General features: G+C 34.0%; 10 protein-coding genes, 1 long non-coding RNA gene and 4 pseudogenes across 31 annotated transcripts; 10 read left to right on the top strand and 5 right to left on the bottom strand.

Moving 5' to 3' along the window:
* The first annotated feature begins 7,526 nt into the window (after positions 1 to 7,526).
* LOC111307545 (uncharacterized) lies at positions 7,527 to 9,843 on the top strand (annotated as a pseudogene).
* Positions 9,844 to 22,850: 13,007 nt separating this feature from the next.
* Positions 22,851 to 24,428, top strand: LOC111307184 (uncharacterized; annotated as a pseudogene). Its single transcript, XR_016332004.1, has 2 exons — positions 22,851 to 23,332; positions 23,744 to 24,428. The product of XR_016332004.1 is annotated as an uncharacterized LOC111307184 (transcript).
* Positions 24,429 to 27,127: 2,699 nt separating this feature from the next.
* On the top strand, positions 27,128 to 31,667 carry LOC111306986 (CBL-interacting serine/threonine-protein kinase 1-like). 14 transcript variants are annotated; one of them, XR_016331964.1, is made up of 12 exons: positions 27,128 to 27,605; positions 27,950 to 28,012; positions 29,121 to 29,192; positions 29,272 to 29,379; positions 29,535 to 29,615; positions 29,691 to 29,870; positions 30,005 to 30,166; positions 30,256 to 30,360; positions 30,476 to 30,592; positions 30,883 to 30,945; positions 31,093 to 31,185; positions 31,268 to 31,667. XR_016331964.1 is itself a non-coding variant. In XM_022905050.2 (12 exons), exons 1-12 carry the CDS (start codon positions 27,423 to 27,425, stop codon positions 31,334 to 31,336), a joined length of 1,278 nt encoding a protein of 425 aa, XP_022760785.1. In that variant the 5' UTR covers positions 27,128 to 27,422; the 3' UTR covers positions 31,337 to 31,667. The 14 variants fall into 14 exon arrangements, 6 of the variants coding, with proteins under 6 accessions (XP_022760785.1, XP_022760784.1, XP_089607727.1 ...); XR_016331961.1 differs by having other exon boundaries at positions 31,012 to 31,185; XR_016331962.1 differs by having other exon boundaries at positions 29,954 to 30,166.
* Positions 31,668 to 32,840: 1,173 nt separating this feature from the next.
* On the top strand, positions 32,841 to 34,988 carry LOC111306987 (Fcf2 pre-rRNA processing protein). 2 transcript variants are annotated; one of them, XM_089751603.1, is made up of 5 exons: positions 32,841 to 33,214; positions 33,329 to 33,389; positions 33,752 to 33,830; positions 33,985 to 34,096; positions 34,473 to 34,710. In XM_089751603.1, exons 1-5 carry the CDS (start codon positions 32,979 to 32,981, stop codon positions 34,579 to 34,581), a joined length of 597 nt encoding a protein of 198 aa, XP_089607729.1. In that variant the 5' UTR covers positions 32,841 to 32,978; the 3' UTR covers positions 34,582 to 34,710. The 2 variants fall into 2 exon arrangements, with proteins under 2 accessions (XP_089607729.1, XP_022760790.1); XM_022905055.2 differs by having other exon boundaries at positions 32,843 to 33,214; positions 33,752 to 33,826; positions 33,981 to 34,096; positions 34,473 to 34,988.
* Positions 34,989 to 35,452: 464 nt separating this feature from the next.
* On the bottom strand, positions 35,453 to 40,987 carry PDK (pyruvate dehydrogenase kinase). The gene is made up of 6 exons (XM_022905048.2): positions 39,050 to 40,987; positions 38,032 to 38,290; positions 37,702 to 37,882; positions 37,360 to 37,507; positions 36,985 to 37,198; positions 35,453 to 35,699 (listed from the first exon to the last, which is right to left on the bottom strand). Exons 1-6 carry the CDS (start codon positions 39,296 to 39,298, stop codon positions 35,641 to 35,643), a joined length of 1,110 nt encoding a protein of 369 aa, XP_022760783.1. The 5' UTR covers positions 39,299 to 40,987; the 3' UTR covers positions 35,453 to 35,640.
* Positions 40,988 to 43,832: 2,845 nt separating this feature from the next.
* Positions 43,833 to 47,407, top strand: LOC111306983 (putative plant SNARE 13). The gene is made up of 11 exons (XM_089751432.1): positions 43,833 to 43,967; positions 44,095 to 44,284; positions 44,651 to 44,743; positions 44,850 to 44,943; positions 45,215 to 45,252; positions 45,493 to 45,590; positions 46,061 to 46,140; positions 46,224 to 46,280; positions 46,364 to 46,456; positions 46,545 to 46,619; positions 47,010 to 47,407. The coding sequence occupies exons 2-11, from the start codon at positions 44,205 to 44,207 to the stop codon at positions 47,103 to 47,105; spliced, it is 804 nt and encodes a 267-aa protein (XP_089607558.1). The 5' UTR covers positions 43,833 to 43,967; positions 44,095 to 44,204; the 3' UTR covers positions 47,106 to 47,407.
* A 265-nt stretch (positions 47,408 to 47,672) lies between these two features.
* Positions 47,673 to 51,988, bottom strand: LOC111306982 (putative sugar phosphate/phosphate translocator At1g48230). Of its 2 annotated transcripts, none has more exons than XM_089751431.1 (10): positions 51,689 to 51,988; positions 50,868 to 50,973; positions 50,654 to 50,761; positions 50,214 to 50,245; positions 50,060 to 50,110; positions 49,415 to 49,476; positions 49,064 to 49,325; positions 48,571 to 48,836; positions 48,379 to 48,473; positions 47,673 to 48,104 (listed from the first exon to the last, which is right to left on the bottom strand). In XM_089751431.1, exons 2-10 carry the CDS (start codon positions 50,949 to 50,951, stop codon positions 47,937 to 47,939), a joined length of 1,128 nt encoding a protein of 375 aa, XP_089607557.1. In that variant the 5' UTR covers positions 50,952 to 50,973; positions 51,689 to 51,988; the 3' UTR covers positions 47,673 to 47,936. The 2 variants fall into 2 exon arrangements, with proteins under 2 accessions (XP_089607557.1, XP_022760781.1); XM_022905046.2 differs by lacking the exon at positions 51,689 to 51,988 and adding an exon at positions 51,235 to 51,453.
* A 5,761-nt stretch (positions 51,989 to 57,749) lies between these two features.
* LOC149512724 (uncharacterized) lies at positions 57,750 to 58,283 on the bottom strand. Its single transcript, XR_016331791.1, has 2 exons — positions 58,158 to 58,283; positions 57,750 to 58,041 (listed from the first exon to the last, which is right to left on the bottom strand). It is a non-coding gene; the product is annotated as an uncharacterized LOC149512724 (long non-coding RNA).
* Positions 58,284 to 59,414: 1,131 nt separating this feature from the next.
* On the top strand, positions 59,415 to 63,799 carry LOC111306981 (putative receptor-like protein kinase At5g18500). 4 transcript variants are annotated; one of them, XM_022905041.2, is made up of 8 exons: positions 59,415 to 59,758; positions 60,673 to 61,318; positions 61,422 to 61,526; positions 61,719 to 61,841; positions 61,926 to 62,096; positions 62,279 to 62,408; positions 62,759 to 62,971; positions 63,206 to 63,799. In XM_022905041.2, exons 2-8 carry the CDS (start codon positions 60,693 to 60,695, stop codon positions 63,311 to 63,313), a joined length of 1,476 nt encoding a protein of 491 aa, XP_022760776.2. In that variant the 5' UTR covers positions 59,415 to 59,758; positions 60,673 to 60,692; the 3' UTR covers positions 63,314 to 63,799. The 4 variants fall into 4 exon arrangements, with proteins under 4 accessions (XP_022760776.2, XP_022760777.2, XP_089607300.1 ...); XM_022905042.2 differs by having other exon boundaries at positions 59,541 to 59,753; XM_089751174.1 differs by having other exon boundaries at positions 59,541 to 60,013; positions 60,658 to 61,318.
* A 26-nt stretch (positions 63,800 to 63,825) lies between these two features.
* Positions 63,826 to 66,758, bottom strand: LOC111307183 (pto-interacting protein 1-like; annotated as a pseudogene).
* Positions 66,759 to 76,122: 9,364 nt separating this feature from the next.
* On the top strand, positions 76,123 to 83,817 carry LOC111306980 (squamosa promoter-binding-like protein 1). Its single transcript, XM_089751782.1, has 10 exons — positions 76,123 to 77,289; positions 77,529 to 77,710; positions 79,242 to 79,912; positions 80,458 to 80,532; positions 80,620 to 80,727; positions 80,817 to 80,934; positions 81,110 to 81,251; positions 81,421 to 81,571; positions 82,180 to 82,818; positions 83,180 to 83,817. The coding sequence occupies exons 1-10, from the start codon at positions 76,706 to 76,708 to the stop codon at positions 83,633 to 83,635; spliced, it is 3,126 nt and encodes a 1,041-aa protein (XP_089607908.1). The 5' UTR covers positions 76,123 to 76,705; the 3' UTR covers positions 83,636 to 83,817.
* Positions 83,818 to 84,246: 429 nt separating this feature from the next.
* PPR2 (Tetratricopeptide repeat (TPR)-like superfamily protein) lies at positions 84,247 to 86,646 on the top strand. Its single transcript, XM_022905561.2, has 2 exons — positions 84,247 to 84,710; positions 85,010 to 86,646. The coding sequence occupies exons 1-2, from the start codon at positions 84,393 to 84,395 to the stop codon at positions 86,117 to 86,119; spliced, it is 1,428 nt and encodes a 475-aa protein (XP_022761296.1). The 5' UTR covers positions 84,247 to 84,392; the 3' UTR covers positions 86,120 to 86,646.
* Positions 86,647 to 90,608: 3,962 nt separating this feature from the next.
* On the top strand, positions 90,609 to 102,941 carry LOC111306979 (pleiotropic drug resistance protein 3-like; annotated as a pseudogene). Its single transcript, XR_016331911.1, has 15 exons — positions 90,609 to 91,424; positions 91,550 to 91,666; positions 92,072 to 92,147; positions 92,316 to 92,408; positions 92,986 to 93,145; positions 93,224 to 93,300; positions 93,769 to 93,822; positions 93,941 to 94,030; positions 94,156 to 94,457; positions 94,544 to 94,825; positions 94,930 to 95,243; positions 96,003 to 96,162; positions 96,272 to 96,420; positions 97,396 to 97,650; positions 97,800 to 102,941. The product of XR_016331911.1 is annotated as a pleiotropic drug resistance protein 3-like (transcript).
* A 1,108-nt stretch (positions 102,942 to 104,049) lies between these two features.
* On the bottom strand, positions 104,050 to 105,906 carry LOC111306978 (S-adenosylmethionine synthase 5-like). The gene is made up of 2 exons (XM_022905039.2): positions 105,829 to 105,906; positions 104,050 to 105,548 (listed from the first exon to the last, which is right to left on the bottom strand). Exon 2 carries the CDS (start codon positions 105,536 to 105,538, stop codon positions 104,357 to 104,359), a length of 1,182 nt encoding a protein of 393 aa, XP_022760774.1. The 5' UTR covers positions 105,539 to 105,548; positions 105,829 to 105,906; the 3' UTR covers positions 104,050 to 104,356.
* A 3,320-nt stretch (positions 105,907 to 109,226) lies between these two features.
* Positions 109,227 to 112,242, top strand: LOC111307543 (beta-xylosidase/alpha-L-arabinofuranosidase 1-like). The gene is made up of 7 exons (XM_022905560.2): positions 109,227 to 109,694; positions 109,778 to 110,083; positions 110,225 to 110,394; positions 110,490 to 110,590; positions 110,669 to 111,010; positions 111,100 to 111,513; positions 111,590 to 112,242. The coding sequence occupies exons 1-7, from the start codon at positions 109,227 to 109,229 to the stop codon at positions 112,186 to 112,188; spliced, it is 2,400 nt and encodes a 799-aa protein (XP_022761295.2). The 3' UTR covers positions 112,189 to 112,242.
* Positions 112,243 to 112,759: the final 517 nt, after the last annotated feature.

The raw sequence follows: 112,759 nt of genomic DNA, 5'->3' as shown, positions 1-112,759 counted from the left end.
TACTACACTAGTTTTAATGCTTAATAACCAAGCAAATGGTTTGAAAAGATCTTGAAATAACCAAGAAAGGGCCCATATTGATCCTAACTCCATAACTTACACTAAGTTATTCCCAAAATTAGTTAAAAATAACTTAGTATCTCCAGTTATTTTAGAACTATTAAAGCCACCATATCCTCAATGGTATGATGCTAATGCCACATGTGATTACCATAATGGAAATATGGGTTATTCTATATAAACTTGCCCTATCTTAAAGTAAAATGAGCAAAATTTGATTCGAAAAAACTTAGTGAGTTTCGACAAATTAGGGGAACTGGATGTCAATAAAAAACCTTCTTCTGATCACACAGGGTCATAGTTTTGGGAAGGACAAGGATGTTAATACTGATTGAAAGTTTCTTGGATTTTTTTTATGTAATAAGATTTTATTTTTTATCATTTTAATAAAAAGCAAGTTGATACATTTCATTACATTTTCTCTTTCATCCAAATCATTATTTTTTGTTACTTTTCAATCCATTTTACTTTTGTTCTCAAATTCCAAATTATGAATGTTTAGACAATGATAAATAATAATTTTGAGATTTAATTTTAAAAACTCATTTATATTGATTTGTGGAGACTATTTAAGCAAAAAAATAATCTATGACAGATATCATTCATGAAAAATGGACATAGCTTGAAGGCATTTATCAGTCTGTCTTTGTACAAAATATGGTCATCTATGAAAGCATTCACATTTGAGGTGAAAAATGATCATTTTTTTTATCTTTCATAAAAATAAAATTATCCATTGCTCCCTCTTTTAAGCCTATTATGATTTTTTTTAAAAAAAAAAACCTCAACCATGGATCATTTTCCATGCTGAAGGATAAATTTTGAAAAGAACCATCTTAAAAAAAGAAAAGAGATAAAAGATCGTAAAAGGCTTCAAAGATAAAGAGTTAAAAAAAAAAAGACTCTTACAAAAAAAAATGAATGCCACAAATGATTTAGGGCAAAGTAGTGAAAATTGTTTTGTGAGAAATGAGATGAATGAAAAAAGAAAAAAAATAATGAAATGATGTGGGATGGGGTAAAATGCTAGGTTGCATCACATGATGGGATATGATCATTTAGTTTGAACCGTTTAAACATATGTTTTGAGTTTATTTTATCTATTATTTTCATGACCCCTCATTATAGCCTACATTAAAACCTTTAAAAGTTCATTTTGATCAAATATGAATGCTCAAATTGAATGATCATATATTAAACTAAGGTATGCTTATGCTGAAGCAATGGAATTGTGATATGTTCTTATGTTTTATAGATTGATGCGTGGGGGAATACTAATAATGGATGAAGAGAAGAACGAAAAAAGCAAGAAAGCAAAAAAATAAAAAAAAATGAAAGAATGAGAAATATGAAAAAATGAAAAAGAGAGAAAAGAAAACCCAAATTAAAAACCCAAAAGAGAGATTTAGGCAAAAAAACACCTAAGTTGAAAACTAGAATGACAGTTAAATATATGAAAAATCAATGTCATATGAAGATCCTCCAAAACTAGGGCAAAGTGTGAGAGCTCAAAATGATTTTAGAAGTCAGTGAAATAAGTTTTCAAAAAAAAATCATAGATTAATGTTAAAAATTATTTGAATATTCATTATTTGGATACTATTCTACCATTTAAACACTTATCCTAGTGATATGCTTTGAATTTGTTCATATGCCTATTCGTTTTTGTACCTAGCTTGTTCTTGTATAATTACCTTTTCTCTCAAATCACCTTGTCCTTTTTCATTTTTGTATCCTAGAATAAATCAAGAAAATATATGATTGCACTATATTTTTCATGAATTGAAATGATAATAAATGAATGACAATTTCCATAAAAGATTCATGCATTCATTTAAAAAGAACTTTAGGATCATAGGGGCAAAAAGAAAAAAAATATATGAAAAAGGCCAAAAAGATGATTTGAAAAGGCAAATGTGGTACCCAAGTGATGAATACAATGATGGATCAACCAATATAATACGTGAGTTATGACCAAATGCTAGAAATAACATGGATCAATTGACAAAATTGGTGAATTGATTTTGAAATTGTTAATACAGGGAAGTTAAAAAAGAAATGTGAGATGGTGGAGTCTGGAGAACCTAATTACCACAATCAATTAGAATTTGATGGTATTGATTTTAATGACATCTGCATTACAATATTGCTTGAACAATACATGTACATAATTTGGTGAATATTCGAACCTTTGTTTTGATAATTGCATTTGCATCATGGTTTGGTCATGCATTTGCATCATGTAGTAAACATTTGAATCATGATTTAAAATATGACATCTACATTATTATGAGAATCTAGGTCATTGTATTTGCATAATTGAAAAAGCATTTACGTCATTATCATACAAAACTTTGACCTTGGTAAGAAATTTTTGAACTTTTGAATAAGAAAAATTTTTCATGATGAGATTTTTCTCGAGGAAAACATTCCAAATTTTAAAGTTGTGAAACCTTTTGAAGGAACATTTTCAATGTTAAGGATGATTTGTAAGACCTCCAGGCATAATCTTTAATAAGCTTAAAATGAGAATCTTTGAGTTCTAAGAATCTTAAAAAATTTTTTGTGTGAATTCCTAATGTTTTTGAATGAAAACCTTTGAAATATTGGATGTGAAATGCTAAAGTTTTAAAATGAGAATATTTGAAGTTTTGTTGTGAATCAATAGAAATTTTTCAAAAGTGAATATTTGAATTTTATGAATCTTCAATTCTTGTGAATCGCAAAATCTTAAATTCTTTCGAATCTGAAAATCTAGTGAATCTAAACATCTTACGAACCTTTAATTTTTGCAAATTTCCCTTTTTGCAAATCTAAAAGTCTTGTCAATCTCTAATTTTTGCAAATCCAATTTTTGCAAATCTCTAATTTTTCACAAATCTCCAATTCTTACAAATCTGAAAGTCTTGCGAATCTCGAATTCTTGCGAATCTGAAAATCTTACGACTCTTCAATTCTTGAGAATCCTTATTCTTACAAATTTGAAATTCTTGCAAATCTTTGAATTACGAACTTTTGAATTTCAAAATTATGATTTTTTCTTCGAACTCAAATTGTGAATCTTTACGTTTCAACTTGTATTGTGAATTTTCAATTATGAAATTTTTGAATGCTTCGAATCATAAGCCTTTGTAGTATCAAAAGTTTCGTAATTGTTGTGAAGTCAAACTCAGATATTTTAGGTGTCTACGTTTTTACACAATTTTTGTTTCACAAAAATTATGCAAAAGGGGGTAATTATAGACACCTTATTTTATCTAGAATATTCAAACTGTTCTTGAGTTACTTTGAATTGGGCTTTAGAATTAGCCCATTTAGTTTTGGATTTGAGTTTTAGGTTGACTTTAGACTTTAAACCCAAAATAAACCATCTACTATTTTGTAATTCAGGAGATAAATCATTGAATTTGAATTAAAATTAAAAGATAAACTGGTTGAGTTTAAAATTGAAATTATAAGAGGTAAGGGAAAATCTCATTCAACTGGATAACATTTTGATCATGCATTTTATAAGGATTAAGTCATTATTTAAGCAACAACCATTATACTATAGGGAGGCAGAACAAAAATCCAAAGGAATTCACATAGAAAAATACAGAGGAAGCAACAAGCTAAAAATCATTTTCCTTTGTCTCCATTAACTACAAACCTCCCATTTTACATCCATCACCACAATCACCAATTCAATCCATTATTCTTTTAACCATTACCCGATCCATCAGCACTTAGAAACCTATATTTGTTGCATCCCAGCACTGTCATTCCTAAACCCAGTATTAATTGAGAAGCTGACATACCATACATACAAGCAATAGCTTTTCGAAAACCATCACGTAGAATGCCATACCACCATAAAATTTCTAGAAACCAGTCAGCCATTGCTTACGCCTAAGCCATGAACCTACCTCTCTATCATTAGACCATAGTCACTCAGCCAACATCCACAATACTTGAATCCATTGTAAAAATTCTCACGCCTAAAACCAACACAGACCAAATAAACCCAAAAACATAGAACCAATCTCTAGACAACCAACAGCTTGCTATCACTTAAAATTGCACAACACAAACCAACAGAAAGCATGACACAAACCAACTGAAACACAGAGTGAATAACACATAAGAAAAAAATTAGAAAGAAAAATCATAGAAAAGTATAGAAAAAAAACGAGCAATTACATAACAAAATCGAGCAAGATCTAGCCAACCAAAAAACAAAGCTTTAAACCTGAACCACCACCACAGTGCACCCACGCATTACTGCTATCATCCACCCCATTGCAAAAGTCGGCCAGTACTAGTAAAGTGCGCTAGCAAAAAAAAAAAAAAACAATGTCAAACTAAAAGAAGTCAAAAACAAAAAAGAAAAGAACAAAAATGGAGAATAGATTTTTTTTATCAATTTAAATCATTTTCAAAAAGGCTCGAGTCCTCAAAATTAGTGGAAAAAAGATTTAAGAACAATGACAACACACTTGAAGGTGACGACCACTAGAACAGCAAAAGAGAAAAAGAAAACCGCAACTTTGATTTTGAATCTACACAAATCAAATAGGTATATGAAGAAACCAAGTAGATTGCGTGATAAAAGGGATTAAAACGAGCCTTAAGATAAAATCTGGTCTTGAACGGTCATCGACAGTAATGGTCGACGATGACTAGCGATGGCGGTGACGATGGCATTTTACCAGAATCTAAAAACTTATGGAGTTTCCAACCAACTTTTGTTCTTTCCTAGAAAAAGAGAGAGACAGCGCAGAAATTGTAGTGAGAGAGAAAGAACCTATGAAATGAATATGAGAGCTTAAAAGAAGACTTTTATAGCATTAATAAAACGGTGCCATTTTAGCTAAAGAAACTGGATTTCTTTTGACCCGTTCCATTTCAAGGATCACGTGTTAACCATTGGGCAACCCGACCCGATCGCTAGACTCGATCCTCTATCTTAGTTCAACTTTACGCCCAGTTCAGCTCTACACCATTTGAGCTACAAGCTAAGTATTTCCTATGTGTGAAGTTAAGCCATGGCGAGTTTCCTAAATAGAGTCACAAGTTGTTTTGGTATTCTTTTTCCTTTTTTGTATTATTTTGCTCATTATTTATCAATCATTTTTTTTTGGAATGAATAAAAATAATTAAATAATATTTAAAAAAATGTTTTAAGAAAAATTGAAAGTATCAATTTTCCTAAAAAATAAGAACTAAAAAACATTTTTTTGAGCAAAAGTTAAAAATATCAATTTTCCTTGAAGATAAAATATTTAAAGGATATTTATTTTGAGAAAAAATTGAAAGTATCAATTTTTCTTGCAAACAAAAATTTAAAAAAAAAAAACATTTGAGAAAAAAGTTGAAATTATTAATATTTCCTTAAATAAAAGCATTAATCTTTTTTTCAAAAAATAAAATAAGAAAAGAAATCCTAGGAAATGGTTAAAATATTAATTTTTTTCTTGAAATTTTTTTAAATGTTAAATAATTTGACAACGGAGCCTCTGCAAGAGAGATAGTAGTTTTCTTGCATACTCTTGAAGTGAGAAATTTTTTTTAATTTTTTGTTAAAAGTATTGGAGTCAATTAAGAATAATTTCTAGCAATTAATTATCTGGTAAAATTTTTAAGATCTAATGGATAACAAAAAATCAAGTTGGTACCATCCGTTGATGACATTATGGGGTATTTTAACATTTCTCACACATAACCATACTCTCATATCTAATTTTGATTTTATAGACATTGAATCTATTTTTTAAAGGTACCTAAGTTAAACTTAGGATTTCTCTTTAAGAAATGACAAATTCTGTTAGGTGGTCAATCGCACCTTAAAAAAAAAATTTAGTGGTGACTCCTTAAACGAATGTATAGTCATAGGTGTACGAATCTAAACGTTATGACAATAACTAAAAATTTTTTTTTATTGTTTATATCATTTAATCAAATCTCTTTGCTATATTTATTTATTTATTATTTTTGGATAAATATTCGTTAAATAAGTGTTTATAATAAATCTGTAGATAAAATTATATGGTAATTAAATTTGGAGTTATATATTTTAAATGTCAATATAAAAGTAAATTAGAATTATTCAAGTTTGTGAGCTAATGCTGCCTGTTATATTTTTTGTGAAATATACATTGTTTTTGAAAATAATAAAAAAATTCAAGCTTTATTCTTTAAATATAACAAAAATGCATGCAACTATATATAATTGAGTGCAAAGGTTGATACTTGAGTAAGGCCAAGGGCTAACAAGAAGCATGAAAGTAAAACCAAAACCGTCAGAGAAAGTCAAAAATCTATAAATAAATAAATAAAAGGTCAAACAAATCAAAGGATAAACGCTGCATATTGTTTTCCTTTCTCTTTTAGGGTCTTTAGCTTTAGGTCATGGCTTTGTCTAAAGCTGTAAATGAATCAAATATAAACGAATGAAGGTATGTTTATAGTTTGTTCATTTATTTTTAGAGATATTCAGCTCGGTTTGTGTTTGGTAAGAAAATTGTTCTGTTCGTTCGAGCTTAGTTCATTTAAATGATAAAATATTCATGTTTGATTTATATTTGATTCGTATTCGATTTAATTAAGTTAAACGAATTTGTTCATGAACTTTAAAGGAACATGTCCACGAACATATATAAACAAACATGTTCATTAATAATAAATAAACCATAATCAAATAAATTTAAACAAATAAATCTTAAACAAATTTAAATGAATCCAAATGAATATAAATAAATTTTAAAATAAGATTAAGATAAATGATAAAAATATAATTTTGTTAGTATTATTATAAATGATCAGCAAACAAATAATAGGCAAATAATAAACAAATGAGTTTTAAACAAATTTTAAATGAGCTTGTTTACGAATATAAATAAAATGAATAAACATCTGTTCATATTTGGTTTGTTTAATAAACGAATATAAAAATCTTGTTCACGATTATTTGTTAAGCTTAATAAATGAACACAATGAATAGAAACCGAACATAATCATGAATAGTTTATCGAAAATTATGTTCGTTTACATCTTTAACTCTGCCCTCTCCTATTCCTATTCCTATTCCTATTCCAATTCAAGGATTCAATCTTCCAACAACAACCAAAAATAAAAACAAAAATCCTGCCTTTCTAATGTTTCTCCAATAAAGGTGTCAACTTTCTCGTTTTCAAACTCCTTAGATATTAGGGTTTCTGTATCTTATTCCATTACCCAATGGCAACTATGCTTTCCAACCCCTTCTTTCCGGCTTGTTTTGGTGTTTTCATTTCTCGATTGCAGTCACGTAAAGTAATTTCTGAATAGATAAAAGTTATTTAGCTTCCTCAGGTTACTGCTTTAGTATTGGAATTTTATTCTTTTGAATTCTTGTGTGTGGCAAAAAGAAAAAAACTTCCACATTTCATATTTCACTAATGTAGTTTGCTGTGCTTCATTTGGTTTCTCATACATTGGTTATAATTTGGTTTCTCATCGTTAGGCCATGGCTGCGAAGAAAATTATAGCAATATGTCAGTCTGGTGGTGACTTTGTCGCCAATAGAGATGGTTCATTGTCCTATAATGGTGGTGATGCCTATGCTATAGACATTGATCAGCAACCCGGTTAAGCGATTTCAAGTCTGAAATAGCAGAAATGTTTAATTTTAGCTCTGATAACATGTCTATCAAGTACTTCCTCCCTGGAAATAAGAAGACCCTCATCACCATCTCCAAAGACAACGATTTGCAGCGCATGCTTAATTTTCTTGGTGACTCTGCCATCGTTGATATCTTCATCATGTCAGAGGAAGCTGCTGCTCATAACGTTTCTAACATGCCTGCTAGTAGGTAGTTACCCTTCAATCTTGATTATTTCTAGTTTTACCATAAAAGTTCAACCATTGCTGTCATTGTTACAGCTGCTTGATTGCGCAAGTCTAGCAGGACAACTGTCTTAGAAGTTGTGGTTCCAATGGTTTCTCCTGTCAATGCAGCTGTTGGGATGACCAATGCCATTGACGAAGTTGACATGGGCATGCTTAATGAAACTCCTTTAGACTGTATGCCCATTAATATTGTTGATGAGAAGCATCATAAAGCTGCACAGCAATGGAGAATACAATCACTGGCGTTGACCAAAGATTTAGTAGTTTTAGTGAATTCCGAGAAGCTTTGCATAAATACTCAATTGTGTAGGTATAAGAAAAACGACAGTCATCGTGTTACTGTTAAATGCAAACCTCAACACTGTCCCCGGAGGATATATGCATCAAGACTGTCCACGACCCAATTGATTTGCATCAAGAAAATGAACACAAAACATACAAGTGAGGGCACTGCCGTAAAAGCTATGAATCGGGCAACAAGGGGTTGGTGGGAAGTATTATAAAGGAAAATTTTAAAGTTTCCCCAAGCTACAAGCCAAAAGATATTGCTGATGATATCAGGCGAGAATATGAAATCCAACTGAATTATTCTCAGGCATGGCGTGCAAAAGAGATTGCTAGAGAACAGCTTCAAGGTTCCTATAAAGAGGCATATAATCTCTTACCTTTTTTCTGTGAGAAGATAAAGGAGACTAACCCTGGAAGTATTGTCACAAAAGATGAGTCAAGCTTCCATCGTCTATTCGTCTCATTTCGTGCCTCAATATCCGGTTTCCAGCATGGTTGTCAAAAACCTCTCATTTTTCTTGACAGTACTACTTTAAATTCTGAATACCGAGGAATCTTGTTGACTGCAACCGCTGCAGATGCCAAGGATGGTATTTTTGCCGTAGCTTTTTCTATAGTTGATGCTGAGAATGAGAACAATTGGACTTGGTTTTTAAGGGAACTGAAATCTGCAGTCTCTACATCTAGCCAGTTAACATTTGTTGCAGATTTTCAGAATGGTTTAAAGAGGGCATCGGCTGACGTATTTGATAAATGCCACCACAGCAATTGTTTACGTCATCTTGCTGAGAAGCTTAACAGAAATTTGAAGGGGCATTTTTCTCATGAGGCAAGACGGTTTATGATCAATGACTTTTACGCTGCCGCTCGTCCTCCAAGACTTGAGGGTTTCTAGTGTTCTGCTGAAACTATAAAAGGCATTTCACCTGAAGCTTACAACTGGGTCATTCAAAGTGAACCAGAGCACTGGGCAAATTCATTTTTTGGAGGAGCAAGGTATAACCAAATGACCTCAAACTTTGGGCAGCAGTTTTATAGTTGGGTATCAGAAGCACATGAGTTTCCTCTAACGCGGATGACTGATGTATTACGGGGTAAGATGGTGGAGTCAATCTAAAATCGTCGTGTAGGTTCCAGTCAATGATTGACAAAGTTAACTTCATGTAATGAGGAAAAGTTGCAGAAAGAAACTGCGATGGCGAGGTCACTTTAAGTATTACCCGCACGTGGTAACATATTTGAAGTTCATGGGGAATCTGTTGATGTTGTTAATATAGATCATTGGGTTTGCAGCTGCAAGGGCTGGCAACTTACTGGTTTGCCTTGCTGCCATGCTGTTGCTGCCTTTGAGTGCATCGGTAGAAGTCCTTATGACTATTGTTCCAGATACAGTATACTTCACAACTGAGAGTTTCAGCTTAACGTATGCCGCATCCATTCAACCTGTTTCGAATGTAGACAGACCAGTTCAGGATGAATCACCTGAGGCAGCTGTTACTGTAACTCCTCCCCCAACTAAACGTCCATCAGGTTGGCCATAGATGAAGCAGGCTGAATCAATAGACAGTATTAAACGGCAGCTCCAATGTAGCAAATGCAAGGGCCTTGGCCACAACAAGAAAACATGATAAGAATCCTAGTGTAGATGTTAGGACACTGTAAGTAGGCACCTACTCGTCATGGCTTTCCACCTATATAAGATTCAATAGTTTTGGTTGGCTATCTGGACTTGTTCTTTTTTGTGTGTCCTTTTGCTTTGCCACTACTAACACTCTATTTGACAGATTCTACTTTAATGTCTATCACTATCATCCAAGGCGTTTTCGATTGGAGATGTGTTAAAGTTCATAGCATGTGTTAAGATACACCCAAAAAATAGGGTCTTTTATAATGCTTATCTGCAGAAAGTTATATCAGAAAAAGGCTAATATGTGTTGTATCTATTTAACAAATAAATCTATAAATCTATAACTAAATTTAACAAATAAAATCGCCATCAATCTTTTTTAACTAAGTATGATTGGTCACATAATGAATCTATCCTTTTAAAGAGTTCCTAAACTTGACTAAGGGTCCCTAAAAGAATAAGTTTGAGTCCACTAACCAGAATAGGGTTCGAAAATTCAGTTACATATAGGGAAGATTATTACATCCTCACATGCCCATCTACAGGATGATAACATTTTATTTTAAATTTATATTAGGGCCTTGATTATAATGGTTTTAAGTTTTAATGTTTAAATATTGAAAATAATTCTTAAGATTCTCCATCAATCTAGTAAAACTCCTAAAAATATTTCTTCACCTCAAGAGTATTCAAAAATCTCATTTATTTTCTTGAAGAGGCTCCGTCATTGGAAAAAAAAGTTTAGTCATTTTTTTTATTTTGGTTTTTATTATTGAAAATATATCTACTTATTCTCCTATTTGGGCCAAATTAAAAATTTTTTATTTTTTATTTTTTTAAAATTTCTAAATTCTCTACCATTTGAGCCTATATAAAAATTCTTTTTTTTTATTTTTATCTTTGACAAGAAAATATTATGACAATTATTTCTCTTGAAGTTTAATTTAAATTCTTCCATTATTTGGGACAAATTTAAAGAAATTTCTCATCTAGAGATTTTTTATAAATTTACCATTTGAAATTTCTAAGAATCTCATCATTGAATAATTGTCAAATATTTGCAACCAAATTTTTTATATTTGAAAAAAAATACAATTACTTTTATTAAAATTTCATCTAGATTATTCCACCATTTGGGATAAATTTAGAGAAATTTCTCACCTAAAGATTTCTTAGAGAATTTACCATTTAAAATTTCTAAGAATCTCATCATTAAATAATTATCAAATATCTTTAACCAAAATTTTAAGTTATATTTTTATTTTTATTTTGGAAAAGATTTTTAAATAAAAGAACATGTAAATAAAACTATAAAAAATTATGAAATAAAAAAAAAAGAATGAGCAATATGTATAAACTGGATCTCGGGTCAAGCTTGTATGCGGATCTGGGGTCTTAGGAACATTCTTTCTTTTCCTAATTATTCTTCACCAGCCTATAGCTCCTCTCTACCTTCTCTACAAACAAACCAGATTCAAAACCCAGCAACTCAAAGTCTTAAACCTCGACGAACACTTGTCACTATTGCCGTCGACTGTCCCCTGTTGATTTGCAGATGGTGTTTGATTTTTACTTTTGGGTTGTTAATTGGTTGTATGGGCTATGTTTCTATTTTGGCAACTTTCAAGCTATGTTCAATGGCTATGTATGTTTGTGGCTAGAGATTCAGAATCTTGGTGCCAGCAGCTTCACATTCCTTCGCCTGTTGTCAATTTGTTTATATTTTTGGTATTTTTTTTTTTTTTATTTCGTTGCTGCTACCTTATTATTTCTATTTTATTTTCTACTATTATTTTCACACTTTTGATCACGTTGTTTTTGCTAGTTTTCACTTCTTATCTCATTTCTTGTTGGATGCTTTTTTTCTGCCTTTTCTACACGTTTTTTTTTTCTCACTGATTGCCTTTTCTTCCCTTTTGATACCTGTGTTTCTAATCTCTATGATCTCTCTCTGATTCCTGTATTCTGTAGGTGATCTCTATTTTTATCTTTGCTCTTTCCATGTTTTTTTATCTGTGATCTGTGTTTCTATGGGCGTATCTATTTATAGCATTATGATCAAAAGAACCATATACTTGAATAGAATTCAATTCCCTTTTAGTTTCAACTTCAGTCTTTAAATCCAATTTAAACTCTTCACACATATAGTTTCACACAAATTCACTCTGCTAGATTTTTTTTCTTTTTATTTTTTTAATTAACAGAAACCAGATTGAGTAGAACCATGGATAGATTAAGGTGACTGTAGCTGTCCCGCTTTGCACATTTCTTATGCAACAAGAATTGTGCAAACACGTAAACACCTCTCTTATCTAGATAGTTATCCCAGCACTTTTTTTTTGTTTTTTTTGTTTTTTTTGTTTTTTAATAATCAGACACCCAAACTTGCTAAATGACACAAAATTCCCCTAAGCAAAGGCTCACAACTTAGAAAAATAAATAAAACTCCTCTAAGTAGAGGCTCAATAACTTTGAAAAATAAATGCTCCTCTAAACAAAAGCTCAACAACTTTGAAAAATTAAATAAAGCTCCTCTAAATAAAGGCTCAATAACTTTGAAAAAATAATGGCTCCTCTAAACAAATGTTCAACAACTTTAGAAAATAAATCCTCATCTATATAGAGGCTCAACAACTTTGAAAAAATAAACACTCCTCTAAACAGAGGCTCAATGACTTTGAAAAAATAAATAAAGCTCCTCTGAACAGAAGCTTAACGATTTTTAAAAAATATATAAAGCTTCTCTAAACAGAGGCTCAACGAGTTTGAGAAAATAAATAAAGCTCATCTAATCAGAGGCTCAACAACTTTCAAAAAAATGAATAAAACCCATCGACAATCTTATCCAGAGAAGTTATAGATCATGTTGGAAACTCAAAGATTCACAATTTGATTTTGAAATTTAAAGGTTCGCAATTCAAAGATTCACAAGAATTTTCAAATTAACTAAAATTTTCATATTCACAAGAACCTCTGAGCTTCACAAGAATTCACCAAATTTTAATTCTCAAAATTTCAGTTTCACAAGAATTTAATTAGCAAAATTTCAGATTCACAAGATTTTTCAACTTCACAAGAATTCATATTCGCAAGATTTTAAGTTTCGCATTTGTGAAATTCTCATCTAAAATTTTAATTCAGGACGTATACAAATTGCAAGGCTCACATCCAACATTTAAAGATTTAAATTCTGGAGATTCACATTCGACAAATCTTAGAGTTTTATTTCTTAAAGATTCTTATTTAAGACTAAAAGATTCTCATTTGAAGATTTCTGAAAATTTTTCATTTAAGACTAAAAAATTCTCATTTGAGAATTCATAAATTTATCTTAAAAGACTTAATCCCAAGATTCAAAATTTTTTTTAGATGACTTTCAAACTTTTACCAAAGTCAAAATTTTGTATATAATGAATGTCATGATCAATGATGTAAATACTTTCTTAATGATGCAAATGCAACAATCTATATTCTCACAATGCCATATTCTCAACCATGATTCAAATGTTGACTGCATAATGCAAATGCTTAGCCAAATCAAAGTTTCAAATATTCTCCAAACAACAATGCAAATGTAATGCATGTAATACGAATGTCCATGTCATGAAATTCTAATTAATTGTGATAATATGATTCTCAAGACTCCATCATCTCTTATCTTTCTTTTTCAACTTCTTAGCACTAACCATTTAGAACAAATTCTTTCAATTGATACTTGATTGCAATTCACAGGCTTTTCAGCACTAGCAATTTCAAAATAAATTTCGTCTATTGATCCATAGTATTTTCACCATAATTTATAGGCTTTTTAGCACTAGCAACTTTAGAATAAATTTTATCCTTTGATCCATATTATTTTCATAAATTTTATCCTCTGATCCATATTATTTTCATCATTCAATCACAACTCACATATTATGTTGATCAATTCATTACCATATTCATCATTGTATATCATTCTAAAACATCTTTTTAAGTTTCTACCATCTCTTTATTTTTTGCCCCCTATCATCCTAGATTTTTTTTTTAAAAGAATACAAAAATCTTTATGAACATTATCATTTATTCATTATCATTTCAAATCATGACAAATATAATACAATCATACATTTTTTTATTCATTATAGGGAAGCAAGAATAAAAGAGCACAAGGTGAATTGAGAGAAAGGTAATCAATAAGGAGTGAGTCTAGTACAAAAACAAATGGGCAAAAGAACAAATTCAAAGCATATCACTAAAGATGGTATTGAATGGTGTAACAATGTCTAAACAATGAACACTTAGACAATTCTTAACATTAATCCAAAATTCTTTCTCAAAAACTCATTTAATTGACTTTCGAAATTATTTTGAGCTTATTGAACTTTATCCTAGCTTTGAGGGATCTTCATAGATCTTTAAACTTTCAACTATTTAAACTGTCTATTTAACTCTCAGCTTCAGATTTTTTCTACTCAAATCGTCTTTTCGAATTTTCAATTTAAGTATTCCATTTCTCTTTTTTTCATTTTTTCTTTTTTTCCTTTTTTTCATTTTTTATTTTTTTTATTTTTTTTTTATTTTTTTTTTCATTTTTTTTTATTTTTTTCATCTATTAGTAATATCTCTCACACTTCAATCTTTAGAGCAATATAACATGATTATGTTGTTCCATCATAAGTATGTCATAGCTTAACACATGATTATTCAATTCGAGCATTTACATTTGATTCAAATGGACTTTTGAAGATTATAATATAAGCCATGGTGAGGGGTTATAAAAGAAATAGATAAAATAGGCTCAAAACATATGTTTAAAGGGTTCAAAACCAAATGATCATTTCTCATCATTTGATACAACTTGGCATTTTACCCCATTTCACATCATTTCATTAATTATTACTTTTTCATTTATCTTATTCCTCACAAAAAGATTCTCATTACCTTACCTCGAATCATGTATGGCATTCATTTTTCTTTTTTCTTTTTTTTTCTTTTGTTTTACTTTTTTTCTTTTTTTTCTTCTATCTTTGAGACCTTTTGTGATCTTTTGGCTATTTTTTTTTAAAAAAATTATCTTTTAATGTAAAGGGTGATCTTTGGTCGAGGTTCTTTAAAAAAAATTATAATAGGCTCAAAATGGTAGCGATGAATAGTTTTTCAAATAGTAAAAGAAAAATGATCTTTTTTCATCTCAAATGTGACTACTTTTCTTGAAAATCATCTATTAAATAAAAATAAGCTCATGGATCTACATATCTTTAAAACATAAATATTTTATATCTATTAGTAGCTAGCTTCTTTTGCTCAAATAGTCTTTTCAGATCAATGTGAATGAGTTTTTAAAATTAAATCTCAAAATTATTGTTATCATTATCTAAACATTCATCATTGAGAATGAGAATAAAAAGACATATGACAAATAACAAAGCATGGAATAATGGCTGGATAAAAGCGAAAATATAATGAAATGCATTAACTTATCTTTTATTAAAATGATAACAAATGAAATCTTATTGCATGAATGAATTCCTAACATTACTTTGAAAGAAATCTTAAAAGGATAAGCAACTTTCAACTAGCCTTAACATCCTTCTCAAAATTATAATCCTATGCAATCAAGTTAAAGATTTTTATTGACATCTTATCCCCCTGATTCGTTGAAGCTCACTAAGCTTTTTCAGAATAAATTTTGCATTTTATGTTTGAAAGTAGGGCAGGCTTCAATAGAATGACCCATATTTTCATTATAATAATTGCACATCGTATTAGCATCATACCACTTTGGATAGGGTGGCTTCAATAGATCTAGAATAACTGAAGATACTAAGTTGTTCTTGATCAATTCTGGGAATAACTCAATGTAAGTCATGGAGATAGGATCAACATATGCTTTTTTTTAATTATCTTGAGATCTTCTTAAACCATTTGCTTGGTTGTTAGGCTTTGAAGCTAATATAGGTATTTGAAAAGTTGATTGGTAGGTTAGTGGGTAAACTAGTTATAGATATAATTGGTAAGACGCTTGCATAATACCATTAATTGTGGGATAGTAAATAAGATGAATTAAAGGTGGATAAAAAACATAGCTTTTGTATTGTTGCCAATCAAAGTTCACAGCTTGGGCTTTAGCTTATTTCTTTTTAGGCAACCCTCCTTTCTTGGTGGTTCACCTTCTTAGAGCTTTCCACTCTTAATGGTATTTTCAATAATTTTTCCTAAAATTACTATATCAGTAAAGTTTTTTGTTGCATTCTCTATCATCTTTTCATAATAAAAAGATTTCAAAATACTTACAAATAGCATTGTAGTCTTTTTCTTAGTCAAAAGTGGCTAAACTTGAGTAGTTACAACCCTCAACCTCTAGACATATTCATTGAATGACTCATTTATTTTTTTTTTCATATTCTGTAAAAACAGACGATCAGAAGCTAAGTTTATGATATATTGATACTAACTAATGAAGTCGCGGGCCATATCACTTTATGACTGAATGCGAGTCCTATCCAATTGGACATATTACCTAGCAACAGAGCCAATAAGACTGTCTTAAAATACATGTATCAATAGCTTCTCATATAAGTATGGGTAACTATCTTTCTACAATACATGATAATGTGGATATTTGGACATTTTATACTATCATATTTTTCCAACTTCAGAACCTTAAACTTTAGAGGAATAATCACATCTGGGACTAAACAGAGCCAGCAGCATCCACTGAACCATAAAAACCAATTCATTTCGCTGCTCACAGCCTTTCCTCTAACAAGTTTATCTTTTGTTCAGCTTTTGAGCATTTTAAAGCTTTCTTTTCCTTAAATATTAACTTTTTTTCTTTTTTAAATCATTCAAATTAAGGATTAGTATTGGTTCTACTACCTTCTCGGTAAAGACAGAATTTATATAATTTTGGTACTGCCTCAGATTTGAAGGTGATGGCATTCAAGGATATATGTACCTTATAAGATAGGTGAACCACCGTAGTGCTGGGTATTGTATGGATTGGCTTGATGTGGCTCAAAACTATAAGGATACAGAGGATCAATCACCTCTTGTGATGGATGTACTGGCTAGTACTTTTTTTTATTCTCTTCCCTTTATTTAACTTATTTAAGGCATCCAAAATCTTATTCAACTCTCTTTCTAGCTTTTTTTGTGCTTTCTTTATCTTTTCGAGATGATTGAAATTTTTTTGCTCCATTTGTCTAGTTCTAGCTCTTATATTGTATTGATAAATTGGGTTATTGCTTGGTGAAGTTATCCTTAAACCTTGAGTACCATAATTATATATTATTAAAAATGCTATGCTTTATGTTTGATGTTGATGCACGAATGGAATGTACATCTTCATGGATGAAATCTAATATGAAAATGATGCACATGTACAATGTTACATATGACAATGAAAATGATGCATGACATGGTAATGCAAATGCACAAAGTCAATCAAACAAAATAGTTAGATCATAAATTATTCTTTCTTAGGGCTACGAGTTACATCTATCAATAGGTAGGAATGGCTCTATCTGTGAGTTACATCTATCAATAGGTAGGAATGGCTCTATCTTAGGGCTGACCTCTTAAGGGTGAATTATATGTAGGGTTAGGTGATTTTGACCACTAATATTTCTTAAATTGTTCCTTACATCATCGTCCATCACAGACTAGTAAGGTAGTTTAATTCTCACCCATCATAGGCTACCAACGAAAAGGATTCAATTTGAGTGAGAGTATTTCACTAGCAATTGTAAAGACTATCATTTCACGAAAGCGTATGTACTTTACTCTTTTCTAAGAGGGACAGAGCCTGGATATAGAGCTCATATAATGTAAATGCATATGATAGTTGTATAAAGGAACATATAGGTTTCATGCTCCAAAAATAAAAAGATAAAAAAAGATAAAAACGTTAGTAAATAGATAACATAATCATTACAATTTAAAACCATTAGATTAAAGGATGTGATAAATTTGAAATGATATGGCTTGACTTTCTATAACGACTCCAGCGAAGTCGTCAAATTGTTTAACATATAGATCCATAAATCTATAACTAGACTTAACAAATTGAGTCACTACCAATCTTTTTTAACTAGGTGTGATTGGTCACCTAATGAATCTATCCTTTTAAGGAGCTCCTAAGTTTGACTAAGAGTCCCTAAAAGAATAGGTTCGGGTCTACTAACCAAAACAGAATTTGGTAGTTCAGTTATATACAGAAAAAGTTATAATACCCTCGCATACCCATCTATAAGATGGTATCATTTTATTTTAAATTTATCCTAAGATCTTGATTCTAATGATTTTAAGTTTTAATGTTTAAATATTAGAAATAATTCTTAAGATTCTTCATCAATCTGGTAGAACTCTTAAAAATATTTTCTCACATCAAAAGTATTCAAGAATCCCATTTGTTTTCTTGAAGAGGCTCCATCATTGAAAAAAAGTTTAGTTATTTTTTTTATTTTGGTTTTTATTATTGAAAACATATCTAATTATTTCACTATTTTGGTCAAATTAGAAATATTTCTTTTTTCTAATTTTTTTTAAAATTTTAAATTCTTCACCATTTGGGCCTATTTACAATTTTTTTTTTATTTTTTACCTTTGGCAAGAAAATATTATGACAATTATTTTTCTTGAAGTTTCATTTAAATTCTTCTACCATGTGAGATAAATTTAAAGAAATTTCTCACCTAGAGATTTCTTAGAATTTATCATTTGAAATTTCTAAGAATATTATCATTGGATAATTGTTAAATATTTGCAACCAAATTTTTTATATATGGAAAAGAATACAATTACTTTTATTAAAATTTCATCTAGAATATTTCATCATTTGGGACAAATTTAAAGAAATTTCTCACCTAGAGATTTCTTAGAGAATTTACCATTTGAAATTTCTAAGAATCTCATTCTTGAATAATTATCAAATATCTTCAACCAAAATTTTAAGTTATATTTTTATTTTTATTTTGAAAAAGATTTTTAAATAAAAGACCATGTAAATAAAACTATAAAAAATTATGAAATAAAAAAAGAATGAGCAACACGCACAAACTAGATCTCGGGTCAAGCTTGTATGCAGATCTGAGGTATCAAGAACATTCTTTCTTTTTCCAATTACTCTTCACCAGCCTATAGCCTCTATTTACCTTCTCTACAAACAAACTAGATTTAAAACCCAATAACTTAAAATCTTAGACCTCGACAAACACTTGTAATTGCTGCCGTCGGCTATCCCTTGTTGATTTACAGATGGTGTTTACTTTTTATGTTTGGGTTGTTAATTGGCTATGTGGGCTATGTTTTTGTTTTGGCAACTTTCGAGCTATGATCAGCAGCTATGTATGTTTGTGACCAAAGATTTAGAATCTTGGTGCCAGCAGCTTCACCTTCCTTCACTTGTTGTCAATTTATTTATATTTTTGGTTTTTTTTATTTCTTTTTATTTCGTTATTGTTGCCTTCTTATTTCTCTTCTATTTTTTACTATTATTTTCATGCTTCTGATCACGTTGTTTCTACCAATTTTCACTCGTCTCGTTTCCTATTGGATGCTTCTTTTTTACCTTTTTGCACATTCTTTTTTCATTTTTTTCTCGCTAATTGCCTTCTCTTCCCCCTTGATACCTTTGTTTCTAATCTTTGTGATCTCTTTCTGATTCTTGTATTCTGTGGGTGATCTCTGTTTCTGTCTTTGCTCTCTCCATATGTTTTGATTTTTTATCTGTGTTTCTATGGGAGCATCTATTTATAAGGTTCTGATAAAAAAAACCCTATACCCGATCAGAATTTAATTTTCTTTTAATTTTAACTTCAGTCTTTAAATCTAATTTAAACTCTTTACACACACAAATTCAATCTACCATATTTTTTTTTTTATTTTTTTAATTAATAGAAACTAGATTAAGTAGAAACCCAAACAGATAAAGGTGTCTACAGTACCATACAAGTGGTAACTATATTCTAGGTGCTAGTAATGATCATCAGAGGATGTTTCAATTGAGAATAGTTCCTATTAATTCCTAGTCAATACTGCATCTATTCTATAAACATATAGTTCCTGGTCCTAGTCAAAACCTGTTTCAATAAAATCTTTGCTACCCTATGCTCCCCATGATCATTTGCTTAGCAGTAGATGAATGAATGAATACTTCAGTGGAAACCAAAATATAGATAAACAAATAAAGCATGTACTTTTTTTTCTTTGCTAAAAAAAATTATACGACTTACAACTATTTTGTTGTTTTAACCTGCTGTCACTCATTAAATGTTCATTGAAAAGTTGATACTGGGCTACAAAGTGAACAGCTTGCCGTAGTTGCTTCCTCACCATTTAACATGAGATTGTGCGAAAGTTGAGGTCTTGATTTTAAACTTTACGCTATGTTTGGATAAATATTAATAAAGGAAAGAAAAGGAAAAGAAAAGAAAGTTTTTTTAAAAAAAATGAAAGGATACATATAACCCTTATTTGGATAATTAAAATTAATAAAAGAAAGAAAATGAAAAGAATTCTAACAACCATTATTTGGATAAAGAGTGAAAAAGAAAGTAAATAATTTATTATAATAATTTTTTTCTAATTATAACCTTTCATTGCCTTTTAGAGCGCTCTTAAACCATGATATATTTGCTATTTTGTCTAACCTCACAATTGTTGCTATATCAATTATTTTTAATAAAGTGAAATAGAAAGATATTTTACAAATATGCATTGATGAATTTTGAGCTAATTTGATATCTCCTAAATTTAAAAAATATATCTATTTATATTCAATCATTCATCAAAATTAAATCATAAAAAAATTATAAAAAATTTTTATATTGAAAGATATATATGAAACTTACTTGAAAAAAAAAAGATCGCTTTAAAAAAATTACAAGATGATTATGATCTATTTAGATTTTTTTGATTAAATTTTTGGTATTAATAAAAAAATGGACATAATAATTTTTTTTATAAAATTTTTTTTTTCAACTTTCCTTTCCCTAACTTTTCCTTCAAATTAGAGTATTAAAAAAATTAGATTTAAAAGTAAAATTAAAAGTTATTTAGTTTTCATTTTTTTTAATTAAATATTTATCCAAACAAGATAAATAAATTTTATTTTCTTTACTTTTTTTTATTTTACTTTCTTTTCTTTCATCTCCCTATTTAGTGTTAATCTCTTTGTTGTTTGTTCCAGTTTGAACGCGATTTGTTCTTCTGGTTTCCTTTTGTAACCGTGTAGCTGGTTTTCTTTATCCCTGCTTGATTGGATGATGATATAAAATTTCAATTTATCCAAAAAAGAAAGGATATTGGGCCAAAAAGAAGCACCGAAAGGCATGTTCCCTTCTGTTGTCATTCGTTTATTCTGACTATCATGATGTGATATGTTGAAGTTGCAGTAAAATGTGTATTGCTCTTATTGCTTACCGAGAAAAGGTGATTTTTGCTTGCATCTTAATTTACAGCTGCTATTTTAGATTAATTAATGAGTTGTCCTTTAAAAAACAGTATTAGCATCAGAGGGATGCATTTATTCCGGATGATTAGCAAGTCTGGCAACTGCCTCTTGTACTTAGCTCAAGTGGTAAGGTTGGGTTGGATTAGAGTAGAGATCCTAGGTTTGACTCACAGTACTCCCTCTTGTACCAAAAGAAAAATCGGACAACCGAAAAAAGTTGGAAAAGACCTACATTTCTCCTAGTTAAAATTTAGTATTTGGTTTTGTGTTTCTTATTTTCCATGCATTTTACCTGGGAACCAGGTGTACCTTTTGCGGAATTTGTTTCTTGTTGCTATGTATGGCACTATAATTCTTCTCATATATATGAATATGTGATTTCCATGATCTACAAGACTCATGCTAAGACAATTAATTCTCTGATTCATTGACCTGTGCAGGCATCCTCTCCAATTATTAACGAACTTAAGAATTTTATGCTATGATTTGGTGGTAATCTTCCTTGCTGAAATCAGTAGCGCATTCGGATTTCTTGGGGTGCTTTCACTACTTGTGTCATGACCTTTCATCACCATTCTAACCTGACAATCCAATGAGTGAGCACATGCGCTAATGAGTAACGACACATCATTCTCATGGAGCTTCATTGACTGCCTTCTATTTGCTTTTATTTGTAAAAATATGGGAGCAATAGTTATCTTTTCTTTTAATTTTGGTGTTGAGGTGAGCAGTGTTTAACTTGTTGATGTAACTTTCTTTGGTTGAATCGGGTTGTTATGTGCTTTAACTGAGATGTATTTGCCCCTATTGATTAATTTATAACACTTTCAATAATCTCCCGGATTGAAGCAACTTTTTTCATTAATGCTTGCTGTCTTGTTTCTTGTAGAGTCCCAGTAGAAACGAAAGGAAAGCGTATATTCTTACGTCATTACATTTATGTGTGCCAGACAGGTTTTGTTAGGGGACCAAAGTTTCCTGTCGCTGCCCTGCAGTTCCTTATATTTGTAACTTAAAATAAATTATATAATAATCAACATAATGGTTAAGGCAGGTTGTTTGCTTGTAACCCACTGCTCAGTTAAGTAAAGCAAAACTAGTGTTGTCTGGCTTTTCTGTGCTTTCTCTTCAGCTTAATCAACTGAACAAGTTTGGACAACAGACGGAAGAAGTCCAAGGTGAAATTTCCAATTTTTTACCCGACTACCCCTTCACTAGCGTTATGACTCGCGATGTAGGGTGGGTGATACTATAGTGCCTCCTAGATTTTGCAGTTTTCTTTAATCTCTCCGGCATCGGTGATACGACACGCACGAGTTTGGTTTACAGTTATTAGAGCTAGGAGCTGACACTTGGGATGTTGAAGGCGGCACCTGGCAACCTCAAAAGTGTCCGAGTTTGCCACGTTGCTGGACAGCTATCATTTTTCATCCCCGTCACCTCCTTCTCGTCCCTTAAAATTATACCCCGATATCTAGGGGCCAACATCGACTTGTTCCTACTACACTTCCTATCTTGAAAAGAAATTTTCCTTGATCCTTCGCTACCTAAAAGGAAAAGAAAAACAAAAAGCGAGGCTTCCTTCTTTCAGATAAATTGTTGAGATATAAGAAAAACACTTTGTGGATTTAATTTGTCGCTTTTCTTTTACCCATATTCATGGCTTCCAGGCGAGGTCCTCGATGGTTTTTCTTTCTGTTGGGGGTGTCAGCTGCACAAGTGTTGACCACATGCCATCCACAGAGAAGGAAGTGACAGACTTTTCCAAGTTAAAAGAGCAAGACCCAAGAAGCCACTTGTGAGCTGAAGAGCAACAGCCAACAAGCCGATGATGAGCTGAAAAGTAAGTCCCAACAAGCCAAGGTTATGGCATCAGAGGTGGGGAATGAGGCCAAGGAGTCCACAGAGTCTTGGACTGAGTGGGCTAAAGAGAAGATCTCTGAAGGGCTTGGATTCAAGCAAGAAGATGCCAAGGATTCTGTTAAGAAAACTTCTAATTCAGTGGCTGACACTGCTACAAAGACTAGGGACAAGGTCCAAGACATGGCCTCAGGTTAATTACTTATAATATTACAACCGATTTTTAAGACTATGTCTGTGTCTGTTGTAATGCACTGTTATTTGACATGTCTGCTTGATAGTTTCAGCACAACTAAGTCCTTAAAGCCTTAAACTTTACGAGGGCTGGAATTTTAGGTGTGGCATAATGCTCTCATTGGGTAGTATAAATGATTTGCTGTATGAAAAGTAACACTACTTGCCGCTTACTTTTTTTTTTTTTTCCTAATTTTGACTGCTGTAGCGTCTTTGATTATATAAAATCAAGCTATCAAACAAAGCAGTAAGTGCGAGTCCAACAGAAGTTTAACAAATTAATGCAACCGAAGTGGCAAGATGAATATTTTCAAAGCAGAGACTGCTTTCGATACATGTTATTTATGTTGGTTTAATTAACATTGGACAGGAACTGTTGAATACAGTGCAGCGAAGGCAAGGGACGTGAAAAATACAGCTAGCGAGAAGGCCACTGAGATGAAAAACGAAACGGTAGAGAAGGCCAGTGAATTAACAAATGCGGCAAAAGAAAAAGCTAACACCGCATCCAATGCAGCTAGAGAGGCTACAAACTCAGCCGAGGACAAAGTCAGTGACATGGTCGATACCTCAAACGAATTGAAAATGACGCCAAGGAAAGAGTGGCTCGGAAGGCGGAAGAAGCAAAGGAGGCAGCTGCAGAGAAAACGAAGATGCCATGGATGAAATCAAGAAGAAGAAAGCGCAGATAGAGGAGAACCTGAGCTGGGCTAACGAGAAAGCTAAAGAAGGGCATGATGCGGCCAAAAGCAAAGCCGAGAAAGCTAAAGGAGGCTATGATGCCGCCAAAACCAAAGCTGAAGAGACCTTAGAGTCTGCAAAGGACACCATTGCTTCAAGTTATGAGTCGGTAAAGCAGAAATCACAAGAAATCAAATATAATACATCAGGTCGAGGGCGTGATGCAGAGCTCTGAGTTGCCAATGGCTAAGGGGTTGCTTGTTTCGACGAGTTAGTGATTAAAGAGCTTGGCTGACTCGAGTGCTTTTCTTTCCCCTAGTTTGTTGTATAATTTCTTGATCACAGTACTTAAATGAATGATAATAATAGATGGTTCTCATAGATCCATATGCTATAACGCCATAACGTTTTTTTTTTTTTTCTCTCTCTATATTACAACACTGTATATTATTGGAAACAATTCGTAAACGGGTCAGAAAGTGACATATGTTAAACTATCATTAGGCCACGCCATACCAGTATAAGCATCCACCAACGCTAAACATAACCCATTTAATACTTGTTTTAGATTTCGCTCCAAATTAAACTAACATTAGGCCCATTTCTCTCTGGCGGGATGAGGGATTTTTAGCTTAGATCGGCATGAGTGAAGCCCAAAATCTTGCACGCCCAAGACAAACAAATTAACAGCTTCAGGCGGCTAATAGGAGTACTAAGGGTTATCAAGCGACAGCCAACACATAGGTGCCAAGTCGGTGTGGTCTTCAATTAAATTAAACTGACAATTTAAAATATATAACATGAAGGACATGATTGAATAAAATTTAAAATTTTAATAATTATTATATATAAATTTAATAAAATTAAAAAAATATAATTTATATTTTTTTATAATATATAATTTTTATATAAAATATAATATAATATATAAATTTTAATAATTTATATAATATGAATGCATGAATCATCAAATTTCATATAAAATATAATATAAATATATAAATTTTAATATTTTATAACATGAATATATATAAATCATCAAATTTATCTTGATGTGGGCTGTTAAAATCAGATGAATGTTTTGAAAGTAGGTATATATTGGCACTTGATTTTTTTTTTTTTTTACTCTACGTTTCTTCGGATGGATGAATATAGAAAAGAATTGTATATATCTTACGTGGAAAGGAATATGTGGTAAATTAATTACAGCTTGGCGATTGAGAATAAAGAAGTGACATGTCAAACCAATCTAAGGATAATTAGTGCGCGGCCTGCTTCATGGTGTATTTTGAGCCAAAAAGTTTGTTAGATGTGATCTCCAATGAAATCAACATGTATATATCTAGATGCTAGCTATCAACATGTATCTATTTTGAGCCAAGCTTAGTCCTTATTAATCATGCAGTAACATATACGTCAGGAATCCAAGTGAGCATGTGCTTTGCATGGCCCAAATGCTTGTTTTGGATGATCTGTTCTGTTGAGAACGTTTTTCTTTTTTTTTTATATATATTTAGTTTAATATTAACTTTGGTAATAGTATTAACAATATTATAATTGTTTGAGAGAGACTCGTAGTTAATAGTTTTGTCGGCATATATACCAATGTTGAATGATTGAGAGGAAAGTCTTCCACGTAACTAAGTTGCTTAATTAATTGTACAATCTCAATGAAATATTGATCAACATAATAATAATAATAATAACAATAATAATAAACAACTACACTTCACGCATTAAGACCTGCACTCTACCTTTTTGTTTTCTTTTCAAGTTTCTTCTTCACCAAAAAATCAATACCTTAAATATTAAGATTCGGAATCTAATTTCACTTCCTATTTCCACATCTTTAATTTCTTGTTAACTGAATGTATATGATGCGTGAGTTTTCTAGAGTATTTCATTCACTAAAAAACAAACCTTCCTTCTATCAAATCTCATATATCTGTTTAAAGATTTTGACCTTTAATTAAAAAAAAAAAAAAAACTAAACTAAACTACTATTACCAATATATAAAACATAAAACAAAAATAATATTGGATATATATAAATATATATACATATATGTTAACAAAGAAGTAATTGATTTAGGAGCATGCATGCATCCTAAGTTTGGATTTAGATATATAATCAAATTAACATATCCAATCAACTTAGACATGATAATTATTTAAATATGATATTGTTAAATATCAGTGCAATTGGTATGTATGGATATTGTTGATTATATTTTGTTTAGGTGATTCGTGTTTGCTATTTGTTGTATTTTTTTAATAATTGTTTTAACATTCCTAGTAATTATTATTTATTATGTGTTTATATTTAATATATTACTTATACAAATTTTATATATTATTAATTAATTAAATGATATTATTTTTTTAATAAATAAATTTTTTAAAAATATTAATTTTTTATATATTTATTTTAAAAATTAATATTTATTTATTTATTAATAAATAATATCATACATAAAATTTATATATTAACAATATATCAAATATAAAAAATTTATTTATTATATTACATGCCGGCGTCGAAGGGGAATGGAAAGTGGCTTGTTCTAACCCTTTTGTATTTGTACTTACACATAAAATAAAATTGTAACTATATTTTAATACATTAATTAATATAGATAATACTTAAAATATTATGGGTTTTGCTAACTTGTGTTTTAGGACATATTTGAAGTTAGCAAAATCCAAGCACTATTTAAGAAAAAAAATTCTGTATTTAATATTTTATTCTTATTAAATTTAATAATAAACAATATATCAATTACATATTTTTTTCTTATAAATATATCTTAATCAGTGTAACTCTATAGTACTGTTAAAGGGTATTGGGTAATATATTTCACAAAAAATAATGCTTTGTAGCCAAAGTTAATAAGAGGAGTATAATAACTAATTAATGAAAAGCCTAGTTATTAGGATTTCCTTTATTAGGGTTAGCAAGTAATACAAACTTGTACGTCAAAAGTTAATTAGAGGAAAATGGGATAAGGATGAGAGGTGGCGCGGGCTTGGCATGCTCGTGTATATATCCATTCAGGTTCAAACATCCAGAAGCAGGACAGTTTCAACGTTTGCTTCAGTCACAAAATATTTTTCCAGACGAACTCCTGTCCTGTTTGTTGTCTTGTCTTTCTATGCCAACCCCAACTAGTCCTAGTATTTATTTATGATCTGACAGGCTTTCGTATGAGAAATTAGGTATAGGGAGGGGTTAGAGATTGCGGAAAAGTCTTTTTGTGTATTGATATATCTCTTCTCTGAGAGAGGTGGTGGTTTTGGTTTAAGTTTTGCATCGCGTCTGAATCGGGACGAACGGAATTACTTTACATTCATAGAGATAGAATTAGTGAATGGGCAGAGAGGAGGAGAAGAAGAAAGGAATTTTGCAATTGGGGAATTACGAGTTAGGAAGGACTCTTGGAGAGGGAAATTTTGCCAAAGTTAAGTTGGCTAAGAACCTCCATTCCGGCCTCCTTTTCGCTGTTAAGATACTTGACAAGTCCAAACTCATTCAACTCAACATCACAGATCAGGTAATTAAGATTCCTCTTTTTCTTTTAAAAACTAATCTCTTAATTTCCTTTTTCTTCTTAATAACATCTAAAATTAAAACACAAGTCATCGTCAAGATATCCTTTTTATGTTCTGGGTTTTCTTCTCCTTTGCTGTTTTCATTCGTTTTCTGCTTCCTTTTCACTTTTTGGTTTTTCGTCAATGCTTGTAGCATGTGCACATGGAGATTATTACTGAGTCTGAATATTGTTGGCTTATCATGCCTTGTTTGCTTTCTCTTTTCTGATTTCTTTTTGGGATTCCCTCGTCTCTCCCGCTAAGCGTCATGATTAATTGACCATGGTCTTCTAAATCCAAATTGCAGATAAAGAGAGAAATCGCCACGTCGAAGCTGCTCAAACATCCTAACGTCGTTCGGTTACATGAGGTATGCCTGCCTTTCTTTACTATCATTCTCTCAACCATTGATGCTAATTAATTATCTCTGTTATAAGGAATTAAGGTTTGTTGTTCTTTTCATCCCAAATTCTGTACCTCTGTTTTTGTGTTCTAATTGAATTTTCAAATTTCCGCAATTTGTATCCTAAACAAATTCCACAAGTAACCGGAAATCTATCAACTCCGAATTTGTCGGCTTCAATGACGTGTCTTAACCACCATCAGCATGAATTCGTGCTCATAAAAAGTCTGATTATAAACTCCTCCAATGCCATGGCCTCAGCTGGCAACCAAATTTAACCAGTCATCACCACTCACCACTGGGATTTTTTTTTCTTTTAATTCTTTTCTTATCGAATTTTGCTGGTAAAATGAGGATCCAATCAAACTAAGCATCGTGTAAAGAAGTATTGCATCATGGTTTAATTTTGCACGTGGGATATAAATCTTTTTTTGTTTTTGGTCTGAAAGGGACTATAAATCTGGTATTATTATTATTATGAGAGGGAGACAACCTTTCTACTTCTGGCTAATATTGGTTCATCACGTTCAACAGTTGGACGATATTATTTAATCAGGTGGTTCCGAATAAGTTAAGGCTGACATTGAAATATTGTGCCTCTCATTTATCCCTCTAAATGCTATTTGTTTTTTTGATAATCACATTGCTACATGCAGACGGATCCAATGCTAGCTAGGTAGTGCAAATGGATGCTTCATGGCAGTTGTTTGGGCAAATAAATGGATTTATTGTGCTTGAAATTGCAGTGTATCTACTGATAACCAATTCAAACTACTTTTAACTACCTACTATTAGTTTCACTAAATTAAATCTTTCTCAAACTCCCAATGACTCTAGGACAGCTTTTTAGCTACAACTTCTGGGTTTATTCTTCACCGTCCTCTGTATCCTTGGGGAGTGAGACTTGAGATTAGCAAATTAATGATAATTCAAGTATGAAGAAGCTGTCAATGGTGATAATGATTTGAGTTGTGGCTTTTCGATGTGCATGTGTTTGCAACTTTGCACGTCTCTGGCTAAGTCAATATCATCTACTGAATTGCTCTAATGATGCCTTTGCTTAATAAACATGCAGATCTTGGCAAGCAAAACCAAGATTTACATGGTCCTAGAATACGCAACTGGAGGGGAATTGTTTGGCAGAATTGTAAGGGACTTGAATTTCTTGGGTTCCTTCTGCAATAATATTAAATTAGTTACATTGCTTAGCTGCTTTTGTATCACAGGCATCCAAAGGGAAGCTTTCAGAAGCTGAAGGAAGAAAATTCTTCCAGCAGTTAATTGATGGTGTTAGTTACTGTCATGACAAAGGTGTTTTCCACAGGGATCTTAAGGTCATTTCATCACCTCTAAACATCTTTTGATATGTTAAAGCCAAAAAAAAAATTGTCATAAATCATAACAATACATTACATGTTATATGAATTTGTCTTCCTTTTCTCTTCTTTCCATAATGTTAAGTTACTAAAATCTGTTCTCTACATTTCAGCTTGAAAATGTTCTTGTTGATGCAAAAGGGAACATAAAGATATCTGACTTTGGCCTCAGTGCATTGCCTGAACATTTTGGGGTAAGCTTCTCTTCTAAACTAGAAATTTATGAGAAAAGATTTTGTTCTATTTTTAAATTCATTTTGAAATACCAGGAGGATGGCTTACTGCATACAATATGTGGAAGTCCTAACTATGTTGCACCAGAGATTCTCGCTAATAGAGGGTATGATGGTGCCACCTCAGACATATGGTCTTGTGGTGTCATCTTATACGTAATTCTCACCGGATATCTCCCTTTTGATGATAGAAATCTTGCAGTTCTCTATCAGAAGGTATTTGAGGGCTACTTTCTGAAAAATTTTTAATCATTTTGTTCTTATCAACTCCAATGTCTAATTCTCTTGTGAGACTTAAGATTTTCAAAGGGGATACTCGGATTCCTAAGTGGTTATCATCTGGTGCTCAGAACATTATAAGAAGGATTCTTGATCCAAATCCTGATACCAGGATAACAATGGCAGGTATCAAAGATGATGAATGGTTCAAGCATGACTATATTCCTGCAGTACCTGATGATGAGGAAGAAGATATATACATTGATGATGAAGCCTTCTCAATGTATGAAGTGGTATGAGCACCCAAATATTTCTTTTTTTATCTTTGATGAGCTCTTTGAAAATTTTGAACATAACTGATAGAAGCATTATTTTGCTGTAGGCATATGATGGAACTAGAAGTTCAGAATCACCCACTCTCATTAATGCTTTTCAGTTGATAGGAATGTCCTCATGCCTAGATCTTTCTGGTTTCTTTGAGGAGGAGGTAAGTGCAAAACTAAGGTCTTCTTGTTAGTTTAAATTTTAATGTAGCATATAGTCCTATTTATCACCCCAATTCACAACATTTCCAGAATAGCTGATTGCAAAGTTATGCACAGGATGTCTCTGAAAGGAAGATCAGATTTACATCCAATCATTCGGCTAAAGATTTACTTGCAAGGATCCAAGATATCGTGACGGAGATGGGATTTCGAGTCCAAATGAGAAATGGGAGGGTTAGTACTTTATATAGTTGCTTAATGCAATACGCTTAAGTTTTTTCCAATACAAATTGAAAATGTTAGTATACCTTCATCTGTTGTGTATGCCAAAACACTCAAAGATGCCCGCCTTTGCTAGAAACATGCTTTCAGGAGATAAGATATGCTTGTATGCCTTCATCTTTTGTATGCGCCAATACACCAGCAGATACCTGCATTTGGTAGTAACATGCTTTTAGGAGATATGGTATGCTTCATAAGAATGGCAACATATAGTGCTAAACTTGTATGCTCCTTTGTTTTAGTTGAAAGCAACACAAGAACAGAGAGGCCAGAAATGTCTTGGCAGACTTTCAGTTGCAGCTGAGGTAATTCTTTTGTTAAATTTCAAAAAAATTTGTTGTCAATTTTGACTCAATGTTTGTTTTATGCAGTTTATCACTATACAACCAAACTCCAACCCCGTGTTGGTCCTTGTGAACCTGGACAGCAATTACTCCATTAACTAATTGAAGTCTTTGTAACCTTGTCAGGTGTTTGAGATAAGTCCGTCCTTGTACGTGGTTGAATTAAGAAAATCATATGGTGATTCTGAAGTATATAGACAGGTGCACTATTTCCCTCTTTCCTTCACTGAATCCAATTCTCTCATCTTATTCTCAGTTTTTAATTCAAATATGATACTTGCAGTTATGTACGAAGCTATCAAATGACTTAGGTGTTGCTCAGGGCCAAGAGCTGGTGTCCACAGAAGCTTGACAGACGAGTTCTTTGTTGTCTTAAGGAACATTAAAGGATCTCAAATCTCAGCCTGAGAGAGAACTTTAAATAGGTTATTTATGGTACAGATATAGTATTAGTTATGTAGACGATTTTTAAAAAAAATAAAAAATAAAAACTTTTGGGAGAAAGGGGGACTCAAATTAAAAGTATACACATAAGCACATATGTCTAAAGTGCAGATATGTTGAGGAAGCAGCAATTTAGCCGTTTATGTACTACAGCCAGTGCCTTCCGCATGTTCATATGTAGGGGAAATTTGTTTTATTAATTTATTGAATATAAAATCAAATTCTTTTTTTTTTTCTTATTTGGAAAAAGGAGTTTGAATTTACTCTTTTTTAAGTTTGGATATTACATTAATCACTGAGCCAAATGCTTAATCATTAAGCCAAGTGATGTTGTGCTAAACAACATTTACATTATACTTGGTAGAAATGAAGGAACATGGAAAGATAAAAAAAAAAAAAAAGAAGAGAGAGAAAAAGAAAGGAGAGGAAATGAAAGACAGTATATTTCTTTCATCGTGTTTGATATAAAGGATAAAATATAGATAAAAAGATAAAAAAATCAAGGGAAAGAGAGAGATTAGGTTTAAAATTGCAAATAAAATGACTAATTTAAATGACATAAGTGATATCTTTCTCCATTTAAAAAAAAATTAAATTTAAAAAAAATGTTCTAATTTACTCATTTTTCTTTATTTCGCTTATTTCCGTTCAATAACATAAAGTACACATAAAATTTTAGTTTAAAAGGGACAAGTCGAGTCAAGAGTTAATACATTGACCCATGACCAAGCCTTCCCCACTGGTGACTCACCGTTCTCCAACCGGTTCTCCCTTCCTCTCCTACATCCTTAGGAGTGAGTAGTTCGCCGGCCCAACCGATTTTATTAAAAAAAAAATCAATAACTAAATTAATTAACTTATATTCAATAAATAATTGAATCTATTAAAAATTTTAAATAATCAATTATAATTGAATCTATTAAAATTAATTCGATTAAAACGATTTAATTAAATAATTAAATTTTTTATTTTTATTATAAATAATTATTTAATTATAAATTTAATTTAATAAAACTCAAATTTAAATTTTATTTAAATTAAATCATTAATAATTTTAATAATATTTTTTAAAAAAAATTAAAATGAATATTTTTATTTTTTATCTTAATTTATTAAAAAATTAATTAATTTTACCTTTTCAATTATTAATTTTATAAATAAAAATTAATTAATTTAATTAATTTAATCGATTCAAAAAATCAATTATAATCACCATCTAATAAATCGCATCAAATTAATCAATTTTTTTTTATCAATTTTAATGAATTAAATCAATTTAAACAGATATTTACTCACACTTACTGCGACCCATCCAATTTCAATGTTCAGCGTTTCCATCTTCACTCATGTAATAATATTTTCTGTCAAAAAAAATATTTTATAACCATAATAATTAACATATACTCCTTTTTCCTTTTATTTCGAACAGAAAAAAAAGCTTAACTTAGGTTTTGTATAAACCAACACCAAGCCGCCATCCACTGCTATCTTTCCTCTCTGCCTCCCTCTGTTTCCTTTGTTTTCTTTTTCACATTCGCTTGCTTTAACAAATGCCGGAAAGCAAGCCGGTGATTGGTCTGACATGGGAGCCTAAGCTCCCTGTTTTACCTTTCCAATCTAAAACCTCGTCTGGGTCTATTTCTAAATCCCTGAATGATCCCCTAAACACTGCCCTTTGGAAACCCCATCAACACCTCATCGATGGCCTCTTTCTACCGCCTAATCATCCTTCGAAGCTTAACAAATTGCTCAGAAAGCAAGTCAAAGATACTGCTGGCGCTGCCTGGTATTCTATTCTTCAACCCTTTTTCTTTGCTATTTTTCCTCTTCTTTTCTTCCTTATCTTTCCTCTTTCTCTTTGCTTCCTCTGACATATATCTCACAATTCTTACTTTGCTAGGTTTGATATGCCTGCCCCAACTCTCACCCCTGAGTTGAAGAAAGATCTTCAATTACTCAAGGTGCTCTGCCCTTCGTTATTCCTCTTTTTTTCTTCTTTAATTTCGTTTGGTGGTGCTATGTTTATCTATTTGCATTTATTTGTTTATTTATGTTTGTCAATTGTGTCTCTTTGGGAACGTGCCTTTTTAAATGATGTTTTGTCATAGAGGATGGTGGATTGCCATAACATAAATTTACGTTTGGAATTAATGACCCTATCAAGATAATGAATTGATGTTTAGTTTCCATTTGACTTCACTAAAATGTTTTCCCTGGGAAATTATTACTTTAGAATCTTGTTTCTTAGGATTTTAAATGTTTCATGTCTTTCCTTGGATCCCAATTCTTGACTTTTGGCTACTTTTGTTTGTATATGGTACAGTTGAGGGGAGCCATTGATCCCAAGAGACACTATAAGAAGGAATCAAAATCCAAGGCACTGCCCAAGTATTTCCAGGCAAGTTTACTATTATAGGGTACTAAACTGATAGCATAGTGCATGATACTTGACACATTATGAATTTTTCTAATATTTTTATTTTCCTTTATGTTGTATGCATCCTAATTGGTTGATCTGCCACGCGTTCTAATTCTTTTTGACAATCAAGCAGGTAGGCACTGTGGTAGAATCTGTGACGGACTACTACTCAGGTAGAATGACAAAGAAGGAGAGGAAGCCAACCCTTGCAGATGAGCTACTTTCTGATCCAGCAGTTAAGCAGTACAGGTGAGATATCCGACCAACATCTTCCGTCTGAAGTCATTTGTTTCCAGTTAGATGCTGGATAGCATTATAGAATACCTGATTACTTGTTTGAACAAGAGTTTGGTCTTGAAAACACTATTTGATTTGTTTGGAGAAAAAAAAAGTTGTTCTCAAAATAGATGTCAGAGAACTCAGAATGGGAGATGTATTAGGGTGGGGAGGCCTTATATTAATGTCCAGGGTAATCTACAATTTGAAGGAAGGAGAAATACCATGTGTCTACTTTTTCATATTCAAAATGAAGTAGTTCTTATTTTGTTGTTGTTGTTATTATGGCCAGAATGCCTCTGCATAATAGTGCTGCACTTTTTCATTAACATGTGTCATCATTTTATAGGAAGCGCAAGGTTCAGGAGATTGAAGAACAGAATCGACCAGCTGGAAATGAGAAGTGGAAGATAAAAGGTCGTCAAACGTTCAAGCGGGCAAAGCAACGAAGGCACTGATGTTTTCATACTCTACCTTATCTTGGAATTTTGACTTTTCTGGATTACTGGAGTGGAAAGAAAGTTTATCTGTGAAATGTCCCAAGCAATAATTTGAACTATGGAGTCGTTTGAAGTGTCATACATACACATCGATGGGCTTTCAGGTTAAAATTGTGGGCTCCCACTAATGATTCTTCAGTCTGGATATTTTAGCATTTTGTTAGCGGAACAACTCTTTACACTAAACTGCAAGGCGCCTGAATGTATCAACCTTTATCTAGCAAATACTGTTTTGAATACTTGTTTACAACCTTCACTATTTGATGCTTAGTGAGATTTGTTTGGGGCTATGGAACACAAAACGATTTTATATCGAGCAAGGTCCACCCAAATTCAGATAAATACAAAAGTATTCCAATTTTCTAGCGACGGTGGACATTGGACTTAGACTGATGAATTTTCTTTGGTCATGGACTAACAATTTTGAGGCCACTTACAATTCCAAACGATGTCATATATATATATATATATATATATATATATATGTATGTATATGTATGTATGTATGTGTGCGCTCATGCGCATGCGTGTGTGTTAATAGAGAACCATAAAGTTATAATGATAAACGAAGTGCAGTGTGATCTGTTAAGAGTTAATAGAAATCTGTTGATAAAGTTAATAGTGTTTTAGTTATTAGAACTCAATTATTAGAAAGTAATAATGAATAATATAGCAAGGCATCTTAAACCATTCTTTTCTACTGCCGTTGCCAAAACACAGACTAGAGTAGCCTATCGTTTAGAATCCAATCAGATTATAGAAGGTTTATTTGGTGCCGAAGAAAATGTTAAAAAGTAGTAAGTTAATGATGGAGAAGGGAGCATCCAACTTATAAAAGCAGTAAAGAAGGGTACTTGCATTGCACCAACAGATGTAGAACGTGAATTTTCTACGAATATACAAGACCAACTGCCAATTTTATTGGAATAAAATTTGATAGCAATGCATTACAATTTCCCTAGATTAAATGTTTCCATGTATTAATTATGAATTTGCTTCTGCTTCTGACTGGAATAATCATGGCAAGGGTTCTTGTGAATCTCCCAAACGAGACAAATGAAGATACGCATCAGTCCCTGGACAAACAATTGAGAGAATTTTTTTGATGTGTTAATTAACTGGAAGAAAACAAAAACAAGTGAATCAATCCAGACCACCTAGGAAGTAGAAATAAACAAGCCAACTTAATGCAACTAGATCCTAACACCCAGCAAAGTCACAAACATTTTCTTCATCCCGAGGGAAAAGATAAAAGTAGTTATAATAAAACAAAGAGTATTCCAACTATTTATAAAATCAACAATAAAAAAATGGGTACAACTTGATAATTTGCTGTACAATGTCATCTATTGCTATCAATAATGAGAAACAGATAATTTTGAAAACTGTACCACATTAATTGCAGCCACAATTGCAACTAACCCAGCAGAGACAAACCAATAGGTAATGTCTAACAGTCAAAGTATAATGAAATGCAAGAAAAGTGGCTCTTCTGCATCTGCAAGACTGCAACAAACTGCTTGTTTTGCTATGCCTAATTGCCTATCAGTTGCTCTGCTACGAACTTTGAGTGCAAAGTTTTTTTCTTTCTATAAATTTTTTCCTTTTGGTACAAATGATAAAGTCTAATGGAAGATAGGAGTTTTCTTTTTTTTTTTGGACGGATGGGTAGAGATGAGATTAAAACCTTGGACTTCAACCCTCTTAAAGAGGGGCCATAAAAACACTAGGTAAAGCCTCGATTGTTGCTTTCTATTAACTTTGAGGATTTTGAGATTTAGAAAACGTGCCATCTTTAACAATGCAAACTCTTACCATTTATTGAGACTGCAAACCTATAAGAAAGTAATATTCTATAAAAATATAATACATGGAAATCTCAAATTTCTAAAGTTAAGATGGGACGAAATGCTTCACGAAACTCTCTTTGCATTAACTATTAGTTATGAGGTAATTCCCTGTTTGCAACATGAATAAAACTAGGACCTTCTAGTAATTCCTATTTTATAATTGCATTTTTTGTACTTGAAGATTATCAAGGTTTCTATACTGTCTTTCACACAGAAACACTGATATTGAAGCTCCTTGTTATTTCAATGTTACAGAAAATGAAAGTTTTGTTGCATAACGCAATACAGTTTCCCCTTGATGACAAGGGAAAACTTTCTAGAGCGAGCTCATGTCATATGATGGCACACAAAAATATATCAGCAAGAATACGTGCAAACATATGCAAACATAAGTGTGATGTCAATCAAATGCTTACAAGCAAAACAGTTCCATTGTCAAGACAGAGATTGACCTTAATGTCACAAGCAATTTAAGTGTTTATGCGGTCAAAATTTAGGAAACTGCACTCACCATATCCTTCCATAGAGATAACTTGAAGATCCCCTCCAAAATACCTAGCATACAAGCGGCTTATTGGTAACCCATAACCATATCCAGCCATTGTTACTGTATCAGCCGTTCCCAGATCTAAGTACTCATCCAATGGGTTTTTGGCAGTACTATAAAGGTATGTGAAAATTTTGGGAAGACCACTTCTTGGTATGCCGCCCCCCTCATCTGAGACCTATATTGCCAATGATACCAAGTCATATTCTTAGACAAAGACTGGAATCACATATCTATATGTTAGATGGTACATTTCAAAAACTTTAAATCCTCATGCCCTCAACCAAGATAAGAAATTTGCAAGAAATTCTATGGATAATGTTGAGCATGACAAACTACCTTTATAGTTACATCCTCAATTCCCTCAGCAACTATTATCCGTACAGGTGGTGCAATTTTATCTGAATCCATAAAACGCTCTTGGACAGCACGCAAGGAGTTTTTGACCAACTCAAATACCATAAGATGCAAGTGTGTTGGTACGTACCTGTTATGCAAGAAACAGATGATTCAGAGAACAGAAAGCAAAGGATCATTGATACCATAATTATGATTGAACTAAAGACCCAGAACAGCTCGAAGAATCCATATCTAAAAGTGTAGTGAAAATAAAAGAGATGAAAAATCTAGATGAAACTGAAATGAAGCAAACTCAACCAAAGTGAGATAAAATCAACTTACGGGAATGTAAAATTGGGATCACCATAGATATTAATATCAGGTGCACTTCCATACTCTCGCAAACAAATAGCACGAGCATCCTCACTAGCATTTTGTGCCACCTCCACTGGAGACATTTTTGTATGTATATAGCCCACACAATGTGGAGGAGGATTAGGGTTGTGCAACTCCACATGCTGCCCTGGTTTCACCAAATTTTAAACATGTGACAGTGTTTAAACCAGGCTCCAAGAAACAGTAACAAATGCAAAAATGAAAAATAGTTGCCAGTAGGTGTTGCTTCAAGAAAAGAACAGGTTATCATACTTAAGCAAATGAATTGAAACTAACCAATAAGCATGCGAATTCCAATTCTTGACATGTAAAATCGATCTAGAAACTGATGAATCTCATCAAGATCCTCATGAACAATCTTTGGATCCATGCCTTTCTTCAACTGTTGAACCCCCAAAGCCATCATAGGGACCACATTGTTGTGTCTCACCTTGATAGCCTTGATCATTTGTGTAAATTCCTTCTCATCATTTGTATCCTTAATCTCAGGAAAAGATCTTAAGTCACGAAAGGAATCCAAATACCAGTCTCGCACCTAAGAATGACGAGTAAATGAGTTATCACTTCAGATCTTCAAAATTTAAGACTTGATCTATCATCTTGTAAACCATCTCTTAATTCAAAACAAAATCCTCCCCCACATAGCAAGTAATCCGAGGGTCAAATTGAACGGAGAAGAGTTAGATGAAAAAACAAACCAGATTTAAGTGAAATTACGCTGATTTTAGATTCTATTGCAAGAATATGATTCCAAGATGAGGTCAGATAGTACGATGAGAGCAGGTAGAAAGCAAAGCAGCATGCAGAAATGAAATCAGAATGTTCTCAGATAAGTACCGTTTAAGTAACATATCTGTCTAAAAAAAGATGGCCTGAAGAGATAAATCAGGGTATAAAGAATTTATCAATGATTCCATTAGAGGCCCTAAAAAGTCCGCAGTTAGCAGCAAAGCAGGCATATGCTTGTATGGAAACGTATGTAAAGGGTATGTAAAGGGCATGGAAGACCGCGCAACAAATAAATTGAAAATCAGAAGGCAGAGACAGGAAGAATCTCCGTGTACAGTAAAAATGAATTAGAACTAATTATTTAATTAAAGGCTAAGATCCAGCATGCAGAATCAGATATTCAAAGGAGAAAAAGAAAAAGAAAGGCCAGAGAAGTTGAAGTTGTGATAAATACTCATTTTGGCAAAATGAAAAATCAGAACTTTGACACCAAAAATGGAGCAGTGGGTTGTAGAAAATAGCAGGAACGCATGGAAGACATGAAATTGAAAGAAAAAGAAGGAACCTTCAAAACAGCAGGCTTGTCAGAAAGGCCATAAGGGAGGGTCTCGAGCTCAATAGCTCTCCGGGCAATCCTAATGGGGAGCTCCTTGTGGAGAAACTGACCCGAAATCAACAAGTTTCGTTCAGTGGGTTTGGACCCAAACTCCATCATGTACCTCAAGCTGACCCCTGTCTGCTTCATGCAACCCCATTTCTGAACCTCCTCTATTAAGCTCTTGGAGAAAGACTCGCACGCTTTCTTAGCCGCCATCAGGTACGATTACAATTCAGCTAGACCTTGAGACCTTTCAGCCAGGCGAGGAACGTGCAATTCCAGAAATCTTGTGCAGGGAATGCCAAACCAACATAGATGATTGAAGATTATACAGAACCGGAAACACCCAAAATTTTAATGGGATAACGTAACGTCCGATAAAATATATAAACCAAGAGAGAGGGAGAGAGAGAATGAAAAAAAAAAAAAAAACAAAGAAAAGAGAAAAGGAAAAAGAGTGGACAAGTGGGTTACGTCTGCAGGAGGTCCTTCTTCATCTCCTCTGCCTCTACCTCAATTAATCAAAGTTTAGAATTTTACTACTCGTACTAGCATGGGAGCTAAGGCCTTGCCTGGCCTGCCCAGGTGAAAACTGAAAACCTCTGGTCCTCTGGTAACTGTTAATAGTAAAAATGTGCGATGGTGAGTGGTGGTGACCGAATCAATTAATAGCTGTTATTTCTGTGGGTTTAACACCTGGAGACGTTCAGATTAATACGGAGTAATTTGTTTTTCTCTTTTTTTTTTTATTTAAAACACTTTGGTTTTATTGGCTAATGATTCTGAATATTCGATGTGGACAAAGCCCCATGTTTCAGTTGGTTTGTTTAAAACAATACTACTTAGTACTTTATTAGTGGTTGTAACTCCGAAGCCAATTCTTTCTCCCCAACCCCAACTGTTTTATTTGTTTCTCCGTTCAACTCCGTGTTTTCTTTTCCTCGGCGGCCATTTATCATCTTAATCCCGTGACTACGTTATCATCAACATAACATAAAGAAGCTTTTTCCATTGTTGTGTTGTGTTACTTAATATTCAAGCAGATGCTTTTTAATGTTATTAGTAACAGTGCTCTTCCTATCCTTTGAGAAATTTAGTTTTTATATTACATTACTGAATTTAACATCAGCTACAAATCCTGCCTAATATTTCTTTTTGTATAATTTCTAAATTTTTTGATTGGATTGCTAAGAGTAGAAAGCTTCCTTGTTGGTTGTTATACTCTTGATTCTTTAATATCTCCAAGGAAGATGCTGATTTGATCTTCTTCTTCTTTTAATTTTGTAATAAAAGCATGTATGACATGAATTCGGATTTGAAACTAGTGTTTGATTTTAGTTTTGAAGGATTCATAGTTTAATTATTTCAGAATTTATTAACGAGGAATAGGGATCCATGGGTGGAATCGATATCACCAAAGCAATTTTTGGCTCGAACTAGAAGAGGGGGAAACTTGTAGGAGCAAGTGATGAGAACCATAATTTGCAGCCTTGGTTAGGTTATGTTTATTTGATTTGAATGTGACCGCATGAAGCCGGCGAAGGCAATCATCAACTGCTGTAATAGATAGCATAAAAGAATCCAATAGATATCCAGCCAGCTTGTGGCGTGAGTGAAATCCTAGCTAGTGATTCACGGGATGTCCTTTGCCACAAGCTCTAAATTAGGACAGAGACCGCCTTCACTTTTTCTTCAACTTGTCCTGGTCATTTCAAAAAGGCAAAGTGAAAATACATCCACTCCGCACCACATATCTTTTTCCGTCCCGCAAACGTTGAAAAACAATGACCCAGATTCAATCTTCTTTGCTGTGAATTTCTCCCTAATTTAACTGTTGCCTACCAAGCTCTTTTATTTGACTTTGAAATCATATATCCAATTCATCTGATAAAGGGAGGTGGCGATAAGGCCGATGCTGTAAAGAGCAAAGTCAATATATAGGATAATGCACCACCCAAGTCCAGGAATGCAGCGGTTGGAGCAACGTCTCCGTCTCTTCCTGCAAAAGACTTGTTAATAGAGTTGTTACAAAAGTGTGAAAGTATAAATCAACCCCGTCAAAATATAATCTTTTGGCCATGTGGATATCGCTGGGATTTATTTCCATGAGAAAACCATCAAAATATTATCATTCATCAAACCTCAACTTGAGTCTGACGTCTCACATAACCTTCTAGTTGTACAAGAAATAATTCTCCATTTGCGCTGCTCCATAGCTCATGGCTTTCTATATATATATAATATATATATATATATGACTCTTAGTTCATGTTCGTTTAATAATCAAGGGTTTAATATTTGATACTCTATACAATTGATCCTCACTCAATGATAAGATTGTATATTGGATTATACTAGCTAGTGTAAGCTGCATGTATGTGGATGCAATTTTTCTTATCAAATTATCACTTAACAAACATTATTAGTAACAGGTATCAAATTTCCGGAAAAAAGAGTTATGGATGTTTAACCCAATTATTCAAGAAACACAAATGCACTTGCTAGTAAATCTTCTACAACCATAACAAAGAAGACTGGAAAACACAAAAACATGATGACATATATGTGCATGTGTGTGTGAATGTGTATATATATATATATATATATATATATATTAATGTGTCATCTGTATTTTGTATATATGAAGATTCACATTCAACCTATAAAATATTATTTATTTTAATTTAAAAATTTTACGATTTTATCTTATAAAATATATTTTACAGATTTAAATTTAAGTCATTAATATATATATATCATATTATAATCACATATTCTTTTAATGTAAAATTAAAAACGTCACAATATAATTTATTTTAATTCAACTAATTTTAATCTCATGTGGTGCACAACTTATTTTTGTGTTAAATATAAGAATAGAAGCATAAGAATAAAAACAAAAAATGTACAATAAAAATAATTTAAATTAATAAAATAAATATATATTTATGATTTAGCATATAAATTCTTAAGATAAGATAAAACAGAGAAGAAAAGAAAAATCATGAAATGAAAACGTAAAAGAATTGAAAATTATAGTAAACACTTTTACTTTGATAAGGCACGTAAGTGAACTTTGAATTACACTTGGTATTACAAACTACCGTATAATAGTCGTCAAAATATTTACACGCTAGTGAACTTTGGATATATAACTTTTTTTTTAATTAAGACATGACTTTGGACCTCCATATATATCAAATATAAATATCTCATTCTAAGATAAAACACATATTATTACGCGTGGAGAATTAAAAAGAAAAAAAAAAAAAACTATGATTCATAAAAGGTAAAAGTTTTTTTGTCAGAAAAAGAAACATAGTCATTCTTTCTCTTTAATAAAAAAGTTTTTCAATTCATTTGCTAACACAAAGGCAAAAATTTTCACCTGATTCTTAGTTTCTTTTTTATAAAAAAACAAAGATCGAATAATTATGACTAACTACTTGTTTTCATAATTAATAATAATAAAAAAAAAACACGCAATAATAAAGTGTTTCTTCTGAAAAGAAAAGATTACATGAGAGAAAGAAATGCTCAAGAGGCAATATAAATTGATTAAATGGGAATTGTTTAATCTTGCTAAAAATATTGCAAACGGTCGAAATTTGTCCTAAAGCCAACTAATAAAACATAAACTAAACAACCTAATAAACTTGCCTCCAAACAATAAAAAATGATTGAACAAATCATTTCATTTTGTATATATGCATAACTAGCCTTAAGATGGTAAAACTATTAACATATCTTAAATTGATAAAAACCAAGAAAACTACCTAGGAAATATATAATAATAAATAGTTTGTTTTTAAGCTTTAGAGTATCAAGCAAATTTAATCTCTGTTTTTTTTTTTTTTTTTGTTAAAATAAATTATTTTATATTTAATAGATATTTAATTTTTTATTATTTTATATTTAAATTAATTTTTTTATTTATTATCAATTAATTTTAAATTAAATGTTTACTTCCCTTTGTCCGGTTTGTTGGTCGGCTCATCTCAGCTCCGGCTAGCTAGCGCAATTATTCCAACCCAAAATTTGGTCATCATTTTATATTAATTAATTCTATCTATGTATTTTCCAACCACCCCATACTCAGTCACACCTCAGCTCTTAAATAAACAAATTGAAATCCCCTATATAAATATCTGCTCTATAACGTTATATTCTATTCTCCTCAAATTCAACTCTCATTTTTTTCTGCCTACTTTGTGTTTAAATATAATTTTTAATTACACTTCCAAATACAAAAAAATTAATGTGGAATAACATAAAATAAAACTATTGCAATTTGTATTTGACTTAATATTATTATTAGTATAATTATTTATTATTAAGTGCTACTACACCTTTTTTTTTTCTTTTTTATTCCATGTTAACTTTAATTATTGTTTTTACTAAATACTTAGTTTATACTTTTGACTTAAATTTTAAAGTTTATTGTCAATGTTAATATTCGGTACTTAGTTACCGACTTTTAAAAAGGAATTAAAAAGTTAATCAGTTTTGTCAATAAAATTATTTATTATATTATAGATATATATATATATATATATGCATTAATAAAAAACACGTGTCATAAGTTAGACTATCCTTGTCAAAAAAAAAAAGAGTTATCCACGTAATAGGTAAGAATAAAAATTTTTTCCTTGGAAATTTTTATATTTATATATTTATTAATATAAAATATAAGATTAGGAATATATATATATATATATATTCACTAGTAGTAGGTATTAGTAGTTAATACATACGATGATAAATAATAATACAAGTAAATTCATAAATAAATTAATATAGTTGCCAGAGCAGATAGAGAGAGACAGGACAGCAATTCTCTCTTTCTCTCTCTTCGTTAAACTTGCATTCCTTTTGTGGTTACTTGGTAATTGTAGTTTCATTTTCTATCGTTTATTTGTCTTTCTATTCCTAACAAATTTCTTTCTCTTTCTAATTTTCTCTCCTTTTCTTCTTCTCTTTTCCTTTGACAATTAAAAAAAAAAAAAATACAGCGTGATAGAGTGAGTGGTTAGGGTTTAGAAAGTTGGTAAAGTGGGGGTGGGTTGAAGGAGTAGCCGAGAAGTACGTTTAGGAAATTGAAATTGAAGGATCTGCAAACGACATGGCCACCACGGAGTTGCAGATGAGCCCTCAGTTGGAGCAGATCCATGGTGAAATTCGCGATAATTTCCGTGCCCTTGCGTATGTCTTCCCTTCCTTTTGAATCAGTCTTTCTCCTGCAACTTTAATCAACTAGTTTACTTGTAAAATAATTTAGATAATTAGGGGATTGTTGTTGTTGTTGTTATTATTATTATTATGTAATCCGCAATCAAAACTCTCTTTTGCTATTTACATTTAGGTTTATCAGCTCAACTTAATCTTTCACAGCTTCAATTACAATATTCTTATATCATGTTATCTCCATGCCCCCTCAACTTGAAAGTGTTAAAAAAAGTTTAACTTTTTTATTCACAAGAGAAAAGATTTCAACCTTGTTGTTTAGAGTTGTTCTTCCAACGCCTAAATTCATAAATATTACATAAACCTGTGATGCATTGCCTTCAGAAATGGCTTCCAGAGGCTGGATAAGATTAAAGATTCCAATAGGCAAAGCAAACAGCTGGAAGAGCTTACTGCCAAGATGAGGGAATGTAAAAGGTATGCCCTATCTTTTCTATTATTCGCATAAAGTTATAGTAAATCAGATATCTCATTCTTCTCGCTTATAAATTTTTAAATATTAACTTCAAATGAGTTGCTGCAGATTAATCAAGGAGTTTGATCGTGAAATTAAAGATGAGGAAGGTAGAAATCCTCCTGAACTGAATAAGCAACTCAACGATGAGAAGCAGTCTATGGTAAGTTCTTTTGTGTGCCTTACATTTTCTTACTGTTGGCAACGAAATGCATATGTGTGATAGAATGTTTTAGTGCCGCGGAAGTGTGCAAGTGCTTTTCAGTATCACATTTTAAAATGCATAAATTGGGAGAAGTAAAAAATGCCCTTGTTAAGAGAAGATAAAAGCGGATAGTCATATTGGTTTTTTGGTGGAAAATTTATCTGCTTTTAATATATTTTCTTTTCATGTTATGGCTTTTAATGAGTTCTTTTGTTCTGTACTTTTGCAGATCAAAGAACTGAATTCCTACGTGGCATTGAGGAAAACGTAAGTTGGCTATTGTAAAGGGAATAGTGGTGAATTTTAAGTTTTTCCTTCTGGAGTTCAATTTTTTATCTAGGATAATGCCAGTTGTGTTGTGAAGTTTGGAGAGTAGATCAGTCTGAAAATTGGCCCTCCTAACGTAGGATGAAACCAATTCTTGAGTAATAGAATTCAGCTCATAAAATCCAATGAGATTGGCTTTTATTTATGTAATTTTCATGGCTTTTTTTTCTATAACTGCAGATACATGAATACCCTTGGTAACAAGAAAATTGAACTCTTTGATATGGGAGCTGGAGTCAGTGAACCTACGGCAGATGATAATGTTAAAGTGGCATCATGTAAGATCTTTCTGCTTTTCAGCCTCCATTGATTTTTTATTTATATGGTATGTTTACTTGGTATCAAGACTTCTTAGTTATGAAAATGATGGGTATGCTTTTGTCACCTGCTATTGTGATTTTTTTAATTTGATATATATAAATATATTCTAATTTAAAGCATCTCGTATCAATTATAATTATGTTGATTTAGTTGATTTTGGATTTTATGATGCTATATGCATTTTTAATCAACTCCTGTCTAGAAACTGGGATGTGAAGTCTTCTTAGAATGTTGGATGGTAGACTCGTAAGTGTGGATGGCTGACTTTGGATGCTACACCATAATCAATCTAATCCATGATATTGACTGAAATGATGAATTCATGATGTTGACTGAAACAATGAAATTATAAGAAAATAATCGCAACATGTAGGTTATCTGTACTTTTTGAACAAATTATCTTAGTACTCCATGGCTTGCTCTGCAGCTATGTCAAATCAAGAGCTCGTTGATCATGGGATGAAGACAATGGATGAGACTGATCAGGCCATTGAACGCACAAAAAAGGTAAAGCCGATTTCTGTACAATTTTACATGCTTCAGCTTAATTGTACCATTCTTCTTTTGTTTCTTAACTTTGGGATTGACAGGTTGTTGAACAAACAATTGACGTAGGAACTCAAACTGCTGTTACTCTAAAGGGCCAAGTAAGTCAGATTAAGTAGTCTTTTTTTTTTTTTTTTTCCTTTTCAAGCTATTGTGTTGCATATACTGATAGGAAGTTATACAGACTGAACAAATGGGCCGTATTGTAAATGAGCTCGATACAATTCAGTTCTCAATTAAGAAAGCATCCCAGCTGGTGAAGGAGATTGGTAGGCAGGTTAGTTGATTCTTAGCACTCTAAATGCAACTTTTGTTCCATTTGACTATTTTTCTGCCATATTTAAATATCTTTCTTCTCCCTCCAGGTGGCCACTGATAAATGCATCATGCTATTTCTATTTCTTATCGTATGTGGTGTTATAGCGATCATAGTTGTGAAGGTATTCTTTTTTGCTTATTGATTTCAAATTCTATAGCTTGATAAAATTACTGACTTATTGGGGTGGAGGTTTTGAGGTGTGTTTTGGTGTATATTTTGAACTGAAGTTTTTGAAAAGAAAGTATGTGTGGGGACTTGACCTCCGGGGTTGTTTGCCCCAAACATATTCAAATGCTGTACCTTCTCTTTTGTGGTATGGCAAGAAGGAAGTTTTCAATGTGAGAAATGTTTGTCACAAGTTATGATTAAATACTTGCGGTAAACCTAAGCTATTCAGTGGTTGTGTTCTTTTAAGTACATTTAAGAGATAGATTCACATTCATTCTTAACAATGCATGTCATAGTAGAGTGGAAATTTTTCATTTTCTGATTGCAATGTGGAAAATTTCAGATTGTCAATCCGAACAACAAAGATATAAGAGATATTCCGGGATTGGCACCTCCAGCACCTTCAAGGAGATTGTTATATCTAAGGGACCTGCAATAAAAGATGATCATTTCAAACAAGGGAGTGGATTCCGTTTATGCTTTGAGTGAGTTTTCAAAATTTTTTTTTAATCATCGATTCTTGACTGAGATGTGCATATTCGGTTTGTGATGTCTGTGTAAATCATGTGGGAGCAGTTATTGAATTATTTTGAATGAGATGCCATGTTTCTTTGGATGAAAACTTTGAAGATTGTTGTAGTGTTAGAAATAACAAACTCAAGTCTGAAGTGATTACATATATGTAGATGTCCTTTGAGGAGATGTATTCTATTTTTAAAAGTATACATTTATGAATTTCCATCTCTTGACTTATAAGGCATACAAGGTCGACTCAGTTGGACAATCGAACCATAATCCCTATCAAAAATGGTATATGGGTGAGCCTGTAAGACATGAAGGTAATACATGCCTTGCCTCTCCCTTTCTTTTTTCTTCTTGCATTCGCATGGGAGCTTCGTTAATGCAGGCGAAAGCACGCCCTTTTTTTTTTTTTTTTTTTAAGGAAAAGAAATGAGAGAGAACCATTCAATTACATACCACTAATCAACTTAATGAACATAATAAGTGGAGGTCAAAGCTGCTATATATATATATATATTACGGGAAAGTCGGTACCAGTACCATTTACGCAATCTGTGAGCGATGACCTTGCATGCATTACAAAATCAAAGTATTTACAATAAAATCGCTATTTGCTATATAAGTGTGAAAGATCAATCCATTCCAAAAGAATTATCCCGCCTTCAACTTAGAGGGCAGGGCCCATTGTAAACTCCAAACAGAAGGCTCCCCATCAATCATCATTGATGTGCACTAGAGCACTTATAAATTATGCAGTATGGTTGCCTAGTTGTGATCGCCCTATATGCGATAGTCTTGATGAAAGTAGAGGCGCTTCTTCATCTTTCAATTCAGAGCCGTTGAAGTTCCCTCCACTGCTATCATTGCTGCTATTGGGGGTGAATATGTCTGATGACTTCTTCTCCGACCTCCAATCCTGTATTAACAAGATGAAGAGATCATGAATGGGAGAAGCCACACACATTCTCTCTTTCGAACCTTATAACGTGCAAGCTAATATTTATGTTTATTATAAAGTTGGACATCATTTCGATATTAAATCAGCACTTTATATTACTCTGCAAGTTTGTTTACTAGTATTATCTTTTACTAAAATAGGTAATATATTTTCAGACACAAAGTTCTAGTCCCAAGTAATAAAACATTATGTTGAGAAGATCATGATATCAAGGATTGTTTAGAAGGCTAACCTTTGTGAGTCTCTCTGGAATGCTATCTGAAGGTAGCTGAGAAGCACGACCATCTTTTATCTTTATGTAATTATACAAGACAACACCACAGAGAGCTGGATAGAGAACAAAAAGATTTTCTATTCAATTAATTTCTCAAAAAAAAAAAAAAAGGAAAGAAATGTAATGGCATTATACTGAGTGGAGAAGTACCGATCGCATAACCGATTATATTGAGCCCAGTTATGGTAGACTCTGGAAAAACAACGGTGGAAAGGGCAATCAGTATCCAGTCTTTTAGAACACCAGCAACCCTGATGGTGACAGCACCGGTTCTTCCAATTACTAAGAATGTGGACAAGTTCAGAGCCAGAGCAGAAAGAGCATTGGAGAAGAAGATCCAGAAATTGAACTGTATCTGTGAAATTGCCATCCCAGGCTTCTCCAGCAAACACCAGGGCACAAAAAGAAACACAAAACTGCAAAAAAGAAAAAACAAAAGAAGATCACACTGATCCAATGATCTCTAGCAGTACAATAGAACATCACTTGAGCAATATATTGTACATATATCCAACAATAAAGATATTATACAAGGGATGTGAGTCATGAGGTAACACTGGTCTCATGGAAGAAGTTCAAGTTGCAAACACTAAAAATAAAAATAAAAGGGGGGAGGGGGGTGGCTAACTTGTAATTAGTTTACCTGCATGGTGCAATGTAGTATAAGCTGGTAATCGGGTTTAGAGTCAAGCCCTTCTTTTGCAGGAGGACTTGAGTTAAGACCAGCCTAAGAGCTTCTGCAAAGATGCCCGTAACCTGATAAACTGTGCCAACCATATTAAAATGAATTTCCCCATATGAGGAAATTACAACTCCAATGCTGACCAGCACCATGTTTAAGAACACATTGCACCTTGCTTTGTCAGTGCCACACATAACACCCATAGAAAATGTAGCCACTGGCACTGTAACATTGAAACACAAAATGCCAGTCATTAGAATTAGACAGCGATCCCTTGCAATGTAATAAAAAAAGCGCTTTGTTTCCACATACTTAGAGCTTTGAGCATCTGGATAAAAGCCACAGATATATGCAAATAGGCAGTGTTACCAAACCTGTATTGCAACAGGAAAAAACAATGATGCTTAGAACACGCAAAATACTATCAACAAAGGGAAGAAATTATAAAACAAAGCTGTCAAAATTCTGCACAGCAAGTACACAACAAGCTCTATATCCTAAGCATTTAGCAGTCTCTAGCAGAAACCTTCCAGAAACTCAATAGCATACACGCATGAGCTTAAAACTAATCATCTAGGTTTATTGGATTGAAATTTAACTTCGAATTTTAACAATTTTAAGTGAACTATTCTGGGTGCAGTAACTCCTTAACAAATTGTAAGGAAAGCCAAGCAGACAGATCCATTGTGTAACAATAATGTACTAAAAACAACAAAAACAGTCTGAAACATCCCAAAGGAAAGGAGGATGCACTATGATACAAACTACTTACTGCATGATCAATACCTAGCAACAAGTTAATCAGTAATGCTCAGCACGGTTTTCAAGCAGTACGCTTGAGCTTGTTGCCTACAGAAATGTCTAATTACATAGAAAAAATCATACCATCTTAATGAGGAAAACGCTACATCACAACACCAAACAAGAAGCTCAGTCATAACGCGTTTAAGTGCTTACCAAAGACTTGACGCAAAGAAGGCACTTATAGGTATTACACATGTTGCATATCTGTGACACCAAGAAAATATGTTTAAGAAAGAGAAAACGGATCCCGTGGCAGTGCAATAATTAAGAATAATCATGCTGATTTTGGATAAAGAACTGCACTTACATTTCAAATGTCATTTTGACAGGAGCTACAATCTGCATATTGAGATGGAGGGAGAAGAAAATGTATCACCAAGCTAAGCACAACAATGGAGTATGAAGCTTGCAAAGAAAGATGATAGATAAAAGTGCTCTCAATTTTATATTTAGCTTCTGTAGAAACATACACACTGAAAAACAAGGGCCTCTTTGGTCGAATTTAATACAATGAGAGGCTAATATCTCTCAGAAATGAGGATAATGTCATCAAAACACTAATTAGTTTTTATTATTGTGGCAAACTTGTCAATCCCATAGCTATTAGCATATAATGGTGAGATGCGAGATATGATGGGGTCAGTTGCTTTGGCTTCACCAGTTTAGTATGAAGACATTCCGTAGGATAGTTAGCAACATTAGAAGAAAAGGGAGAATAGAAAAATTGGGTTTAGTTGCATGTCAAACCTTGAAAACACGGATAAGGAAAAAGGCAATGAGTCCAGAGAATGCCATGTGAATCATTGTCAACGTTATAGGAAATGGAAAATTGAAGTATTTGGGAGACAGAACCCACTGCAATAAAATGGAGACAGTGCATTACAAGAAAGCAAGCAATATAGAGAAAGTAAAGTGCGAAGAAAGCAACAAGGACATTGAGATAGAAAAATGGAGGTGTTACCTTGTTGTACAATATAACTCCTGAAGAAAGCAAAACGTAGATGAAGAGGTAAAGATAAGTCAATAGAAGCGGCTTGTTTATCATTGTGGTGGGTTCGCTTAGTTTCCTGTAACCAGAAATCAAATGCAGAATAACAGACAGTCTTTAATAAATCAGAAAGCAGTGGAATTAGCTGAAATTGGAAAGAAATGGATAATGAATAACATGTAAATCTAAGTTGGTAGTGAATTAGACCTAATTTAGCAAACAATGACATGTGAAAAAAGAAAAGGGAAATGCGGAGGCAGAGAGATCCGTTTCTGATCTATTCTGCTATGTATTTGTACAACAGAAACATTAAAGAGATAGAGATAGAGAAGAGAGTTACCGGCGGCGGCAAATCTGGAAATAAAAAAAAAAAAAGAAACTGACAGATGAGAGTGAGAGGAGGGAACGGACACGGAGATTTTTGTACTTGCTCTCCCAAGTTACAAACAATAAAAGAGAGCAGAGACAATGAGAGGGAAGAAGAGGTCGGGTTGCGTTTGGCTTCGGCTTCGGCTTTGGCTTTGGGTTTGTGACTAAATGACATGACACACTTTACTGTAAGCAGATGGATTTGGCAGGCGGAAGCCAACTAAACTCAACTGCAATTATTACAAAAAACAAAAAAAACAAAACCTACAAGTAGTCCCACAACCACAATTTTTACTTTTGACTTTGCTTTAATTTCCGAAACCCTTAAATAATTAGTATTATTTTTAACTATGAAATGAAGCAAAACGAGTATGAATGTTATCACATGTGGAATATGAATCTAGTTTATATTCATTTGGACTCACCTCACTAAAGATCCAAATTAAGTGGGCGATTATAAATTTATGTTGAACGTGCCCATCACCATCCGCCCGCTAGCTGATGCATTGCATGTGGATTTCTTCTTCTTCTTCCAAATTTCCCATCTTTTCTCTCTTTCAGACTCGACACAACTTCTCTCTTTCTTTCTTATTGCCTATCGCTATATCTCCATTGTATTTTCCTCCAAGGAATTCAATCCTCACAATTTCCAGTGTCCCAAGCCAGCCCTTTGAAGATTATTCCTTGTTCATTTCATTTTCTGGGCCAAATTGCTAGCTAAGGACACACAACGTCTTCTAGCATGTATGTGTATATATATATATATATATATATATATAAAACCAAAAACCTACTTAATTTTGAGGAGGAGCTGCACTGCACCTGCTCCTTATCAATCAACATTAATTTTAATATTCAGCTGCGAAAATACCTTCATTGCTTTTGATAGTCTATAAACTAAGAAGGGTTATGTTATGTGATGTTGTCTCAGCTCTCAACCATATAAATTGACAATGTACGACACCCTAAACCATCACGTACAAGAAGAATATGTTGTCTAAACTCTCAAATTCTAAAGATAAGGTTCTATCAGAACAGAACAGAGCAGAAAAGCCGCCAATGGCAATGGCTCAACATGGAGGCATGTGTGCCACGTCGGTGTGTATATATAAACAAGCAGATACTGTATTAATATTCAAGAATATTTTGCCGTGATGAGAAAGTTTGGAGTCATTAACTTCATTTTTATATATAGTACTGTAATCAACTACAACTACAAGAGTATGGTTAATTACTTATTGGTGATGTTTTGATAAATTCTATGAAAGCCTCGTACTGAATCATTTCGACCATTGAAAAGAAGGCGTTTCATACTAAAAAAATCACCTAAAGATTGGCCAAAACCATTACTAGAAAGTGAATTTTTAGCGATCCAAAGTTAACTCGTTGAAACGGTTATAAATCTATTTTTCATAAGAGTTAATTACATTTTTTGTACATCAAACTTCGAAAAAAAAAATATAAATTAATATCTAAATAAAAAAAATATATAATTTATCTTAAATTTTTAAATAATATATAATTTACACCTTCAATTTTCAAATTATATACTATGTTAAGTAAAATCTTAATTTCACTAAGCATATCAATTTACATACGTTATATTTGATAAATATTATTAAATTATATATTATTAAATATATTATCAATATTTTTTAATATAGATTAAAAAATATATTTTTTTATCTGAATCATAAAAATTTTTTAAGATCAATTAATCATTTTTTTTTATCATGACATTATATGAATTGTTTCAAAATATTTAACATTTTTATTTAATAAATAACAAGAATATATCAACAGTTTTAAAACCCTGAATTGATGCATGTTTCTATACTACAAAATTGAAAATACCAAAATTTTTGAATATGCTATGACTAATTTTACCTTAACCCTTCGACTAAAAGACTAAAATTCCAAATTTCAACCTTTTTTTTTCTCCTTTTCTAAGGTTTCTTCATTTTTTCCTGGTTTCTTTGTTATTTGTTAAAACACATTTTTTTTTTACTCCAATATAAATCGATGGATCTTAATCCAAAATTTGACCTTATTAACTTTTGGACCTTTTTGAGTCGATTATTATTAGAGATGAGCAATTGTCGGCTTCAACCAACAAAATCATCAAAACCGGCATTATTGGTTTAATCGGGATGAGTAAATCGGTTTTGACAGATATTTTGGTTCAATCTTTAGTGTAGACGGTTTATATGGTGGGTCTCAATTATAGTTTTAAAGACCCGAATCGATTGAAAAAATCGATCTTTTTAATCTTTTTACTTTCTGTTTTTATTTATTTTATCAAATTGATAAAATTGAAAAGAAACAACCTTACTCAATCTTTGCAAGTTCTCAACATTTCAAGACATTTCTTCAGTCCTCACGCTCCTGGTTGTTGACCCCCTCCCTCAGCCCTTTTTCGGCTCTCCGCCAAACACCAATCTGTCTCTCGTCAGTCGACTCTTGACTTCTCAAGCTCAAGCTTGCCTCACACTCTGCCTCTCGGTCTCTCCAATGCTTCGTCTCACACTTCGCCTGCCCCTAGTTCACCCTCATCTCTGTAAGTCTGGCACAACCATCGACGGCTCCGCTGCTCCACCAGACCTCCAACGCTTAAAAATTTATCAAAGATCTGTTATTTTTACCTTTTTGTATTTTTTGTGAACTATAGAACAAGAAATTGGTTTTTGTTTCCCTCGTTTATTTGATGACGATGGTGATATCTAAGTCAAAAAATTTACGATCCTAACAAGTTTGAATTCAATGTTTAGCTCTTTGTACATGAACGTTGAACAAATCACGAAAGTAAGACCAAGAAATTGGAGAAAAAGTGTGGTATTTTATTTGTTTTATTGGAATTTTTTTTTATTATTATAATTTTTTTATTTTTTAAAATTTTTTTATGGTGGGTGAGTGATTCATGTATAGTGACGTGAGTTAATTACATAATAAACGTTAAGTAACAACTATCATATGATTTTCAAATTGAAAGTATCGATGCAGTGGCCAAGCAAGTTTTAAAAAGATATGAAGGTTAAGTTCGATCTCAACTTTCTTTCCCTCTTCCTTTTTTTTGGTTGGAGGGCTTTATTATTTTGAAATAAAAAAAAAAAAAAAAGAATAAAAGAAAAATTAAAAAAAAAATTAAATTAACTTAATCAATTCGATTAATTTCAATTTTTATCTCATTAAGCGATCGGTTTGATTTTTTATAAATTAAATCGGTTTAATTAGTTTTTGGTTTTTTATAACCGAATAAACTGAAGCTCCTCCGAATTATTACACCAACTTAAGTATTTGCACAATAATTATCCCTAAAAAAGCAAGAAGAGAAAACTCAAATCAATGGCTTTTAAAGTTGAAATATCATCCATAAATGAAAGGTGAAGAGAAAATTAAGGAAAAGATTGGTACCTGGAACAATCTAAACCCAAAGTAATTGGAGGAAAACAAATTTGATATTGATATATCAACACTGCATTTCTCCATTATTAATTAGTGACACTAGATTGGTAGGGGTCATATGCCAATTTTAGGCAGCCGCATATTTCTAGTTCTCCATGACCACTTCCGTAGGTTCCAGCCAGAAATTTAGCATCTCCATACAATTTGAATTCTAGATGATCATAGTTTTGAGGCAGTATCATATCTCTATATGTGTATGACATACAATTGTGGTAGGATCAAAATATGATGAATTATATATATATAAATCCTTGTAGATGAACTTTGCTTTCTTTTATTTCAAGTTAAGCACTTCATTCTGTGAAGGGTTTTGGCTTTGGGTTTCCTTTCTGACAAGATGAGAACAATCTGATAAGCTTGTGTTCTCAGATCTTACATCTTCAGAACCAAATAGAATAGAAAATAACAGTTTGCCCATTTTCCCATCAGAAAATTGTCTTGCAACATCATGGTTCATCAGGTTTTTTCTTTAGCATTCATTTTGAGGTAGATTAAAGCAGACAACAAACTCCTATGCTTCAACAAACATCAGACACGCATACTCATTAGTTCGCTTTAAGTTTAACAACTCTAAATGCCCTTGTGAAACTTCAGTCTTCACCAAAATTGCGTCTCCCTTTCTCTTCCTGTTTGCTTACTGTTCATCATTCAGCTATTGATCATATTATATTATAATCTTTCAAATTTACTATATACTAGCTATACATATATTCCCAAAACTAATCACTGATCTAATACATATCTCTAAAATCTTTAGCAATGCTATATATAGGTTGCTTTTGATTATGCACTGTATCAAAGGACAAGTTTTGTATTGAGATGTGCCATGTCAGTGATATGCTTAATTGGCTGCTTAGGGGAGCATTACTTGGATTTTGCAAAACTAGACATGATTACTGAGTAGCCTTCTCGATAGAGTTGGTGAGATATTTGTATTTTCATGGAAGCATGTTAGATTCAGATAGCAGAAAGGGAAAATTAAATAGTTTTTCAGAGACGTTAATGTGTTGATATTACAATATTTGTAGCAAATAGACTCCTCCGATGGATGCAGTAAAGCTAGAGCATAATGAAAATGTTAGATATCTTGTGCTTTTTTGGCCAACGAAATGTTGTGCTTTAACTTATTCAACTTCGAAATTAGGGAAAGCACATCGGAGGAACTGTCAGGGTTCTTATCAGGCCAGTCATTATTTAGGTTAATGTGGGAATGGAGACCTTAATTGTATATAAACCAGATAAGAAAGTTAAGGCTGGAGAAGGATGCCCCATTAAATAGGATTAGGTCCAAATTAAATGTCTAATAGTAACGTGTTTCTTAACAGCCTTTTCAGAGGGGACCAACGTTTATAAACTAAAAAGAAAAAAAAATAAAATTGAAGCTTCAACCATGATTGCAATTTGTTAGGAATCGAATCATACAAGTGCTGTAGGCATCAGCAGGCAAGATAAAACGTTATTGGCGGCTAAATATAAGGAGGAAACCACCAAAAGAAGATAAGAATCTGTTACAAGATTAGAGCATTTCAACATCCTTTCTTCCCCCAGGTTTCCTTTGGCCTAACTTCTAAACATGAAGAGTCCTGTTGAATTAGTAGAAAAAGAAAAGATTAATAATTGGATTGCATTTGTTAGGTTCTATTAATAATTGGAACCAAATCCATGCTGTTAGCATATAATCCAATACAAAATAAACGTGTTTCTGTACATAACTTTCCCATATTAATTAAAAGACAATTAGTAACAGATTTCTGACCAGGTCTTGTGTATTTGACCTAATACCAAATTTGGGTCCCATTGTCACTCAATCAATCTATACAAATTATCCTCGGGCCGGGATGGTGATCCATTTTGCAAAGGATTGACGGAGGCAGGAGAAGAACACTTTTTTATGTGTAGGGGTAATCAAATTCCCACTGTGATACACACACGCACCAATAAAATGCAAGGAATTGTCAGAAGTGGACTTTGTTTTTGGAATGAAAAGTTAAGAACACATTTGATTTTATTATTTATACAAACACCGACACAAATCATGTGGTGCTTTTTTGTTCTCAATGCTTTCATGCTTTGCTTTGTTGCTTCAGTTAATTCTTTTCCATGTTGTATTGACGATACTCCGTTAATTTGTAAACAAATAGGAAGTTTGCCAGCTGGTTTAGGTATATTTGCACCACGTATCTTATGTTCACATAAACTACCAGTACCAGAGACAACAACATTAATCCATCTGATCTGCTTATATATCTAGAACCATGATTTTTGTTAGTTTTCTGAGGATATGATATAGATTTAATTAGTTTTACATAAACTTTAGATGTGATCCGTTTGTTTGCTTGTGTAATCTGGATGGGAAATAATTATGTTGCATGTGCTTAACTAGCTTCTCATATCAAATGTTTAAGCAAGACTAATTATCTCAGTATATACAGATAGCAGGCCCAGGCTTTCGTCAGGCATAAGGAGGCCCACTGTGGAAAAATTTTTGGTCGTCATTACTGAGCTACCCCAGCAAGCATATATATATATATATTAGAAGGAATTTATCCTGCAGTACAGTTTTAAACATTTTACGGGCATTGATTGAAACTCCAAGGAGCATATAGATTGAACAGATTAGTTGAAAGGGTTACTAATAAACATTTAAGATAAGGCTGCTCCATGTTAATATTTCAGACCCTTATTACAGAAACATTGATAATATCCTTTTTGAACAGTTTGTATCTGTATCTGTCTGGTATTGCAGTCTGAAAGTATGCATAGCTAGCTGTATACTTATAGGTAAAATGTCAAGTTTTTACCTAAAACTCCTTAATGAGGTTCATTGTCATTGGACCATATTAAAGATCATCAATGATCTCCCCATTAAACAGACTTTTGAAAACTAATAAAATATTGTTGTTAAGACTAATTAAGACAGCTCATATCCCTGAGAGCTTTCTTGTCTTGTTTCATTTCTTTCTCGATCGGGCGGGGCCTAGCTTAATGGATGGATATGTTTAGAATGAATGATGTAGTAATAGTGTTTGAACTTTGAAGTTTGAATATAACCCTTCAAATTAAGGACCACAAACCAGATAACAAAAGTCTGATCAACACCAACACAACTCTTGAAGTAAGCAATAATAAGATTCAAAATCTGTAAGTTGAAATCAATGGCCATCCATCACTCCAGAGCCAGAGGTGCCAGCAAAACAAAAAAAAAGAATTTTTTTCTTGGTGTGCTGTGCCGATCATAAAGTCATACCATGTTTCTTCAACTATACGATACGGATGCATCAGGTTGAACATCTACGAACTCATGGGCACCTCGTTCCTGAAAAATTCTATAATTTTATAAGTTGCAAATTAAACACAGGTGAATCCAATATTACTATCCTACGTACTCTTTTTGGTTACATCAAATGTTTGGTGGAAGATGTGAATGCATACCTTTAGTTTATACTTCACATGGCATGAAAAAGTCGCAATGAATAATCATTAATTTTACCACTGGAACTGGGCATGCCATAGTCATAGATAAAATCTTGATGATGATGATGATGATGGTAATTGATAAATAACAACAATACGAACTAACATTTACATCTCATCTACATCTACTGCTTTATAGTTTTTTATGGGTAGATCTCCTCTGATCTGTTTGTATTTGATAAGCAACCTGACACGTAGGCCTTGAGGGTCTGGCTTGGGTGCAGTTGAGTTTACAATAATGGACCCATTCCCAAGTGCTAATTAACATTTGTTTGTCAAAGAATTAGATTGGATTTGGAAGTCTATATACGTATTCTTGTGCTGAAAGAAGACTTGGGACAAATATTACAACAATAATTTTGTCCTTGGAACCAGTTCAACACTGCAACAATTATTCGACGTCTCTCTCTCTCTCTCTCTATAAATATATAGTATTGTATTAAAAACAGCAAGGAAATTCTTAATTAATTCTGCCACGACCCAATCAAAGTAATATCAAATGTTGGTTTTGTGAAATGTCCCAGGATGACACAGCTCTTTTTGGCTGTAAGGGGAGAGATGAGGTTGCTTCTCACATATATAAACCATGATTAATATTCCTTTAGTCCTCATTCATCACAGGTTTCATTATTACAGCAATTATGCTCTAGTATATATTGTTTGGGCCGCTTTGGAATGCTTTTTGCAAACTTTTGTAATTCCATCCCACCTTTTATCTATGTGTTTGTGGGGATTATGCTTGATTCTGCATTCTTCTTTTCATTCATGCCCAGACGTATATACATGACACTTGACACATCCACCTTATAGAGTATATATGATCTCCACAAAGATTAAAGGGATGGGTAAATCTCATATTTTTAATTTAATATTGTGAAGCTAAAGCAAGGGTGTTTCGGGGCACACAAGGACAAGGTCAATCGGAAACCTGGTTTGGTAATGGTGTCCAGTCTGTTTCTTTGACTATGCAGGCAGATCTACTGAACAACATATACCTATGGATTAAAAAAAAAACCCATAAATTAACATCTCAAAATAAAATACTAAAAAGTTCCACAGAACTCAAGGATGAAAATTATGGTACATAATATATGGTCATAATGAGAGCATTAAGTATTTGTTTTTTGGGGTTAATTTGGTTTGGGGGTCCATTCTCAATCCTGTTTAATTTGACATTTTATGCTTTTTCACTCCTCCACGGCTTCACTTTGTCTCCCGTAAAAATCATGGTCTCTCTTCCGTTTCCCATTCATTTTTTTTTTCAATTTTGAAGTTAGTGTTTGACTGATAAAAAACTAATACTAGTTGTAGAAATAGAACAAAGGAAAAGAGAGATTGAATAAAAAGACCCACAAACGGTTTTTATTTTTTCTATATTTATATATATCGTGTGATAAGTTTCAGATTATATGTCACTTTCTGACCCTTCAAAAAATTGTTTCCAATAATATACAGTGTTGTAATATTAAGGCAAAGAAAAAAAAAAAGTGAAGAAAGAGCAAAGAAAGCTTCCAATTGTTGTGTACTGTAAGCTTCTTCGGTTTCACTGTTAATGTAAGGCATGTCTTTCCTCATTACCTACCTCTGACAACTCCACATCTTCTTTATTCGTATTACCCATTCCCCCAAACCCATTTCTCGAAAACCCTGACTCATGGAAACCCTACACAAATCCTTTCTTTTTAAAAATGCAGCACCTTGTTTTCAAGCATCTCAAGGTGCTTCTCTGTGGGGTTTACACCTTTCTTCTTTATAGACACCCACACTCCTAAATTTTGCTCTTTTTTGCTTCTTACCGATTGTGTCTCAAGGAGGTTTGTTGTGATTCATTTACTCTTCATTGCGTTTTTTGGCATCTAATGCTAAAAGTTTTGATTTTTTGGATTGATTTTGTCAAATGATGCCTGAAATTCGTTTTTTCTTTTTATTTTATTTGTTGGAAATATGATATCTGGTTCGGTCTGAATGGTTCATTATATGTGATGATTGTCAAATGTAGGTGTGTGCTGGAAATGTGATGCCTATTTCTATTTGATTTTGATTTTTGTTTATTATTTGAAAAAGTTTTGGTAGTCGGTGGACTTTGATTTAAAGAAAACTCTTTACTTTCCTAGCTTCTCTCTGTGGCTGAAGGCTCTTTGGGTTCTTTTTTGGAAACTTGATTGTGTTCTGCTTTTCTTATCACTCTGTTGCTCCGTACTTTCTATAGTTGCTTTCCCACTGCACTTGTTTTCTGTGAAAAATGAGTTATGCTACCGTGTACTGTGTGTGGTTTTTTTCTACGAAACTTTTAGCCATTTTTCTCTTTTTATGCACATATATTCAGTATAATATGTGATTAGAAGGGAGATTTCATTGGAATGTTTTGTGTCGTAAATCAATTGATATTTTGAATAAATGCAAAATATGTAGCAGTTTTTTATTATTTGATGCAGAGTGTAATTTTAAGTTCTCTTAGTTGAACATTTTTCAGGCATCTAGGTGTTGGTGAAAATGGCGTCTGATCTGAACAAAACTCTGTCACAAACATACATTGGTCTGCAGTTGTGGGTACTTATTGTAATTGGCTTAGCAGTGGTTTTTTTAGTTATCCTTGGCATATCTCTGTGGCTTAGTTTTCGAAAGAAATCCAGAAAGGCTAATGACATGCTTCCTGTAAGGCAAGCGCCTTTTATTCCAGAGGAAATTAAAGAGATAAGCATTGATCAAGTTTCAGCAAACAATGGTGGTCTGAACACCCTTAATGATAAATTCAGTGACAGAGATTCAGAGAAGGTTTTGTTTAATGTAGATAATGGAGATGAGAGTGGCCAGTCAGGTTCCTTTAATCATGTGGAGAAAGATGTTAAAGGATCTCAACCAGGAGAAGAGGGAGGCACTGGAGAAGTTTCCACATACAGGCCTTCTTCACATCCGTTGACTGCTCCTTCACCTTTGTCTGGCCTGCCTGAATTTTCACACCTGGGCTGGGGTCATTGGTTCACTCTCAGAGACCTGCACCTTGCAACTAACCGGTTTTCGAAGGATAATGTCATTGGTGATGGTGGATATGGAGTTGTTTATAGAGGCAATCTGATTAATGGGACCCCTGTAGCTGTCAAAAAGCTCCTCAACAATCCGTATGTTCTAGAGAAGCGTATTTCTTGAAAGATTAATCCTTTTCTTCATGTTATGCTGTCCATAGGTTGTAAGGTCTGCTGATAATGGTTCAATTTTTTTTAGTGGACAAGCTGACAAGGATTTCAGGGTGGAAGTTGAAGCCATTGGTCATGTGCGGCATAAAAACCTAGTTCGACTTCTTGGTTACTGCATTGAGGGCACACAAAGGTATCATGTTGTTTTATGTAGTCCATACTCCATATGATTTGGAAAGTTGAGTGGGCTGCTTGTGACTTTGTATCCCTGAATGAGAGTTAAAGTTAATGAATTGTTATCTCTGTCTGTCAATGTTCTTATAATATGTGGCATAGAAAGGAAAGAGATATTTTCTGTTTTGTAATTTTCTGCCATAAAATCCAGGATGTTGGTTTATGAATATGTCAATAATGGCAATTTGGAGCAGTGGCTTCGTGGAGATATGTGTCACAAGGGATATCTTACTTGGGAGGCTCGCATCAAGATTCTTCTTGGCACTGCCAAGGCGTAAGTCAGCCTTTAACTAAATCTTGGTTGTTAATACTTACCTGGGATTTAATCTCATTTGTTACTCAAAACTAAATGTTGCAGATTGGCTTATTTGCACGAGGCTATTGAACCAAAAGTTGTGCATAGAGACATAAAATCAAGTAATATACTGATTGATGACAACTTTGATGCTAAAATATCTGATTTTGGTCTGGCCAAATTGCTAGGTGATGGGAAAAGTTATATCACAACTAGAGTTATGGGTACCTTTGGGTGAGAATAATGCCTTTCCTTTAATCAACTGCCTTGACTTTTTCAACTTTCACTAGTTCAATATTTTCCATTTTAGTTTTAGCATTGTTTTTCTCCTAAACAATATGGAGTTGTATCGTTAAAGAGGCTAACAAAGTCATTGGTTAATGTAGTCTTTTTCTCCTGTTTGCATGGTTTTCCAGTTATGTTGCTCCAGAATATGCCAACTCTGGCCTCCTGAATGAGAAGAGTGATGTTTATAGCTTTGGTGTTGTGCTCTTAGAAGCAATAACTGGAAGATACCCAGTAGATTATGGTCGCCCTCAGCCAGAGGTACTGAAGAACACTTCTTTATCAGCATAGGTTTAAAAAGGCTTTTATGTGCTGTGCTTATCTAAGGAGTTATTTGATATTATATGCCTTTATCATTAATGTACTTTTGCTAGATAGATGTTTGCCTTTTAAGTCTTTAATTCCTATGTGCCTGAAACATATATGCTTAAAATTACTACAAAGCTCTTTGCTGCCTTCATTATTTCATGATGCCAATTTTATGTCTGATGCTTTTTTTTTTTTGGCCATTCTGATGCTTTTGTTTATTCATTCTTCCTCCTAGCCAACAATTAAGGACATAGCACAGTGGAGTTCTTTTGACATGACCCTGTTGTGTGGTGAACTCACAGGTGAATATGGTTGAGTGGCTAAAGATGATGGTTCAACTCAGACGCTCAGAGGAAGTAGTTGATCCTAACATTGAGACTAGACCATCAACTAGTGCTCTTAAACGTGCTCTTTTGACTGCTTTGAGATGTGTTGATCCTGATGCTGATAAAAGACCAAAGATGAGTCAGGTTGTTCGCATGCTTGAATCAGAGGAATATCCTATTCCTCGAGAGGTTTGATTCTGATACTTGAATTACACTGTTATTATTTAAACTGTATATCAAAGAAAACTTGCAGAAGTTCAATTTTAGTTCTGACAAAAGGATAATAATACTGAATGCTGGAAGTACCAGGCTAAATGATTGCTGACTACTTGGTTTTAGATATAATGTCTGGTAGGAGAATGTCCAAACTACGTTTGTTACTATAGCTTGACTCTCAATATGTATCCTCGACAAAATTTCCAGGATAGAAGACGCAGAAGGAATCAGGCAGTGAATTCAGATGCCGATCCTCAGAGGAAAAACTCTGATGCTGATAGGAGTGATGATCCAGATTCAAGGTTGGGCATTTGAATGCACCATCAACCCTACCCTAGACTTGGGGGCAAAATGGTCTTAGAAGCTGAGAACAAGGGCAACTACCTTCCTTACATTTGTTTATATTCTGATGACTTGGAATGGCCTACAGTTGCGATCGTAGACATGCAGCAGATGCAGGCAACTGAGGGAATTCCTTTTTTGAGCTTTGAATTACGTATCTACTTCTAGATTCTAGATAAGATTAGGTTGTGTGCGGAGATGGCATTATTATGAGACATCATTGCCACTAAAGTTTCTGTACAGGTCCATTGGTTCTTTTTACTTATCGCTGTTATTTTCCTAAGGTCTTGTAGTTCACTTTTATGAATATTTGTTGCTGGGATGGAGAAAATGAAAAGAAAAATACTAGTAAGAAATCTGATGGTAGAACAGGGACGACAAGTACTCTACACTTTCTTCTGTTGGATAGTCGTGTAAGCAATGCTTGTTCCATGTATGCAATGTTGAAAAACTACGTAAGTTGAGGTTGTGATTTGAAACTTGAAAGCATCTTTCTGCTGGAAATTACGACCAAGGCGGTCCCATGTGCAGATGATGAGTCAAAAAAATGTACTATTTTTCTGGTCCTAACAAAAGCTGTTGTTTGTGGTCAATCTGCTGAGTTGAACAGAGGCAGTGACTGGTTAGAGCCAGACATTTTGGTTGCGTTGGTGAAGGGGCAAAAACAGAAATGTACGTGAAATTGCAGGAAGAGTAACTTAACAGGGACGTAATGTTGATTTGCATGTGATTATTTTATTTGCGGCCATGTGCAGGGTAAGGCATCTAACACATGGTTTTAGGCATAATGAGTATGACAGCAACGCTCCATTTTCATGTCAGTTTCAAACTTTTCCACTGTGAAAGTTTTTCCAACGTCTTTTGCTTCTGAACACTTTAAAAAAAGGGGTCTTTTGCTTTAAATCTAAAAATTTAGATATTTACAATAAGCAAGCAAAAAGATTGACAAGAACAGATTATGCTTATCAAGTAGTGGAGTTTAAGACAATCCTCGATCACGTCACGAGCTACACCAGGACCGGTATGCCTCTGTTTTCAGATCAGAGCTGAGATAAGATCCTTTTCATCTCTTTCCTTTTACTTATGTCCTCTGAAGTCAATTATAATTATAATGATGATGAAGATATGAATGAATCTGTTCTTTTAATGACTGCAAACAAAGGCACATCTTGCAAGCCATTGAAAAACAAACTTTATTTGGCAGCTTGAATAATTAAATTTGTAGGATTTTGGTCCATGAAAAAGTCAACAAATAACTTAATATGGTTGGGGCTGAAGATATTGATGGAAGATGATCTAAAACCATCTACAAAATTTACAAAAAAAAAAATCACTGACTGACAGACAGAATTTCAACTTCAATTTGTCTTGAATTTGATACAGTAATAGCCAATAGGGGTCATCCTCATCCTCATGGACGAATTCACAAATGCTGCGTTTCACTGTGTGTGTGGGAAGCTGTTGGCCGAGTAGTGTCCAAAAGAGGCTGAAGAGCTTTCACTACAACGCTCATATTAGGTCGAAAATCAGTTTCATATTGCACGCACAAGGCAGCAGCAGCAGCAGCCAGCTGTTTCCCACATACAAAGATCAGTACGGGATGTGATTGGACGCAAAGCACCGTCAATGACCACAATTGCCTCTACTGCCACTAGTTTTTAGTAACTAGATCGTTTTTAAATTCATCAAAATTGCAAACCAACTTTGGAAATGCAAATGAAAGAAATAATGTTTCTCAAGTCAATATTAAAAGTAACCAATTCCCGAGTCGAAAGATATATATATATATCATCTCCAACAAATTCAATAACTTTGCAACAGCCTTGGGAAGGTATTCTCCACTTAATCTAGCATCAACACACTGGTTCCCCTTGTCTTCACTTGGTTTTGGAGTTGCCTAATGCAGTCCAAAATGGAAATAGTATTATTAGGATCAGTTATTAGTCTGAAGAAAAGATGAATATGATGAATTACACAGTAATAACACCCATGTCACAAGACTCTGCGGTCCACCTGGCAGTGTAAATAATATAAACTCGAAGAGCAAAAGGTAAAAATAGTATAACTTGAAAAAGTCAGGGAACGACTTACTCTGGAGCATGATATCCAAAGGTTCCAAGAATCCGTGTAGAATGGAGATGAGCTACCATATCAGGGGTTTGATTCAACAAATCAAAATCAACGACTTAGCAACATCATTATCAAAAAGAAGTAAATTGCTGGACTTAATGTCACGGTGGATCTGTGCCTTTTCGTGCAAGTATTCAAGGCCTCTTGCTGCCCCAACAGCAATTTTTACTTCCCGTGTCCATGATAGAACTGGACCTGTCTGTGCTCCTTTCGTACCCTTCTTTCCTATATATTTTCACAAATTGGATAATTGGATTACTCCACTATACAACCAAGGATAGATAACTTGTTATTGATAAAACTAACAAGCCTTAATTTGATACAGAAACACTACTCCTAAATCTACTAAAGTGCCGATGCATAAGAGTATTGTATTCAGTAGTCCCTCTAAGCAGAAAAGAGCCTCCAAGTTTCTTAATGCAAATTATGTTATATCTTAAATCGATTGTAACACATTAGACATTTTGGCTTCACTACATATCAATTTTTCAAACACTTAATTCATGCAATAAAAACACCATATGTATGTTTCTGCAAATAGAGTACTGCCAGGAACAATGAAACAGATCAAATTCAGCACTCATTCAAAGTTATAATTAATGGAGGAATATAGGTTAATCTGGATAAGAGTCATAACTACACAAAAACAGGATAACGATATGATGTCACTTACCATGAAGCATATCATGAAGAGATCCGTTAGAAGCATACTCGTAGGCCAAGACACGGAGAGAGCCATCAATACAGTAACCAAGAAGCTCCACAACGTTATCATGTTTTAATCTTGATACTATGGACACATGTTCAGTTATGTGATATGAATAAAGAAGTCTCACATCCTGTAATACATGTCAGCATTTTATACAATGAAATTTCTTCAGGTCCAACCTGCTCAAGGAATTCTTGGTATGGCTGCTTACTGGAGTCCAAATTTTTTATGACTGCAGCCTTCCCACTTTTCAGAATGCCATAATACACTCTTCCGAAAGAGCCCTCACCAATTAAGGATTTTGTACCAAAATTATCTATCATTTCCTTTAGCTCATCCACTAGGATGACAGGGATGGCAATAGGTTGAATAGTATCAGGCTGTGTATCCCTAGTTACAGCTGCTCTTACTTGATATCCTCCGGTATTGCTTACATGAGCACCTGCTCCATTAGTTTCATGCTAACCAACCAGATACTAATCATGCAATCAAATTTAGAGGAAAAACAGGAAAGAGAAAAAAAAAACCCTATTTGTGGTAGAGATGTTAATCATTAGAAACAAACGCATCTCTATCCATTAATGTTTCCCCATTTGTTCAGTGGGAAAATAAAGAAACAATGGTTTTTAAGAAAATTTAAGCATGAAACCTTAAGACAACCCAGCGCAGAATTACAAAGAGATAGAGAGAGAGAACTTGAGAATGTAGAATTACTTGAAGGAAAATAAATGCAAACACTCGAAATGTAGTAATGCGAAATTTGAGGGGTGGGGGGGTTGGATGTTGGTCTGTTCTTGTATAGTCGTATTCACTTTTTGTAACTCTCTCTATTCTTTGACTTTTAATTATGGGTTTTAGTTGGTAAAAAATACTACCATGGATTGGTCATATATAATATGAATGAATATGGCAGAACAAATTCAAAGCAATTTGATTGGAAAGAAAAGAAACAGAAAAAGAAGAGCACAAAACAACCACACCCTTTTTAGATTTTGATAACTCTAGGTGAGGTATAAAATAAAATGGCTTTCTTTTGTTTACCCTTTGAATGGATAAAGCCAAGTAACAAAGAGATTTTATTTATCCCTTGAATGGATAAGTAACAAAGAGATTTTATTCAATCTTTTAAATATAGTATTATGACTATTGCTTCAGGCACAACAAAGTGATATCAAAGTAAGGATTATTTTGAAAGATCAATATAGAAGTAGTTCAAGACAAAAGTAAATTTTATTTGAGATCATGAAGAGTGATACAGGTTCTATGATAAAATTAACAGCATCAAATTATTCAATTTGGAAGCATATGATGGAAGATCATTTATACTACAAAAATTTATATGAGCCGGTATTGGATGATTCAACTAAACCAGCAAATATAAAAGATGAAAGCTGAAAGAAGTTAGGCAAAAAGATGCTAGCTACAATAAAAAAATGGATTGACATTGGTGTGTTCTATTATGTAGTGCAAGAGACAAATACCCATATTATTTGAAAAAAATTGATAATATTGTATGAGAGAAAAATAGGTATGAATAAAGTTATACCTGTTAAAAAGCTTGCAACTATACAATACAGAGATGGAAGACCGATTACAAAGCACTTAAGTGATTTTTAAGATATATTTAATCGAATGACTACTATGGAGCTTAAGATGGATGATGAAATGAATACGTTATTTTTTTTAGGTTCATTGCCAGATAGCTAGAATACTCTAGTTATGACTGTTCATAATTCAGCTCCTAATTACAATGTGACATTGGAGATGATAAAGGACAGTACGCTTAATGAAGAAACAAGACAAAAACATGTAGACTATGGGAATCAAGCTCTGGTCATAGAAAATAGGGGTAAAAACATTGACAAAGGTCAGAACTTAAAATGTTATAGTAAGTTTAAACATAAATCCAAGTCCAAAGATAAAGTAAAATGTTTCCATTGTAGTAAAGCAGGTCATATAAAATGGAACTGTAAAATCTTGAAGCAAGAGTAGAAAGGTGAGAAAGATAATAGTTCAAATGATGACAATGCTGCAGCAGTGAATTCAGATAGTGATTCAATTACTTTGATTTGTACACATAATAATTTTAATCATGTTAAAAATCTTGGCATTAAGTAAATAGTTAACATAAGAGCGACATATCATTGTGTTTCTAGAAGAGAGTTATTTACAACTTACAAAGTATGAGATTTTGATTGCACTAAGATGAAAAATAAGAGTGTGTCGTAAATTATTAAGATTAGTGATATTATTGTACAAATTAGTACAAGTTATATGTTGACTTTAAGAGATGTTAAACATATTTTGGATATGAGAATGAACTTACTTACTATTAATGTCCTTGATAATGAGAAATATGAGAGTTGACATAAGAATGGGCACTGAAAGCTTCGCAGTGAAAGCTTCTCAAAAGATCTATGGAAGTTGCAATAAAAAAATCATGCTGCACAATATACAAGATATGGATGCAATTGAACGGTAACTAAATAAATACCGTTGAGGGTGATGCTTTAACAAACTTGTAGCACAAGAGGTTGGCATACATGAGTGAAAAAAAGTTACAAGTTTTGGCAAGGTAGTCTCTCTTACCAAAGGTATGTCTCTTGATTATTGTGATCATTGTTTGTTTGGTAAGCATCGTAGAGTTTTTTTTTTGTAAGAGTTCTTAAAGAAAAAAAATTTAAAATTAATTTAGTCTGACATATATGGTCCCATTGAAGTTAAGTCATTAAGTGGTAATAAGTATTTTGTTACTTTTATTGATAATGCTTTACGGGGTGTATATGTTGAAAAACAAAAGTCAAGTATTACAGTATTTTCAAAAATTTCATGCCATGATGAAAAGGATAATAGGGTTATCCTTAAAGTGTATTTGAATTGATAATGGTGAAAATTACACATCCAAAGACTTTGAATAGTATTATACAAAGTATGAGATTAGGCATGAGATGACAGAACCTAAAACAATGTAGCATAATGGTGTAGCTGAAAGGATGAACTGCACCATTATGAAAAAAGTCAAATGTATATTGAGGATAGCAAAATTATCAAAGTCATTATGGGGTAAAGCAATCAACATAACTTGTTATTTGCTTAACAGATCACCATCAATTTTTTTGGGCTTTAATATTCTAAAAAAGAGTATGGATAGGGAAAGATGTTTCATACTCTCACTTGAAAGTTTTTAGGTGTAAAACATTCATGCATGTATCGAAAAAATAAAGGTTAAAGCTTGACAGTAAAGCTACATAGTGTGTGTTTATAAGATATAGTGATGATAAATTTGGCTATATGATATGGGATCTAGTGAAGAGAAAGATAATCAGAAGCAGAGATGCGATCTTTTCATGAAAAAGAAACCATAACAAACCTTAAGAAAAATGAAGAGACCACATGAGTTACTATTGAGTGTGATATTATAACACCGATAGGGGTTTCACAAGAAAGAGCCACAGATAGTGAAAATGAGCAAGAAATAGAACCTGAAGATATGAATGAGCCAGCCACAGTTAATGATAAGCCAGATACAATCAATTTTGAGTAGGGAGAGCAATTCCCTCTACTAAAGAGTGTTGAGTAAGGGGAGTTACCTTCAACATCAGATGATATAGAGTTTTAACCTAAAAGATCTGCTGGAAAGCACAGGCCATCCACTAGGTATCCAAGTTTATATTTTATTTTAGTTACCAATAAAGGAGAGCCAAAGAGCTTTTAAGATATACAGGCTATTCCGGATAGAGAGCACTGGTTAAAAGTAATGAAAAAAAGATGGAGTCATTGTAAAAAAAATGGTACATATGATCTTGTTAAACTTTTAAAAGGGAGAAGGCCATTGAAAAATAAATAGGTGTTCAAGTTAAAAAAAGACGATGGCAAACTAGTAAGGTACAAAGCTCGATTGATGGTAAGAGGTTTTTTTAAAAAATCAGGCATTGATTTTGATGAGATCTTCTTTTCAGTTGTGAAAATGAGTTCTATTCGAGTAGTACTAGGATTAGCGGTTAGTTTGAATCTTAAGTTTAAGTAATTTGATGCTAAGACTGTATTCTTACACGGTGACTTATAGAAGGACATTTATATGAATCAACCTGAGAGTTTTGAAGTGAAAGGGAAAGAGTACTTAGTTTGTAAACTGAAAAAAAAATGTTGTATGGCTTGAAACAAGCTCCGTGATAATGGTACAAAAAATTTAATTCTTTTATGATGAACACAACTACAAAAAAATGATAGTAGATCCCTGTGTATGTCAAAAAATTTTTTAATGGTAACTTCATTATTCTCTTTTTATATGTTGATGATATATTGATTGTATGACAAAATGCTAGTATGGTTCACAAGTTAAAAGAACAATTGTCTAAGTCATTTGATATGAAAGATTTAGGTCCAGTAAAACAGATTCTCAATATAGATATTATTCGAGATAGAAAAGCTGAAAAGCTGTAATTGTCATAAAAAAGTATGTTAAATGAGTACTTAGTAGATTTAACATGCAATATACTAAATCAGTTAACAATCCACTTACCAGTCATTTTTATTTAAGTAAGAAATCCTGTCCAGCATCTAAAAAAGAGCAACTAACTATGTCTAGTATTCTTTATTCTTTTGCAGTTGGTTCTTTAATGTATCTTATGATTTGTATAAGGGTTGACATTACTTATGCAGTTGGTATAATAAATAGATTTCTTTCTAATTCGAGAAAGATTCATTGAGAAGCAGTGAAATAGATTTTCAGATATTTGAGGGGCATCTAAAAAATGTACTTGAGTTATGAAGTTTTATAACCAATTCTAGAAGGGTTTACTGATGCTAACATGAAAGATGATCTTGATGGTAAAAAATCTACTTCAAAATATTTGTTCATTTTTACAGGAAGAGCTATGTCTTAGCAGTCTAAGTTATAAAAGTATGTTGCTTTATCAACTTTAGAAGCTAACTATATTACAGCAATTGAAGTAGGTAAAAAAATACTTTGGATGAAACGTTTTCTTCTTAAATTGAAGTTGAATCAGAAAGAGTATATAGTATTTTGTGATAGCCAAAGTATTTTAAATTTGAGTAAGAATACCATGTGCCATACTAGAATGAAGCATATTGATATTAGATATCACTGATTACATTCAATGATTGGGGAATAACAGATGCTATTGAAAAAAATTTATACTGATAAGAATATAGCAGATATGTTAACTAAGATATTTCTCAGAGAGAAGCTTGAGCTTTGCAGTAACTTGATCGAAATGAGTTTTTTGGCCAATGTAAGTTTCAAATAAAACTACTATGATGATGAATCTTTTCCTAAAGGAGTTAAAAGGAGAGATTGTTAGGAAAATGATGTTAAGCCTCATGTAGTTAGGTTTGGACTAATCAAAGGTCATGGGCCTTAGTCTTTCTTTTTACACAAATGCCTAGGTACTTAATAAAAAAAGTAAGGCTATTTTAAGGTGGTGTCACAAACCAAGAAAGGAAAGAAGAAAAAAAAACTAAAAAAATAAATAAAAAAAAGAGAAGAGAGAGTTGGTTGAACAGAAGTCGATCCGTGGTTCGATTGAGCTAAAATTTTTTCAGCAGGTTTATGATTTAAAGTTTTACATTTTGAACGATGAAGATCGAGTTTGAAGCTCTCTGAGAATAAATCTAAAATGTATTTATTAAACAGTACTTTTTAAAGTCATTGGATGTGTATTCCTCACCATTATTAGTTCGAATACACTTCAAGAATGACCCTGTCATCCTTTCCACTATGGCATGAAATTTTTGAAAATACTGCAATACTTGACTTTTGTTTTTCAACATAGATACCTAAGTCTTACGTGAAACATCATCAATAAAACTAACAAAATACATGTTACTACCTAATAGCTTAAGTGGTGTCCAACATGTATGTATGGGCTCTCTAGTGTGCTCCAATGGGCTCCATATATAGTTTATCTCCCCAACAAATGGTATCAGAGCCAATGTTACGATGGGTTCGAGTCCCAGTGGTGTTGCTAGGGGGAGATTGTTGGCAGATCGAAAGTTGATCGCGTCCATCAACTCTATATGCTCGAATGTCGATATTTAAAAAGTTTGACTTGGATGCAGTGAGTATATGATAATATACAGAAGTGAAACACCCAAGTTGGTGATGTGTTGAGTCAACTTAGAGTGCAAACTTGAGGGAACACTAAAACAACCTAGTTGGTAAGGTTAAGTGCTGTGGCCTGGCCCAAAAGCGCACTAGAGATGTGAGATTACCTGGCTCAAATGAGGTATTGATAGGACTTACTCGCATGGAAGAGTTAAGATAGGATTTAATTAGAACTCATAAGTAAACGTGAGAGATTATTGAGATATGGTTCACATATGAATAAAGAACCTTATATAGAAAATCTGAATAAGATATTCTATAAATGCATGAAAGACTCAAGAACCTAGTAGCTGAAGCTTTTAGACTCAAGTGATATCCAATATGTATATATGAACTTTCTAGTGTGCTCTCGTATACTCCAAATATAGTTTATCTCTCCAACATATAGGACTATGAATGTCATCATCATATATTTCTTTGTTTAGAAAAGCAAATATGAAATTGAAGACCTTTGAGTTTTGCTTTGTTTCGTTTAACGATGGAAATATATATCATATACAAAGTCAAAATGATGCCAAAACCAATGCATAGAAAGAAAACCCACCAAAAACAAAAACAAATGATTGTTAAAAAAATATTGAACAATGCTTGATGCTTATACTAGAAGAAACATTGATTTTGGTGTTGTGCATTTGCTAGAATTGGGTGGAAAGGGAGGAATCTCATGTGCCATGCCCATACATATGGCATTTGCTACAGAAATTATTCTCCTCCATGCAATTTGCAAATGCAAGAGTAAGGCCCTCACCTTTTTAGTTTTTTCAGATAAAATAGTAAAGAAAACTAATGTCATACTGTCATTATCTGTAAAATTCCATTACACAATTGGAGGAATACACAGGTTATAGGGATCTTTTTCTTTTCTTTTCTTTTTTCTTTTATAGAAGCTGGTTGTAGCAATGTTTGACTTTAATCATCTCTACTCTGACTGGAATATGCTATGCTGTTAGTTTTTTTGTATAACATATCATATGCTATGCAATTGCAGTTGCAATTTGTTACTCCTTTTTTGTTTTCCTTTCCTTTTCTTTTCTGTCTTGGAAGTCACGATGTCTACCTGATAGGCACAGCTCAGAGTCAACCTTAGCCTCGAGAATGAAGATATATGGATCGAATAGCTAGGTTTGGCTAACAGCCTAATTAAGCAAGCAGGCACCAAGTGGCTCAATTTGCTTCTTGTTGGGTGATGGAGTAATCCACGTCCATATATCTATTGCATCCTTGGACCTTGCTCCATGTGTCTTCCCAATATCAATCCATGATTGCTTGTATTAAAATGTGCATCGGACACTTGAATCAAAAACTACATTTGATACTGCTGAACGATCATCTTATCTTAAAGAATTCACAAATCCTTGTCCATTTTTTCTCACTATCTTAAAGGGATGAATTTTAAAAAACCTAACGTCTTCGTAATATGTTCAAATAGCTGAGGACCGTTGTGAACATTTTACATAGCTAAAACAATCATTTCTTTCAAAAAGTTTGATGGAAAAGTAGGGATAAGTTAAAAGGCAGAAGTTGACTATGTCCATATCAAATTAATTTACATTTGTAAAAAAGAAAAAATAGTGCTGAGATGTTTGAATTTATTTGCTGCATTATATATCTAATGCCAGCTTTTAGTGTTAACTAGTGATATATGCAATGTCCGCCTGGACTTTCTTTCTAGTTAGGTTGCATCTCCACCATGCATGTGCAGTCATTATATATTTTTTATGCCCTGCCATTCCAATCACTTTCTATTCTTAATTTTTATTCTCATTCTGTTTACTTTTCTTCCAAAATCACAATGAATAATGGTAAATTCACCTGTCTTTCACTCTCTCAAGTCTTTCTACCTTTTTTTTTTTTTTTTCCTTTTCGTATGTTGTATTTTATGTATCCAATCCATCATACAGGATATAATAATTTGATGGAAAATGCAGGCAGCGATTAGTAAGCGTATATCCAAAAGTATTGATCAGTCACGAAGCAGTCATGACACTGTACCTTACAACCAGAAAAGAGGGTCCACTCCACAGTCCACAAGGACAAAGTGGTGCTTTGTGGCCCAAAAAATGAAGATGGTGAAAATTTTGAGGCATCTAATTAATCTAATCTTACCCCAGCCCAGCCCAAAGAATACGTTCGTATCATATCTAGGGCTACCCCAACTATTTGCAAAAGTTGCAAAAGGCAGAATGAGAATCAATTGTGCTTGTCTAATGTTATGCATCATGTACCACATTGTTGGTGGGTCTCAATTTTCCATTTTAATAGATTTCCATATAGATTTTTGATCAGTCGCTTTTCTTTTTTTTTTTGGTTACCTCATGCCACAATTGATGGTTCACCCACCCCTTTCGGCCTTTGGGGGTGGATGGATCAAGAATTCAGGGAGGTGTCTTCCATTGCAACAAAGATTAATATTTAATCTCAAATTTCTAATGTCTAATAAAAATACAATAATGTTCCTTTCTTAATAAATAGTAGTATTTTAAAGTAGATGTTATTTGCCGGCAAGAGTTGACAACATAAACTAGTAAGTAATACAAGACCTTTTGAATAAAAATGATTGTATTATTCAAGTTCAAAGTCAAAGCTGAGAAAGTTGTTGGCCAAATTCAATTTTACTTACATTGAATGTTCAGTTGAGAGCAGAGATGCAGGGTACCCTTTGAGCTGAAGCTTGACCTCTTCTCCTTTTTATTCTGAATAGTGCAGGGTAGGGTACATACAGAATAATAATAATAATAATAATATGGTTCACAGCCAGGCTGTCCAACTTTTCAAAGTCCCAAACAAAACAAAACAAAACTCTTCTTTGATTCACAACCTTTCCCTTATGTCAAAATACCAAGAATCAAATCCCAAAATGAAAAACACAATCTATCTTTACCTTTTTTTTCCCATCTATCTTCCTTTATCTGATATTTTGTATCCCCTTTTCAGATTTGAACTTTGACATTGTATAGCTTTCCTATGGCTTAAAATACTGTCTGTAAATACTAAAATTTTAGATTTGGATGTACACAGGTGTACAAACTGTAAAGCATTGTTGAAGAACATCAAGTCAATATTTTAGCCCCAAGTTAAAGCCATGCAAAAATCAATTTCAATCAGCTTCAAAGAAAAAAAAAAAAAAAAGAAGAAATGTGACCAAGGAAGGAATGAAAAGAAAAATTTTACTGTATAGTTACAGTGGTAAAAAAAACCCGAATGCCACCCCCATATTATCTAGCAGCGTTTAAGGAAGGTGACGACAAAATTGAAGAGACTCCACTGATTGAATGGTCTCAATCAATTTGTCCAGATTCCTCTCTGATGTTTACGTAATTGCATTTGCATTGGATGTCTAATGTCTTGCAAAATGCACATGCAAATGCAACAGGCTAGATGGAGATAGGAGTCGGGATCCCCCTCACTTTCCCTTGCATTTTTTATTTTTTTTTTACCCTTCCTTTTCTTTTACTACTATTTAAACTATTAGTCCTCGCTACTGCTAGTAGTATACGTATAATTCAGAGTTCTCTGTTCAGAGCCAAGGCCAAGCCAATGAGCCATCGTCAGCCCCAGCAGGGCAGGACCTCATCAGCCTCAGAGTCATTGGGTCAGGGTGAAAATTTGACGGCATTCCCAAAGACCAGACAAACGGTTAAATTTACAGAGAATGTCCAATGGAGTAACCACACGTGTTAGAAGTTATTGTTACTACTAACATTTCAGTTTATTTTATTACAGTGAAGAGTTAAGAGTTGCGAGCGAGAGAAAAGCTTGTGGGGTTTAGATTCCTCATATAATAAAACCGCATTTATATCATACAAACTTTCTCCTAACCTTCCCTAAATTTCCTCATCTTCTGTCTTTCACTTTGCTTCCGCCAGAGGACTGCCTCTTTCCCCGTCTTCCATATTCTCTCCTCTTCACACTTGTTTCTCAGGGGGTTACACCTATCCTCTTTACATTTCTGGGCAAGTTTCTCTTTTTCTGTTCCTTTTCCCTTTTTTTCCCTTATGAATTTGATGTTTCCCGAGCCTGCTGGCGTATGAAGCTTGTTATAAGTCTTGGTGATAACTCCAATTTTGCAACTTTCCGGGATTGAAATAAAGGGATGATTTTGTTATGGATTTTGAGGTGATTACTGGGTGATTAGACGACTTTGGACATGTGGGCAACCCTTATTTGGGTCTATGGATATCTTGGATGCACTGTTTTTGGAATATTGGCGGTGCAAGGAGGGTAAATAGGATAATCATTTTCAGGTTTAATCTCTTTGGACATCTCAGCTGCTAATTTGTTGGTGTTTTAAAGTTTTCTTTTTTCTTTTATTCTGGATTCCTGTTTAATTTCTGTACTTGTCTTTAATTCAATTGGAATCTTCCAACTTGCATTTTTGGGGGATTTTTTGAGTTGATGAATGGAGGCTAAATTTGGAGGCAAGCCTCAGCATTTATATGGTCCAACGGTATCTGATTTGAAAGCAGTTGAAAAAAAGAGTGTAGAATGGGATTTGGATAATTGGAAATGGGATGGTGATCTTTTTACAGCTACTCAATTAAATTCTGTGCCATCAGATTGTAGGAGTAGGCAGTTGTTTCCTGTTGCGCCTGAAACTCCGGCAAATGCACGTTCTTCACATGGTTCATCTTCTTGTTCAGAACATAACAATCGAGAAAATGAGAAAGGAAAGAGGGAATTGGAGAAAAGGAGGAGGGTTGTGGTTGTTGATGATGCGGAGGAAAATGGTGATGCTTGTTCCCCTAGTTTAAAGCTTGGAGGGCAAGTTTACCCTATCATGGATGACGATGCAAAGTGTGGGAAGAAAACTAAGGTTACTGGAACTGCTTCTAGTCGTGCAGTTTGTCAGGTGGAGGACTGTAGGGCTGATCTTAGCAATGCCAAGGATTATCATCGACGGCATAAAGTTTGTGATATGCATTCGAAGGCCAGTAAAGCACTTGTGGGAAATGTTATGCAGCGGTTCTGTCAACAGTGTAGCAGGTAGGTTATATTTTATTACTATCTTTGTGAAATATAGACTACTAAAAAACTGCGTCTTAGAGGATAAATTATCATCCTGATCCTGGCCATTAGATTGATTACTTTCTGAGTGCATTTCGCATATTATAATTTCTAGTTTCTTACTTTCAGGTAGCTTAGATTCTTTTTTAATTGTAGTCTAATGTAGCAGAAAATTCTTGGTTCTTCATTTAGATGCAACTTGTTTTACTTATGGGCAGGTTTCATGTTCTTCAAGAGTTTGATGAAGGGAAGAGGAGCTGTCGTAGACGTTTGGCCGGCCATAACAGACGTAGGAGGAAGACACATCCCGATAATGTAGCTACTGCAGGTTCGCTGAATGATGAAAGGAGTAGTAGTTTTTTGTTGATAAGTCTTCTGAGGATTCTCTCTAATATGCATTGTAAGTATCTGCTCTAACCCAAAATTAATTTTTTTTCTTGCTTAACTAGGACAGTGGTATCAATTGGTTGCATAGAAGACCTACTGGAAGCTATGGATGAGATTGCACTCCTGGATTTTCTGCTCTATGCACGTTGCCTTATACTTACCTTGTCTATAAGTCGACGAAATTAGTGCATGCTTTCCTTTGCGTGACAGAATAATAGATGGATTGACAGTGTGCTTGTTGGTTAGCATGCTCTTCATTCCAGGGAAAATGTTAGAATTTTGTGCTGAACCACATAAACCAGGATTTTTGTGAAGCATAGGGCTGATATGACCTGTCCAAACTTCTAGCTTAATTTGGAGTTACAATTTGGCATCATTCTTAGAGTCAGGGGTTCTATGTTTGTGACTTATAAGAGAAAAGTTCTTGCAAGTCTGCTCTTTTAGTTAGATTATTGTAGTGTAGTTGTTGACAGGAAATAAAGGTAAAAGAAAAGCAAACAAGGTGCTTATGGGTCTAAAATACTTATTGTACTTTGATAACTTAAATTGTGAAAATGAAATTTTAGAGGTAGTAATGGTAAATTTGAAAACTTGGGACTGAATAATTTCCAAATGAAATTGTGAAAATAAAATCTTAGAGGTAGTAATGGTCAATTTGAAAACTTGGGACTGGATATAATTTCCAAATGGAAGAGTCTATGCTACATGATAATTCTGAAAAGATGTTTCTGCAGTGTTCTCATCTTGGCTGGTTATTCTTCAAAAGATTTTGTGGCAGATTGCTGGTTCAAACTTAGTTTCTGGTATAGTTCATGATAGGAGGAATTATGGGCCATGGGCATTTGCGATGCGAATGCCATCTAAAATTCTAACTTCCTTCACCACAGTGATAAAACTTGGAGTTATGGATGGAAATTATTAAATCTGGCTTAAAAACTTTTAGAAGTCTCCAGCTATGGCTATGGTAACTCTGAATTTATCATTGAATTTGGAGCCATGAGTGTTCATATTAAGCTTGAAAGAGATTAGTGACTTTGCAGATTCTAATGCTTCCTAGTAAAAGACAGGAGTGTTAAAATTTTCTCTCATATTGCACTTATGGTTTTCAAGATATCTCCATGTGCACGTTTTCCTCCCAGTAGAACAAATGGATGTTTACAAGAAAGGTTTATTGACTGAAATAAATGGTTACATCTGTTGTGGATGAAAGATTTTCTGGTCTGTCCTCAATCAATCATCAAGTTGACCCGTTGGTTCGTCTCAATTTTTATTTATGTAATAGTGCCACTGAGCGCTGCCTTCTTGGCAGATGCCTTTAATTTTGAGCTCATTAATGTAACTGTTGTAGGATACCTGGAGAGTGGAGCTGCTTATATAAATGTTTAACTTCCACTGGTAATCTTTGCAGAATAGTTCATGCTTGTAGAATCATTTTGATATGCTTTTAGTTTATTTGTGATATGCTTTTCCTTACTGTCTCTCAAACTTCCTCCTTCATTCTCCTTTCTTCACTTGAAGATCTTTTGGCTTTCGTAAAATTGCAGCTAACAACTCCGATCAAACTAAGGATCAAGATCTTCTTTCTCATCTGTTGAGGAGCCTGGCCAATGTAGCTGGTTCAACTAATGGAAGAAACATATCTGGATTACTTCAAGGTTCTCAAGTTGTAGTTAATGCTGGGAGGTCTGTTGGGAATCTTGAAAAGGTGATTGATTTGGCTTCTAATGGTGCTGAACTTGCTAGGCCTTCTGCATCAGCCTCTAAAATAGATGACTGTGCTAATATCCCCAATAGGCAGATGCCTATGGGTCATTGTGGGACTCTACCTGCTTCTGATTTGGCACAGAGAAGAGCTAACAACGATGTTCAGGATGGAAGTCTGTTCGGTTCACCATCCAAAATACCCATTCCATCAGAAGCCAGCTTTCCATTCAGAGCAAATGAACCAGAGGCTACAGTTGGGAGGATCAAAATGAATAACATAGACTTGAATAATGTTTATGATGATTCACAAGACTATGTAGAAAACTTGGAAAGATCTCTGGTCCCTAAAAACCCTGTAAATGGGTCTTTGCATAGCTCTCTGTGTGTGTCAGAATCACACAAGTCAAGTACACCTCAAGGTCCACAACTGAGTGGGAACTCAGATTCAACTTCTAGCCAGTCACCATCAACTTCCAGCCAGTCACCATCAACTTCCAGCATTGAGGCTCAGGTGCGATATCATCTCATTTCTTTTTGATGGAATCAACTTTCCTTGTGTTTTAAAGTGCTTTATGGCCTTTTGATTATATTTTAGGATAGAGAGATAATGATTGCTTGCTGACTGATTACCATCTAGAATATGTTATTATCACTATGCTCAATTCAATATTGTTGAATCATAAAAATATTTACCGTTAACAAAAGGCTTGTAAGTTATATTTTCCATTTTTTGCATCTGTCTCTCTAAGCGTATAGTGCATAGAGATAGATGCTAGAACACAAGCAACCAACAAATATGCACGAGTCATCCAACTGTGTTTCATTTGTTTTTCAGTTTTGATGCAATTATTTTTATAATTAATCTGGAAAGGCTGTTGACTATCTCATTCTCTATTTTCTAATAGTTTGTTCTATGATTTCTGTGTTGTCAAGTATGGGGTTGACATTTTGCTATGATTGAGAGAACTTAATGCAGTCAAAGCACAACTATTTGAAGTTTTTTTAAGATGTTAAAGGATTTTCTGACTTGACCACTATTTTCTTACTATTGTTCAGAGTCGCACTGATCGAATCATATTTAAGCTCTTTGGAAAGGACCCAAAGGATTTTCCTATTGCTCTACGTGGACAGGTAATTTGAAGAATTGTTTAGGTTCAAAATCTATTTGATAATCTTCATGGAGTTGGTTTCATTCTGTGGAAGTCATTGAACTTTCAGGTCCTTGACTGGCTATCCCACAGTCCTACAGACATTGAAAGCTACATAAGACCTGGCTGTATAATATTAACAATATATCTTCGTTTACGAGAGTCTGCATGGGAAGAGGTATGCTTTGTCACAGTTGGTAAATGGGAACTGCATCTATTATTAAGGAAAAGACTTACTGATCCGCTTACTAACTGTTTTACATACAGCTATGCTGTGATCTGGGTTCCAGTTTGAGAAGGCTAGTTGATGTGTCCGATGACTCTTTCTGGAAAACAGGATGGGTGTATGCTAGGGTTCAGCACTCTGTTGCCTTTATTTATAATGGTTCTGCTCTTTCTCTCTCTGCTTATATGTTTGTATGTATCTGTGTCTATATGTGTGAACTTGAAAGAGTTTCTTAGTCACAGTTTCTCCTGTTTATTTAATTTCCCAAAAATATAGTATTTGTAGTGACATTGTCAAAAAGAAGAGCCTGTGTTTTCTCCCATCTGTGCTGCAGGTAGGGTCGTATTGGATACCCCTTTACCTCTGAAAAGCCACAAAAACTGCAGGATCTCAAGCATTAAACCAATTGCTGTATCTGTAACAGAGAGAGCTCAATTTTTAGTTAAAGGCTTTAACCTTAATCGGTCCAGTACTAGGTATTGCTTCGTTCTCTTTGCATCCAGCTATGCCTTTCCTTTTCATCTTTTTTACTTTGTGAAATAGGATGTGAAGGATCTCAGATTTAATAAAATCTACTATTCAAATAATTCTTTTACACTATTAGTTTGACTGAACAAGTACTAAATCCAACTACCTCTGGTTTAGGTTACTCTGTTCGATCGAAGGAAAATATCTGGTACAAGAAACTTGTTACAACTTGATGGAGGTTGTTGATCCCGTCAATGAACATGATGAACTCCAGTACCTTTGCTTCCCTTGCTCAATACCAAATGTTTCTGGGAGAGGATTTATTGAGGTGCTGTCGTTGTTTTGTGTTTTCTGATCATGTTCTTTTGTCTTTTTCATAGTAAAATTTGGTTAGATATGGTAAATTACTGAAGTATCTAAGATGAAGGTTGTTTAAGATTACAAACTGATAGATCTCAAGTTAAAAAATGGCTAGCTTTTATAATGCAGTTACGTATGTGTTGAGTGTGGTGGTTTGGGAGAGTGGGGGGTGGGGATTGGAGATGACAGGAAAGAAGAAGGAAAATTGAAGGCTTTTACAGGGTTAGTTCTTAATTTTCCATCCCATTAAATAAAGGTGGTTATCCTTAATTATTCCTATAATTAAGATCTATGGAGCCTTAATGTATTACTTTGTGAAATATTGTTACTTGATATGCCTACCTTCTTGATCAAATACTATCATATGCTTTAAAACCAGGCAATCAAGTCAATGACTTGGTAATGATCATCGGAAAGACATGCACTAAGTGCGAGTTGAGTCCCAATCTTGGATATTGAAAAGAAAAGAAAAACACAATGAGGAGATAATTGCCACAATTGTTTGTTTCATGTGTGGATGGAGCATTTTTCCCCTTCCACTCTAATTCAAGGATTTTGGTTATCTGATTCTATCAGGTTGAAGACCATGGACTCAGCAGCACCTTTTTTCCTTTTATAGTTGCAGAGCAAGAAGTGTGTTCTGAGATCTGTACTCTGGAGGGTGTGATAGAAACAGCGTTACCTACTGTTGACATTAACAAAAATGCGGAGAAAATGGAAACCAAGAAGCAAGCACTGGACTTTATACATGAAATGGGATGGCTTCTTCATAGAAATCAGTTAAATAGGAGGCTGGGTCACTTGAACCCCAATTCGAATCTCTTTCCTTTCAGGCGGTTCAAGTGGCTTACGGAATTCTCCATGGACCATGACTGGTGTGCTGTTGTGAAGAAACTTCTGGGCATTCTCTTTGATGGAACAGTTGATTTGGGGGACCATAGTTCTATTGAGTTTGCTTTTTTGGATATGTGTCTGCTTCACAGAGCCGTCCGAAGAAACTGCAGGCCCATGGTAGAATTACTATTAAGATATGTCCCAGATAAAGTATTGGATAAGTCTGGATCTGAGCAGAAGCCACAGAAGGATGGAAACAACTATGGATTCATGTTTAAGCCAAATGTTGCTGGGCCTGCTGGGTTGACTCCTCTTCACGTGGCAGCTAGTAGGGAAGGCTCTGAGAATGTTATAGATGCATTAACTGATGATCCTGGATCGGTATCTCCTTATGTCTCTCTGTGTATTGTCATGATAATTAACTATATTTTAGTAATTGGGAACCATGTTATTGAGTTTAATTCATGATCCCTGTGTGCCCCTCTGCATTCTCTTTCTAGCTCACTGATTTATGATCTTACTTAACTCCTAGATGGCTCACTTTTACTGAGCCTGAACTGCTCAAATGCTGATTGATATATATCTCTCTCACAAAAGCACTTCTTTGAATTTTCTAACAAAATAGTTTTTAATTTTTGTCGGGGAATAATTCAGCAATTTCATGCATTCTGGTATAAAATTGTCTTAATCACTCACTTTGGGCTCCTCTTCTGCTGCTGATCCGGTTATGTGCATTGTCCAGGTGGCAATTGAAGCCTGGAAAAGTGCTCGGGATAGCACAGGTCTGACACCTAATGATTATGCATGCCTTCGAGGTAACTACTCCTACATCCACCTAGTTCAGAGAAAAATTAACAAAAAATCAGAATGTGGACATGTGGTGCTGGATATCCCTGGAACCCTGTTAGACTGCAATTCCAAGCAGAAAGTATCGGATGGTAGCAGATTGGCAAAAGCAGCAAGTCTGGAGATGGAAAAGATTAAGATGAAAGCAAGGCACGAGTGTTGCAAGGCATGTGAACAGAAGCTGGCTTATGGAAACAGCAGAACATCCCTAGTATATAGGCCATCAATGCTTTCCATGGTCGCAATTGCTGCTGTCTGTGTATGTGTGGCTCTGCTCTTCAAAAGCTCCCCTGAAGTTGTTTATGTATTCCAACCATTCAGGTGGGAACTGCTAAAATATGGGTCTAGCTAAGGTAGTTATGATGTCAGTTTCCAGCTACAGGCTGGAAAACTTTGGTAATCTTTTCTTCTATTCTCAGAAGTAGAAGACCGCTGAATTGTATGGATATAGCTAACTGGAAAAAACGCCATATATGAGCTTATGATAGTTCACTTCGATTATAGATATATAGAAAAAGCTAAATTATGTAGTTATATGGATCGAGTAATCACCAGTATTCGAGTTGCTATTTCTTGGACTAAGTTTTTTGTTTTCTTTTTCTTGTCCAGAAAGAAGCAAATATGATAAAATCAAGTTCACACGTCACAATTGTAAATGTGCAATTTTGTTAATGCCACAAAAACAATGAAATACTAATAGAAACAGCATGAAGAATAGACATAAATTAAAGTAATTTTATCTTTTCTTGTTTAAAAAGAACCACTTTCAAATGATTTGTGCATATTTTTTCTCATGGAAGGTTTTCCTCTCTTCAAATAAATTCAAAATTTCCTTCCTAAAAAGAAACCAAAATACTAGCTACTCTTATGCTTTAAAAAAACAAAAAAAACTAAAAAACTACTCTTATTATCCTATTACAGAAAAAAAAAAAAAAATCCCTTAACAAAAGGGGATCAGATATTTTGGTGAACTCGGCTCAAACTCGACAGTTGCTATCTCTACAAAGTCCAATGTCCACAAGCCCAAAAGCAAAGCGAAGATCGAGTTCACTGGCAGTTGCATCCTATTCCTAGGCTTTGCTGCTGCAGCAAAATATCAGTCATCCCAAATGTCCCTTTCCTTTTCTTCTCTGCTTTCCTCTCCTCCCCCACGCTTAGAGAAGAAGTGCAAGCCCCATCCTCCATACTCAATCCTTCGTCCACTTGCTGTTAATGCTGTCTGTGATACGAAGAGGCAGAGGCACTGGAAGGTAGGAGAGTACCCTGGCCTATCACATAGTCTTATTCCTGGCTCTTCCAAGAAAGCCCCCCTCAAGAATCTCAAGAAGAAACTCGACCGCAAGAACAACGCCAAGGCCTGGGTCTGCACCGTCACCGAAACCCTGTCTGATTGCATCCTTAAGAAGCAGTGGCTTCAAGCTCTCCAGGTCACTCTCTTCTCTTCTTTTTATTCTTCCTCATTTTCCACTTCCGGGTCTACCAAATTCTTGCACAACAATGTCTTAACAAAACTTTATAATTCATTCTTATTACTTTACAGATGCTAAATTGTTGGCCTTGCTTACCAACGTCAAGGTCCTTTCTAACATTTGAAAAAATGTAGACTTTTGTTGATAAAAACAGTTCCTTTTAGCAGTTTGTAGGATTCTTTCGCGCGAAAATTAACTAGTGGGTATGCTTGTTTTCTTCTTCTATGAGTGTGACCGTGGCCAATTTGAATATTCAGGTATTTGAGATGCTAAGAGATCAACCTTTTTATCAACCAAAAGAAGGCACCTATATGAAACTACTTGTTCTTCTTGGAAAATCTGGACAACCCCACCATGCCGCTCAGCTTTTTCACGAAATGGTTGAAGAAGGATGTGAACCTACTTCCGAGCTTTACACAGCATTACTCGCAGCTTATTGTCGAAACAACCTCATTGACGATGCTTTCTCAACTCTTAATCAAATGAAAACCCTTCCTTGTTGCCAGCCTGATGTTTTCACCTACAGTACCTTAATTAAGGCTTGTGTGGATGCCTCGCGATTTGACTTAGTTGAGTCACTGTATGGGGAAATGGATGAGCGGTTGATAACTCCAAATACAGTTACACAGAACATAGTGTTAAGTGGATATGGTAAGGCAGGGAAATTTGACCAGATGGAGGAAGTGCTATCTGGCATGTTGGAGAGCTCAGCAAGCAAACCTGATGTATGGACAATGAACATCATTCTAAGTGTGTTTGGTAGCAAAGGTCTGATTGATATGATGGAGAGATGGTATGAGAAATTCCGTAATTTTGGAATTGAGCCAGAAACGCGCACTTTCAATATCTTGATTGGTGCTTATGGGAAGAAAAGAATGTATGATAAAATGTCATCTGTGATGGAATACATGCGTAAGCTTCAATTTCCATGGACAACCTCTACTTACAACAATGTCATTGAGGCATTTGCTGATGTGGGGGATGCAAAACACATGGAATACACATTTGATCAAATGCGTGCCGAAGGGATGAAAGCAGACACCAAGACATTTTGCTGCCTTATCAATGGATATGCCATTGCTGGTCTCTTTCATAAAGTTATTAGCAGTGTTCAGTTGGCTGCCAAGTTTGAGATACCAGAAAATACCTCATTTTACAATTCTGTTATATCTGCATGTGCAAAGGCAGAGGATTTGATGGAGATGGAGAGAGTTTTTAAACGAATGAAAGAAAAGCAATGCCAACCAAATGAGATAACCTTCTCCATCATGGTGGAGGCATATAAAAGGGAAGGCATGAATGACAAGATGTATGATTTGGAGCAACTAAAACAAGAGTTGCTTCATAATGGTTCTCTATCTGATTAGACCACTTTAATGAAAGCGATAACAGTGCTTCTGCTTCCGCTGTATTTCTCCCATGATCTCGTTAGAGAAGCATAACTGTTTGTTTTTAATGTGACTGCGATCTTCGTGAATTGAGTCACTGATTTATCAGCCGCAGCATTTGCTTTCTAGAACGGATGGCTGGTTACTGCTTTTCCTCTTAGATTTTGTGTGACTGAAATCTTTTGGGGTTCATTGATGTTTTGATGGAATATGTACAAGGTCATCGTAATTAGAGGTAACTATTGACTGTGGGGGTAGTTCAGTTCTTCAAAATGCCAGTGTTGACTTTTGTGAAATCTCAAAGATGTAATTTTTTTTTTTTTGTCTTTCTGTTTAACTGTCATGTGGTGCCTGAAGAGGTTGTTTTACACAAGTATACAAAGATGATTACTTGCATCCTTCTCATACAGAAGACCAAAAACAATTCTGTGTATGAGTTTGAGGAAGCTATTGTGTTCAGTTTGCCAGTTCGTCCAAATATCTATCGAAATTTACAGATTCTTAGATGTTTTGTAACTTGTTAAAATAGTATATTATGATAATATCTCCATGACAGACAGACAGACAGAGTTGAAGCTGCCAGCCGCTCGTTGGGTATCCTTATGGTCTCTTCTCTCAATACCGTGTTAATGATTTTTGGTTGACAGCCTAATACATCTACGGCACAATCTGAATCATGTGCTTCTTAGTTCAATTAATCCGTCTCTGGATTTTGTAGCCGATGACTGCTTGTGCAGCTGTCCTGTATACGGCAGTGCAAACTGTGCAATGCAGATGGATATGTTTTTAAGTTTTAGGTCACTTGTACAAAAAGGCTTGACAGTAGCACAACAAAAGAGGCCACGGCCACGGCCACTGCCTCAATTTTGTTTTTGAATTTTGATTGCATGATGTATATGCATTCTTCATATTTTCCTCTGTTTATTTATTTATTTTTCCCTAATAAACATAATCTTAAATAAAAATAATAAATAAAGATAAAATTAAAGTACATAACTAAACCTTGTAGGTATAGTTTTGTATATAACAAAAGTGAAGGATTTTCAAAAAAGCGTTGCCCATAGCCATGGCCGCCCCTGGCTCCTTGTTCCCTCCAATATTTTACGCATTTTAAACTTTTTCACTTTAAAAAAGTAGTAACGTGCAAGGAATGAAATATATAATTAATAATAATAAAATAATAATAATAATGGACGACGGTACATAAATTCTAACTAATTAGTATTAATATTATATTTACCACTATGTTTGTTTAGCAGTCAGTTTCTTGTTTTGATATACACAGCCTAAATGCTCTACTCAATTTTATGGAGTTGTAATAAATTGAAATTTTTTTTTTTGACGAAAAATTGATTGTGAAATGCACACGTTGTAATTTAACATAAAAAATTTAATATCATGCAAATCTTTTATTATTATTATTATTATTATTATTATTAATTTAACTAATCAGTATCAATTTTTTAGTTATGTAATATGGCACAAAGTTACATATACACTTTTGAAAAATAATCATGTTATTAATTAATATAATTAGAATTAATTTAATATCATTAATCATGTTAATTTAATTTTACTATTATAACGCTACATTTCTTTCTCTTCTGAAAAAAAAAAAATTTCTCTCTTCAATCAAAAATCCATTTTTCTTCCTACTTAGCCGAATTTTTATCTTTTGTCATTATTTCTCTCTTCCATAAAAATATTCAATTTTCTCTCTTTATCAAGAACTCAGTATTTGTCAGTTTTTATTAGTTTGGTACACTTGCTAATTCTTATTTTCTTACCATTTGCTATAAAATTGTGGATTTTAATTTTGATAATGGTTTTAATTTGAGTAATTTTTTTTATTTTTCCATTTTGTTTTAAATTAATTTTTTCCTTTCTTAAAAGCCGGTTTTCCATTTTCAAAATATGATAAAAAGTATATTGGACATCAACGAAAGCGGCTTCTCTCATACCAGTACAACTAACTCCATTTCGGCTATCAATAATATCGCAAATGGCCAGTGAACCTGTTACTCGCGTAGTTGCTAACACTTGAATCGGGTGTGTCCGGTCATTAAGGCAACTAGCGATTAGCAGACAAGACGGCTCTGGTTGAACAATAACTTGTGGGGGTCTGATATAGACTTGGGGCATCTAAAATACTTGTTTTATTATTCGTTAAGTGCTATTAGAGAAGGGTGATGATCTCTCTAGAAAACTTAACAGTTGTCTTAATATCTTATGTGTTTCAGTTTACGTTAATTGATGAGATATTATTCGTTTTAATTTTGTTAGATTTCATAGTTTTGTAAAGTATTATTCACTTTAATCTCGTAAGGTCTCATAATTTTACTAAATTTTACAGTTTTGTCTTATTAAAAAAATCTAAAAATATTTTGAAAATTTATATCTCAAAACTAACTTTAATATACAATCGACATAAAATTCATGGCTCCCATTAGGAGCATGACATCCTTCTTACTCTAACGAAAACCCCCACTATGATCATAACATCTTCCTCACTTCAACGAAGGTTTACTTATATCTCAAGACTAACTCTAACAAAAGCCCCCAATTAAGATCGTGAGATCCTCTTCACTCCAATAAAAACAAGACCATGACATTCTCTTTTCCAAGATCAACTTTAGTACGAAGGCCCCCACTAAGACCATGACTTCCTCCTTACTCCAACGAAAGCAGAATTATGACATTCTCTTCACTTTAATGAAGACTTATTTATATCTCAAAATCAAATTTAGTATACAACTAACAAAGGCTCCCACTAGGACCATGATGTCCTCCTCACTCCAATGAAGGCAAGACTATGACATCGTCCTTACTCCAATGAAAGCAAAACTATGACATTCTCCTCACTTCAATGAAGACTTATTTATATCTCAATATCAAATTTAGTACACAACCAACAAAGGCTACCACTAGGATTATGATATCCTCCTCACTCCAATAAAGGTAGGACCATAACATCCTCCTTAGTTCAACAAAGATTGACTTATATTGAAAACCAACTCTAGTACACAATTGATGAGGCCTCCACTAAAATCATGACATCCTCTTCACTCCAATGAAGGCAGGATCATAATGTCCTCCTTTTTAAAACCAACTTTAGTACACAACCAACAAAGGTCTCCCACTAGGACCATGACATCTTCTTCACTTCAATAGAGCCTACTTATATCCCAAGACCAATACATCCCCCTCATTTCAACAAAGGGCTACTTATATCCCAATACCAACTCTAGTACACAATCAACGTGTGATTCCAAAGGCCCCCACTAGGACCATGCTATCCTCCTCACTTCAACGGAGCCTATTTATATCCCAAGACCAACACATCCTCCTCATTTCAACAAAGGGCTACTTATATCTCAAAATCAACTCTAGTACACAATCGACATGTGACTCATGGCTCCCACAACAAGCATGAGATCCTCCTCATCTTCCTTACTTCAACACAAGCTTACTTATATCTGAAGTCTAACTTTAGTATAGAACCAACATGGGATTCATGGCTCCCATTAAGAGCATGACATCCTTCTCACTTCCCACTAGGATCATGACATCTTCCTCACTCCTATTATATCCCAAGACCAACTTTAGTATACAATCGACATGGGATTATGACTTTCACAAAGAGCATGACATCCTTTTCACTCCCCACTAGGACTATGACATCCTCCTCACTTCAACGATGACCCACCGTCCCTAGCAGCATATTGTTAGTACCCTAAGAGCCAACTTTAATACTAAATGTCATGCTAATACCTTGAAAGCAAGCTCTGATACTAAATGTCATGATTTACAACAACTTGCGAGGTATTATCCACTTTAATCTCGTTAAGCCTTACGGTTTTATCTCGTGTATCACAAATTGAGGGTGGTGTGAATACTCATATCTCAAGATAAATTCTAATACACAATCGATATAGGATTCATGGCTCCTTATTAAGACTATCACATTATGCTTGATCGATGCTGGCTTCATACTGAAGACAAAAGGACATACTAGCATTTATCCAAAAAAATTATTATAACTGAAAAACAAATGTTTGATTATGGTTTAATTCAAAAAAAAATTTATTCCTGATTTGTTCAATGCGTTAAGGCATGATCTAATCCAAATCAAAAGTCATTTAAGCAATACCCCAAAGATTTAATCTTTAATGGAGCATTTAGACATACATGCCCTGCATAGTATACCCGCCAAATCTTGTCCCTGCAAACGTCGATGAAAGGGATTGATATTGGTGGCAAATCACCCCCCTCTATTACAATTCGAAAGAAAAGAAAAAAAAAAGAATAGCCATTTTGTTGTGATATTAAAAAGGAAAAATGGAATGAACACCGTAGAGAGCAAAACAAGGGATGTGAGCTAGGAACACACTCACAAACTTCATTTTATTATTCTATAATTTATTCAAAAATATTAGATGTAGCGGTTAAGATATGTCTCCTTATTAAAGGAGTTTCACGTGGTTTTTGATTAAATTTAACTGACACTATTAATAGTACATTTCAATATTTCAAAAAGTGGGCAATTTTGTAGACAAATTTCAAAAATTATTATCCTGAAACAATTTTAAACCTTTAAATTTTAAAACATTACATGACCGTCCAGGTCGGCATTTCACTCACTACAATCATGCAAAGAATTACGTGTTTATCACTTATTTTTGAGGATGGAGACAGACAGACCGACAGACAAACCTTAAAGAATTTTAAATTGTAGTGATGTTATAGCAAGGCGCATTGCTTCACCTCATTTGGAGGGTTCTGTTCTGGCTCTGACAGTAACAGATTAGCTTCCTTCTAAACGTATCCACATCTCTCTGCCCATATAACACTCTGTAATTTTGGAACTCTTTACGATGGCCCAACTGGTGGGTTCGAGTTCAGATGAGACAGAATCTATGAGAATTGAGTTAGCAGATGAGACAGGAAGGAGCTTGAGCATAGGGTCCTCATTCAGAAATCAGGTGTCGAGTTTACGTAGTTTGACTGCTGCACATCATTCTGAAGGTGATGATGTTGACGAATATGAGTTGCAATGGGCCGCAGTTCAGAGACTACCAACCTTTGAACGGATTACTACTGCTTTGTTTGATGACAACAGTGAAGACGGAAAGGCAGACACCGGGAATATTGTCAGAGGGAAACGTGCTATCGATGTCACCAAACTTGGAGCACATGAGCGGCATCTGTTCATAGAGAAGCTCATAAAACACATTGAAAATGATAACCTGCGTTTGTTGCAAAAACTTAGAGACAGAATTCACAGGTCCGTCCCTGCTCTCTCCCACTTTCATGTATAGCTCTATCTACCTTAGTTGAAAGCATCTCCCCGATGGCATTGATGATGAATTCGCTACTTCTGATTCATGATTGAGGTATAAAAATCTGCAGGGCAGGAGTACAGTTGCCCACTGTGGAAGTGAGGTATAAAAATCTGTGTGTTCAAGCAGAGTGCAAGTTGGTCCATGGCAAACCTCTTCCCACTCTCTGGAATGCCACTATAGGCATGTTTTCTGTAAGTACCAGCGCTCATTAATTGCTTAGATTCCCAACAGATTTGTTAATCACCATTTGGAGCATCTAAAATCCTACAAATTGTGTAGCTTTTCTCACAAGTAGTAATTCTAGACTTAGATCTTGAGATGGCTAAAGCATTCATATCGTATATGTATCAATCTTGGCTTGTTGTACTTTTTTATTTGTTGAAATCATAAATAACTGACTAGCAGATACTGTTGCCGTGCATTTATGGGCACCAAACCCGGCAGTTAACTTGTCTTTTTGTAAAGTCTACACTCTACCACACCTTCACTTCATTTTAAAATTTCAATTTCTTGTTGTGGTAGTTTCTATTTCGTTTTCAGTTTGCAAGTTGCTAGTTTATTTATGCTCTCAATTGTTTTGATATGACAGGGTTTTAACCAATCTATTCGGGTCAAAACAAGGAGCCAAGATAAGCCTTCTAAAAGATGTCAGGGGCATCAAAAAACCTGGAAGGTGGACCAATGAACGGAACTTTCTATTTCTCTCCCTTCTAATGGATCTCTCAGATCTCTCTTTTTTATTTTTTATTAACCAAGGGAAGAGAATAAAGCCTTTTTTTTTTTTTTAAATATTGGTACTAGGCTGACCACTAAACTTCTGTTTGGATTCCATTCCGTCTTGGATGACTCTATTGCTTGGCCCCCCAGGATGTGGCAAAAGTACATTATTGCCTGCGCTTGCTGGGAAACTAAGTCAATCTCTCAAGGTGACATCAATGTCCTATTTGAAATATTTTAAACTCCCAATGCTAACATTCCTTTACCTTTTTCCTATCTTAAATTTTCAATATTAACACAACCATTAATGCAGTTACGGAAAACTAAACTAAAAGGGAAAATTACTGCACCTTCACTCCGTTATTCCTGGTATTTGGACTCATGTTTGGTTTTGGAGTAGTTGGTTGTCTAATGCATGTATAGACTTTATTAAGTGGTTCTGGTTTTTCCACGAATTGAGTATATTTGTTTCAATTTGGACGATTGACACTTCGGTGAATTCTATCACACTCACATCTCAGCGGAATTGTTGTCTATAGTTTTGTCTATAAAAGCAGAATACGTTTTCAGTAAAAATCTTACCATCTTTTATTCTAAATATAATTGTTTGGCCTATATTTATTTTATTACTTCTTTTCCTTAAATAATCTTTGCTTTGTTAGTCTTGGTTACTGTCTATCACCAGTTTTTCTATAGTTGCAAACTGCTAGTTATAGCATCTTGATTTCTTAACTGCTAAGCTGTCACATGCTTATCATCTTTTTCTTCTCTTTTATTCTGTAAAAGGTTGCAGGGGAAATAACTTACAATGGTTATGGACTGGACGAGTTTAATCCTCAGAAAACCTCAACTTACATTAGCCAATATGATCTGCATACTCCAGAGATGACAGTGAGGGAAACACTTGATTTTTCTGCACGCTTTCAGGTTGTAGGAAGCAGAGGTGGTAAGTGCCATACATAAAAATGGAGATTTTGATGTAAGTTACTGGTTTAATTTCTAATCTGTTTTATATTTATGAAAGAAATAATGAAGGAAGTCAGCAGAAGAGAGAAGCAGGCAGGGATAGTTCCAAATCCTGATGTAGATGCGTACATGAAGGTTTCTGTTTAGTTTATCTATTTTATTTTTAATGCTCAATTGTAAGTGGTATTCCATTGTGATATACTTTTATGCAGATAGAATACTGATAAATCAGAAAGCTTTTATACCTTCCCATTAAGCCATTGTAGGTGTCTGTTTCTCTTTATTACTTAGCAACCAAATTGATCAGCTAAAACATTAGAGTATCTTAATCCTCAGTAAAACCTCCAAGATTTGTATTTTGTTTATATGATGCATTACGAAATTGACAGCCTTTTATCACATCACCTGGTGTAACTAACTGAACCAACCACTGAAGTTTAGTCCATTTTTCTTTCCTTCGATACATTTTATATTCATAACAACAATGGAATAATGAATGATTATTCCCTAAACCATTGAAATCTATTCCTCAAAGATTTTATTACATAATTTCCATTCTTAATGTTCTGTACACCATTGATCCAGCTGCTATATTTCGTACAGGCAATATCAGTTGAAGGTATGGAAAGTACCCTTCAAACGGATTATATTCTGAAGGTAAAAACTAGCTTTGTTTTACGGGAAAGAAACCTTTACTAGGTTTTTTACTTGTATCTTCTTCAAACATATGGATTCACGTGGCATTTTTTCCTTTAAAAAAAATTCATATTTTCAGATTCTTGGACTTGACATCTGTGCTGACACAATGGTTGGAGATGCCATAAGAAAGGTATCTCAGGCGATGAAAAGAAAAGATTGACAACAGGTAGTGTATGCTTAGGGTAGATTTGCTAATTTGTGTCATTTGGTTGCTTCTTGGCAAGAAATATTTTGAGAATGTAGCGTATTTATGGATTGGGTTGAATAGGTTCTATTTTCTTTTAAGTGCAGGGGAGATGATTGTGGGGCCAACTAAAGCTCTATTCATGGATGAAATATCAAATGGCCTTGATAGTTCAACCACTTTCCAGATTGTATCCTGCCTTCAGCATTTGGTACATATTACCGATGCTACAGCATTGATTTCACTTCTTCAGCCTGCACCAGAGACCTATCATCTCTTTGATGATGTTATTCTGATGGCAGAAGGGAAAGTTGTGTATCATGGCCCACGCGCTTCAATTTGCAAATTCTTTGAGAATTGTGGATTCAGGTGCCTGGAAAGAAAAGGCATTGCTGACTTCCTTCAGGAGGTATGCTTGTGAGAGTCATAGTTGTCTTGTCTTGTCTCCCTGTCTTCTTTCTTTTCTGAAATGCTTGTACTTTTTATCTGCTCCAGGTAATCTCTAGAAAAGATCAAGCGCAGTACTGGTACCATAAAGAAGAACCTTACCGCTATGTTTCTGTTGACCAGTTCATCCAAAAGTTCAAGGAATGTAAAATTGGCCTGAGTCTAGATGAGGAGCTCTCAAAGCCATTTGAAAAGACTCAATGCCGCACAGATTCTCTATCCTTTAAAACATACTCGCTCAGTAAATGGGAACTGTTTAAAGCTTGCTTAATGAGGGAATTCCTTCTAATGAAGAGGAATTCTTTTATTTATGTGTTTAAGTCTGTGCAGGTAATTGTCATCATGCTTGAAATATGCTTTCATCATCTGTGATCAACTTACAAATTTATCTTTCATAGCTGAAAGCAGTATTGTTGGATTATTTTTCTCTGCAGCTCGTCATAGTTGCTTCAATGACTATGACCGTTTTCCTGCGCACTCAAATGGCTGTTGATACCATCCATGCAAATTATTATATGGGTTCTGTATTTTTTGCTCTCGTTATTCTAGTTGTTGACGGGTTTCCAGAATTGAGTATGACAGTATCAAGACTTGAAGTTTTCTACAAACAGAGAGATTTGTGCTTCTATCCAGCGTGGGCTTATGCAATTCCTGCAGCAATCCTAAAAGTTCCAATTTCACTATTGGAGTCCTTTTTATGGACTTCTTTCACCTATTATGTCATTGGTTACAGTCCTGAGGTTGGAAGGTGAGTTCCATAAATGGAAACTATAGTTAGAGTTCAATTTTAAGATGTGTGTTATTTGTTACCCACAAGTGCTTTCATTTTTTAGTGACTTATCCCTTACACATGTCTGTTACAAGTTTATGCATGCACTTGACAGGGGTACATTTGGAAAAATGAAAAATAACTAATGCAGAGAGGAAGGAGAAAAGAAAGATACAAAGGAAGATAAAAATCTGTCTTCAAATGGATCAGAAAGAAACAGATAGATCTGCTCAGTCTGATTTTTCTATTATTAGAAATAATGCAATCCATGATTCAATCCACATAGGTTCCACAAATCTTACATGGATTCTAAAATGTAACTTGGAAGATAGATTTTAGGGTTATATCTGTTCGTGACTTATACCCCCTTCCACTGAAAGCTCTGAATTAATACTTCTTGGATGCTGCACCCATAACATAGCTATAGTTGGATAGGGAAATGCTGAAGTGATAAACGGGACGTATATCCTTGCAACAACATGGAAGTTTATAATGACTAGATCCAACTCCTGAACCTTATATGTTGATTTGGTAATCAACTTTCAGGATAATCCGAAAACTTCTTTTATGTTTATACATTAAGCACATATTAGTTAAATCAAGAATAACGCAAAAAGTATTTAACTCCTGCATTGACAGTTCACTTTTCAAAGTACTGAAGTCATAAATTTTGAGTTTGATTAATGATATAATGTTTGTGTATCTCATTTTGAAGTATGTTGTATTTGTTCCTATTAGGTTCCTCCGCCAGTTCCTTGTATTGTTTGGTGTGCACCTAGCTTCAATATCCTTGTTCCATTTAATTGCCTCCTTCTCCCAACTATAGTTGCTTCTACAACTGCTGGTGCTCTTGTACTATTGATTATTTCATCCTTTGGTGGCTTCGTTGTACCAGAACGTAACATCATTAACTGCTCTTCATAAATTCATGTGAATTTCATTTGCTTAGATAAATGCTGAGTTTTTTTTTTTTTCTTTCTTTCATTCTTCCCCTTGATTGGTTGCAGCATCTATGACTTCTTGGTTAAAATGGGGATTTTGGATTAACCCAATGTCGTATGGGGAGATAGGCCTGACCTTGAATGAACTTCTTGCTCCTAGGTATCCTGTCATCTTAACTAGCTTATCATTGGAACAAAGAAGAAAAAGAATTCATTAGAAATTAAGTTCTAAAGAGGGTTGTTTTGAATGAAGAGTTCATCTAAATTTTTATGGGCTTCGATAGGAACTATAACAATAATAATGAAATTACAAAATAAAATGATCGATGATTATTATAACAGTTTAAATATTCCGTGCAAACTAGAAATTGAAATGAATTTTATATATGTATCTATAATTCATGTAACTAGTCCCAACACGCATGCACCAATATCGCTCCCTAGCCATAAGAAAATTTGTGGTATAAATTGTTGTTTGACCCTCGATCTTTCTTATTGCTACAAATCAGAAATATAACTTGAAAAAATAAAAAGAAAAAAGAAAATCCATGTAAGTTAGAGAATCTTTCAATTTTATTTGGGTTTAATTTTTTTCTTGAATTATTTTTAGGACTCATTTTTTCATATCAGTCTAGTAATTTAGAATTTAAGTTTTGAAATATTTTTCATAAAGATTAAATCTCATTTAACCAAAAAAAACTAGTGTTTGTCTTTATTAATTGGATTGATCCTTGTGGTTAATTTCTTAGACGTCTCTAATCCTCTAATTACCCTTTAATTATAATTCGCTTGACGAACTCACTTTTCCTTCATGTCATTTTACTAAACTTTATGCCAAATTGTCTAACCATGAAATATGCATGCCTAATATCAAATACTACTATAATAGACCACAAAAAGCTTGTTGAATTCATACGTAGCAGGAAACAATGAAACAAATTGTTTTTTTTTTTTTAGTTTTAGTAGGTTTCCCAGTGTACATCCTTGTCCATAAAGATTTTGTCAGAAAAACTCTATAACTTCTGTATTTACCATAATTTAGAGTTCAAAAGAACTTTTGGCCTTAGAGGAAGAAAAGATTTAGTACAGTGGTGAAAGCATGAAGTAGAAAGCATTATAATATATCCTAGAGTGATATGGGCTCTTTATTATTTTTGCTTTTACTAATGCATTGGGTTTTGATTTTGTAGGTCATAATCGAGATCCCATACCTGTTTACCCTTGCGTTTGTGTATGTGATCATCACATATCCTATGATTGGTTACTACTGGTCAGCCTATAAAATATTATGGTCATTTTACTGCATGTTTTGTACACTGCTATCCTTCACCTACTTAGGGATGTTGCTAGTGTCAATGACGCCCACCATTCAAGTGGCTTACATTTTGGCCTCAACTGCCTACTGCTTGCTGAATTTGTTCTCTGGGTTCATTATTCCAAAACCAGTAAGCTTCTAATAAATTGTCAATGATCTGTATACAAGAAATTCCTTGAAATATATATATATATATATATATGCAAGTAGCTTAACTTAAGTATGTTTAAACATTACAAATAATAACTCAATACCATCTTCATGCTTGGCTTGTTGCAGAAAATGCCAAAGTGGTGGCTCTGGCTGTATTATTTATCCCCCACGTCTTGGTCACTGAATGGCATGCTCACTTCGCAGTTTGGAGATATTGCTAAAGAAATACAGGTTTTTGGAGAAACTAAGACGTTTTGTTCTTTCTTAGAAGATTATTTTGGTTTTCATCATAACTCTTTAGGTGTTGTTGCCATTCTTCTCATCATCTTCCCTGCGCTGTTTGCTTCTCTCTTTGCTTATTTTATTGGAAGATTAAATTTCCAAAGGAGGTAGAAGCTCTATTGCTGGTATCTGAATAAACGTTTGCCGATCAGCCACGATGCTCAATAAAACAATCAAGTTAATTGAATTTACATCATCCCTGTTATTTTAGTACATTGATTTTAACTGAACTTGGTTTTAAGTGTAGATCACAAGTCAGCTTCATATACCAAGTAATACGATCTCATTTACTAAAAGGGACATGCATTGTTACCTGTAAAAGAGGCTCCATCTGTTAGAGCAAAAGAAAAAAATCAAGCCAACCACCGTTCAAGCGGAAGTAAAATCTGGACCAAGTCAAAAAAAAAAAAATTTATACACTAGACAGAGACAGGTCTTGTTAATGAAAATAATTCAACTCGGTATCTCTCGTAGCTTTTCAATGCTTGCTTAGACTTGGTTCAGTTTTCACGTGGGTACAGGTCACACGCAGCAAGAATCTTTCCGCAATTGCCCGTTCATTGCTCTCAAAATTAGCAAGTGCGAGACGTTTAATGCTGAAGTCCCAGTTTGAATTGCATGTTCCGTTATCTGAAATAGACAAGATCATGGCACTAGTGTATTGGTCAAGCCCTGGTGTATCTTGGTTTTACTATGACTGATCTTGAATTAAGCAGCAATCAAGATCGTGTTGGTGGGACAGTGCTCCTAAGAGCAGCGGGCGTGCAGTATGAGCACGGAAACATGTTGCTGATATTATGTGTGGGCAATATGAGTCCTGGGTCCCAAGATGCACAAGCAAGTTCGAGCCAGTGGACGGGAGCCAGGTAGCTGATCGGGTGCTGTCAATTAAAGCCGTGTGTGGGCACTTTCGAGTAGGTTGGTGGAGCAACGAGCATAATCAAACCCTGAGTTTACTGAAGAAAAGCCCTGGCTGAGAAAAAAAGTATCCCCATTTTATACAGTTTTACAATTCCTAGTAAGAGGCTTGAAAAATCTTTTATGCTATTTATAAGGGGATGACTGGTGTCAGCTCTCCATTACCCCCTCAGCTAGTGGGCAGGTAGGGGCTTGGCTAGTTTGAAGTGAGTTACCCCTAAGAACATGTGATGTCTAGGTGGGTGGGTATCGTAGAGTCACAAGTGTGGCATGGTATCTTCTCAGGTAATGGTAAGCCTAGAGACGTCTGGAGTCGACAGGCCTCATATCGCACTTTTGCATTGAACCATGAGGTTAGGTGATAGCGTTTGCTATGCCCCTTGATTTCCCTTCCTTGAGCCAGAAGGATCAAAAGATAGTATTTATGTAAGAAAGGCACCATCGAGCTTGAGGGATGAGCGGGCTAGCAGGTAAGCATGTTGTTAAACCCTTGTGACCAATTGGTAGAGAGATGTTGTGGTTGGGGTAGCATACCCGAGTCTTCGAAGTAGGACAGGAATGATGTTGAGTGTCCATCATACATGCTGGCAACCTAAAATGAGGCTAAGGATTGGGATGCTAAGAAATGAGTTTATGAAACAAGATTGGCCTAGAGGCTCTAGGTTGGCTATTGACCAGTATCGATGTTGTGCTTGTGGGATCTTGGTATTAGAGCTTGCGTACGATGTAAGCGAGCATGGTGTTGAGTTTTCACCATGCTAGAAGTAATAATATTATGAGAACTGGGGTTGCAGGCCCTTATGAGAATTCTAGGGTCGGTGCTTGAGATATTGATGCATGTGGGTAGAGATGAGTGCTCAGAGTCACCTTAAAAATCATAGGCTAATGAGTTGATGAAAGTTAGGTTCCTCTCTATCAAGTTTGGGAATGTGCGATCCTACAGGGTTCGAGCCAGGAAATGCTCATAAGCATGCGGTTTAAAGGATCGATATTAAGTTGTCTATGGGAAAATAAACTTGAGAAAGGTTGACCTCAACCATAAATAGTCTTGGTACCGCACGAACGCATGATTTCAGTCTAAAAAATGCACGGCCTATGACATTTTGGTATTAGAGCCATGTTTGGCTCAACGGTGGGACTAAAATGGCCCCAGATGTGGGCATGATAATATGAAATTGAGATAGTGTTAAGCTCAAAGAGAGTTATTGAGACGCAAATACGATTTTATGGCTATGAGGGTTCGTGAATGAGCCAAGGATGCGTACTGTGGAAAAAATTGGCATGGTTGTGGTCAGCGAGTTACGATAGTGTGTAGTTTAATGGAATAAGCAAGCGAGAATTAGCCAGTTGACAAGCCCTTACGAGTTATGTTGGTCAGAGGACTAATCGAGTTGAGTAAACCGATGGCATTGGCATTCGAATAGGATCTAGTCAGTGGGTTGGACGAGATTGAGTAAGGAAAATATAAGTTGATTGAGTTGAGCCAAATATGGAATCTTTTAAGTAGAGACCTATTTATGGGATGGCCTTGAGTTCAAGTAGGTCAGTGGACCTTGAGAATTGAATGGGTTGGTAAACCCTAGAGTTAAGCAAGTCAATGAACAATGTGATTGTTTGGACCAACGAATCCTGGAACATCAAGTAGGCTTTGAATTGCCTTATGAGCTATGCCAAAGTTGAGGCAAGATGAGTTGTGAAATCATTATAGAGACATGGTTACATGTAGAGCTGAGTCGAATTTGAGTAAAAGTAGGGGAGACTTTTGATTTCTCGTGAAACTGAGCCAAGGCAGTGGAGCCTGCAAGTTTACTAAGCATGAATTGAGTTCGAATAGCATGCGTTAAAGTGCCACCATGAGGGTGGTTAGCCAAAAAACCACACCTAGAGAAGTGACTTTAGAGGTGTCGAAAGGACCCAAGTTGTGAGATGATCGAAGTGTTTGAATGCCACCATACTAGAGTCTATCATGGATGGTGCCGTATGAGTGTGGTTGATCTAAGCACCACATTCAAAGGGATGCATCAAAGAGTCGATGCCGTAAGCATGCGGTTAGTGTGATGGTTCACGTCTAGTGAAGCATACCGATGTGTGGCAAAGCAGGTGGTCATTCATTCTATTGAGGGTTATGATCGACAATGGTGCCTTAAGGTTGCAACATGATATGATCATGGGTGAAGTAGTGTAGTGGCACCAACAAGAAACGAATTGAGTATAGACCAGAAGTGGAATCAGCGCATAAGTGCATTGGAGCTAAGATGATCTCTCTACATTGACAATGGACGAGTACTGTGGACAGTGCCTCATGTAATGAAATCTCGAACCAATCTTTGAGGGCACAAGTGAGAGACATATGAGAAAATATCAATTATGTGCAACAAAAGAGTTAGGTGTGGTCTTGGCATCAATGAAGGCATTGATATAGTAAGTAAGAGAGAGTGTTATAGTCAGGCCTTAGTGTGCCTCAGTCCTACCATGACTAACCTTGAGCTAAGCTACAGTTGATGTTATGTTAGTAGGATAGTGGTCCTAAGAGCAGCGAGCGTATAGTATGAACACGAGAACATGTTACTGATATTGTGTGTGGGTGATATAAACCCTAGGCCTCAAGATGTCGGGCAAGTTCGAACCAGTGGGTGGATACCCTTGAGCTGAATAGCCAATCAGGTGTTGTCGATTGAAGTCGTGTACATGTGTCATGGGCCAAGACTCAAGCTTCAGGCTCGTGCAGCTTTAAGACATAGAGATGGTCTCTTTCACATCCCATATTAACCTAACACAAGGTCTACAATAACTTATGAGGTATTGTCCATTGCGGTCTATTAGATCTCAAGATTTTATCCCATAAAACATACCTCACAAGAAAAAAATGATGTGAATACTTATATCACAAGACCAATTTTAGTACACGGTCGATGTGAGATTTATGACTCCTCTCTAAGATCGTGATATTCTCTTTTACCTTAACAAAGGCCTACTATCCCTCTCTAAGATCGTGACATTCTCTTTTACCTTAACAAAGGCCTACTATCTTCGATAGCACATCGTTAGTTCTTTCAGAGCTAACTTTGATACCATTTGTCATGGATCGAAACTCAAGCTTCAGGCTCACGTAGCTCTATGACACAGTGATATCCTCTTCTACATCTTAGATTAGCTTAACACAAGGTTCACAATAACTTATAAAGTATTGTCTATTACGATCCATTGGACATTACTATTTTGTCTCATAAAAAGTACCTTACAAGGAAAAAGTGGTGTAAACACTTATATCTTAATATCAACTTTAGCATATAGTCGATGTGGGATTTATGACTCCTTTTTAGGACAGTGACACAAGCACTTTCGAGTGGGTTAGTAGAGCAACGAGCAAATAAGATAATTATGGTAACAAAAAAGAAGGTCATGGGGGCCTGAGTTAGCTGAAGAAAGGCCTTCAAATAGTTAAAAAAAAGTGTTTCCATTTCAGATAATTTTACTATTCTTGGTAAGAGGCATGGAAAATCTCTTATGTTTTTTATAAAGGGATAACTGGTATCAGCTCTCTACCACCCCTTAACTAGCAAGTAGACAAGGGCCTAAATAGTCTAAAGTGAGCTACTTCTAGGCACATGTGGTGTCTAGGTAGGCAGGCATCGTAAGATCACGAGTGTGGCACAGTGTCTCCTCGGGTTATGGTAAACATAATGATGGTTGGGGTTGACGGATCTTGTATCATGCATTTGGTTGAACCATGGGGTTAGGTGGTAATATTCGCTATGCTCCTTCGTTTCCCCTCATTGAGCTAAAAGGATCATGAGATGATGTTTGTGTAAGAAATGCACTTTCGAACTTAAGAGATGAGCAGGCTAATAGGCAGACATGTTATTAAACCCTTATGGCCAATCGATAGAAGGGTATTACGGCTGAGGTAGCACACCTGAGTCTTCGAGGTGGGACGAGGATGATGTTGAGTGTCCATCATGCATACGGATAGCCTAAAATGAAATTAAAGGTTGAAGCCTTAAAAATGAGTTTCATGGGACAAAATGGGCCTAAAGACTCCGAGTTAGCTACTGATCAACATCTGTATTGTGCTTACAAGATCTTAGCACTGGAGCTTGTATACGATATGAGTAGACATAATGTTAGATTTTCATAATACCATAAAGTAATAATATTATGATAATCGAAGTTACAAGTCCCTATGAGAATTCAAAGATCGATACTTGAGATCTTAATATTTATAGACAAAGATAAGCGCTCAAAATCATTTTAAAAATCGTGAGCTAATAAATTAATGGGAGTTAAGTTCTTCCCTGTCAAATTTAAAAATGTGCAATTTTACGGGATCTGAGTTAGAAAAAACTCACAAACATACGGTTTGAAGGATTGATATCGAGCTGCACGAGAAAATAGAACCGAGAAAAGCTGATCTTGATTATGAATAATCTTAATGTCACGCAGATGCGTGATTTCAGTTTAGACAACCTGCAGACAGTGACAACTGGATTGTGGGCCCGTTACAGGTAAGAAGGCAAGGAGCGGCATTCAAGAATCTATCTTTTGCAGCCCTTCATGCCATAGATACAGGCTAGTTCAAAGTTGGGCTATCTTCAACTTCCTGCCCAGTGGCTAAGGAGCTTTTGGGATGACATAAAGAAAAACCACGAGCTATAGCCATCCTTTGTACGGAAAAAAGTCGAGTCTACTTCTCCGCTTTTTTCTTTCCACACTAGATCACCGACACAACTCACAAGAACATCTGGCAGAAATAATTTATCCCGCCTGCTTCTACAATGTACATCATCATAGGTGCCAAGAGGCAAGTATGGGCTATACTGTATGGCCCCAGGGTTTTCTAAGAGTCACTTCCCAGGGCTACCGACAACCGGCTAAGCTTCACTAGTCGCAACAAATAGCCCCAATCACTCCCAACACTCGGACAACCGTTAAAGCGGACTAGTTTCAAAATGCTACGGGAAAAGACAAGACAACAAACAATCTTGAGTTTCACCTACAACTATTGGGCTAACAGAGTTGAACGTTACAATTCTCACCGTTAAGTTGCAAATTCGGTGCTATAAAGTTAAGGTTCAAGCTTCAAACAAATGAGAAACAAAAATTGATATCCATTGCTCTAACACGAGAAACATGTCACAGCTCTGCTGCCAATTATTATTATTGTTTTTGGTCAGGCTGGCAATTAATTCATTTATTATTATTATTATTATTATCATCTTGGAACGGCAATAACATACGACTGTGAGAGTACATCTTTTCCAGTTTTCACTCACCATCTCTTGCATGTATAAATATAAATCTAATGAAATTTCAAAAGAACACATGAAAACAAACAAAAATGAAGGAAATTGTAAGAGCCAATAGGCAGACTCGTATGGCAGAGAGGTAATGAAGGAAATTGTAAGAAAAGCCAATAGGCAGAGTCGTATGGTAGAGAGCACCAGCCAATAAATCAAGCGTAGAATTAATCTGAAAAACTCCAATTATGCCTGGGCCTTGTCCCACTTGAGTGGCTTGACAACCTCCCAAGTGAAGTCTGCATCATCCCGGCCGAAATGCCCATAGGCAGCAGTCTTCAAAAACCTGCCATTGCCCCCTCTCTTTAGATCAAGATTGATAGCAATCATTCCAGGTCTGAAGTCAAAGTTCTCCTTCACAATCTTCAGAATTTCCTTATCTGGGATCTTTCCAGTACCGTAGGTGTCCACAAATACAGATAAAGGCTCAGGTACGCCAATGGCATAGGAAACCTGCACAATTGACCTCCTAGCAAGTCCATTAGCAACAATGCTCTTTGCAGCCTGCCTGACAATGTAAGCACCGCTTCTATCCACCTTGGTAGGGTCCTTCCCAGAGAAAGCACCACCACCATGAGCACCCCATCCTCCATAAGTATCAATAATGATCTTGCGACCAGTGAGACCAGCATCACCATGAGGACCTCCAATGACAAAACGGCCAGATGGGTTAAGGTGGAAAATGGTCTTTTCGTCAAGGTACTTCTCAGGAATAACAGGCTTGATGACATGCTCTTTCAAATCAGCAGCAATCTCATCATTAGTCACAGTCTCATCATGCTGAGTGGAGATTAGCACAGTGTGCACACGAATAGGCACCATGGCACCCTTATCGTTGTAATACTCAACGGTGACTTGAGTCTTGCCATCAGGCCTGAGCCAAGGGCAAGTTCCATTTTTGCGCACTTCAGTGAGGCGAGCACCAAGCTTGGTTGCCAAGACATGGCTCAGAGGCATCAATTCAGGAGTCTCGTCAGTGGCGTAGCCAAACATATGGCCCTGATCACCAGCACCAATTTCCTCAGGGCGCTTAGTGAGATGGCCGTGAACACCCTGAGCAATATCTGGGCTCTGTTGCTCGATGTTAACAAGCACTTTGCAGTTGTCAGCATCGAGACCCACATCATTAGATGTGAAACCGATGTCACGGCAGGTGTCACGCACGATCTTCTCGTAGTCAACGTCGGCTTTGGTAGTGATCTCACCAAAGACCATGACCATGTTAGTCTTGGTGCAGGTCTCGCAAGCGACCTTGCTGTCAGGGTCCTGTGCCAAGCAGGCATCGAGGACTGCGTCAGAGATCTGATCACAGAGCTTGTCAGGATGTCCCTCGTTGACAGACTCCGAGGTGAATAGGAAGGTCTCCATTCCTTAAATTCTGCAAAAAAAATTTTACATACTCTTAATTTAACTAAAAAAAATCTGCTAAAAGATACAAGTAAAAAGAAATGACTAATTCACAACACAAAATAGAAGACTTCAAGATCTGCAACTCTAAAGCATCAATTTCCCAGGAATGCTTACAGCATAGAAACATTTGTGTTAACAGCAAGAGCTCAATGAAAAATATAAATTAGGAAATGAAACTCATACACAAACTAATATCAATACAATAACCAGTGAGCCTAAAGAGAAGATAAAAAGAGAGAGTGGGGTACCTCTGCTGTTGTAACCTGGAATGTAGACCTTGAAAATGAGGTGTAAGAGGAGAGAAGAGGGGTATTGTTAGGCGAGTTGTAAATTTGGGTTAGAAAGGGAGTATATATAGGGCAATGTAAGAGAAGAGCAACCAAGTACCAACCGCGTAATTTAGGCCAGGTTCATTGGGATGTAAACGCGTGAGATTTGGATTGCTGGAAAGGAGTCCTTCGGTAGGTGAGATTTGATATTCTGTGGGAAAATTATTTCACCCGATTCGGACTGAGCTAAGACCGACGCGTTTTTAACTTTGGGTTTGGATATGGGTTTCGGTATGTAATTATAGGTCCAATTCCCAAACCATTCCCAATCCAACCCCACCTTATTTATAGTTTGTGTTTATATAATATAAAATATTAAATTTAGATATTTATATAATATTTTATATAAAAATAATTTATTTTAATTTAAATCAACATAAAAATATAAAATATTTTTTATTTTATTAAATTTTTTATATAATTATTATTAAAATTTTAAATCATATCATTTTTATTTTTTATTTTTATTTTATATTATGATTATCAAAATTAATTGCTGACTATTTTTCTTTGACCCTTTTTTTAAATGTCAATTATAATATTATTATACCAGTTACCAACCACACTATGGACCATTACGCCCACTCCTAACTCAACCAACTTTGAATTCAAAGCCTTTCACCATTTTTCTTTTCTTTCTATTTTATATATATTCATAATTATTGAAGTAGTAATGAAGTATTTTATATTGTTATTGTAATTCTTTTCGTTATTTTATTTTAGACCTAAAGCTTATCTTTTCTTGAAAATTATTTTTTTATTTTCATACCAGGGCAAAGCCCTTAAAGAAGGAATGGGATGGTGGGGTTAGAATCCACACCCAGATGCCTTCGTTAAAGCCCCTTAATTATTAGTTCAAGACGTAGAAGGCAAAATTATCTTCTTTTTTTTTTTTTAATTATAATAATAAATTTCTTTTTATTTCTCTAATAATTATATTTTTATTTTAAAATCTAAAATTATTTTTCTTTTGTGATCTCTAGATTTATGGTATTATCATTCACGAAAAAGTTATAACTTCTTCAAAAGATAAAGACATTTGTCAATTTTTTATTTAACTAATTTTTTTTTGTATTGTGTTTTTATGGTTCTATGACCATCGTTAAGTAGTAAAACTAAAACACTAAATTATATGAATAAAATGCCAATGACTATCTAATTCTAGAAAGAAGAAATAACATTAGCTAAAACAAATATGATTTGAACATTATCCTTAATTTACTTATGCTTTATCTATCTAAATATTAATCCAAATCATACATATATGAGTAAAAATGTTTAACTTGATTAAGGTCGATTCTTTTATTTGTAATATATATATTTATATTTATTTATTTATTTATAAAGAGAGAGAGGATCTAAGTGAAATACAAATATTCCTTGGATATATATAGTTATTTTTTCACTTTCTCAAAAAAAAAAAAAATTTTTTCACGCTTTGGATATATTAGCAAACATTAACATATATATATATAATTATTTGATGTATTAACAGTAAAATTTTTTAACTTCATAAATAAAATTAAAATGATTACCCATGTCACATTTTTTTTAAATTAAATTTTTTTTAAAATATATATTAATGATCATGTATCATCATCTTAACCCTATTTATAAAATTAAAAAAAGTTCACTATCAATGCATTAGATAATTTTTTATATTTATTCTTAATATTTGTTCTTAATTACACTTTTGATATTGAATGTGTTCCTCATTCTTATAAGACTAGAGATAATCACATAGCTTACGAGTTATTACTTATTATTTGCATTCACTTGTAAGTCTCCTGTTGAATGTTATTAATGCCATAAAAACAAAACGTATATGTGCCATATTGCAATATTGTATGGTTTAGTATATATTATTAATGTATAGTATAATTTATATTATTTATTATACATATTAAATTAATATTTATGTCTTTTTTCTTTTAATTTTTAAATATTTTATAAATAATAAAATTTAAAGTTCTCAAGATAATTTTTTTTTTATGTTTGTCAATGCAATTATAATGTGCCAAATCGTACATTCATAAGTAAATAAACTTTTCATCATGGTTTACCTTTATATATATATGGTCTTATATTGTATATATATGGTCTTATATTGTTTTTATTACGAGCGTAAAGCATTACTAATTCTATCATAATATAATGAATTACATAAATAAATTTTAAAAAATTATTTCATTTATATCAGTGAAAATTTTAAATTCTATTAAGAGAATTAGTAGATTGATACATATCTTTTTGAGATATATTAAAAATAAAAAAATTAAATATATGATAATCTTCCAATTGATTTATTTATAGAGTTTTTAAATTTCAACGACAGTATATAAAAATCAAACTCATAAATTAATCATCATGAATCACTAATAGTATTATATTCATGTCACAAAATTATAGATGCTAATGGAACATGATGATCGCACAATATTATTTTATATTCTCCGAGTTTTATCAAACATTATTTATTCCATTTTTCAATTGCCATTAATTTATCAAACATTTGTTGACTTTGTTTTATATAAATTTTTTTGTGCAAATTAGCAGTCAATGTATTGGACGTGGGCTGCGGGGTGAGGGTGGTTTGGTGAGATAGTGATGGGATGGGATGGGATGGGATGTTGCATCCTCAGTCCTCACCACTTTGACATTACCAACCAATTAACCTAAATCCTACTCAAATTCTTAATGCCAGATCCCTTCATCTTAAAGAGATGATTTTTATAATCATCAAATCACTAACAATACCTAACTTACTAACATTTGATAAGAGGATATATATATATATATATATATATATAATATTTAACAGTAAATAAAAATGTTTAATTGCTAATTTTATTTTTTATTTTGTTTACATTTTATTTTTTTTATTTTATATCTAAAAGTAATCTCACGAGGACTTATTGTATATATGCTTTTCCTGAACAAGTACTAAATAAATGACTATAACAAGGTTTGTTTGGTTAACTCTAACATATGATATAAACAGATGATTTACTACTCCTACTCTTACAAGAAAGCAAATAGAGATGTGAATGAAGGCTGCCGTACTTTGGCTATAATTAACAAAATTCATTCATTATCACCTTACTCTATCTCATCTAATTCTGACTATCCTGTGCAGATAATGAAATTTTAATATGATACATGTTAATCTTCATCTTAGCTAGCTAGCTATTGACTTATCCAAATCATCAGATAATAATTAATTAATAAATCATTTTCAAATTAATAATTTCTCAAAGTATAAATATGGGAGTCTTTCTCCTTTTTTACACTAAAAATAATACATAGCATATATAGTTATGGCTAACAAAGCATTTTCTATTTTTCTAATTTATCATATTATTTTTTCTTTCTCAATTGTTTCTTTTGCTACACCTTTTAATCAAAGTCTTGTTATTGATGGAATACCTAGATATCTTCATGTTTGTGATCCCACTAGATTCCAAATAATAGGTTTGGACATGGCTAGCTTTGCATTTTGTGACAAATCACTTTCATATGAGGTAAGGGCAAAAGATTTAGTGGATCGATTGACTCTGATTGAAAAAGCCCAACAAATGGGAGATCACAATGGTACTGATATAACAAGGCTAGGGTTACCCAAGTATATGTGGTGGTCCGAGGCACTTCATGGCGTAGCTGATGTCGGTCCAGAAGGTGGAGGTGTCAGTTATTTTGATTCGGTAGTTCCTGGTGCAACGAGTTTTCCAAATGTTATTCTCACTGCGGCCTCTTTTAATCAGACACTTTGGAAAATTCTTGGCAAGGTGAAAATTAAGTTAGATTTAGCAACATTATTCAATTTGATTTTTATAAATTATAAATTCAAGCTTATTATATATGTATGAAGGTTGTCTCAACAGAAGCAAGAGCAATGTATAATCTAGGTCGAGCAGGATTAACATTTTGGAGTCCTAACATCAATATAGTGAGAGATCCTCGATGGGGAAGAGTTTTGGAGACACCAGGAGAAGATCCTTTTGTCGCTGGAACGTATGCAGTTAACTATGTAAGAGGCTTGCAAGATATTGAAGGACAAGAGAAAACAAGTGATCCAAATTCTAGACCTCTCAAAGTTTCTGCATGTTGTAAGCATTTTACTGCTTATGATCTTGAAGATTTTAATGGTATTACTCGACTTGTATTTAATGCCAAGGTACTTACTGCTTATATCTTTCGTTTGTTAATTTTACATTTATATGTTTCACTAAGCTATATGTCTCATCAATGGAGCTTTTATTGCCTTGTGATGTTAAGTATGAGATACGAAATTAAAGAATATCTATTTGTTAATTAGGTGGCTGAACAAGATATGGTGGAGACTTTTAATCTTCCCTTTGAAATGTGTGTTAAAGAAGGCGATGTTAGCAGTGTTATGTGTTCTTTTAATCAAGTCAATGGCATCCCAACTTGTGCCGATCCTTATCTTTTGAAAAAATTAGTTAGAGAAGATTGGAATTTACATGGGTATGTATTGATTCTTTCTGTAATTTTTATAAATATCATGCTTTTATTTCATAAAATTAATTAATTTTAATTTCTATACATATGATTTTTTTTAGGTATATTGTAGCAGATTGTGATTCTGTTTTAGAAATGGTGGTAAGACAAAAATGGCTTAATTCCACAGGGGAAGATGCCTCGGCTTATTCACTAAAAGCAGGTTTGTACTCCAATCACTTTTAATATTAGTAAAATTTACAAATTGATATGCTAATTAAAAATTTTAATTAATAAATAGGATTGGATTTGGATTGCGGAGAGTACTACACCAGGTTCCTACCAAATGCAGTGAAGCAAGGAAAAGTTAGAGAGGCTGATATGGACAAGTCGCTCAATTACCTATTTGTTGTACTCATGAGACTTGGTTTTTTTGATGGAATTCCATCTTTGGCATCACTTGGCAAAGCTGATATATGTACTAAAGAAAATACTGAATTAGCAGCTGAAGCAGCTAGACAAGGAATTGTGCTTCTTAAGAATGATAATGAAGCTTTGCCATTAGACCCTGAAAGGTTTAAATCCCTAGCATTAATTGGCCCACATGCCAATGCAACTGAGGTCATGATTGGGAATTATGCAGGTTGTTTTTACATCTAACGTTGGTTTTTTTTTCTTTTTTAATTTATATATACTTAGTTATTCAAACTAAAGATTTCAATTTGTACGTAGGTGTTCCATGCAAGTACATTTCTCCAATTGAAGGCTTTTCTGGATTTGGACAAGTGACTTACGAAATGGGATGTGTCGACGTCAGATGCCCTAACGATAGCTTGATACACTCAGCCGTCGATGTAGCTAAAAATGCAGAGGCTACTTTACTTTTTGTGGGGTTGAGTTTAGCAATTGAGCGAGAATGGGTTGATCGAAAGGATCTTCTGCTTCCTGGATATCAAACTCATTTAGTCAATGAAGTTGCACAAGCTGCAAAAGGCCCAGTTATTCTTGTTGTGATGGCTGCTGGTGTACTTGATATTTCTTTTGCTAAAGTCAACCCTAAAATCCAATCTATCATATGGGTCGGATATCCTGGTGAACAAGGAGGTCGTGCTATTGCAGATGTAGTTTTTGGAAATTACAATCCTGGTAATTATGAGTTTTATTTATTTTTTATTTTTCATTTTTTTTTAATGTTTTTTTAACTTGATTATTATGAAATCAGGAGGAAGGTTGCCACTTACATGGTACGAAGCTAACTATATTGATAAGTTACCAATGACATCCATGTCTTTGAGGCCAACTGATAAATATCCTGGAAGAACGTACAAGTTCTTCAATGGTTCGACCGTTTATCCTTTTGGTTATGGATTAAGTTATACAAGCTTCAAATACCAGAATAATTCTACAGAAAAGTCTTTCGACATAAAATTGGACAGACTTCAACATTGTCATGGTTTACCTTACAAGGATGGAAACCAAAACCATGATTGTCCTTCAGTTTCAATTAACGATTTATCATGCAAGGAAGAAATTACTTTTGATATCACAGTACAAAATGTGGGAAAAAGGGATGGAAGTGATGTTATTTTAGTCTACACAGTCCCTCCAGAAGGAATCAGTGGAACTCCTATAAAGCAATTGGTTAGATTTGAAAGGGTCTATTTGCATGCCAACGAGAGCAAGAGTGTCAAGTTTGTGCTTAATGTTTGCAAAAGCTTAAACATTGTTAACGTCTCTGGTTATAGGCTTTTGCCATCTGGGTTGCATAAGATTGTGGTAGGGGATATATCAATCCCAATTAAAGTTAATTATAATTGGTAGCTATTTATTTTTTAATTTTATGATTTAGTAGGATTTGATAATTCAGATTGGACAAGGCAATTAATTTAAAAACTTGCTTTAGCAAGTTAATTGTTTGAGTGAATAAAAAGATTTTATCAATTTTTATTTTATTTTATTTTCTTTATTCTTTTTTGTTATATCTTGTATGACTTGTATACCAGCAAAATTATCTGCCAAACAAAATGTTAAGTCCTCATGAATGTCATCATAAAAAAAGACTTTATATAATTCATTTTTATCAAAGTCATCAATCAATGGGGAAGAACAAGCCTTTTTTAAGAGGAGCATTATCATTTGAATAAAAATGCTTGCTGTTAGTATCATCTGTTGCTCCTGTAATAATTTTCCTTTTTCTCAACAAGCTCATAATGAGGATTAATTAAGGCCTTTGGTTAAAAACTCAAATGAGCTTTTATTATTTCAGGCCAAGTTCCCAATGTCAAGCAATACACTTTTTCTGGAAGAAAGTCAAAATTTCCGATCCTTGGGCTCAACTTTACTTGGCTGATGTGTTCCTCTATCATTTGATACGTATATAGGGGAAGTTATA

The sequence above is a fragment of the Durio zibethinus genome, chromosome 22 (assembly GCF_047325235.1).
Source record: "Durio zibethinus cultivar Kanyao isolate XHJ-2024 chromosome 22, ASM4732523v1, whole genome shotgun sequence".
Lineage (NCBI taxonomy): Eukaryota > Viridiplantae > Streptophyta > Magnoliopsida > Malvales > Malvaceae > Durio > Durio zibethinus.
This window is presented reverse-complemented; position numbering and strand designations above follow the sequence as displayed.

What these genes read in the sequence shown, in the direction of transcription:
- PDK (XM_022905048.2), bottom strand. Translation starts at nt 39,298, where the DNA reads ATGGCGGCTAAGAAAGCGTGCGAGTCTTTCTCCAAGAGCTTAATAGAG. An exon ending in TGGAATTCGCATGCTTATTG is followed by an intron (nt 37,883 to 38,031) that starts GTTAGTTTCAAT and finishes TGGTGAAACCAG; the next exon opens with GGCAGCATGTGGAGTTGCAC. An exon ending in TATCTCTATGGAAGGATATG is followed by an intron (nt 35,700 to 36,984) that starts GTGAGTGCAGTT and finishes TTGTTTGTCCAG; the next exon opens with GGACTGATGCGTATCTTCAT.
- LOC111306987 (XM_022905055.2), top strand. Translation starts at nt 32,979, where the DNA reads ATGCCGGAAAGCAAGCCGGTGATTGGTCTGACATGGGAGCCTAAGCTC. An exon ending in CACTGCCCAAGTATTTCCAG is followed by an intron (nt 33,827 to 33,980) that starts GCAAGTTTACTA and finishes ACAATCAAGCAG; the next exon opens with GTAGGCACTGTGGTAGAATC. An exon ending in CCAGCAGTTAAGCAGTACAG is followed by an intron (nt 34,097 to 34,472) that starts GTGAGATATCCG and finishes ATCATTTTATAG; the next exon opens with GAAGCGCAAGGTTCAGGAGA.
- LOC111307543 (XM_022905560.2), top strand. Translation starts at nt 109,227, where the DNA reads ATGGCTAACAAAGCATTTTCTATTTTTCTAATTTATCATATTATTTTT. An exon ending in GGCTTATTCACTAAAAGCAG is followed by an intron (nt 110,591 to 110,668) that starts GTTTGTACTCCA and finishes ATTAATAAATAG; the next exon opens with GATTGGATTTGGATTGCGGA. An exon ending in CATGATTGGGAATTATGCAG is followed by an intron (nt 111,011 to 111,099) that starts GTTGTTTTTACA and finishes ATTTGTACGTAG; the next exon opens with GTGTTCCATGCAAGTACATT.
- LOC111306981 (XM_022905041.2), top strand. Translation starts at nt 60,693, where the DNA reads ATGGCGTCTGATCTGAACAAAACTCTGTCACAAACATACATTGGTCTG. An exon ending in TGCATTGAGGGCACACAAAG is followed by an intron (nt 61,527 to 61,718) that starts GTATCATGTTGT and finishes CATAAAATCCAG; the next exon opens with GATGTTGGTTTATGAATATG. An exon ending in AGAGTTATGGGTACCTTTGG is followed by an intron (nt 62,097 to 62,278) that starts GTGAGAATAATG and finishes ATGGTTTTCCAG; the next exon opens with TTATGTTGCTCCAGAATATG.
- LOC111306986 (XM_022905049.2), top strand. Translation starts at nt 27,423, where the DNA reads ATGGGCAGAGAGGAGGAGAAGAAGAAAGGAATTTTGCAATTGGGGAAT. An exon ending in TTTTCCACAGGGATCTTAAG is followed by an intron (nt 29,380 to 29,534) that starts GTCATTTCATCA and finishes TCTACATTTCAG; the next exon opens with CTTGAAAATGTTCTTGTTGA. An exon ending in GACTTTCAGTTGCAGCTGAG is followed by an intron (nt 30,946 to 31,110) that starts GTAATTCTTTTG and finishes TAACCTTGTCAG; the next exon opens with GTGTTTGAGATAAGTCCGTC.
- PPR2 (XM_022905561.2), top strand. Translation starts at nt 84,393, where the DNA reads ATGTCCCTTTCCTTTTCTTCTCTGCTTTCCTCTCCTCCCCCACGCTTA. An exon ending in AGTGGCTTCAAGCTCTCCAG is followed by an intron (nt 84,711 to 85,009) that starts GTCACTCTCTTC and finishes TTGAATATTCAG; the next exon opens with GTATTTGAGATGCTAAGAGA.
- LOC111306978 (XM_022905039.2), bottom strand. Translation starts at nt 105,538, where the DNA reads ATGGAGACCTTCCTATTCACCTCGGAGTCTGTCAACGAGGGACATCCT.
- LOC111306980 (XM_089751782.1), top strand. Translation starts at nt 76,706, where the DNA reads ATGGAGGCTAAATTTGGAGGCAAGCCTCAGCATTTATATGGTCCAACG. An exon ending in TTCTGTCAACAGTGTAGCAG is followed by an intron (nt 77,290 to 77,528) that starts GTAGGTTATATT and finishes ACTTATGGGCAG; the next exon opens with GTTTCATGTTCTTCAAGAGT. An exon ending in TGTTGCCTTTATTTATAATG is followed by an intron (nt 80,935 to 81,109) that starts GTTCTGCTCTTT and finishes TCTGTGCTGCAG; the next exon opens with GTAGGGTCGTATTGGATACC.
- LOC111306982 (XM_089751431.1), bottom strand. Translation starts at nt 50,951, where the DNA reads ATGATAAACAAGCCGCTTCTATTGACTTATCTTTACCTCTTCATCTAC. An exon ending in GAGTTATATTGTACAACAAG is followed by an intron (nt 50,762 to 50,867) that starts GTAACACCTCCA and finishes ATTTTATTGCAG; the next exon opens with TGGGTTCTGTCTCCCAAATA. An exon ending in TCCTTATCCGTGTTTTCAAG is followed by an intron (nt 50,246 to 50,653) that starts GTTTGACATGCA and finishes CTCAATATGCAG; the next exon opens with ATTGTAGCTCCTGTCAAAAT.
- LOC111306983 (XM_089751432.1), top strand. Translation starts at nt 44,205, where the DNA reads ATGGCCACCACGGAGTTGCAGATGAGCCCTCAGTTGGAGCAGATCCAT. An exon ending in GATAATTTCCGTGCCCTTGC is followed by an intron (nt 44,285 to 44,650) that starts GTATGTCTTCCC and finishes CATTGCCTTCAG; the next exon opens with AAATGGCTTCCAGAGGCTGG. An exon ending in AAGATGAGGGAATGTAAAAG is followed by an intron (nt 44,744 to 44,849) that starts GTATGCCCTATC and finishes GAGTTGCTGCAG; the next exon opens with ATTAATCAAGGAGTTTGATC.